Below are 144,179 nucleotides of genomic sequence, written 5' to 3'. Positions count from 1 at the left end.
CCTAAAGATCACTACTCTAAATTGTTCCCTGTGGATCCTCCGTTCATTTTCTATATTTGTGTGTGTATGTCTCTATGTACATACATACACATGAAAGTACATAGATAAAATACATTTTTTTATTAAGGTATTATATGTGTACATATCTTACCATTGCCCCCCCCCACCCCACTCCCATACATGCCCACACCCCCCAATGTTTTGCATCCATTGGTTATTCTTATATGCATGCATGTAAGTCCTTCGGTTGATCTCTTGTTTCCCCCACCTCTCCCTAACCTTCCCGCTGTAATTTGACTGTCTGATGTTTTACTGCCTCTGTATCTATCTTTTTCTTCATCAGTTTATAATGGTTTTTATTATCCACAAATGAGTGAGATCATGTGGTATTTTTCTTTCATTGACTGGCTTATTTCACTTAGCATAATGTTCTCCAATTCCATCCAGGTTGCTACAAATGGTAATAATTCCTTCTTTTTTTTATGGCAGCATAGTATTCCATTGTGTAGATGTACCATAGCTTTCTGATCCAGTCATCTGCTGACGGGCACCTAGGTTGTTTCCAAATCTTAGCTATTGTAAATTGTGCTGCTATGAACATAGGGGTGCATATATCCTTTCTGATTGGTGTTTCTAGTTTCTTAGGATATATTCCTAGGAGTGGGATTACTGGGTCAAATGGGAGTTCCATTTTCAGTTTTTTGAGGAAACTCCATACTGTTCTCCACAGTGGCTGTACCAGCCTGCATTCCCACTAGCAGTGCACGAGGGTTCCTTTTTCTCCGCATCCTCGACAGCACTTGTCGTTTGTTGATTTGTTGATGATAGCCATTCTGACAGGTGTGAGATGGTATCGCATTGTCGTTTTGATTTGCATCTCTTGGATAATTAGTGACTTTGAGCATGTTTTCATGTGTCTCTTGGCCTTCCTTCTGTCTTCTTTCAAAAAGATTCTATTTAGGTCCGTTGCCCATTTTTTTACTGGATCATTTATCTTCCTTTTATTAAGTTGTATAAGCTGCCTGTAGATGAGATGTTGGAGATTAAACCTTTATCAGTGATAACATTTGCAAATATGTCCTCCCATACAGTGGGGTTTCTTGTTGTTTTGTTGATGGTTTCTTTTGCTGTGAAAAAGCTTTTTATTTTGATGTAGTCCCATTTGTTTATTTTCTCTTTGGCTTCCATTGCCCTAGGGGCAGTATCAGTGAAGAAGTTCTTTTGGCATATGTCTGAGATTTTTCTGCCTGTAGATTCCTCTAGTATGATAAAATACATATATTTTTTACAAAAACATAAGTGGGGCTCTTGCTATACATATTGTGCAACTTGCTATTTCACTTAATACTTAATCTTTTTAAAAAATAGTTTTTATTGATTTTAGGGAGAGGGAGAGAGAGGAACATCGATCGGCTGCCTCCCACATATACACTCATACCAGGGATGGAGCCTGCAACTTGGCATGTGCCCTGACTGGGAATCAAACCAGTGGCCTTTTGGTGCATGGGATGTTTCTCAACCAACAGAGCCACTTTGGCCAAGGCTTAACACTGACTCTTAGATATCTTTCTATGTAGAACGTAAAGATCTTTCTTTTAAGTGGCTGTATAGTGCTCTATGGAAGGATTTAGAATTTATTAACTTATTTCTTGTTGGTGGACTTGTTTTTATTTTGTTACTTTTCTCTTTGTTTTTGCTATTACAGTCAGCACTTCCTCAGCCTTCGTGTACCAGTCTTTGTACACTTGAGTGAGAAACTTGCTGAGTCAAAGGGTGTATTCATTTTGAATTGTGATAGATACTATGATTTTTTTCCCCCCACTCCATCACCAATGTGTAATGATGCCTGTTTTTCAAATTATTATCCTCACCACTACTGGGTACTGAGCCCTATTTACCATAAAGATTTTTGTTGTAGGGTACATTTCCTTATTTGAGTCCAATTGAACTGCTTGTTTGTTTAGTGAGCATTTGCATTTACTCTTCTGTGAACCAGTGTTAATGGCCGTTGACTTTTCCTTATAGCCCTTTGTCATAAGTGGTAGAGATATTTTTCGAATATGTCATTTGATCTTTGACTTTATTTATAACTAGAGGCCCGATGCATGAAATGGTGCAAAAATAGGCCTTCCTTCCCCCGGCTGCCGGCACTGGCTTCCCTCTGGCACCGGGACCTGGGCTTCCCTCCAGCCGCCAGCAGGCACCTGGGATCCAGGCTTCCCTCCCAGCCCCGGCTTCATCCAGAAGGTCATATGGTCTAATTAGCATATTATGCTTTTATTATTATAGGTTATCTTCTTCTTCCTCAATCAGAAGTAAATTTTGTGTAGTCATATTTGGCAGGCTTTTTCTTTATAGGTTCTTTTGGTGTTAAGTGACACTTTTAAACTCCCCACTGAAATGACAAGTTTTTCCATGGAGACCACACTGACAAGCCTCTTTAAGGATAGCTTGAAATTCTAAGGATAGCTTGAAATTCGTTATCCACTGTTGTTCTCTTTGATCCTACTCTGGAAAGTTAACATGTGGCTTTTAAAGCAGTATCTACAAATGGAGGTGGTGATGACATCCAGTAAGCTTTTTTTTTTAACTACATGTTTAGGACCTGAGAAATTAGTGATAGTAATTGTTATTTTTAAAATTATTTGAAGATGTATTTTGAAAACTACTTTCTTAGAATTGTTTAATTTGCTTATTTATTTATGTACTTATTTATATTTACAGAATTAAAAGGCCGTGTGCAGAGATTTGAAAAATGGCAACAAATGAAAGTGTCAGCATCTTTAGTTCAGCATCCTTGGCTGTGGAGTATGTAGATTCACTTTTACCTGAGAATCCTCTGCAAGAACCATTTAAGAATGCTTGGAACTATATGTTGGACAATTACACAAAGTTCCAGATAGCAACATGGGGATCCCTGATAGTTCACGAGGCCCTTTATTTCTTGTTCTGTTTACCTGGGTTTTTGTTTCAATTTATACCTTACATGAAAAAGTACAAAATTCAAAAGGTGAGTATGATGGACTTGCAATGGAATATTATCATTAGTGTTGAATATTTTTTAAAGTAATTGTAACTTTATTTTGAGAGACTCTAGATCAGGTCTGTCAATAGAAATATAATTAAGCCACATATGAAATTTAAAATTTTCTATTATAATACATGAAAAGGTAAAAAGAAATAGGAAAATTAACTTTAAAATATATTTTACTTAACCCAGTACATCTAAACTATTATTATTTCAACAAGTAATCAGAATTAAAAAGTACTTAATGAGTTGATAGCTCCCAGGAAAGAATCTGGACCAGCTTATTAGAGAAAGGATTTATCAGTGCTTGGTGAACCCATGATAGTTTCTAATGCTTACTGTTTACTTTTCTAAAAAGTCATGCCAGGCCCTGGCCAGGTAGTTCAATTGGGTTAGACCAGTGGTCGGCAAACCCATTAGTCAACAGAGCCAAATATCAACAGTACAACGATTGAAATTTCTTTTCTTTTTTTTAAAATATATTTTATTGATTTTTACAGAGAGGAAGGGAGAGGGATAGAGAGCCAGAAACATCGATGAGAGAGTAACATCGATCAGCTGCCTCCTGCACACCCGCCACTGGGGATGTGCCCGCAACCAAGGTACATGCCCTTGACTGGAATCGAACCTGGGACCCTTCAGTCCACAGGCCGACACTCTATCCACTGAGCCAAACCAGTTAGGGCTGAAATTTCTTTTGAGAGCCAAATTTTTGAAACTTAAACTTCTTCTAACACCACTTCTTCAAAATAGACTCGCCCAGGCCGTGGTATTTTGTGGAACAGCCACACTCAAGGGGCCAAAGAGCCGCATGTGGCTCGCGAGCCGCAGTTTGTCGACCACTGGGTTAGAGCATTGTCCCAATATGCCATGCCAAGGGGTTTTGATCTCAGGTCAGAGTACATACAGGAAGCAACATGAATGCATAAATAAGTGGAACAACAAGTCACTGTTTCTCAAAAAAAAAAAAAAAAAAAAATCATGCCAAACTATTCTTAAGGGCACACATAGCCTTGGTAGAGAGTAGGTATGTTGAGAGTGTTTATTTATCCATAGAGACAAATTTGCACTCACTGAGTCTGTGTGGGTTGGCAGTCAGTGCACACATTGTCTCTCACAGTCTCCGTTTCATTGCCTCTGCCAGTGAGTCTTACTTTAAGCCAGTACTGGTATTGATCTTCTCTGGGGATAAGTACAAGGGGTCAGGTGCCCGTGGACTCCAAGCCAAAGGAGAGAACAACAAAAGTAAAAGGGGGAGGGAATAAAAAGGAATGTGGCCCAAGAGAGAGTATCCTGTTACCCTAAATTGAGGACACAGAAGTTCCAAAATGCTTTTTATAAAATGTCCTGCCTTGAAAGGGAGGATTCAGTTTGGATGTCTTAAGTTCGTTCTCATGGGTGTTGACTCAGGCTGCCCTTTATCACCCATTGCTTTGTTCATATGGCTGATTCATTATATCCCTGTATAGTTGAATCTTTGGTCAGAGGTGTTAACCTTTTCAAAGAGAGGAAAACCTTTTCCGGTCATTGTTTTATGATTGGTTTGAAAGTAAAATATGGCCAAAGAAAGGATAAGCAATCATCTACAGTAGTTGGTTACTGGTAGTTACTTATAAACAGAGATTAAAAGGCTGGGTAGTGTGGCCTCAAGTCTGTCCTCAGCATTTCTTTAAGTTTTACAACCAAAAAGCTTTGAGCTTTTTTGATACTAAAATAAATTGAAAAGGTAAATTGGTACAAATTCTCACAATGTGCAGGGATTTAAAAACAAGTTTTAAAAAAATCACTGCAAGTTCCTTACAGTTTTAAGAATTTTGAAGGCAGATACCCTGAAACATTGAGGGTACAGGAAGAAGTTGCTATTGGTGATGAGACAGCACTAAAGACTTTCTGCTTTCAAAGAGAATAGTGTGACAGTTAATTCACATGTGTGCTAATGAGGGGGAAATTTTATAGGAATAAACAAGTAATAAAATGTACCTTGTAGGATCTATTTCTTTTTACAAAGTCACACATTTTAATAATTCCCTAGGAATTTTCCTCACGCAGATATACACACACACACACACACACACACACACACACACACACACACACACTAGTGGCCCAATGCACGAAATTCATGTATGGGGGGCGGGGTGTCTCTCAGCCCAGCCTGTACCCTCTCCAATCTGGAATCCCTCGGGGGATGTACAGAGTAACCCTAAACCGGCAGTCGGACATCCCTTTTGCAATCCGGAACCGCTAACTCCTAACCACTCACCTGCCTGATTGCCCCCAACTGTGCCCCCCTGCTGGCCTGCTCACCCCCAACTGCCGCACCCTGCCAGCCTGTTCGCCCCCAACTATCCCTCACTGCTGGCCTGATTGCCCCCAGATGCCACCCCCCCCCCCCCCCGTGCTGGTCAGCTTGCCCCCATTTGCCCCCCCACCAGCCTGCTCGCCCCCCACTGCCCTCCCCGCTGGCCTGTTCGCCCCCAACTGCCCCCTCTGCCCTGCTCACCCTCAACTGCCCCCCCTCCCCACCAGCCTGATCACCCCTAACAGCCTGTGCCTTGGCCCCACCACCATGGCTTTGTCTGGAAGGATGCCCAGAAGGTCTCCCAGTCTAATTAACATATTATTTTATTAGTATAGATACTACTATATATATGTATACACATACTAAAGATATTCTTCCTGAAGTCCATGGCCTAATAATGATATATTTTCATATTAGGGTGCAGTTATATATAAAGTACTATATGGTAAACTCTGATATTCCACCAGGTGTGAGTTTTTGATTAACTATCTTTTAAAGAAATTTGTGTATACTTTAAACAGTATAGTGAGTGATTTTATAGTTATAGTTGATTAATTTTTGTGTTAATTTCTGTACTACATAGGTATCAGATTCTAGTTAGGATATTAAGTCTGTTAAACGTAGTTTCTATGGGAAACAGTGCCATTGCAGGCCCAAGCCGGAATCTCCCATTTATTTTGCCCCCAGTCACAGACTGAAAGTTTGGAGGAGTAGGGTGATAATGTTCAGAATAGAAATAGACAATCATAAATGATGTTATCTAATTTACTCATTTTATTGTTAATAAAACTGACTTATAACTGGTTAGTGGTGGCCCTGAGATTAGAGACCACCCAGCTCTCTGAATTTCTGGATTGCTTCTCAATTTAATGCTTTTCCTTTTTTTTTTTTGGTCAAGGAAGATAACTCTTAAAGAATTTCAAGAATAGAACTGGAGACCTAGATTTTAGTTAGTCCCAGTTCCTATATCATTCTGGGCAAGGTAGTGGACCTCTTTGAGCTTCTGCTGAACAATATTTCCCATACTTGAGATATTGTGGTTCAGTTGAAAAAAATGCCATCAGCAGCTTTCTGAATTTTTAAGTAAGGACATTTAAAACAAAGTAGTAACTATTAGCATCACCTTTTTATAAAACCAAAAACAATTTTCCTTTGTAAGTGTAGCCCATTAAATTGAATAAATTTCGTTTAAAATATGAGTTGCTATGTGAGTAGGTATCGTGATGAGATTTAAATGAACATTTTACTACATTATCTCACTCATTTTGACTTTAATCTTGGAACTTCTGTGGGCAGTTACACTCCATTGGAAACCACTGGACACATCTCTGAAGTTCTTCCAGCTCAGAGAGTTTATAATTCTGTTATTGTATACAAACAAATGCACTAATTTTTTGGAATGAAAACTGCCAAATGTCTGGAAGCATCAATTTGCCTGTGTAATAATGGCTTTCAATGCTGCTGATACAATTGCTTCAATAGTTGGAAGACCCAACCATAATCTTTGCATAACACATTTCTTTTCTGACATTTCTGATATGAGAAGTGAATGATCTGTGGGCAGGGAAGACTGGAAAGTTATTCATTCTGTGATGCTCCTTAGGTTTGAGATCTTTTGTTCATTATTCATGGGTTTGTTTATTCACAACTTCTTCACCTAAATTGGTGATGGTAGTTGTCAAGAATTTAGAAGGAAGGATGTTGTGATTCCTGGGCTTTAGTTACTGTAACATAGTAACTATAATATAGAATTCACAAAACAGAATTAAGCAACAGAATTAATGTCTCATTAACCATTAGAGAAAAAATTAGGAATTTACTTCTGGATACCAGGCTAACCTACTGATAACAGATTAACACTAAATATTTGTGCTTTTTCTCCATAGGATAAACCAGAAACATGGGAAAACCAATGGAAATGCTTTAAAGTACTTCTCTTTAATCACTTTTGTATCCAGCTTCCTTTGATTTGTGGAACTTATTATTTTACAGAGTATTTCAACATTCCTTATGGGTGGGAAAGAATGCCAAGATGGTATGTAGATATAAACAATACTTTAATATGTAAAGATTTGATTTGTTTGCTCAGTCACGGTTTGCTGTCCAATTAAAATATCCTTAATGTTTACCTTTTTTCTTTATTTGTTTAATGTTTGTTTGTTCTAAACTTTGGAAGTAAATAAAATGGAGAAAAGTAAATCATAGTAGAAACTTAGAATATTACCATTTTTAGGTCTTTCTCTTCTAGTATTTTAGTGCAATACTTTATTTGAAGGTGCTTATACTAAGAAAAAAATTACATTTTAAGTCTAAAGTGAATGAAAACATTGAGAATAGTTTGAGAGGTTTATAAAAAAATGTGTTGCCCAGCCGGTGTGGCTCAGTGGTTGAGTGTTGACCCATGAACCAGGAGGTCACGGTTCAATTCCCGGTCAGGTTGTGGGCTTGATCCCCAGTGGGGGCATGCAGGAGGCAGCCTATCGTTGATTCTCTGGGTATGAATATTGTTTCTTAATTGATTTTATACCTGTGATTTTTTTTTTTTTTTGAATGAGTTAGAATTGATATAGTGGCCAGTCTGTTCTGTTCAACTCTTCTTCTGGGTGGTATAATATAGCCACCTTGTGTCTAAACACTTGAGAATTTATTTATCAATATATCCAATTAGGTCAAACTGTAAAGTAGGTAATTGGTTTCATGTATATCTCAAGCAATGATCCCAAGTAAAAGTCTAGATTGTACTTCATACTCATGATAGTGTTTTCATCTTATAGGTATATGCTTTTGGCAAGATGTTTTGGTTGTGCGGTGATTGAAGATACCTGGCACTATTTCCTACACAGGCTCTTACACCACAAAAAAATATATAAGTATATTCATAAAGTTCATCATGAGTTTCAGGTATGTTAGGATTATATTTAATACTTTTTTCTATTAGAGGCAAAATGTCATAGTGCGCGCATGGGGTTAGAAAATCATATACTTGACAAAGTGTTCCCCTTGATATTTCCAGTACCTACCTGGCACCATACATAATTATTATAATATTATTAACTATATTTCTTAGACTGTACTTTATATATCCATGACTATTTTGTAACTACCAATCTGTATTCTTCAATCTCTTCACCTTTTCACCCAGTTCCACAACCTCCATCCCCTCTGGCAACCAGCAGTCTGTTCTCTGTATTTAAGAGCCTTAAAAATAGTGACTTTTTTTTTTTTTAAATCAAAACTTCTTTTGACGTAGATTTGTCAAACTGGTTCTATTATGTTCTACATTGGTATGCTAAATCAACTATTCCTTTCTTTTTTTTTTTTTTTGGTTAATCCTTACCCAAGGATATTTTCCCATTGATTTTTAGAGAGAGTGGAAGACAGAGGGAGAGACAGAGAGAAACATCGGTGTGAGAGAAACACACTGATTGGTTGCCTCCCACACAAGCCATGACTAGGGCCCGGGCCGGGGAGGAGCCTACAAATGAGGCACATGCCCTAGACTGGAATTGAACCCGGGACCCTTCGGTCCTCAGGTTGACACTCTATCCACTGAGCCAAACCAGCTAGGGCAAGTATTCCTTTCTGGATACAAATTCAAATGCATAAACCAAAATTAGAGTTCAAGTCAATGTTTAATGCTTTTATCTTAAACCATCAAAGACATTAAGTAATTTTTAAGGGCATCCCTACTAGACCTTTTGATGTTTGGTAGGAACTAAATTTTTTTTAAATTGAGAATTATTGTTATTGTTTACATATGTATGGCTAGATATACTATTTTATATATAGAAACAATATATTTATAAAACTATATTCATAAATAAATTAGAATATATATACACGAGTTCTCCAGAGAAAAAGAAAGAATAGGAAATACACATACACATTCAGATTGTGGGGGCTGGCAAGTCTGAAATCTACAGGGAGACCACAGGCTGGAAATTGAGGTAGAGTTGTTGTTCCAGTCTTATATCTGAATTCCACAGGGCAGCAGGCTAGGAACTCAAGCAGAGTTTCTGTATTGCAGTCTTGAGAACTCCTTCCTCCGAAACCTTAAGTATTTGTTTCTAAGGCAGTGGTTCTCAACCTTTCTAATGCCGCGACCCTTTAATACAGTTCCTCATGTCATGGTGACCCCCAACTATAAAATTATTTTCGTTGCTACTTCATAACTGTAATTTTGCTACTGTTATGAATCATAATGTAAATATCTGTGTTTTCCGATGGTCTTAGGCGGCGACCCTGCTAGCGGTTCTCAACCTGTGGGTTGGGACCCACAGGTTGAGAACTGCTGTTATAGAGCCTAATACCATCGGAAAACACAGAGATTTACATTACGATTCATAACAGTAGCAAAATTACAGTTATGAAGTAGCAATGAAAATAATTTCATAGTTGGGGGTCACCACAACATGAGGAACTGTACTGTATTAAAGGGTCGCAGCATTAGAAAGGTTGAGAACCACTGTTCTAAGGCCTTCAACTGGTTAGATGAAAGGTAATCTGATTTAAATGTTAGCCACATCTAAAAAATACCTTCACAGCAACATCCAGATTGATTGCCCAAGCAACTGGGCACTATAGCCAAGCTGATGTATAACATTAACCATCACAATATATTAAGGAATTGTTCTTTATTTTAGGCTCCATTTGGAATGGAAGCTGAATATGCACATCCCCTGGAAACCCTAATTCTTGGAACTGGGTTTTTCATTGGAATCATGCTTTTATGTGATCATGTAATTCTTCTCTGGGCATGGGTGACCGTTCGTTTGATAGAAACTATTGATGTCCACAGGTGAGCTCTAGTTTCTGTTCTGGCATGAGGTATCATAAAATGTCTTTATTTTCATGGTCATAAGATTATATTTAAGTAGGCTAATAGAAGTTAATCTTGTTAATATTGCTATTTTTTAAGAAAACAAGAAACATAATCATTGGTTAGATTTTTTTATATCCCTGTCTGTGGCTGTGGTCATTTTTACAGGGAGAATAAGTTCTTTTGGTTAAACAAAATGAAATTTTGATGGGTACTTCAAAGCTGCCCTTTAAAAGGGTCCCTGTTCACATTCCCAGCAGAAATATATAAGAATTCTTTTCCACCCTCAACACCCTTCCAAGCCTGGGCAGTACAGTCTTTTTTCATGCTTGTCAGTAAGAGAGCAAAGAGCTTTCAGTGCTATGTTGGTGTGTATTTCTCCAGGGACCCATGAGGCTGTGCATCAGCTTGTGTGCTTATTGACCAATAGTATTTTTTCTTCTTTGAGTTACTTTTTTATGTCCTTTTGCTATTTTTCTGTTATATGTCTTAAAACTTATTGGTTTGTGTAAGCTTTATTGGCTATATATGTTCTAAATATTTCTCTGCGTCTGTCATTTGAATTTTAACTTCTGATGATTCTTTACTAGTTTTTAATTTTCCTGTGGTAAAATGAGTCATTTTTATGACCCTTGAGTTTCACACCTTGCTTAGGTCTTCCTGAAACACTCTTCAACTGAAACTATTTGTGTGGTTTTTTTAAAGATTTGGTTAAATACCATAATTCAGGATTAGCAATTCCTTTATCCTTCTGTAATGAATCTAAGCCTCTTATTTGAAAAAAAACATTGAATCATTTAGCCTTCACTGAATAAGAATATTTCTAGTCTCACTGCCTAACACTGATGAAATCACTACTTTTAATATTATTTCACCTTTTTTCTATCAATTGGAAGATATTTTGTGGTAAGTTATTTATATTTAATGCCTTTTAATATGCCTAATATTCTAATATTTTATTATTTTAAAATTCTACATTTATTGCATTTTGACCTGGGACTTATTACTATATCCATGAAAGCAGAATATTAAATTCTAAGAATTATTTTTAAACCACTAAATTAGCAAAGCAATGCTTCTAATTCTAGGCAGAGAATATTCTTCTGTAGATAAATTATGAGTGATGTCTCTTACATTCTTTCTTTCCTTTCATTGTTCTTTTCTCTCTTCTTCCCTCTCAGCCTTCTAAAGAGAGAGAGAGAGATTGGGGTGATTTGGACTGGTATAATTCTGTCAGATTTCAGATATATATTAGGAAAAAAGAGGATATGATATTCTTTTAAAATCACATGTGTCCCTCCAACTACAGAAAGCACATTCGTATTTTCATTAATTCTGGTACATTTAATTCCAACTTGTCATTGACTAAAGTAAAAGAAGTTGTAATAGTGATTCGCAGGTCCATCAAGCATAGATTTGATATTGATTTCATATAATTTTCCCCCAAAGGCTATGGTAAGAAAGCTCCTCCTCTAAAACAGAAAAGAAAAAGAATTCATGAAAAATCTGTTCATTACTATAATGCCTCTCTTTCATCTCCTGATAACATATAATTTCCATATTTTTTTTTTTACATTTAAAAAATTTTCTTAGTGTTTTCTAGAATTTGTACTATTTTCTGTTGTTTGTGTCTTTTGTAAACATGTCAGAAATAAAGTGACCTAGGTAAAGTGGAATGTTGTTTGAATTAGTTAACAAACGTATGACTATCAATGAAAGTGCCAATTATTGCTTCATAATCTTTATTATTTTTATTGCAGTGGTTATGATATTCCTCTCAACCCTTTAAACCTCATCCCTTTCTATGCTGGCTCTCGGCATCATGACTTTCACCACATGAACTTCATTGGAAACTATGCTTCAACATTCACATGGTGGGACAGAATTTTTGGAACAGACACTCAATTTGTTGCCTACACTGAAAAGATGAAGATTGGGAAAAAGACTGAATAAATATTTATGTAAATCTTCCTGAAGATATAAATCTTCCTGAATTAAAACTAGTAGCTAACATTGCTTCCGGGGAGCAGAAATAAACATGTGTCTTGGCCGCTGAGTGATTTTAAAAATTAACAACCTTTATCTTCCTAGTGGGAACTTTTTCTACTTTCCGTTCCAGTTCTGTATGTGTAGGAATAAGTAAGGAAGTTTTAAAGGCCATGTTGTTAACCTTACAAAAAGGTTTTAAGTACTAGAAGAAGTATTAACCTATGTCTTTTCCCAGTTACACCATAGGCCTGAAGTGAAAATAGCTCTTTAAATGTTTTAAATATATAGAGACCACTTCAAAAACAATTAATAGTGGATGTTGGCCTTATATTGAACTTGTGACATTTTTTAGAGTTTGCCTAAAGATCAACATATCATAGGTTGAATGACATCGATTGATACAATTTGAATGAGGTTGCAAAATTAGGACTACCCAGCACCAAGAATTTACAATCTTCTCTGGAGCTGACCAGTTTGAGGTGATTTTCTTTCTTTTAGAAGGCCTTTTGGATTCCAATGTACTACTGGCCTCTGTAAATTAGGGTATTTCTGAATTGATGTATATGGAATATTTTCGTCTAAAGGTTTTCATGCTTCTTGAATTTTTTAAAAAAATGAAACTTTATTTCTGCTCTTTACCCTTTAATTTTTGTAAATCAGGTTTTTATTATACTTAAAGCTGTATCTTGAAACTTTGTGAACTGACTTGTATTTGCACTTTGAGCTATTAAAATAAATGTCTGTTTTTTGTCTGATTACCTGGTTTCCAGTTTTGAACATCAGCTGTCACTTCTTATTTTATTCTTATAAGGAAAAGCACAGAGATTGTTAAATTATTGTTTTGCAATAAAAGGAATGATTTTATTTTTTGTTTAAGTGTTTTATTTGCTAAACTTTTCTTTATAGTTTCAATATGTATTTATCGGACTGTGTGTTGTGGGAAATTCCATTTACCTGTTTCAGTAGAGGGTATTGAAGCAGTTTTTTTCTGTACTTAGAAAATGTATGGAAGAATAGAGCTAAACTTTTTAGGGCTGACTTAATCTCACTTATGTAGATTCTAACTTAAAAGTTGATAATTCTATTTTTCTGGTAAGTTCCTTTTCCCTTTATTTATTTATTTATTTATTTTTATTTTATTAATCCTCACCTGAGGATACTGATTTTAAGGAGAGTAGAAGAGAGGGAAAAACAGAAAGACATCCATGTGAGAGAAACACATCTATTGGTTGCCTCCTGCATGAGCCCGGACCAGGGACTGAGCCTGCAACTGAGGTATGTGCCCTTGACCGGAATTGAACCCGGAACCCTTTGGGCTGCAGTCTGATGCTCTATCCACTGAGCCAAACCGGCTAGGGCTCCCTTTTTGAAAGGAAGCAAAATAGTTAAGAGGAAACCAGCTTTAGCCGGTTTGGCTCAGTAGATACAGTGTCAGCCTGCGGACTGAAGGGTCCCAAGTTCGATTTTCTGTCAAGGGCACATGCCCAGGTTGTGGGCTCGATCCCCGGTAGGGGGTGTGCAGGAGGCAGCCGGTCCATGATTCTCATCATGGATGCTTCTATCTCCCTCTCACTTCCTCTCTGAAATCAATAAAAATAAAAAGAAGGAAACATCCTAATAGGAAGAGATACTTAGTCAAGAGCCTATTAGCCTTAAATGAACTTTGAAGTTTCCAAGTTCAAATGAATTGCTGAGGAGGAAAGAATTTGCAAATGTGATTGGGAAGCCATTTTAGATGATCAGGCAGCAAGTTAGTCATTTCAGACTTAGTCTTTTTCTGTAGGTTGGATTCAGGTTCAGTTTCTCCAGAGAGTTACCTTCCTATATCTGGGGAAGAATATGCCCAGATGCCATCAATTCTGGGAATCAAGCATGGAAAGGTGGCTTAAGATTCCCCAGTTTAGTAGGTTCCCTTTCACAGAATCCCTCTGTTTTCAGATTTATGCCCACCTCACCCAGGGCTTTCCCAGTATCTGAAGAGTCCTGAGCCTCTTCTGTTCAATTTCTCTACAGAATAAATCTGATGCCATGGGAGGGGTGACGGACCATACAGATTAGGGGAAGGGACCTGTGACCTGAAGACTATAGTTTTGAATGAGATTGCAGTGCTGGTTTTCAGTATTTTTCAATACCGTGTCAAATTTTTAATTGAAGTGCATTTTACAAACGGAAAGGCACACAGATTGAGGAATGATCACAACCATGTAATTACTACCTGGATCAAAAACTTGGGTACCTCCTTTATCAGTTTTGACTAGGAATATAGTTTTCCACTTTGGACCAGGAATAGTTAAATTACTGAACCCAGATTATCCTGACTAATAAATTTTTCATGTAGTGACATGAGGCTTTGCCTGTGACGATGCCACTGAAGGCAAGCTTAGTCAAATTTATGATTACGGTAAAGAAGATTTCTTTTACATGACAATTCAACAAATGTTTTGTCTTCATTTAAAGTTCAGCTGCACAAATGGAGGGTGATTGTTACTGGCCTGAATTAAAGCAAAATATGTGAAAAACTGAAGAATTTTAGTAGACTGCTAATACCCAAAAGTTTATAGACAATCTTAGGCTGAATTATTGGCAAACGTAAATTGCAAAGAAGTTAATGGTCTCATTTTACTCTGCTTTGGTTGACTGCACATGGAAAAGCATATTATGTTTTCTATGTCATATTTTGACTATTTAAAATAACCAGGAATGGTTTAAAATCTAGCAATGATACACAAAATAGTTTAAGTAAATATAGAGGTCTAGTGTAGAGCGGCTCTATTAAATATAGCTGGGTACATGTAGGACTTGACTATCTTTTGGGGAAACACATTTCAACGCTTAAGAAGTAGTATGAACATATTTTTAAAAATGTATAATAGACCAGGATGCTAGAATCTTGGTTCTTTATTACAAAACTCACCATAACCCTACCTGGTTTGGCTCAGTGGATAGAGCGTTGGCTGAGGACCAAAGGGTCCCAGGTTCAATTTCAGTCAAAGGCAATGTACCTTGGTTGCAAGTTCCTCCCCAATTTGATGTTTCTCTCTGTCTTTCCCTCTCCCACTCTCCCTAAAAATCAATGGGAAAATATCCTTGGGTGAGGATTAACCAAAACACACACACACACACACACACCCCACACCTCATTCTCTCCTTAAGACTTTAAGACTGCCTGGCCGGCCTGCATGGCTCAGTGATTGAGCATCCACCTATGAATCAGGAGGTCATGGTTCGATTCCCCGAACCCTGTCAGGGCACATGCCCAAGTTGCAAATCCCAGTGTGGGGTGTGCAGGAGACAGCCAATCAATGATTCTCATCATTGATGTTTTCCATCTCTTTCCCTCTCCCATCTTCTCTGAAATCAATAAAAATTTTTTTTTATAAAAGACTAACACTAATACAAAGAGATACTTTTCACCTGCTGTTAGCTTGAACACTTACCTGAAAGAAGTGGCTATTTTCCAGAGTTTTTGAAATTTCAGAATGTTTCTTTGTCCTTCAAAATGGCCTTGAAGGCCATTTAATTTAGTCATCTACCTAGACATGAATCTCCTTTTTATAATAGACATGAAAAGGGACTTGGAGCTGAGTCCTGGAAAGCAAATTCACCATGCAGTTGTAGTTAATTGCCAACTCATGATATTTGTTTTGCTTGAAGCTGTGAGGCCTAAAGAAACAGCACAGGAACTACATAGACTTCAATTTGGAGCCAGACTGCTGTTTTCTGAGTGGCCTGCCTGTGTGACCTTGGACAGATTGCTTAATTGAGTCTCTGTTTCCTTGTCTGTAAAATGGGAATATTAATGCTTACCTCGTAAGGTTTCAAGTATTAAACACAGCTATTAAAACAACAACAAAAACAAAAACAAAAACAGGCCAAGTGCCTAACACATAATAGAAACAGCAGCCACAAAAAGCTGCAAATTAACGAAGGCATCCAATGTTTTATTTTTCTGAATTAATTCACCAATATTTTATTAAGTGGACTGTCAAGGAAATGGAAACTATGGAGCCATATTTATCCATTTCTTTGAAAACGTATTTTTCCATGTGCATACCAATGATAAATACAGCTTTTACAAATATTTTTTTCTGTAAGATGTTGTTAGAGAGTAGCTGCACCTCACAAAATAGCCTTGCAAGATAGAACACTGTCAGCTTTCTGAAGAACAGGATGACCCTGTAAATAACATAGTCATCAATAACATGATCCTGACATTAAAAACTGTTTTGTCTTAAATTGCCTGCTCTGCAAAAACAGGATGTGGTAAATGTGCTTAAAAGTGGTCCTGCACAAAGGGTCGAGGCTGCTCTCTGGAGTCCCTGCATGGAGAAAGGCAGAGCAGTCGCCGGCCGGCTAATAAAGGCTCCCTAAATTTTAATTTGGTCTGGACGCCAGTGGTCGTTCACTTGCGTTCGCTCCACAACGATGTGTGTAAAGATAATAAAATAAATTGATTAAGCACCAAATGCACATTTAAATTTAAAATAACTAGCAGTTCATAGTACCATAACTTAGCAGATTTATTAAAGAACAAAGACTTTAAATTTTTTTTCAACTTGATTGGAAATTTTACATTGAAATGGTGTTTATCAGCCATTTTATCAGTTTTTTAAGTTTAGTTCAAGTGAAACATGTTTTATTTTACAGCAACTTCTAACATCTGTTAAATTGGTTTTCCTGCTCCGAGAAGTACTCTGCTGGATTGAAAGCATAAAATAACCTGGGTCCAGGTGGCTATTCCTCCAGATAATTTAGTTTACCAAAGTGGATGATCTTCTTAAATTATGTTCATTCTATTCCAGTTTATTTTTACCATTTTGTCCAAGGATAATCTCCAGCCATCCCTTAGTTTACTGCACTAAGCTTACACATTAAAATTTCTTACACAAGACTGTGAGGATCGACTAATAATTGTTTTGAAAGCATTAATTCAGTGTAGTGAGGGCAAGAAACAGGATGGCAACAGTATTTTGAGACTTCATTGTTAAGAAATATTCCCTTTTGCTGTAGCCAGTTTGTCTCAGTGTATAGAGCGTTAGCCTGCAGACTGAAGGGTTCAGTTCCTGGTCAAGAGCATATATCTCTGTTGCAGGCTCAATCCTGGCCCTGGTGGGTGTGTGTGCAGGAGGCAACCAATATATGTATCTCTCTCACATGGATGTTTCTCTCTCTCTGTCTCTCCCCCTCCCTTCCACTCTCTTTAAAAAAAAAAAAAAAAAAAAGGAAAAGGAAAAATATCCTCTGGTGAGGATTAACAAAAAAGGAAGAAAGAAAGAAATATTCCTTTTTAATATGGCAGCCTTTGAGCTCCACAGCTTTGCTTACAGCCTGAACAGCCCAGATTGAGAATTTGGCAATGATTAATATTTAATTCTGGCCACAGGATGGTTGAGGAAGGTGGTTCTTTTACAAAACAAAGAGCAAGATAAAAATAAGTCACAAAAAGCCCTGGCCGGGTGGCTCAGTTAGTTGGAGCATTGGTTCATACATCAAAAAGTTGCAGATTCGATTCCTGGTCAGGACACACACCTAGGTTACGGGTTTGATCCCCTGTCCTGGAGTGTATCGGAAGCAACTGATTGATGTTTCTTTCTCACATCAATGTCTCTCTCTCTTTCTCTCCCTCTCTCCCATAAATAAACATATCCACAGGTGAGAATTTAAAAAGTCACAAAAATATCTTAACCTTTACTTATATAATGAACATTATTTAAAAGCACAACTCTAGTTTAAGAAGCATATTAAGAAGTCTGAAAGTCTGGAAAAATATGATTTTTTTTTATAGACTAGAGCAGGGGTCCTCAAACTACAGCCCGCGGGCCACATGTGGCCCGCCGAGGACATTTAATCAGCCCGCCAGGTGCCGCTGCCTGTCCTGCTTAGCAGCCGACTCGTCCCGGGCCCGCAGTGCGCATAGGAATTTGTTCATAGTTTTTTTTTTTAAACTATAGTCCGGCCCTCCAATGGTCTGAGGAACAGTGAACTGGCCCCCTGTTTAAAAAGTTTGAGGACCCCTGGACTAGAGGCTCGGTGCACAAATTTGTGCATGGGTGGGGTCCCTCAGCCTGACCTGCAATCAGGGCAATCGGGCCAGCTGGGGGGATGGACCATGGGAGGTGGATTGGGGCTGGCCAGCCTGGTGGGGAGGGACTGTGGGAGGTTAGCCAGCCACAGGAGGTTGGCTATGGGAGCATAGTGACTACCAGGGGCAGTTCCTGCATTGAGCGTCTGTCCCCTTGTGGTCAGTGCGTGTCATAGCAACTGGTCGTTCAGTCACTTAGGCTTTTATATATATAGATTGAATATGTGCTTGGTGAAATAATATATCTTTACCTATGTTTCTTGCCTTTAGAGATATTCTGTTTGAGATTTTACTTGTTCTTGTCTTTTAGATCTCAAATTTTAGGTATAATGTATCATAATACCCCATTTTCTTATCTCCAGTGATTAGCCTGAGAATAGACACCTGTCCCAAGTCAGCCAGGTTGATCCCAAAATCCTTCTTCGGGATTAAAAAAAATTATTGATATTTTAGAGAGAGGAAGATGGAGAAAGAGAGAGAGAGAGACATCGATAGTTTGTCTCCTACATGCACCTTGGCCAGGGATCAAATCCGAAACCTGATATGTGCCCTGACCAGGAATCGAACCACCACCTTTCAGTGTATAGGACAACACTCCAGCCAACTGAGACACACTGGCCAGGGCTCTTTGGGATTTTATGTATGAACATTGAGAGAGTGCTGAAAGTGTCTATAGAAAACCCTGTGAATGTTCCTCTCACTGAATAGATTGAAGCTAGCGCAGAGGTTGAGGCAAGAAAGTAACCTAGGTGGATGGCTAGACAGGTGGAGACTCCTAATGCTGGCGGAGTCCTGGGAAGAACTGGGAAAGAGGCCAGCTCTCTTTATGTATATTAACAAGTGTCCTTCCTCTCTCCCTTTTTTCCTTCTTATTATACCATTTTGAATTTAGTTTATTTTAGTTGCAACAAAGCAAGTCTTGACTGGTTTCCTTGCTCAGGACTTGAAAGTCAGTATTGTAGAGGTGTTCTCTCTTTTCCACGTCAGCACGGAAAAGGAACGGGTCTGATTTTGAGTGGAGGAGCTGGGGATTAAGAAATAAAAGAAAGAAAGAGACCAGGTAGAAAGATAGAAACAAAGCTGGGAGCCAGGTGGGACACCATCCTCTCTGATGGAGAGGCAGGGACCCCGAGCCTACGCAGCAAGTTTATTTTATACCCCCAAATACCAGGAAGTATCACCAAAACTTAGGATCAAAGGAGCTTATTTGCATTCTTGAGTAGGCCCTAGTATTCCTGGTGCTTGTCTGGATTTACATATCAAAGCCCGCTCCCCAGCACCTGGACGAAGGTAAAAAGTCAGTACTGATAACGCCCCCCCCCCCCCGCGCCCCCCCCCCCCCCCCCGCCTTCTTGGGAAGGGTGTAACCGAGACGCGGCTCTGCCAGTCGCCTCGGGCTTAGCTGACAACAATTTAAAGAAATGCCCATGTGCCTTCCCAGGTGGCCCTCTACAAGTATAGCTATATTCCAGGTTCCCTTTGGTTACAAGGTGTGTTTCCATGTGAACCGACAGAAGTAGGCAGTGGTGATGGGTTCTTCCTCAAGCTCAAAAGAGATCAGCTGAATAAATGTTGATTTTGAGCCGGTTGTTTTTGAATTGTTGAGACTCGACTTAAATGATGGAGTATCAGATATTAACTGAGGAGCATAAATTGATCTCTCTTTATATATGCATTCAGCAAAGAAATATTTGCTTAGTTTCAATGTATGAACTCTGCTAGGCACTAGGCTACACTAGGGGGCGTGAGAGACATGATTACTGCCCTAGGTGTTTCTAGTATATGGGAGATTATGGTTGATTAGGTAATTATTAAAAATCTCTGAGAAGGAACAGAGGCACAAGAGAGTTTGGGATCACATAGCAGCAGGATCTTTCTTGCTTGATGGAAGCTGTTAGGGAAAGTTCTTGTAGGAAGTTAGGTTTAATTTGAGACCTTGACAGCAAAAGTTACTCAGAAATGGAGGGAGGAGAGCAGAAAGGAAAGAGTAATTCAAGTAAAGGGAACAGCTTGTGCTGAGAACTGGTGGTAAGAGAGTATGGAATACCGCACATACTGCATGAATGGGAGTCATGAGGACGATGGTGAGAGAAGCTGGGGAAATAAATCTGGCTCCTGATGCTTGTTTCTGAAGCATTTTAGACGAGAGAGCTTCCCTGCTGTGAGACATGAACAAGAGGCAAGCCCAGGTGGAAGAATGGAGGACCATGGGGATTTGTGGCTTATTTTCCATCAGAGCACCTGTGATTGATTCTCACTTGCTCTCTATTTCCTCTTCTAGGTAATCCCCATCACTTCAAGGAACCATTTGAGCCTCTTTCCCAGGTGGTGCTATTGCCCTGGCCTCTGTTGGCTATCCAACCAAGCATAGATTAGTCATAGACATCCAGGGCTGGATGAATTCAATGGCTAATGAATACCAGAGGGGTTGGGAAGCAGTTTGAACAAGATTAGGAGATAAGAAACTAGTTCTTAGGAAGAGGTGAAACTAGATTAAAGAAGGGACAATAGCTGGGCTGTTAGAATTTCTGAAAGTGTTATGTTAACTATAAGCCAAGTCAAGGAGTCAAACTATTTGCTGAGGCAAGGAAACAGACAGAGCAAATAAAATGTTGAAACCTGGAGGAATCCTTCATGAGAATTCTGAGCAGTGTGGCAGCTGAACCTAAATTCTTTACACAACCAGGAAGATGTAATGACTCAGTGTGTTTGGTAACACTTCCCGCCAAAAGTGGGTTTCCAAGCTGCTGGGGTGTGGTGTGTTCTGAATCTGTGAATTGATTATTTGACCAATCTAGTTCTAGGACATCTATTGTATATATTTTGTTCAAAGTTTTTAAAATACTCACCAAATCACTTTTAACAGTGTGTTTTTTCCAGAATTCATTTCTGCTAAATCTCAATTGAAATAAGTTTTCCTATGCGTGGTGATTGGTTCTACTGAGAGAACACGCTTGTCATTGGACAAGGCAGCCTTGAGTCTCTACACTGGAAATTGAGCTCTGAGTTCCTCTTTGGCAGGATCTATATGCTAATCCATTTTATATTCCTCACCGACCACATCCCTCCCAGTAACTACCAAATACCTGACATATAGTAGGTTCTAAATAAAACTTTGTTGAATGACTAAGAATGAATTAGAAGCTCTGCAATATACCATGGAAATAATGCTGTGTGTCTTCATCATTCTGACTTTATCACTTCTTATTTATATTCTAGAGGCCCGTGGGATCGGGCCAAAACTGGCTCTCCAACATCCCCCTAGGGGTCCCGGATTGGGAGAGGGTGGCAGGCCAGGCCGAGGGACCCCACCAGTGCACAATTGAGGCCGGGGAAGGACCCAGGAGGTTGGGCAGTGGGGGAGGGACCGAGGGAGGGCTCAGTCCCTATCAGCTGGACCCAGCAGCAAGCTAACCTATCCATCGGAGCATCTGCCCATGGTGGTCATTGCACATCATAGCGAACGGCTGAGCAGCCTTAGCATATCAAATGTGCATATTACACTTTGATTGGTTGAACAGAAGGCCAGACGACTGGACACTTAGCATATTAGGCTTTTATTATACAGGACAGTGTATACATTATTTAACCTCTAAATTTTAGTCTTCTTATTTGTAAAATGTGTTCAGAAGGTGGAAGATTAAAGCCAATAGTACAGTGCCTAGTTCAAAGATATTAAGGTTATTAGGAATGATATTCTTCTAGAGATATATTGGTTATTTAAAAAAAATCTTTAAATTTTAAAAGGCATACAATTCTTATAGTCTCAAATTAAAATGTTAGGACATATGTCTCAATTTTTTTAACAAGTAATTACTGACTCTCTTTTATGGGTTACTCTCAAGGTGCTCATCTTCTAGAAGGAAAAGAAAGAAACGTAAGTGAAGAAACATTATTTTGTAATGAGCATGATGAGGTAAATGAATAGGAAGATATGATAGATAGTACTTGGGATTGCCTATTGCACATCAGAGCCTGAGAGAGTGGTACTTGAGGAGATGGGAGAGGCAGGCAGGAGACAGATTTCATAAGACTGAAAACCATGGTAAGAGGTTGGGATTTTGTTCCAAGAACATTGGAAAGCTGCTGGAAAGTTTTAAGCAGAGGAGTGATATAATCTGATTTGCATTTTGAAAATGGGCTGTATGTGACTATTAAATTGTAGGCGGCAAGTGTAGAAGCAGGGAGATGAGTTAGAAAGTGATTGCAATGGTCCAAGTGAGAAAAGGATGGTGGCTTAGTTAGGGTACTGGCAATGGCCTTGGCAATAAGGGGTGGAATATATATAGAAAGTGCTGATATGGGGGCATGGGGAAAGGAGGCAGATCAAGGGTGTAAACTGAAATTTTATTAAATGAATACATAATGAGGCCATTTCTGAGATGAAGTAGCCTAGGAGGAAAAGCTGATTTTTTTTTATTATTATTATTTTTGGCGGGGGTGAGGGGGAGGAGTAGGAGTGGGCATGAGCAGTGATCCAGCCTTCGACCAGAGTATTAAAGATCCAAGTAGATATGATTATTGATTGTAATGAAAGATTAGTTTACTACTGTGCACATGTGTGTAATATTTAGAATTATCACCATAGATTTCTGTGCAACTTAACTCACACTATAAATAAAGGTCTTATTTATTTACAAGTTTTTTAAATTTATAAGTTGTCCAGCATCTCATAGCTAAAAAGAAAACAGGCATCCTTTGTGACATTTGATGAGAGTGTGGCATTTGATTTTCATTTGGTAACTTTATTCCCAAACATGGGTATATCAATTAGTGGAAAAATTAAGCCCTATAAAGCAATACGTTCCCCTAGCTAGTAGGGCCTAGCACAGCATTTTATAAATTATTATATTATCTTTTTTATCCCATTTTTGGAATCTTGTTTTTAAATAGCAGAGTATATAATTTTAAGTTAAATCTGATGAACACCACCACCACATTTTATAGTTGTTAGAGACATCACATTTTATAGTTGGTAAAGGTACAGGACTAATAATTTCTTCACAGATGGGAAGAGGACATAGAAATTCAATTCACTGTTGGCTCCTAGTAAGATAGTAAGATGTTCAATTTATAGTATGTTTTCCTAAAATAGAATTAGCTCAGATCCAAAAAACTAGAAGGAGTAATTCTAAAACATATCTTTGAGTTAATCATATTTCTCTTTGACCCCATGTATCCTTGCTTTAGAATGTAACCTCTGTGAATTCTCTGTAAAATGTGCAAATAAAATGGAGTCATTGCAAGAATGAAGTTAGAAACAGCAAGCGAAACACTCTGTAAACACTGAAATATTTTATAAATGTTATGTTTTATTTTTTGTTATGCTATTGTGTATATTGAATAGGATATAGAGATTCCTCAATTTGATTTAGGACTACTTATTTATAAGGAAGGAAAATTTCCCAGACTTATCACACCAAAGTAGATGAAATTTATAAAGTTCCTAAGGCTCTTGAATAGAGATATTACTGATTTACAAATGCCTTTCTTCTCTTCTTCCTCTTATTTTTTCCTCTTCCTTTCTCTCTCTGTCTCTTGGTCCTCCCCTTCCCCTGCTGGCCCCATTTTCTTCTCTTACACAAATCATACCCTGAAAGAGAATCCATTAAATCACTCATGAGAAGACAAAAGTAGTCCCCCAAGCTGAAGCTAACCCACTAATACTCTACTGTGCAACTACCATGGGTATTTTACTAGAGTCTTTATGTTTAGACTTTAAAACATCCTTGTTTGAAAGACACTACAGATGCAGGTGTTTTCTCAAGGATGCTAACCCTGCTGATTGTATCCAGAAGTTGATTTTAGTTCAAGCTTTTGCTATAATAAAAGCCTAAGGAGGCAGGTGAACAGGGCTGCTTAGTTCCTATAGCAAAGCAGTCCCTTAGCCTCTCTTTCACAGAAACGTGTGTCAGGGTAATCATTCATCCATCATTCAGGGTCTGCTGGTCAGTCCTGGCACCTCCTGGCCCCTCATCAACTGAGTAGTATATTGGATTCTGCCCTCTCCCAAGTTACATATCTCTGGATGCAGGACCCTGTAATGCTGGTGGTCTTGATCCAGGATCTAGAAGGGTTCAGGAATCTGGAGAAGCACTGTGTGTAAACTAAATAAGAGTCCAGAGATGAAACATAATTTTGGAAGGCATTTGGGGGGCCAGAGGAGTTTGGCTGAAGAAACCAAGTTCTCTCTTGTCTCAGGACCCCTTGCTTTTTATTAGCACAAATTGTCCTAAGGCAAGGTAGATATACACTTCAAAGGCAAGGGTTTGGTACACAGAATCCATTGTCAGATTGGAGAATTTGCCTATGGCTGTTCAGGTGTTTGGCCAAGAGGAGGCAATAACATGTAGATTAAGATGCCCTCAGCTGTCTGGCAGAAAGCAATCATTTTATGCATCTTTTTCAGGTTTGGTGAAATGTCCTCAGCCATCTCCAGATGATTCAGCCCTGCTGACATGCTGAAATTGGCTTTCAACAACCCTGGAGAAAAATCAAGCAACCAAGTGTGGAGTGCACCAAGCCATCTTCATTAACTTGGAGCAAATCTCCATATGAGTTACTTTTCAACAAAATGGCCAAAGTAAGTGTTGTGTTTAGGGTTTCGGAGAATCCTGGTTTAACTTCAAAGACTTTGATCAATCCACACTGAAGTGCACAACAATCATAATTATGTAATGGTACTATGTTAAACTCATAGTTATTGATGAATAGTGCTTGAGCATCCTCTTGATGAATGTATTGTATTTCTCGTTCTTTCCTCTTTTTTTTTTTTTTTTTTTTTTTGTAAATAATTATGAGATTGACCACTTACCCACCTCTAGGATGATTTTAGCTGTCATTCCTTCAATGGGGTTGGGGTTGTTGTCATCTACAAAACTTCTTTGATGTTAAGGGTGCAGTCTTGGTAATGAGTAAGAGATTTGTTGCTTGTTTTTTTTTTCTCTCGATATATGAATCATTTAAAAAATTTTTACTTTTCAATTACAATTGACATTCAATATTATTTTATATTAGTTTCAGGTAAATAACATAGTGGTTAGACAATTACATAATTCACAAATTGATCTCCCAATAATTCTCATTCTCACCTGGCACTATAGATAGCTATTACAATATTATTGACTATATTCCATATGTTGTACTTTATATTCTCTATTGACTATTTTGTGTTAATGAATCATTAGTTAACCTTAATTTTGACTTCATCAGGACCTTGGTCAATCTATCTAGAAGCAGAGAGGCTTCCAAAGTGTTGGTCAAAGCAGGAGACTCTTTAACACATATGTGTGGACACAACATGTTTACATACATTTATAAATTTGTAACCAGGGAAATGAGCAGCTTTTACATAAAAAGGCTGTTTTACCTTGATGTCTTTTATGTTGTATAAAATGAAGAGGTGAACAGCTTTCTTTCTTGGATACTTGAGATTTAAAAAAGTACAAGAAATATCAGACTGAAAAGTAACATAATAGATAAGGTATGGTTATTGTTTATAATGAAAAATTCCCGTAGTTCTTTGTACATCTACATAATACTTAACGTTCCTGAGCACCATAAATTATTAGCATTTTACATCATAAAGTTGTTATGCATTGTTTGTGTTGGTCAGCTTCCAGCAGCTGAAGGGAAAACCAATCATTCACTGAAGTGTTTATTTAATGGAAATTGGCTATTTGATTTTAATTTCAGTAATTTAATTTCTAAAGGTAAGAGCATAATAGAAAATCCAGTTTTCTCTTCTGAATATTGTATCTGTGGCATGGTAGATTTAAAATTATAGTACGGACAAAAAGAATGTAGACAGAAATAAGTACATTGAATAATTACACAGATAAAATAAGAAACTTGGCAAGTGACTTATGTGACATGCAAAGCAGCTTGGCAAATGTGGTTCATGAGTGAAGAGGAAATTGGTTGTCAGGTTATGCCAGGAAAGGGATACTGCAGGAGACTATGGGAGCAGAGGAGCTTGTTGAATAAACAGAGTATTAAAAACATTGGGAAATTCTGAGTGCCATGGTTAGAAGGAAGCTGGAAGCAGATTTTACTAATTCATTCATTCATCTGTAGACACAATGAGGACCTCTGACTATGTCTCTCACTGTGCTAGGCCATGGAGGCAAACACACAAGTCAGTCTGGTCTCTGTCTCTAAGTGGGATGGGATGGATATAAGATTCTGAATCTTGGGAGCTCTGAACATGGAGCAGAGAGGTAACAATTGAAAGTATGAGTATGAAGATGGAGCAGAACAAAAGGCCAAGTGTGGGCCCCAAGGAAGCCCCAGAAAGGTCAACGAGTGTTAAGTATTACTAGATGAATAGAACTTATAGAGTAAAAGTTGAATGAGAGGTGAGAAAGTTGAGATGTTTGGATGATAAATTAATGGGGAAAGTGAATTCAAGTGAGAATTTCTGTTTTGTTTTGTTTTTCAAGAGGAAAGAATTGTGCAAAGGGGGAAATGCAAGAAGAAAAAGAGGACCTTAAAGAATAGGAGAGAGTAAGATTGCCTGGTGGAGAAGAGGAGCATAGAAACAGGGTCTATCTAGGGAATAAAGTTGGTTTTGGGAGAGGGAAAGACAGCTTAGGAGGTAAGGATCATCTATACTAATAAAAGCCTAGGTGGCCCTTGTGCCCTCACGTGATGCCCTCACATCATCACAAGATGGCCACCCCCACGTTGTCACAAGATGGCCACCACAAGATGGCCACCACAAGATGGCCACCACAAGATGGCCACCACAAGATGGCCAGCAGGAAAGGGCAGCTGGGGGCGACCGGGCCAGCAGGGGAGCAGTTAGGCATCAATTGGGCTGGCAGGGGAGCAGTTGGGAGCAATCAGGCTGGCAGGCAAGCGAGTGGTCCCAGATTGGAGAGGGTGCAGGCTGGGCTGAGGGACACCCCCTAGTGCATGAATTTTGTGCACCGGGCCTCTAGTGTAGACATAAATATGGTTGTAGTTTAGAGGATGGTGGTGCAGGAATTGGAAGTAATAGCTTGAGAGATAGAATGAAGTTGGGAAAGAAGCCGGAGGAGCTGCAAGAAGCAAGATTTCCTAAGGAAGAGGGTCACAGCTCTGGTTCTGATTCACTGAATGATGGACATCACAGGAGGGTGGATAATGTAATCAAGGTGAATGATGGGGAAGGTGGTCTTAACCAGTGATGGAGAGGAGTAATCTCCAGGGGAGGATGTTGGCACAGTCCAGGCAAGAAATAACTGGTTCGTAACTGAAGATAAAGCAGAAGGAATTATTTTCGAAAATAAGAATATAAGAATAGCAAGATTTGTCAGCTGTCCAATACAGTTGTCACTAGTCATGTGTGGCTACTAGCACTTGACATATGGCTAATCTGAATTGTACTGATATGCTATGATGTAAATTATGCAACAGATTTTAAAGACAACATGAACAAATATTCCAGTAATACATTTTATATTGATTACAAGTTAAAATGGTAATATTTGAGATATTTGGAGTTAAACAAAATTTATTATTAAAATTAATTTCACCTTTTCCTTTTTAAACATGGCTTCTAGAAAATGTACAATTACATATATGGCTCATATTATATTTTTGCTTGGCAGTATGGTTGGAAGGTCAGTAAGACTGGGGTGGCCACTGGGATACAGAGTATTGGTACAGGGTAGAGTTGTAGAAAAACAATGATAAACCCTTTGCACCACATTTAATTTGAGTTGGTAATTAGAAATGCAGGCAGTGATACTTGTCAATGAAGTGCTGCCCAGCTGATTCAAACAGCAGGCTCAGAGTGCATTTTGTTGTTACCTGTCTGCTATGGTAAATATCTACCCTCTTAAGTGGTACAACTGGGACAGGTAGTGGGTTGATTAATGGAAAAAAAAACAGTGAAAGAAGAGAATTATAAAAGCATGAAGTGTAGCCCAGCTGGTGTGGCTCAGTGCTTGAGCATGGACCTAAGAACCAGGTGGTCACCATTCAATTCTCTGTCAGGGCACAGGCCCGGGTTGTGGGTTCGATCCCCAGTAGGGGGAGTGCAAGAGGCAGCCGATCAATGATTCTCTTTTATCATTGATGTTTCTATCTCTCTCCCTCTCCCTTCCTCTCTGAAATCAATAAAAATATATTTGAAAAAACATAACGTGTTCAAGCACAATTTTAATAATTTATTTTAACTTAAAACATAAGCATATACTCATCCATTGGTTGGTTGCTGGTTGTAGCAACATGGCCTTTTAAAAATCATAATGCATTTTCTATCATTATCAGTTTTAGTTTCTTCAAATTAGAGAGGCAAGTTTTTTTTAAAAAAAATATTTTTTTATTTCAGAGAGGAAGGTAGAGGGAGAGAGAGGTAGAAACATCAATGATGTGCTGCCTCTTGCACGCCTTCTACTGGGGGTTGAGCCCTCAACCCCGGCATGTGTCCTGACTGGGAATCAAACCGTGACCTCCTAGTTCAGTGGTCGGCAAACTCGTTAGTCAACAGAGCCAAATATCAACAGTACAATGATTGAAATTTATTTTGAGAGCCCAATTTTTTAAACTTAAACTTCTTCTAACGCCACTTCTTCAAAATAGACTCGCCCAGGCCGTGGTATTTTGTGGAAGAGCCACACTCAAGGGGCCAAAGAGCCGCATGTGGCTCGCGAGCCGCAGTTTGCCGACCACGGTCCTAGTTCATATGATGCTCAACCACTGAGCCAGACAGGCCGGGCAAAGGGACAGGTTTTTTAACCAACCTAAGAACAGAATCTTGAGAGACTTTTATGAGTTTTTCTCAGTCTTTCACTGTTTTCTCATCTATACCTAATTCAATTTTAAATATTAAAGTGTTTCCAAAAGCATTCAACTTTTTTTCTACCCTTGTATTTATCAGTTTACCTACTTTTTTTATCACACAAGTACAAGTAAAAGTGGTATGAACATTTTGGTGACATGCCTGACTGACTCTTGGTATATATACAATGCAGTGATGAGAGAAAAGAAAGAAATGAGAGAGCAGCCCTCGCCCTGGTCAGATACATGGGCATCCGTCAGTGCACTTCAGAGTGTGAACGGAGGTTGGCTAAGAGAATTTCTTCAATGCTAACAAGGAATGACAGGCACTGGTGTTTGGAGTTCAGAAGGCAGGAGGAAGGATTCTGAAGCACCAATGCCTGGACGGGCACTGCAGTGGCCAGTAAGAGGGTATTGTGATTGGAGAGTTTGTCCCAACAAGGAGTGAAAGGACACAGAAGGCTTCCATCTATTGACCACTCACTTCTCTTGTGCCCACCCGCTGCAGGCACTATTTCATGGAATGCTCAGTGTCCCTCATTTTCAGATGAAGTTATTGAGCAATCTCTGAAAACAATAGAGCTTGGATTAGATTAGAACATTGTTCTGTTAAAGTTGAGATTTGAGAGAAAATAGAAAACACACCCTTTGTTTAAAGAGCCAGCTGAAGGGCAGCACAGGACTTCCATGAATAATATGTTGTTTACGTGTGTAGTTACTAGTTGATACGGCCCACCGAGCCACAAACAAGTGTGGTGACCTTAAACAGCTAACATGAAAATCTTAGCCTTCCAATTTCTGAAGTTATTGGTTTTTAGCTACTCTGTTTTCTTTTTGTAGGTTTCCAAGGTTGCTCTTTTGGGCTTGATTTTAGAAGCATAATTATAACTCTGGTTCAAACTTCTGGACCATGTAATCAAACACAGGCTAGTCATGGCGGAAAACACACAGTTCTTAGCTCTGCCTGCATTGACAAGGAACATGGTTGGATCCAAATTCAACTGAGTGGCAAGTCTTTATAGTGGCAGCTTTCCCCAAAATACTCCCAAAGAAGATCCATGCAGCTGTGGGAAATGGAGACAGTCAGTGGGTTTGGGAGCCAGCCTCTATAGCAGCATTTTTTTAAAAAAAAATCCAACGAAATCATTTAAATATCTGAATCCTATTCTAGGAGAAAAGTTTTAGTGTGTTTTTTTTTTTTTTTTTTTCTGCCTGGTGGAACTACTAATGGGTTATTTATTTGTTTAGATTTGTGCTGTTCTTGAATCAAAATGGCATCTCATCAAAATAACATCTGCTCCAGAGTTGCTCCAGGAGTATCAATCCCCTCTAAAGGCTGAGTATTAAAGCAGTGAATGAATTTATATTTTTATAGTAACTTTGAGAGGGGACTGGAGATATTATCTTTCATGATCAGAGTTTTTTTTTTCTGTAATAGGATTTAATCTCTTTATTTTTTCTTTTATTCTTGGAAGAAGGTTCTCCAGCCCTAATCAAGCTTCAGCTGACTGTGGTCCTGGCCAACATCTTGGTTACAACCTGGTAAGAGACTGAGCCAAGAACCACCCAGATAAGCTGTTCCTGAAAGACTTAATCTTAATACCAAACTAAATTCTTTGTCTAGCGCACCCCCAGACTTGTACTTTATATATATTTTTTTCTGGAAGAATCCAGGAACGTGCATAAATACAATGAACAACAGTATCTGCAAACTGATAGAATGATTTTTTTTAAAAAAATTCTCTTAACCCTCAAAGTTAAAGTGTTCAGTTTGCCAGCCAGATCTTGTAATAAATGCAAATCCATCCCTTGGGTTTGTGTTTGAACTATCAATACAGTTATTAACGATGCATCATGAGGTGAAGGCCAGTGGTTGTCAATATTTCCCTTTTGTTTCTTTCCTTTTTTCTTTTTCTTTTTTTCTGGAACATTCTCTACTTCTTGGTGCATCAAGATGGAAACCCAGGTCGGCTTGGACTAGATGTCACTTTAGAAGGCTCCACTCACAACCCAAGAGTATTTCTTCCACACGCCAGGTCTTGGATTTCTCAGTGATAGCCATGTTCCCAAACCCAGTCCTCAGCTGTCATTCCACCTGGGTCGTCCCCGGAGCCATCTGGCTTCTGACGTGGTTCTGAGCCCACAGATAACGCAGGCGGCCGCGCAGATTAGCATCATCTGGCGGGCGGCCCCTCCTGCAGTGGTTTCTCCTGCGGCTCCCCTGGCTCGGCGGCCGGTAGTGCAGCCCGCCCCGCGGCTTCGCCCCTCTCCTCTGGGTGGCCCCCGCGCGCGGGCTGACACTCAGTCCACCCGGGAAGGTGAGACGCCAGGAGGCTGCTGCGGAACCCGCCGACCTCCGCAGCGCCCGCCAGCTCAGACCCGGGAGGGCAGACAAAAGAGGCCGCCAGCGCAGGAAGGCAGGGGCTGCGGAGGGGACGCGATGGCCGGGCGAGGAGGCCGGGCGATGCTGGCGCTGTGCGCGGCGCTGGCCGCCTGCGGGTGGCTGCTGGGCGCCGAAGCCCTGGAGCCCGGGGCGTCCGCGGCGGGCATGCGGCGGCGCCGGCGGCTGCAGCAGGAAGACGGCATCTCCTTCGAGTACCACCGCTACCCCGAGCTGCGCGAGGCGCTGGTGTCCGTGTGGCTGCAGTGCACCGCCATCAGCAGGATCTACACGGTGGGGCGCAGCTTCGAGGGCCGGGAGCTGCTGGTCATCGAGCTGTCCGACAACCCTGGGGTCCATGAGCCTGGTAAGCGCGCCCATCCCTTGAGGAGAGCCGCAGACGGTTGCACTGGTGGCGGTTGGGGGCAGGAGGGAAAGGTGGGCCCTGGGGTGCCCTGTGGAAAGGGGCGTCTGGAGTGGAAGGTGGGAATTAGGGGGACTGATGGAGATGGGGATGAACCTGACCTAGAGCGCTGTGGCTTGCTGGGTTCCAGTCTCTGCTGTCCTCCGTCCCTTCCCGGCCCCAAACCCTCCCCCAGCAGTTCGGCCACCTTTGGGGGAGCTTAGGCCAGAGAGGAAAGGAGCACGTAGCGAGCAAATCTATGGCTCACCCACCCAGCGGTCACTCTCCCTTTGCTGTATCAAAGACCCGAGGGGATAACAGAATCCTTGCAGACAGGTGTAAAAGCTAAGGTGCAGAAGGCAGGGACTTACAGAAAAGAGGAAGAGTTGTTTGTATGTATTTCCAGAGGACCAGCTTTATTGGATTCCGCAGGCTCTCCATACCCTTCTCTACCTCTATGTGTGTATTACGCACAGGAGCACTGTGGATGCTCAGGGAATGTGAAGGATATTGGCAACGTTGGGTAGTGGTGTGTGCAGACCTGTAGGCCTCCTCCCAGGATGGGAAAGTGGCCTTGACAGGCATTCGGATTTTGAAACTGGACTCAACCTTTCTCAGCAAAAAGAAATATTCTATTTTTTTTTTCCCTGCTTTTGACACTTGGCATAAGTGGTTGGTGACCAGCTTTTTATTTCAGATGTTGTTCCCTTATACCTATCTTATGCATCTCCATCCAGAGTATTTTAAGGCACGTTTTAATTTATGTTAAATGTGATTTATTTAGTATTTATTAGAGGTATTTAAAACAGTGTTCTTGGGGCTTTTTAAGTGTTTCTACTCTTAAGAGTTATAATAAGGCCTAGTCTTCTGATAGTAAAGGAACTATTAATCTTGGCAGATTTTTCAAGGAGATTATATGAAAGCTCACATTCACTTTTGTTATCTTGTTTCAAGTTTAGCAGTAAAAATCTATCATAATATTACTGTTAGAATGTGATATGCTTTTGAAAATGAAAACAATACTTATTTTGCTTGAATATCTGGAATGGATGATTTGTCAAGATTTGTAAATTCTCTTTCAGATTGCAAGCTCTATGAGGTAGGGACAGTATCTCCAGAACCTAGCCCAGATCTGCACACAGCAGGCACTCACTGCACAGTATTAAAAAAAAGAAAGAATCAGTCATTTGCTGAATAACCCACTATTTAAAAATATAATGTTCTATTTTTCATAAACACAAAATGCACAGATTTAACTCGTTTTACAAAGGCGAACTCAAATGTTTTTACATTATTTGCTTTATAATTTCTTTTTAAATGAAGCGAATTTTAAGTTCATGGAATTACTGATTAATGTCTAGTCATTATATTTTTATTTTTTTTATTATTTTTTTTTAGAGAAAGAGAGAGAGAAACACTGATGTGAGAGAGACACATTGATTGTTTGCCTCATGCACACGTTCAGACTGGGGCAGGGGATCAAACTTGCAACCCAGGTATGTGCCCTTGCCCAGGAATCATTGTATTTTTATTAAAAAAAAAATGTATTTTATTGATTTTTTACAGAGAAGAAGGGAGAGGGATAGAGAGTTAGAAACATCAATGAGAGAGAAACATCGATCAGCTGCCTCCTTCACACCTCCTACTGGGGATGTGCCCCCAACCAAGGTACATGCCCTTGACTGGAATCGAACCTGGGACCTTTCAGTCCGCAGGCTGATGCTCTATCCACTGAGCCACACCAGTTAGGGCCATTGTATTTTTAAAGGTAGGAACTATTATGAACACTAAATAATCATGAGGTTGATTCCCCTCCCACCCACCCCACTTTTAAGAGGAGATAAGTAAGTTAGAAATCTTCGGGGAACTAGTGTTTAATAAACACAATTCAACTGAGTCAATTTGAAAGATCTTATTGGCTTTATTCAACAATTCATGAATTGGACAGCAGACCGAAAGGAGCTCCAAGGAGCTGTACAAAATGAAGACTTCCCGCAGAAGGGAGCGGGAACAGGGAAGTTATAGGCAAAAAAAGTGAGTTGGTTATTGCAAAGTTATTTCCTTTAATGGATGGCAAAGGCTTATCAGGCAGCTGACCTAACTAGTGCTGATCAATCAGGTGATTCCAGATTGACTGGTTTAAGATTCTATTTCTGAGAGAGCTGAAACTGTAGTTGTCTTGGTTTGCTGACATGAGGCTTAGCATAAGTGACTCCATTTGGGGCCTGTTGTATTATTTTTAACACTAGCAAATGGAGAGGTCTGATTAGTATATAACTTTGATAGTACTGGTATGAATTAACTTTTTTTAGGAGGTTTTGGAGAAATGAAAGTGTTTATTCTTAGATGGCCTTCAAATTCCTTTCAGGTGAAGATATTTTAAGAAACGAGAAAGGAATACCCATACTTATTCTGAGGTAGAAATAGATGCTTTCAGTTTTTTTGAGCACCTGCACATTCTAGGTGGACCAGTTTCTATGGGATATGACATGATACACAAGCTAGTCCTTGCCCTTTGGGGAACAGGGAATCAGGAGTTTTAAGGACAGTGAAAAGGTATGTAGGGCTGCAAGAACTACATGGTGGGGAAGGTCTGGGTAAAGGAGAACAGAGACATTCGGTCAGGGGGATTTGGTCGTTGAAAAGTGGATGACAAAAAAGTAGGAAATATATTTATAGAACGCTGACTATTGAAATTTACCAATTCCAGTGTGGTTCGTATAGGATCTATGTTTTAAGTGCCCCCTGCTTTTGAAAGAGAGCAACTGCCTTAACTATTTTCACCTTATAAGTGCTGTTTTAACACGTGATTAAGTTAGTAAGAAGTGATATTTAGCTTGACAAATTCATTTACTAGACTAAAACTTGATGAAGTTGCCCATATTCATTTTACCTTCCCAGTAAGAGAGAGGTATCAAGTTTGCTACTTTTCTTAATCTAAATTCTTTTTCTGGATTAAAAAATGTAGCTAATGTGTCAAGGGTTTAGTTATCATAATAGAAAAACTCTCCCGAAACAAAACAACATATTCACCTAAAGCCTTTCCCTGCGGCAGAACTGGCAAGTGAGTGGTTTACCTGGTGAGATCAGTGGATATGGACAGAAGGTGTTTGTTGATACCAACAGCTCTTGCTGAGCAGAAAGAAGTGCTTTATCATACTTGTTTGGTACCAGGCTGCGGTCCGAGTTTGAACTTACCTCCTGAGAAAGATTCATTCTCTCAGATATTCTACATTAGGATCATCAAAGGGGAAAGAAAATTCCATTTTGAATTGATCAGTGAGGACTCTCCGTACTTATTCTGTTATGACACCAGGGAATCAGCTTGATTCTTGACTAGCTGAATCTTGGGTCTTTGTTTTCATTTTGTATCACTTTGGAGGCTGGCAAGAATCTATTGGTGAAGGGTTGTGGGTATAAGCCATCCTCAGAAGAACTGCAAGTGGTCTTGACACCAGTCTCATCTCCTCACATATGGTGACTCCGGACCTCAGATGTGGGACTGGGATGAAGACTAGGCTAAGGTCGAGTCTTTACTGTCAGACTGCCTCTTGGATGATTCTGGGTGCTCAGATGTGTTCCGTTAGATATGATACCTGCCAGGCCTCATCATGTTCCCCATTTTTCTTTATATTTTATACTTTTAAAATATTTCTACACGTAGGGACTTAGGTGCTCAAACCCAAACATTTGCTCTCCTAGGCAGGCATGTTCGTCATTGCAATACTCATAACAAAACCCTTTTTTTTTTTTTTTCATTTATGTCAAAGCAATGGAATCCATGTTCCCAGACCTCTCCTCCCAGAGTTAAACATGAGTTAAGATTAATTTGTTTAAGCCTCTAATTCTTTTACTTGTAGTTTAAGATTGTTCCTGGGGAGTAAGTCTTATTTATAACTAAAATGCTATCTTAGGAACATTCTTTAGAGCATAGATGTTTCTCTCTCAAAGACTGGAATGATTATTTTGGACCTATTCCTCCCAAAATCTGTTAAAATTTAAAGTGTATGAAGGCCAGTATGCATTTGCCAAATATTGTGATGGAACATTTAATACTGGCAAAATTTCTATAAAACAAACAAACAAAAAAGAAATGGGGATTTTGGTTATTTTATATGGCTTCTTTTCATACCAGATCAATATGTATTAGTGGAAAATGATTACAACTGAGTGACAGCTTTGTAGTTGGTGAATATAGATGTTAGAATCTGGAGAAGGATATAGATGTACCACATGTGGTCAAGAGTTATTTTTAGACTCGAATGAGTCAGTGCAACTCTTGCCAGAAATAATGTACTTGATTGACTTGTGATTGGCTAATGGAAGAGAGAAAACTGGGTTGGCCCCTAGCATTATATCCGATGCTAAGACAAAGTAGGCAGCTTTCTGCGGAAACTGACTTGAGAGGTGGAAAAGGAATCACCTGCCAGCATCTTCCTTATTGGCATCGCCTACGGGTGAAATCCCTGCCTTTACAGTCACTTCCTTTAGGAAAGATATTTTTGACAAATGCAAAAATAGCCCATATAAGGAGTGACACATAACCCAGCTTTTCTCAAAGTCTATTCAATGGAACGTTAGTTCAGCTTGGTTTGATGTTAGCTAAACAAAGATAAATAGGTTTGTGTATTACAGGATTTATCAGAGCCCTTAATATGCCAGTATTTGTTTCAGATCTCCAAGTCAGATGTATTCTAGATGGTATTTTCCTACCTTCTTTCACCATGGCACCTTTTTTTTTTTTTCTTTTTTCAAGGAGCTTGTCTTGTAATTAGTGTTACACTAGTTTGAGAAACACAGTGTTAGTTCATTATCATTCATTACCATATTATGAAGGATTAATGTAGTAATTCTTTAGCAGAGAGACTCATATAGAAAATTCTTTATATATTTTCCTTTTTTTTTTTTTTTTTTTTTTTTTTTTTTGCCCATAAAGTGATTTATGTAGGGCAAGCTCTTAAGATATGCTTATTGACTTGAGAACATAATTCTGAGGCAATAAGGCATAGGACAGATAATTTTGACGGGAAAGATCAAAGTAAAAAATGCCATCCAATTCTTTTTTTGTTAAGTAGCTTCATGCTTTCAACTTCTCTTTGCCCCCTTTTCTTGTCTATAAAATACGGATACTTTAAAAACTCATACCTCACAGAGTTGCTGTGAGGCCAAAGTAGAATAGTACATAGAAAAGAATTTAATGAAGTTGCTTGCATCTGGTTATGAAGATGAGCTAATTTGTTACAAATTTTCTTCACTTTCAGTTGGCCTGGGAAATGTGCTCCAGGGGCCTTGCGTTCATTCAGAGTAGGCCTGCTTGGCTGTGTCATCACATGAGACCTGCTGAATGCTCACCTGTTACAATGGTTTATTGCATCAGCCCAGCTGAAGGCCCAAAGGACTTTTACCTTCTCAGCACCGTTTCCTTGTTCACAATTGTTTGCCCTCTATTGATTTTTAAAATGAGGGCCATTTCTGCTTTTATGCGGTTTGACATCTTGCTTTACTTTATTCAATAGGAACAGTGAAAGTGTTCATCATTATTTGATAACTAGAGGCCTGGTGCATGAAATTTGTGCACGGGGGGCGGGGGTGTCCCTCAGGCCAGCCTCCACCCTCTCCAATCTGGGACCCCTCGAGGGATGTCCGACTGCCCGTTTAGGCCTGATCCAGGTAGGATCGGGCCTAAATGGGCAGTTGGATATCCCTCTCACAATCCAGGACTGCTGGCTCCCAACTGCTCACCTGCCTGCCTTCCTGATTGCCCCTAACCGCTTCTGCCTGCCAGCCTGATCACCCCCTAACCACTCCCCTGCCAGCCTGATTGATGCCTAACTGCTCCCCTGCCAGCCTGATTGCCCCTAACTGCCCTCCCCTGCAGGCCTGGTCACCCCTAACTGCCCTCCCCTGCAGGCTTGATTGCCCCCAACTGCCATCCCCTGCTGGCCTGATCGCCCACAACTGCCTTCCCTTGCAGGCCTGGTCCCTCCCAACTGCCCTCCCCTGCTGGCCATCTTGTGGCAGCCATCTTGTGTCCACATGGGGACAGCCATCTTGTGTGTTGGAGTGATGGTCAATTTGCATATTACTTTTTTATTAGATAGGATAGAGGCCTGGTGCACGGGTGGGGGCCAGCTGGTTTGCCCTGAAGGGTGTCCCAGATCAGGGTGGGGGTTCCCTTGGGGCATGGGGCAGCCTGGGCAAGGGGCCTATGGTAGTTTGCAGGCCGGCCACACCCCCTGGGGACCCAAGCAGAGGCCCTGGTACCTGGGGTTTATTTATCTTCTATAATTGAAACTTTGTAGCCTTGAGTGGAGGCCAAGGCCGGCCAGGGCTGTGGGAGCTTGGCTTCCTCCATCGCCGGGGCCAACTCAAGCCTCCTGCTCTCTCCAGCTCTGTGGCTGCTGCCATTTTTGTTGGGATTTATTTATCTTCTATAATTGAAACTTTGTAGCCTTGAGTGGAGGCCTGGGCCTGCCAGGGTGTGTGGAAAGCTTGGCTTCCTCCATTACCGGAGAAACCCAAGCCTCCTGCTAGCACCGTGGCCGCAGCCATCTTGATTGGGTTAATTTGCATACTCGCTCCTGATTGGCTGGTGGGCGTGGCTTGTGGGTGTAGTGGAGTGATGGTTCATTTGCATATCACTCTTTTATTAGATAGGATGTTTTTATGGTTGTTTCTTCAGGTTATTAAATAAATCTAGGGCAATTCCAGCGGCTACTTTGGCAAACTAACTTCTTTTCTTTTCTTTTAAAACTTATTTTCTTTTCCTTTTAAAAAATATTGATTTTTCACAGAGAGGAAGGGAGAGGGATAGAGTTAGAAACATCTATGAGAGAGAAACATCGGTCAGCTGCCTCCTGCACACCCCCTATTGGGGATGTGCCCACAACCAAGGTACGTGCCCTTGACTGGCATCGAACCTGGGACCCTTCAGTCCGCAGGCCGACGCTCTATCCACTGAGCCAAACCGGTTAGGGCTTAAACTTATTTTCTTAAAGAATGCAGGATGAAACTGCTAGGGACCTGACTAATTTATTTTTTTACAAACAGTGTAAGTGAAAGATATTTGAAACTGTCCTTGTCATCCATCCCTACTTTTCTTACCCCCACTGGGGTCCTTTTAGGCAGAATAGTGGAATCAAGGGAGATCCCTGGGCAAGTGGCCCTGTCCAGTAACACTTTCTTTGTGCTTACACAGTTCTTTGAATAACTATAATGTAAAGGTTTACAGTATATGCTTTGATGTCAGGGGATCTGAATTCAAATCCTTTTTCTTCCTACTTTCAACTAAATGCTCTTGGACAAGTCACTTAACTTGTAAGTAATGAATTCATCAGCTATGAAATGGTAATAATGTGATAATTAAATGAAGTAGTAAATATAAAGTTCTTAATTCAATATGTGTCAACAATTATTATTATCTTTATTATGGCACTTTCCATTTTTGGTCTCAGTGTTCCCCCCCAGTAGACTGTGAGGTTCATGTGGTCAGGGATTGTATTTTGTTCATTTCTTTATCCAAAATGTCTAGTAGCATGCTGAAGACATAGTGGCCACTCAGTGAATGTTCGTAGAATAAATGAAGTTTCTCGAACAAAATTGTGCATCACAAAACAAAGTCATATTGCAGATCAGTGTTGACTTTAGGTATCCTAGCATGGCAGAAGTTTGAAACAAGAAAGGATAGAAATAATGTTTTTCTTGAGTATGTACTGATATTAATGTAATGAATCCAGTTTGCATAATGGAGAGATCCATCAACTGCTTGTGTTTTTAGGTTCAGTGATGTGCTTGTTGTGTTTGTTGTCTGTGTTAACTGCACTAGTTTGAGGCCTTTTTCCTATTTAATGAATATCCAAAGTACCATTGTAGGAGGAGGTTTATCTGAAAGGTAGCTGATGGGTCAAACAAGCTCCAATCTGAAACATGTTTAAATGTGCTCTTTCCTTCCCTTTTCGTTAATTACTGAATTGCTGCCAGTCCATCGCTGGGAATGTTTCTCTTTCTTTTGAAATTCAGGATATGGTGTTTTGTAAGCAATCCAGCAGTCGGCTCTTTCTAATGAAATGTGGCCTCAGAGAAGAGCCTGTGTGTATTGCCAGTACCTTTTATTATTTCCAAACGATTTATCTACATCTTTAACTGTCTCCAATTTTGTAATCTTTGAAGAATAAGGTGGCTTATGGAAGTATTGATTACAGGGTTGATTCTTTAAAAAGAAATGAGATAATTATGATAATAAACCCTGGAACAACTTTTTACTGCCAGTAAATACTTTGTTTTTGAGAAATCTGTTTACTATGAAATCACTGCTGAGCATGTGAGCTCTAGAATAATAATGTTATTGACCTCTGTTTCCTATACCGAGGCTTTGACAGGCCAAACTCTAAGTATGGACTAGTTTAAGGGTTTTCAAGAGGTTTGGGAGAACGGGTATGGGCAAGTATGAATTGGAGGCTCTTGGAACTTGGCCATTTATAATGGGGGGCATCAGCACTGGATCTTCTTGGAGAAAAGGGCTCTGGTGTTCAAGTTCTGGTTCTGTCCTCATCTTTGGTTCCTTCTGTGTGTGTTTGTGTGTGGGGAGTGAGGTAGGGGTGGTGAGACTCTGTTTCCTGGTGCAGCTGGAGGTCAAAGTTCTCTCTTTGGTGCATGCTCTGTCTGCATGATTTGTGTTTTTGTTCTGTTGTCTCAGAAAAAACAACTCAGTATCATGTTAGTATGACATAATTTTGAGCTGGTCCTGTGATAATAATAATACCCCTTATTTTTAAGACATTTGATTTCAAACAAAGGATGATTATTTTAAAAATGGATGCAGAGCACTTATTTTTAAAATGAGACTAAATATAACCCTTACCAGGTGGCTAAAAAAACCTCTGGTTATTCTGTGGTTATGAGCATCAAGGTAGTTGGGAAAAACAACAATTACCTCATGTGTTTTCATATGCAGACAGCTACTCATATGTTCAGACCCCAAAATGATACTTTACTCTTCCCATATAGTGTAAAGTATTCCAAACCAGAAGATCTTTCCTTACTATGCAGCTGCTATTCACTGCCATTGTGTAATTCCTCCCCCCACCCCAGAAATATTTTATTTCTAGAGCTCAGTTCAACAGCTTGCACAAATCATAAGCTTTGATTATGAGTTCAGGATAGTAGCACTTCAGTGTAAAAGTTGGACTGTCACCTCCCGGACCAATGGCCCGAGTACTGCCCCCCTCTCTTTTCTAGCCAACGGGTAATTTTTAGAACAACCTTTCTTATGACCATTAAAAATTTCTGTGTGGCAATCCAAGCTAAAATCAACTTTCCAATATGAAAAAAAAGTAAGCTTTTGTCAATATAGCTAATACAATTTAATTTAAGGTGTATTTAATGAATATCCACTATGGGTTTTACTTTATCTGTCAGTCACTCCTTTAGGCAGAGCCTTTGCATGTATTGAAATGTGTTACTTCATTCCTTGCCTTGGATTCACTCTTTAATGCACATTGAGCTTAACTGACACACTGCTTGTAGTCACATTTTGCAAACTAAAATGTAATTGTTGCCCATTTTGTGTTTTAGGTACAGTGTTGGACAACTGGTTTTAAAGTACAACAGTCCTATTGAAATAGTTTTATTTGTCTCAAGCACGGATTTTTTTTAAGTTTATTGGAAACCGTTCTTATTCATGGTGGGAACTCAGTAAATGTTAAGCCAAATTTCCCACATAATCAGCATCGTGGGATCTAAGTTAACACACTTTTGGAAATTGTATTAACTTTACAAAATCAAAAGGACCTTTATAGCACTCAAACAATGAGAAATCCACTTGTTAAATGTATTTTCTCAAGGATCAGATTCAGCTTTTGGAATACATTAATGAAATACAAAATACGGACAGAAAATTCTTATGTGAATATTGTATAGATGTATAGTGAATATACGATATAGACAAATCGATTAACATACATATAGACATATAGATTTTGTCTAGGCCTTGATGATGGCAAAATAATCATGAGTAGAACAGTCATTTTAAATTATTTAAAATTTCAAATTGGTGTAAGTATTTATAGATTTCACGCATATCTATAAAATAGCCTTCATTTCTCTTGTTTTTTATTTCTAGCCATAGCTTTTGTCAGGAATTGATGAGGTTTTTCTTTTGTCTAAGTGGCTTGCTCTTTTTTAAAACAATATATTTTTATTGATTTCAGAGAGGAAGGGAGAGGGAGAGAGAGATAGAAACAATGATGATAGGATCACTGATCGGCTGCCTCCTGCATGCCCCCTACTGGAGATTAAGTCCGCAACCTGGGCATGTGCCCTTGATCGGAATCGAACCCAGGACTCTTCAGTCTGCAGGCTGACGCTCTATCCATTGAACCAAACCAGCTAGGGCTAAGTGGCTTACTCTTTTTTAAAAAGAATTATTTCTCAAAAAGTTTTTTCTTTCAGGAAGTTTTCTTGGGTTATTCGCTTACCAGGGTTTTACATATTTGGCCAAACTTGCCTTTATTTCCTTGTAAAGATCCTAACTAAGGTATACCATCTGAGATAGGTTAGGAGAACCTAACAGATTAATGTGGGCCAGCAGTTTCTCCTCTTTCTCCTTCTTTGGATTTTCTTCTCTTCTGTGGATATCAAAATAAGACAGTAGTTATCTGAATATCAATTGGAAGCCTTGGTCTGATACATTTGCATCATAAACCCAAAGGATGTGATAGGTTCATTTACTCTCAACCATTGAATTCTGTATCTCTCCATCTCCTTATAAACAACCTCCAGGTTGGTCCTAAATTAACTTTTTCATACCTATCACAGGTGAGGAATTGGATAGTACTTATCTTTATGGGGACTTAAAGATATAGGAAAAGTCTGCCTATTGTTGAAAAGAAGTGTTTAAAAGAAAAATTAGGAATGTAAATTTTCTTGTTTTCTAAAAATTTTATCACAATGATTTTAATTCCCTATAAAAGCCCTGGTCCCGGGTGCCAGAGGGAAGCCGGTGCTGGCAGCCGGGGGAAGGAAGGCCTACTCTTGCACTAATTTTGTGCATCGGGCCTCTAGTTGTTGCATAAAAATACAACTGATTTCTGGATATTTAATTTGCAGACTGCTACTTTAGTGAATTCTTTTATCAGTTCTAGTTGTTTTTTGGTGGAATCTTCAGGGTTCTCTATATATAGTATTATATCATCTGAAATAATGATATTTTTACTTCTTCTTTTTCAATTTGGATGTCTTTTATTTTTTCTTCTTTTCCCATTGCTGTGGCTAGGACTTCCAGTACTATGTTGAATAAGAGTGGTGAAAGCAGACATCCCCATCTTGTTTCCTATCTTAAGTGAAGCATTTATAGTTTTTGACTATTGAGTATGATGTTGGCTGTGGGTTTGTCATATGTGGCCTTCCTTATTTTGAGGTATGTTTCCTCCATTCCCCTTTGCTGAGAGTTTATATCATAAATAGATGTTGGATTTTGTCAAATGCTTTTTCTACATCTATTGATATGATCATGTGACTTTTATCCTTCATTTTTTTTTATGTGGTGTATCACATTTATTGATTTGTGGATATTGTACCAACCTTGCATCCCTGGAATAAATCTCACCTATCCTAGTGTAGAATCTTTTTAATGTATTGCTGGATCTCATTTGCTAATATTTTGTTGGCAATTTTAGCATCTATGTTCATCAGGGTTATTGGCCTATACTTTTCTTTCTTTGTAGTGTCCTTATCTATCTTTCTCTTGCTGCTTTAAGATTCTCTCTTTGTCTTTAACCTTTGTCATTTTAATTATGATGTGTCTTTTTTTTATTTTTTTATTTATTTATTTTTCAAATTTTTATTAAGGTATTATATGTGTACATATCTTACCATTGCCCCTCCCCACCCCACTCCCATACATCCCCTCACCCCCCAATGTTTTGCATCCGTTGGTTACTCTTATATGCATGCATACAAGTCCTTCAGTTGATCTCTTATTTCCCCCACCTCTCTCTAACCTTACTGCTGTAATTAGACAGTCTGTTTGATGCTTTACTGCCTCTGTAACTATCTTTTGGTTCATCAGTTTATAATGTTTTTCATTATCACCAAATGAGTGAGATCATGTGGTATTTTTCTTTCATTGACTGGCTTATTTCACTTAGCATAATGTTCTCTAATTCCATCCAGGTGCCTACAAATGGTAGTAATTCCTTCTTTTTTATGGCAGCATAGTATTCCATTGTGTAGATGTGCCATAGTTTTCTGATCCAGTCATCTGCTGACGGGTACCTAGGCTGTTTCCAAATCTAAGCTATTGCAAATTGTGCTGCTATGAACATAGGGGTACATATATCCTTTCTGATTGGTGTTTCTGGTTTCTTAGGATATATTCCTAGGAGTGGGATTACTGGGTCAAATGGGAGTTCCATTTTCAGTTTTTTGAGGAAACTCCATACTGTTCTCCACAGTGGCTGCACCAGTCTGCATTCCCACCAGCAGTGCACAAGGGTTCCTTTTTCTCCGCATCCTCGCCAACACTTGTCGTTTGTTGATTTGTTGATGATAGCCATTCTGATAGGTGTGAGATGGTATCGCATTGTCGTTTTGATTTGCATCTCTCGGATAATTAGTGACTTTGAGCATGTTTTCATGTGTCTCTTGGCCTTCCTTCTGTCTTCTTTCGAAAAGATTCTATTTAGGTCTGTTGCCCATTTTTTTATTGGATCATTTATCTTCCTTTTATTAAGTTGTATAAGCTGCCTGTAGATGTTGGAAATTAAACCTTTATCAGTGATACCATTTGCAAATATGTTCTCCCATACAGTGGGGTTTCTTGTTGTTTTGTTGATGGTTTCTTTTGCTGTGCAAAAGCTTTTTATTTTGATGTAGTCCCATTTGTTTATTTTCTCTTTGGCGATGTGTCTTGCTGTGGGCCTCTTTGGGTTCATATTGTTTGGGACTGTCTGTGCTTCCGGGAGTTGTGTGTCTTTTTCCCTCATGAGATTAGGGAAGTTTTCAGTCATTATTTCTTCAAACAGGTTCTCTATTCCTTGTTCTTTCTCTCTCCCCCTTCCTCTCTCTAGAATCAATAATAATAATAAAAAAAACCCCAAAGCCACATATCTCTTTTGATAAGGATTAAAAAAAAAAAGGAATTGAATATAGTAAATTTTTTTAAAATATATTTTTATTGATTTCAGAGAGGAAGGGAGAGGGAAAGATAGAAACATCAATGATGAGAGAGAATCATTGATTGGCTGCCTGCTCCTTGCCCCCTAATGGGGATTGAGCCTGTAACTCGGGCATGTACCCTTGACTGGAATTGAACCTGGGACCTTTCCATCTGCAGGCTAATGACCCTCTATCCACTGAGCCAAACTGGCTAGGGCTGAATATAGTAAATTTATATTTACAGTTAAAATTTTTAAAGATAATTTAATTTAGTGAGCAGATCTCCCTTAAAGGTGATTACAGAATTTGCTGTATTTCTAAATAGGTTAATATGTTTGTAAACTTAACTTAAATGTTTATGAAAGGACTAAGATTTTGAATTTATAATTCTAATAAATTGAATATTAATTTAAAAAAACCAAATTAATGTCCACATCTTTTCTATTTACATAAGTCACCCTCCAAGGGGTGACTCTCAAAAAGCTTGCATTTAACATTAGTTTCAGTATATAGTGGATCAGAGCTCAATTCTGAAAGTAGGGGTCCTGCTTCCACTGAAAAAATGTTGTTTCCAAATGCATGAGCTATAGCAGATTTTGGAGGTGCTGAGCATGTGCAAAATACCTGAGAAAAACGCCTTCCTCTATGTGTTAATGCATGGGGAGGATTCTATAAGCTTTCCTCAAATTAACTTTTTCAAATTATAACAACTTCTGGGCTGAGTGTTGCTTGGAAGAGTCACCTCAAAATGCTTACCTGATCTTTGGTTTGTTCCAGTGTTCCACTGTCCAGTGTAGCATATGGGATTAATAGAGTTTCATGTTTTCGTACATGTGAGTTACACACAATTTTACTGCACCTCTCAAACCCATTCAGCTCCTAATTTGCTCTCCAATGTTCTCTGTGGACTGAACTGGAAAAACTTTATTATTAGAGTACATTAATTTTACTCATGTGTCAGAATTAGTAGGTTGTATGTGGAGGACAACTGTAAGCCTTGCACTAGCATTAAAACCCATGAATTATGTGATAATATTTTAAATGTTCAGACCTCTTCTTTATTACTTCTAGACTTCTGCATATGCCTTTTATAATTGATTTAGATTACTGGATAGATAAGAATTGGGGGCACCTTATACTGTCTAAATAAACATTTTACCTTCTCTTTTGACTCCATTTCAATTAGCACAAGCTATATCTTAAAAAATAACATGTAACTCTCAGGAACACCAAGTATTTTTCTTAAATAGTTTTAAAACTCTTATTATTTTTGCTGTTGTTACTTTAATATTGAAGCTGAACTGTTGGTTCTTGTAATTCTATGAGCTGTATGTACAGGGAGAGGGAATGAATGAGAGTGTGTTTCTTAAATTAATGTACATATGAGTGAGACTGGCCGGTATTTTCTCCACATTTCATAGAATAAAGGTCATGTGTTCATTGACTCTGTAAAGACAGTTGCATAAGCAAGCATTTATATCTGCCAACATTGCCAAGAGGCCAAGAGGTCCTCATTTGTAGACCATACCACATTTTCCATGATGTTCTCAGTTTTCAGACCAGGGTAATAAGCACACTCTATAATAAAAAAGGCCCCACTAACAACTTGTGAGTATAAATCTCTCTAATTGAACAAATTACTAAGAAGTCTATAGACATTTGGAAATCAAATTCTGAGTAGTAGAGAGCAGTAAATGAAGTATATCTTCCATTACTATATATATAGTTATATTTATAGCGAATATCCTATATAATAAAAGCCTAATATGCAAATCAACCAAACAGCAGAACGACCAGTCGCTCTGACTTGCACTGACCATCAGGGGACAGACGCTCAATGCAGGAGCTGCCCCCAGCCCACAGGCCCCAGGACAGCCAAGGCGGGTGCTAGCGGGAGCCCCCCGATTGCCCCGCCAGTTGCCCGACAGATCAGCCCTGATCGCCGGCCAGGCCTAGGGACCCTACCCGTGCATGAATTTTGTGCACCGGGCCTCTAGTACTTATTTAAAATACTGACCAGTGCCTGCTTTATGTATGACATTCTGCAAATTAAAGAGATACTTATAAAAAAGGAGCAGCAAACAACAGTATTTTACCAAGTACTTAATATGAAAGTATTGACTCAAATTCTACAGGGAGTCAAGAGAGAGACCATCAGAGGAGGCCTTTCAGAAGCAGGTGGGGATTGGAGCAGGACTTCAAGGATGAATCACATCTGAAAGTAGAAGAGAGAACTTCATTCTGTGCCATAGAATATCATTCACGCTTTTCGTGTCTTTTTCTTCACTATTCCCAAAAGTGATGACATATAAATATTCAGTGTTGTGAGATAATTATATTACATTCACTTGTGAAATTTCTACCTTGTTAGAGAGAGTGTAATTTTTAGAGTGTTATCGTTTGGGGTAGATTTCCCTCATCATCAGGAGGATAAAACTATTAGGGATGGAAATTATGCTCACATTCTCCTTATATGTAAATTAAACATAGAATATAACATGATTACAGTATTGGTCAAATAATTATAAATATAATTATATTAAGCATGTATTATATTATGGTTATATTATATAGCATATAATTCTAGTTATATTAAGCATATAATATACATTATATTTCAATAAGCTGCAATTGATTACCAATACTTTCCTCCTCTCCCAGGTATATTTTTGAATACTCTCTAGTAAGTCATGGAGTAAAAAAAAAGAGTTAAATAGTTTTGATTTTACTAGGCCAATCTACCAGAGTTAAATATAGCTCAATCAGTGGTCTGTTTTGAGGATGCATATCAAAAACTACATTTAACAATGCAATAACAACATAAAAGATATGTAGTTTGAGTTACTGAAGCATTGCCTTTCTCCTGGTGTTGGCAGCCATTCCAGAACATTCCTCCAGCTGCATCTGCCTAACACTTGATCATGTGCTGTCAGATGCTTTCGGGAGAGGAATTCACTATGCAGAAATATTTAGTATTTAACTAATTTTTCCAATTATAGGTTTTTGATTAGGGGAAATTTATTTTGAATTACTCCTAATGTTAAACACAATCTTCATTAGTGTTGTATAGAATTGTGAAACATTAGAATTATAGATTTTTCTTTCCACACTGGAAGAAACACTCATTTAAAAATGAGTTGATTAGCTCTAGCTGGTTTGGCTCAGTGGATAGAGAGTCAGGCCCCACATTAGAGCTGTTAAGTGGATAGAGCGTCAGGCCTCACCATTTGATTCTGGTCAAGGGCACATGCCTGGGTTGTGGGCTTGATCCCCAGGAGGGGGCATGCAGGAGGCAGCCAATCAATGGTTCTCTTTCATCATTGATGTTTCTATCTGTCTCTCCCTTCCTCTCTGAACTCAATAAACATATATTTTTAAAAATGAATTTATTAAATTGAGCTTCAGAGAGAGATTAAATACCCTGCCCAAGGTTGTGTAACTTAGGAGGCCTAATTCTTGATATACAGTTAGGTGTTCTTTTTAAAATGATTCCTCTAGCAATATATACAGATTGGAGAATAAGCATAACTATTTCTTATGTGGCCCTTGACGGTCATGAACTATTTACATGGACTGAGTCTGTGAGGGAGTCACAGGAATGAAATTTATCAGTCTGAAATTTATCAGTCTGTTTCCAATTCCTTAGAGCTGAGTTTCCACACCATAAGTTATAAATGGGCATGGGTGTGCCGGAGGTGGATGGACAGGGCCTGAGGTGGCGACAGAGAGTGTTGGGTGGCAAAAAAATCAGGAAAGGATGGAAATAAATTACTTTAGCATACTATAAGTATGTACAGGAAATATTATTTTTCTTGGCAGTAGAACCCACTCTCTAGAAAGAAACAAGCTTTTGTTGGAAGACTGCTCTGATGAAGTCTTTAGAGGCCTGGGCTGAGTAAAAAGGAGGAACATTTTCAGAGGCTGTGTGGAGAGTCAGAGGCGAAAAAGACTTAATGGCTGGTGGCGTAACAGAAACTTTGGGGATAAGAGAAGTGTCGGATGGGGAGGATGGGGACGGCAGCTGGATTGTTGTGGATCGTTGTGGAGTAGGTTACTTTGGAAGTGGGATGACGTACTTAATTTTGTTTCACGATAAGCACTGGTGCCCTGGCCGATGTGGCTCACTGGTTGAGCACTGGCCTATGAACCAGGAGGTCGAGGTTCCGATTCCCAATAGGGGCACATGCCTGCGTTGTGGGCTCAGTTCCCAATGGGGGGCATGCAAGAGGCAGCCCATCAATGATTCTCTCTCATCATTGATGTTTTTATATCTCTCTCTCCATCTTCCTTCCTTTCTGAAATCAATAAAAATATATATATTTTTAAAAAGGTAAGCACTGGCAAAACCAGAAATTGTCCAAGGAAGTACAGTTACCTGTAAGTGACAATACAGTTAGGAGAACTTGTTAACAAAGATCAGCTGTGCACTATACTGCAGTGCTTCCTAGAATACGTGAAGGCAATGTTTTGGGAATGTAAGCCAGACATCTCGCACCCCACTGACCATTTACAGTCAAGTCTAAGATCCCAGAGCACTTGGCATCTTGCTCCCCAGCATATGTTGTCAGTTTGAATCAAATAAACTCATAAAAAACCAGCCTTAGATCCCTGAGCTGTGTTTTCTGAATTCAAATCCTGGTCCCAGGAGAACATGAACACTGAGAGAGGGCTTTGGGAGGCTCTTGTGGTTTGTGAGGCCGACTCAAGGGCTGTGTGAACCATGCAGGATGAATCATGTGTTGTTGGAGGTTAGGGGTGCAGAATATAAATAACTGAAACTGGGTAAGGTTTCCTTTTAAAAAACAGTGCTTGTGTTGACTTTTTAATGTGTCTACATTAAATTTCAATGTGAAAAAAATTATTTGTGCTAAAGAGGGTTACATATTTGTTGAGAATGTTTCCAAACCAACAATCAGCACATAGTTTTATAAAAGAACTTTATCTCCATATTTGTGAATGTTTTACAAAACACCTTATTGTGGTATTATATTATATTGCATGTCTAATAATATATAAAAAGATTAACTATTTATAGAAATGATACATAAAAGAGATTAACTATAGATAGGAACTATACCTGGAATAAAGCACCCTCTTAAATTATTAATACAGAAAATACTGGTATGCATTATTATAAGAATTTATATGAAATATATGTGGGCAGTTTTTTTCCCATTTGAGAAACTCTACCAAGTATTTAGATGTCTGTTGGTAATTTTCAGTCAGGATATGGGTAAGCCAGAAAAAAAAAAAGCTAAAATCTTCAGGCTGATGTGAGAGGGTGTGTTCTCACGAGCAGGAAACAGTGGGAGCTGCTGCCATGTTCTTAGACATCCTCTCTCCTTGCTAATCATACAATGAAAACACTTGAGATAATTTTACAGTTAATTCAGGGTAAAGTAACTTTCCTTTGATGATCATGTTATTTCAGGTGAAAGTACTTGGTCTGAATTGTTCAGACAATTCTCCGTTTGATTTATACGTAGTCATAACCTGTGGGCGTTAATGAGAGTGGGAGTCCAGAGCCCAATCATGGGCGAAATCAGGAAGAAGCGGGGGGCGGGGAGAGCTCTAAGTGTGCCAGGGGTCAGTGAATAATACTGGTATTGATTTGATTGGGTAGTTTTATTAGCCGCCATTTCTTTGCCAGACTAATAAAAAGTGACTTATTAGGGTTGTTTTCCAAGTTCTCTTATTTGGATTAGAATAAAAAGAAAAGAGTGTGGACCAAGTTTCATCTGGTTTCTTGCATTCTGTTAAGTTATATACTCAGCTTAGAAGCGACATAGACAGCTCAGGATAAAACTTGAAGTCATAAATGCTGCATAGTCTATGTACTTCAAAGATATGACGTGTTACTTCACATGTAGAAAATAGAACAAGACTCTTGGGAAATGTTTTTTAAAGTAAACAGTAAAAATTTTTGAAGCCATTCTTTGTCATTATATTTGGGACCATTAGCCTATAAGGGCATGAACATACACATATATACTCACTTTAAATGGAGCATGTGTATCTTGGAAATCGAGAAAGTTAGAAACTGAGTATACATAAGTATTTTTAAATGGAAGGGCAAATAGCTTTTCATAGGCAGACCTGATTTGAGGTGAGTGAAAAGATCTAGGCTACTTTAGCGAAAGTATCTGATCATCATACCTTGGAGGACACTGGAGTTTTAAGATGCGTGGCTCATTTCACTTGAAAATCCAATAATTTTTTTCTGAAGTAGGTGTTGCTATGGTAACAGAATGGCTTAGCAACTGAAGACTAATTTCATTGGTTGAGAGTCTGCAGACTGGCTTGTTGAGTAGCATTAATATGTTGCTTCTGCTCTTTTTTATTGAGGAGACCATCTGGCATTAGCCATATTTAAAGGTACAGTTCTGTTTGAGAAAAAAATACCTGGTGACATACACTGAGGTGATAAAAATAAGTTTTGCAGGCATCAGTTATTTTAACTAATCAGTGACTAAGAGGTTCCACTTCAGATCACTGCCTATTATAGCCAATTAATTCATAATTCTAGGCTTTGACACTAGGAATTAAAGGGTTGTACTTTTGAGCTTGCTTATGTTATACAAATTTAATAACCTAGATAGACACCTTTATGTGATCATGCCAATTTGATGTGCCTAAAAATAAACCCTCCTGATAAACTGTTCTCCCACATTATCATGTCCATAAACCATATAGAGATGTATTTTTAAAATAATGACTACTGAGGGTGTTTCCTATATTGGAATATGAATAGTTGCCATTTTTTTCTTTTCACATGAGAGGATGATAAATATCCTGGATTTTCAGGTAAAAAGTGAAAAGATGTCACCGTAGCAGGTTTGGCTCAGTGGATAGAGCATTGGCCTGTGGACTGATGGGTCCCCGGTTGATTCTGGTCAAGGGCACATGCTGGGGTTGTGGGCTTGATCTCCAATAGGGGGCATGCAGGAGGCAGCCAGTCAATGATTTTCTCTCATCATTGATTTTTCTATCTCTTTCTTTCTCTCCATTCCTCTCTGAAATCAAGAAAAAATATATTTTTTAAAAAGTGAAAAGATATCAATTGCATCTACTATGCAAATGATAACTATCCAAAGTAATAAGTATCTGCTGTGTAACTATTAAGAGACATACCCTATTTTGAAGGAGCTTTCAATATAGTAGGGAGGGATAAGATGCATGTATATGATAATGGAGACAGAATATGGCAAGTAATTGAAGGGAAATGCAAAGTGAAGTTTGAGATTAAAGAATGGAGGAGGAGCCATTTAATACGATACCAAGAGGTCCCTGTGGAAGAAGTGGTGCCTGATTGGCCTGAATCTTAAACAGTGTGGATGAAGAGAGGATTTTAGATGAAGCAGTAGCATTCATTAAAGTTATAATACCAACCATAATGTATTCCCAGTGAGTATGGCAGAATTTGAAAAATTGATGGGATATTTTTCTCTAACAAAGTATATTCCCTATTGGTGTTTTATCTGAATTTACTCCTTACCTACTATCTATATCTATATTGCAAACACTTTCAGGTTTGGTTCCCAGTGGTTGTGTCTACTTTTCTCATTCCATTCAGTTCATTTGGTTCAATTAAGTATCAGTATGGAGGGCAGACTATTTTCAGAGTTGATTAGACCAGGGTTTGAAGATACAACATATAAAGATGGTAGTATTTATTGAGAACTTACTATATGTCAGGCATTTTAATATTCTCTCCATTTCATAGATGAGGAGAGGCAATTCAGAAATGTCAGATGACTTGCTGAAAGTTATCAGGAGCATAGCAGGAATTAAAAAACCTTAGCCAAACCCATACTGCTCAAATATATCAAGAGGTTCTCAAACTTGAGCCTGCATCAGAATCCACCCGGAGGACTGATTGAAACATGAAGTTTCTGGGCCCACCCACAGAGTTTCCGATTTAACAGCTCTAATGTGGGGCCTGAAAATTTGTGTTTCTAACAAGCTGCCAGGGACGTTGATGCTGCTGGTCCAGGGACCACACTTTGAGAGTCTTTGTAACAAGCTGTGATGCTTCCCCTGTGTGTGGTTCCAGAAACGCAAGGAGCTTTCAGATGAGGTGGAAGGAGACACAAGAGAAAATAATCTACAGTCAGTAATAATTACAGAGGGCTAAGAGTGCATGGAGAAGAAAACATTACTTCTGATTAGAGGGTTGGAAAAGGTTTCTGGAGGAGACATGGGGATAGATTTGTTTATGGATGATCTCAAGTCTTTACCTCCAATTGGTGAAATCACAAAGCAGCAACTTCCCTTATATTTGTTTTGTCACAAATACGCCTAGAGCAGCTAAGCTCCTGAGTGCTTGAGCAAGCTCATTGTGGAAAGGTTGGTGGTTCTGAAGCGGTAAATGTGAGAAGTGCAGAGAGAGCTGCCAGACTATGAAACTGAATACAAAAAAGTAATGCGAGTGAGGCTGGTTAGACTCTTCTAAGCACTCTTCTAGCCACGGCCAGTTTCAGGGAATTGATCCCGTTTGTATGAGAGACTATAAGTAAATAGTGGACTTAATTTGATGATTCTTTTTGGCTCCGAGTTTTTCAATGTACACATGAAATCTTGATAAAGAAAATATTGACAATAGCAATATATCACTGCTTTTCTAAGAGGCTGTGAAATCCTGCAGCGCATGTGGATGGCCAGTCTTGGTTGAATTGTTTTATACTATAGCTTATTTTGACTTTATGCTCATCTAGTAACCTTCATATTACTGAGTTCTGTAAAATTTCATTGCAGACTCAGTATTAATGGGATATATATACTCTCAGGATTGTCTCCCAGTTGCCCCTCTTTCTGAAGTACTTTTGTCTGTCAACCATCCAAGGCTTTCTAGTGAATTAATTTTACAAATCAGAGGTTTGAATGGACCAATCTTGAACTGTATGAACAATTCACTCAGAAGAATAACTTCAGTTTATAAAGGACCAAAAAATAATAATCATTGAGACCCAGAGCTATGAACTGATCTCTTTCTAAAGCAGGCTGATTATTAATGGTCCTATTCACAGCTGTGCCCAAAGTAGAAATCACACCATGCTGGGTGAGTAAACGAAAGAGACCAGTAAGTCTCTCAGCTGCCAAAGACCCAGCTATTAATGGAGATTTATTTTTATTACACACTTGGAATGTTGTCATCCCAGAGGTGCTGAAATAGAATCTCAGTTATACTTAATTTAGGAGACAGAGGTTTTATACGTTTGCAGCAATTAAAAAAATGAAAACAAAAGAAAAAGGAGAGGGGACTGTATTTGTCTTTGCATTTGTTCCTTTCCCAAAATGGAAAGTAGAATAATTTATTAGAAAATATTTTAAAGTCCTAGCTGAGAATCTGAGATTAGTTTGGAGAATGGGAAAACCTTGCTCCAAATCAATTTTCTTTTCTTTTATGGTGCCACTATGCCTCTTATGTGTGCATGTGCACACACACTGTGTGTGTGTGTGTGTGTGTGTGTGTGTGTGTGTGTGTGTGTGTTGGGGTCCCCTTTCTGTGGAATATTTCCCCATTTTTCCTCCTCTGTGGAAAGAAAGTATTAAAACAAAAAGGCATTATCGAAAAAAGAGTTGGTCTTAGTAGCATAAGAGAGGTGCTATCGGTACTTGCTTATTTTTAAAAAATGGGCATTTTTTGGTCAACTTTTCCCCTCATTCTTCTTCTCCCCCTCCCTTTCTCCTCCTTCCCCTCTTCCCTGCTTTTACCTCATTTCCACTTTCTCCCTTTCCATCTCCCCTTGATCTCTTGTTTTATTTAGTTCATCTCATTCTGTGGCGCTCACAGTCAACCATCTGGTGGAGGACACTTGACATTCTACACAGTTGGTAAATCAGTGCCATATAGATTGCCCAATCATTGGCCAAGAATAGCCTTGACCAATGAATGTATCGCCCCCTCCTTATTCTTCATTGAACTAAGATGAAAACCAGTTTTCTTCTCTTTTTTGGGGGGGGGGGGGAGGGGTATGGCCACTTGAATTCTAATTCTTTAGAGTATGCAATGCAAACCTCGAGTTGTGCTTTTCTCGTTGAATATGTAGATACCTGTAAGGGCCTAGGCTACATGGCAAACACGTTTTGTTCATTTGATCAAATGGTTAATGCAGTGCTTGTATTCAAAGTGAAGAGAGTGCTCTGTTTACAGTATATGTTAAATCGTTTAGTGGATTCTGGTTCTGCAGCTAGATGAAACACTACACCTGTTGCCGATGACTGGAAGTGAAAACCTTTCTTTGCCAGGAGTGGGTATAAGAGCGGTGTGAGGAAGAGAGCGGGCCTGGGTGTCTTTACATTCCTCCATGAGAATAAAACTATGTTTTTATGAAAGCACTTTCTGTCCACAAGGGAATAAATTTTTTTTTTTAATCGCTCATAACTTTTGGTACCACTGGCTGAGCTAATATGTTTTTGAACCTATACCTAAGGGACAACTTTTCCAGTGGAACAGCATCTGTCTACATGTGGAACAGGTTGAGGAGATTTTAGAGGGCATTTGGGCCCCAGCCAGTCTGAAAGTTAGGCTTTACAAATGCATTCAACAGAAGAGGTTTTGTTTGAAAGGGTGAAGCACATTATAGAAAAGTTAAGGAAGAAACAGAAGAGAAGAATGTCAACTTACTTTTATGTTTAAAACAACAACAACAACAAAAAACAGATGTGTAGTTAACATAGGGACTGTGAATTTTAAAAACATTTGTTTGGTGGTGAGGAAAATTTTAGACATTAAATATATTTTGTAGTTATAGTGACACCTTACAATTACATAATCCTTGTCCCCAAACTTCTCAGCATGTTCTCTATCTTTTTAAAATTGAGATATAATCGACATATAACATTCTATAAGTTTAAGGGTTACAATGGGTTGGTTTGACACATTTATCTATTGCAATATGATTACTACCCTAGGTTTAACTATCACCTTTTTCATGTCATATAATTGTCATTTCTTTTTTGTGGTGAAAATATTTAAGATCTAGTCTCCTCACAACTTTGACGTTTATAGTACAATATTGTTGACTATAATCACTGTGCTGCGGAGACTTCTTGGAGAGTCCCTGCCTGTCTCTCCATCTTTATCATATCACTTGCGACTCCCTTCTCTCCCCTCTGAGCTATTGTCCTGCTGAACTTTGGCCATATAGCAAGACATTATCTCTCTTGCCTGTTTTTCATGTTACAGATGCTGTTTCCTCTGCCTCAAACATCTCTCTTTCCCCCACATCCTCATTTCCCCTCTTACTTTGTCTTTTCAAAGTGGCTAAATCCTATTTCTTTCTCTTCATCTAGAGACCATCTCTCCACAACGTAATTGCACGTTCACTACTTCCTTCACTGGACTGGAAACCCCATGACGATGTGGTCAAAGCGGGTTTGCAGGGATAAGGGAGTCACAGTTCTGTCCAGCACCAGCATGGCATTACAGAATCTGTCACATTAATACGTTTAATCAGTTAACAGACATCTTTTGAACCCCTGCTTTGTCTGGATGCTGGGCAGAAGCGTAATAATATAATGGAGGGTTTGATTATAATCCAATAGCTCATAATTGATTTCTAGCTTCATCACTTACTACTTTTGAGACTTTAAGCCTGTTACTTAACCTTTCTGACCTTGTTTCCTCAAATAAAAAGTGGGGATCACTGCAATGGCTTGGAACTTTTGTGTGGGCAACTGACTTATAAAGAGATGGTTATGGCACATGCTGTGTTACGGTACAGGCACTACCAGAGGAGGGCAACCAGCCCTGCCCCGGGGATCAGGGAAGAGGCCATCCTAGCCTTTTCTTCTTCCTCAGAGCTTCTGGCATAGACGTGCCTAGAGATGCCTGGAAATTGGCCAGCAGTTCATCTTTCTGAAGAGTATAGTCCAAGATTTTTCTGAGCATGACGATAAAGCAAGTGATCTTCCATTCATCGATATTTATGATTTTATTCTAAGTTAAATTATTAATAGCATCCGGAGAAATGTTCTATTTTTAATATGGACAAGAATGTTCACATTTTGTTTCATAAGGATGCTTGTTTATAGCATACTGGGAAATATGTCTTAGTTTTGTTATTTTATCAAAAGATTTATATATATATATATATGTATATATATATATATATGTATATATTTCAATATAATAGCAAAATATAATCCGTGAAGGCTTTAGAATTTTTGAAGCTATGTCATTAACATTTTAAGCTTTTACTGTCTCATTAGTTTTCCTAAAATAACTTGAGGGATGACTACTTTAAGGGAACCTTCATCTATTAAATCGATCAGATGGCTGTATCTTGAAAATAGTTCTGTGTCTTTAGATAAAATGTATTTTATTCTAAAGAAATAAAAACAAAGCTATGAATTTTAGGAATCTTATAATGAATAGGATGACCTGCTTTAAAAGTTGAATTTAAATGATCTAAGTGTATTTGTGCACAACTTAAAGCCAGATGTTTTTTATTTGAAAACCAAATTTTTTTTATGTTCCTAAAAATAATTTTTATGTAAGAAAAATAAAAACAGTGATGCAATCAGGAAGCTATGAACATTTTCTTGCATAAATTGTGTGTGTGTAACAGCCTGAAGAGTATTTCCTTGTAGGCTCCCTGGCTCCCTTATTATGGTAGTTTGATGAAAATCAACTAGTGTATGCAGTTTGTCCAAATAAATATTGAACAAGAATAACTTAGATGACGTGTATATATGAAGTGAAGTAATTCATAAGATGCATCTAGAAATAAAAAATGAGCTTAAACATGACTGCAGGGAAGCTGGTTATTTGCTTATGGTAATATTTGCATTTTGAAGTGAACTACAGTGACTTTGCAAAGTGCCAGATTGGGAGAGCAGGAAGCCATTAAAAAATAATTAAAACTAGAAAATAAGTTATTCTATATTTATCTCATTATTATAAGGAGCAAGGCTTTATAGTTGGCAAGTGGCTGTGTCTGAACCCAGATTTTTGAGTCCAAATCCAGGATGACCTCATTACAGTGCACACTCTTCCAACAGGGCTCTCTTCAATTTAAAATATCTCATTATTATAAATTAATTCCAACTGAATATGTTTAAATGAGACATCCGTCTAGAATCTTTATTGCATTCTTAACCTTGCTGCTCACAAATCACATACAAGCACTTTTAGTGAAAATGTTAATAGTGCCAAACCTGAAACCATCTCTGGATCACTGACCTTCTGGTTGGTGGAAAAACCTTTGCAGAAAGGTTTTCACAGGTTTCCATGGAAGTGAGCTAATCTTCTCCCAACATGAGGGCAGTGTGGGTGTTTCTTCCTGACACTTCGTAGGATCCATTTTTCTCTAAGGAACTTTTGTATAAGAACTGACTTGAATTATCTTTCAAAGCTACTGCTACCTGGAGGGTAATTTTTTTTTTTGAGGGTAATTTTAATAAATTCTTTTATCATTTGGATTAAACACAGCAAAATGAAAGCAGCATTCTTCAGGGCCACTGTCACCACAACCTTTAATACCTTCTCAGTATTATTTTCCCTTATAGTATGTTTTGGGACAATTAACAATGACTAATACTTAAATTTACACCATGAGTCTAAGTTTATTGGTAAACGTTTATATTCCATCTCTCTCTCTTGTTCCCTATCATCACCTAATTTTTTCATAACTTGAAAGTGTGTAATTGCAATTATGTAGAAGTGTTTAGATGAAAATGAATACAAATACATTCAGAGAGTGTGACATACTATCTGCTTTGTAAGTTGTATTGGAGAACTGCACCAAGCATCTTTATGCTGTTAAATGCAGTCCTCAAAGGAGACAGAGCTTTTTGGTTGGTTGTTTAGTTTAGTTTAGTTTAGTTTAGGATCTAGATCCACCCGAAGTAAAGACTAAATGTAAACTAGAGAATTTGAACTTGGCTTTGGTTCTCTAGTTCTGGGCATGGCATTAATGTTTTCTTTGAAACTTAGGTGCTGGTCTAGGTGAGAGATGTTCCCATCTGTTCTACCTCAGCTCAGCCACCATCCACCCTCCTGTGCCAGCTCACCCATTACTTTAAATGAGAGCAAATCAGTGCCTTGAAGTAAGGAAGATGTAAGGGAACTCTCTGGGCTCCTTAATAAAACTAAGCCCTGTCTTCCACTGTCAGTGATGGAGGGAGTAGGTGCATGGGGAGGTGTGGTGTAAATGGTCATGGAAATTGGGAAACTGTCCAATTCTGTTTAATTTGGACTTTCTTTTTTTTTTTTTTTTTAACAGAGTCGATTTCCCTAAAAGTCAAATGTAGCAAAATAAAGATATTTGGACTAAGTTAAATGTGATTTCCTTGATATTATTGGGTGACATTTGATTTAAAAAGAGCTATTCATTACTGAGCAATCTCCATGAGCCAGGCCTTCATATGGATTATCTCCTTTAATGCAACAATTTAATAAAGTAGGAATTGTATTTCCATTTTACCAACAAGCAAACAAACTCAAGGGATTAATTTAACTTTAGAGTTGCAAAACTGACAGCAGAGCTGGTAGCTATTCATTCATTCATAAACAAATATTTATTGGCAGTGTTTTTCATAATTGGTTTTATGTTTTTTTGATGGTAACAATTGCATTTCACTTAGAGCCATGATTTTATTTATTTATTTTATTTTAAAAATTAGTTTGCCCTAGCTGGTTTGGCTCGGTGGATAGAGTGTCGGCCTGCAGACTGAAGGGTCCCAGGTTCGATTCCAGGGCACATGCTTGGGTTGCAAGCTCAACCCCCAGTAGGGGGCATGTAGGAGGCAGCTGATCAATGATTCCCTCTCATCACTGATATTTCTCTCTCTCTCTCCCTCTCCCTTCCTCTCTGAAATCAATAAAAATATATGTAAAAAAATAAAATTAAAAAACATTTCAATTACAGTTTACATTCAGTATTATTTTGTATTGGTTTCAGGTGTACGGCATAGTGGTTAGACCATCATATCCTTCACAAAGTGTTCTCCCTGATATTCCCAGTACCCACCTGGCACCATACATCGTTATTGCAACATTACTGACTGTACTTCCTATGCTGTACTTTAGAGCCATGATTTTAATACAAAGAAAGCTATGTAGAAAAGAGCACTAAATTAGGTAGATCACAAGAGTGTACCATTTTACTCATTCAAAGTGTCTGGTTCCTTTCATTATAACTTTCATACTTATTTGTCTTTTTGTTTAAAACCATTGAATCCCCAACCCCTGAGATAGTGCCTGGAACACAGTGGGCATTTAGTAAATAATTTATAGTGGATGAGAGAAATTAGGACCATAAATCGTTGTCTCTTCCGTATTAACAAAGTCTGATTTTCCCCCTTGGTTTTGCATAAGGGACATTTTATGGAGTGGAAATGATGAAGGACTTGCAGGGTCAAATTCATGCACCACTGTGATAGTCACCACGAGAACTGACTTCCGAGGGGAGCTTAGGGTTTCTTGTCCTCCATTCCTTTACTCTAAGACAGATGGCACCAGTGCAGGGAGTCATTTCCAATTAATAGATGCAGGAATTTAATAAATGTCTTGGTATAAAACACCAATATCATCAGCTACACATTTTGTATGAATGAGAACTTCGCCCACGGATTGACATTCAAGACCCATTGGGAAAGTCAGGAAACACAAGAGTGGGAAGAGCCATCAGATGGGAGCAGCTATCCAAAAATGCATGAGGCCAGAAGGTGGTGTGAAAAATGCCAGACAGCAGACTGTGCAGAAAAATACACAAGCCAACAAAAGTCCTATTTGGCCTTTAAGGAGGCAGATGGTGATAGGAAAGATTCAGTGAGGGGTGATTGTGCTAAAATCACCAGACTTTAAAATTATTCATCTGTAGTTTAAGGTGTTGGGGGAAAATGAAAACACTTTGCTAGTATTACAAGAGAGGGTGATGGTACAGAAACAGAATATTAAGTAAGAGTGTATGTGTGTCAGGATGCTGGAAATGTGAGGTGCATTATTTCATCAGAAGAGAAGTTTGGTTTGCTTAGAGATTGTGACCAAAATTACAAAAAAGTGTTTTTGTTTTGCCAAAAAGGAGTTGCATTTGTATTAAATCTGTGCCTTTCACATTTTTTTCTCCTTTCACATTTTTGATGTAAGAAAGAATTCTCCTAAGAATGTTAATAGGTTGCTATGGTAGCAATAATAATTTTCTAACTGAAAGAATGTACAAAACATTTTTCCTTTCCTTTTCTATTGCTAAAGAAAGGTCTTTGGGATGTAGAAAATGAGAAATAACAATGTTGAGGTTTAAGGTAAAGAATTTTAATTTGAAAGTTAAGAAAAAAAATTATAGCAGAGAAAACTGATCATATGGAATGGTATTAGGGGAATCTGAACAATATTAACAATATTCATTGTAATGCTTTAAGATAGATGCAGCTGAACATTTAGAATTGGGAATAATTTTAAAATAAAGGACCTAATTTTCTGTGCTTAAATTTTAATTCAGAACTACTTAGTCCATTTTCTCAAGGCAGTGTCCAGCTTAAGGAATCAAGCCTAGGTTTGTACAATCCTCTTCTAGACCATTGACGTATTTCTGCTAGAATATGCCTTTGATTTCATGCATTGGAAATATTAGATGCTTCCCTCTCTTTCTTTGTAAGTAGTAATAATAATTTAATATATTGAATTTTTATTTAGTTGTTTTACTCAGATTTTAAATGATACTTACTTAAGAATAAGCATTGTATTTTAAGCTTAAATGAATAAAGTAAAAGGCTGGGAAGTGGTTTGTATGGTGATGCTTCTGCCCTTTTCCTTGAGAACTGAAGGCAGAAAATCAAACATAAAATGAAAATTTGTTTTATGTTTCAAAACAGTTTTCCAGACAGAGAAACAAGCTTATGTATCCGTATATTTTTAAATGAACTAGATCCATGAAATCTTAGACACTTTACATAAGTTATTTTATTTAATCCTCACAATAACATTTTGACATAGTTATTATTATCACCCTCATTTTACATTTGGGGAAACAGAGGATCATATAAACCAAGTCAGTGTCCTAACGTCATACACCTAATAAGTAACGACGTCAGGATTTGAACTCAGTTCCGTATGTCTCCCAACTCTTTCCATTACACCAGTGCTTCTTACATAGGGGAAGGGTTTTTGCACATAAAATTGCTTAATCCCCTTGACTGTTAGACTACTTGTCCTCTGCACCTGTCCAGGGTGGTGCCCAAGCATACCTATACTGAAAGGTTTCAGAGGAGGTTTCGATTCTAACCTTTATTTGGGGACTGCTGTGTCCAAAGATTCAAAAACTAACAAGCCAACCCTGCCACCCAGTCTGTTTGGTGCTAGGTAAAGATCTAAACATTATTTTCTGCAAGTTGCCAGTCAATTAATTCAACTTCCTCCACTGAATAAAAATTTTTAAAATATATGTACTAGTATTTTTTTATACTTGACAGTATTACAGATGTCCCTCATTTCCCCCTTCTTGACCCCTCTGCCCAGCCCCTACCCTCCACTCCTATCCCAGGCCTTCACCACATGAATAATATTTTTATTTTTACATATATTTTTTTTATTGATTTCAGAGAGGAAGGGAGAGAGAGATAGAAACATCAATGATGAGAGAGAATCATTGATCGGCTGCCTCCTGCACATCCCCTACCAGGGGTTGAACCTGCAACCTGGGCATGTGCCCTTGACCAGAATTGAACCTGGGACCTTTTAGTCCACAGGCCAATGCTCTATCCACTGAGCTAAACCAGCTGGGACTGAATAATATTTTTAAACCACAGATTTAGGAAGTCTTTTTAAACAGGTATTAAGGAATATGAAAGGTTATATCTGGGACATAACATATATACACACACACAATTGTTTCTTTCTTCCTGTGCTTTCATTCTTTTCCCTCATTTCTATGGCTCTGCATGTGTTGGTGCCTTTTAAATACATCAAAGGATTAGCTTTATCCTCATTCTCATTCTCAGATCTCACCTTCAATGATATTCTTTGTTTTGTTATTTCCATCATTCCTGTCTTCTAAGAGGTCTTCAGAATCATTTTATCATGTAACAAAAATGTCTTCTATTTTGACTGAAAATGCATCAAAACGTGAATCTAGGAAAAGTGAAAATATTTTATATCTTTTGTTTCTCAGAAAATTCAAGCTGTTTTGTTAATATTGATAATATACTTCTCATAGTCATTCCTATAGAATTGTGTGTTTTTTCCCCCAGAAAATCACTTTATTGAGGTTTATATATTTATTAATATAATGGGAAATGGCTCTATTTGGGACTGAGTCATATAGGAAAATTACATTCTTAATACTCTGCCTGACTATTACTTATTTCACCTTAACTGCCCAAGACTGGTTAAATTAAGCAAGATCTTAATGTAGAAACTTATTGGTTGTGCAGTAGTGAAGTCGAGAATATTTTACAATCCCACTCTGCTTTTTTCTATTCCCCCTGTACTAGGATTTTGAGACTTTTCATTGCTCTATTGAAAGACGTACTTTTAGGACCTGCATGCCTGGTTATGGCTCCTTGTCCTCCAGTGAGCAGAGAAAGGACTGAATCCTAATTTTGATGTCCCTTGTGTGGTTGGTCAGCAAACAACCTTTGCTTCTATTCTACACTTGAATTTGGCACCCCACTGCTGTCCTGTGTGTCTTACCAGAATGGTGAATTTGTTATTATTCTCCAAGTTTGACCAAAGAGCCCCTCACATTTGCCTGACACCCCCTCTGTCCTTCCTGCTTTTACATACATAGAGGATCCTTGAAGTTTCTTTGTCTTCCTTGATATATATAGTTTTTGATCCAGGAAAGGACAATTTGAGTTGTAGTTGTAGAATATTCATTTAAGGTTTAAATTAAGGCTAAATATTTTGTGTTCACATTTTCATCCAGCTTATAAGTTAATATCTAGTTAATATCCGTTTGATTTAAAACCCAAGTTATATAAACAGGAAGACATATCTGGACTGCGACTGGTTTCTAAAATTATGTCCTCCCATTTTAATTAAAGTGCAGTTGTGCATAACATTCTTTTTTAACACGTATTTTCCATTTTATTGTTTCTAATCTAATTATTTCTTTTTTTTCATTAGTAATTTTGCTAGTGGTTTGTCTAGTTCAGTATTTTGCAAGCTGTTCTCAGAATACTAAAAAAAAAGGCAAATGAGCTTGGGAAATTGTACAAGTACCCTTCTTGAGGACTCAAAGTGGAAGAACATATTAACATAAGAAAAGATGAGAAGTTTTAAACTGAAAGGGAAAACGTGTAGTCTATTTAATGTTTTAAAGAACTTAAAAATAAAGAACTTATTTGTGAAGGGGAAGACTTTTTCTTGGCACAGTTATTGATTTTTTTTTTTTTTCTGGACACCAATTTGAGAAGTGCTGGTCTATTTCATCATCTTCATTACTTGAAATAAGGTGCTTTGTAGCTTATATATGCAATTCATGATTTTCTTTCTTCTTACTTTTTTCCTATATTTTAATTATTCTGTACTTTTCTATAGGAAACTTTCTATCTTTTTATAATTTAAAAATAGTTTAGTTCATTTATTTTAATATTTAAAAGTGAAAAAAGTTAAAGCTATGACAATGTCTCTTAGTGCACCTTTGACTAATCCTAAAGATTTGGACATTTAGCAACCTCATTATTGCTATTTTATAAAAAGTTTTATTTTTAATTTTTTTCTTTAATCATATATTTTTAAAGAAAACGTTAAAGCCCTAGCTGGCTTGGCTCAGTGGATAGAGCGTCAGCCTGCGAACTGAAGGGTCCCAGGTTCGATTCCGGCCAAGGGCACATGCCTGGGTTGCGGGCTCAATCCCCAGTAGGGGGTGTGCAGGAGGCAGCCGATCAATGATTCTCTCTTTGATGTTTCTATCTCTCTCTCCTTCTCTCTTCCTCTCTGAAATCAATAAAGAAATAAATTAAAAAAAAAAAAAAGAAAACGTTAAATTTTCAGTTGTATGCCTCTTTAAAATTTGTGAATTTACAGTTTCATTGTATGGTTACTGAGATTGTGATCTATATTCTTTTATATTTGTAAAATCTATCAAAAATATTTTTTCCAATTTTGTAATTAGCCATTATGTTTCATGTGTACATTAGAAGATAAATTCCCTGTTCCTAGATTACTGAGTTTAATATGTATTGATTAATTTTATATTTAAAAAGAAACCTTCACTAACCTTTTTGTCTGCTTGCCCTATTATGAAAACAAGTTAGTCTTTTTTGTAACTGTGCTTTGATTACTTTCTACTTATACTTCCATTACGTTTTTGCTGAATATATACTTTTCTTGATGTATTATTTAGAGTTATATACTCAATAGATAGTACAACTTTTCAAAATACTACTTACTGCCTTTAAAAAAAAAGTCAACTGTGTATAAGTCGTTTACGTTTCTTGTTTAATTTTATTTATTTTATTTTTGGGTTTGTTTGATGTAGATGCACATTTTCTGTGGGGTCCCTTCTTTTGGGTTCTTTCATGTCATTTTTTCTTTTGACATTATAACATAAAGACAGCCTGGTCTCCTGTATACATGCCTTACTCATTATATTAGTTTCCTGTCAGATTTGTGTAACAAATTACCACACACGTGGTGGTGTAAAACCACAGAAATTTGTTCTGTATAGTTTTGGGGGTCAGAATTTAGAAATTAGTTCCATTGGGCTGAAATCAAGGTGTTGGCAGAGCCACTGCTCCCTACTGAGACTCTAGGGCACAACCCCCTCCTCCCCTCTTTGTTTCAAATGGCTGCTGATATTCCTTGGCTTGTGGCCACTGTCAGTCCTGTCTCTACCTTGGTAGTTGCGTTGCCTTCTCTTTTTCTGTTATATGAAATCTCCCTCTTTATAATGATACATGCCATTGCATTTAGGACTCACCCAGATAATCCAGCATAATCCCATCTCAAGACCTCCCCCCCACCACGCCCCCCTTTTTTTTTTCTGTGTAAAGTAACATTCACAGGTTCCAGGGATTAGAACACTGATATCTGTTAAAGGTCCATTTTTTTTCAGCCCACCACTGAAAACAGACTCAAAATGGACTCATTTATGCTAAGCCCCATGTCACTAAACTTAACCTAATTATAGTTTTGGCTTTCCCAGAAATAGAATCTTAAACTAGTTAGTCAGGAATCACCTGATCAGCACTAGTGAGGCAATCTGCTTAATAGACCCCTAAAGGAAAGTAAGTTTGCAAATGAATAGGCCACTTTTTTTTTTTTTTTTTTTTGGCTAGTATAACTTCCTTGTTCTTGCTTCCTTCCGCTTGGAAGTTTTTCATCTGTACAGCACATCTTGGAGCTCCTTTTTGTCTGCTAGGCTGGTTGCTGGCTGACTTGAATCAATTTTTGTTCAAATAAACTCTCAAATTTTTAACATGCTTCAGCTTATCTTTTAACAACACCAATCTTTACTCTCTTAACCAATCCTGTTAGTCTTCTCTCCTTTATTAGTTTTCTTTTTTCTTTACTAGTTTTCTATTGCTATATAATGAACCACCCTACAATCCCACAATCTGTAGGCCTGCAATTTGGGCTGGGCTCAGCAAGGTGGGTCTTCTGTTAGTCTTGCCTGAGTTCACTTAGAAGCTGGCTGGTTCAAATGGCTTCACTTATATCTGACTGTGCAGGTTGTGGTTGCCCAGCAAGCAGAAGGGATTGCACAAGCATGTGAACTCAGGGAGTTGTGATTCTTTGAAGGCCAATAATGTAACAATTTCCTGCATCTCCCATTTTTAATACTTTTAGAAATTCAAGTTTATACTAAAGTATTTCCAGAATAAGTATATTGGAAAGATTCTTTGTTCTTTTATTTACACATTAAAAAGTATTAAACTCCTCTCAAGTTACCAACATTTCAAGTTTATAAGAAAGATTAAATGTATTTATATATTTTATACTAGAGGCCCGGTGCACGAAATTCATGCATGGGGAGGTCCCCTCAGCCCAGCCTGCACCCTCTCCAATCCAGGACCATATGGGGGATGTCCGGCTCTGCCAACACCTTGATTTCAGCCCAGTCGGACATCCTTCTCACTATCCAGGACCACTGGCTCCTAATTGCTTACCTGCCTGCCTGCCTGATTGCCTCTAACTGCCCCCACCGCTGGCCTGGTCACCTCTTTTTTTTTTTTTAATATATTTTATTGATATTTCACAGGGAGGAAAGGAGAGGGATAGAGAGCTAGAAACATCGATGAGAGAGAAACATCGATCAGCTGCCTCCTGCACACCTCCCACTGGGGATGTGCCCGCAACCAAGGTACATGCCCTTGACCGGAATCGAACCCGGGACCTTTCAGTCTGCAGGCCGACGCTCTATCCACTGAGCCAAACCGGTTTCGGCGGTCTGGTCACCTCTTACTGCCCCCCTCTGCTGGCCTGGTCACCTCTTACTGCCCCCCTCTGCTGGCCTGGTTGCCTCTCACTGCCCACCCCTGCCGGCCTGGTCACCCACAACTGCCCCCCCAGTGGGACTGGTTGCCCCATGCAGCCTGCTGCTCGGTTGTTTGGTCACCCCACACTAACCCCCCTGCTGGCCTGGTTGCCCCATGCAGCCTGCTGCTCGGTCATTTGGTCACCCCTCACTAATCCCCCTGCTGGCCTAGTCACTCCATGCAGCCTATTCGGTCATCCATTTGGTTGCGATGGTTGCTTAGGCTTTTATATATATGTAGATAACATGTAAAAACAATAATAAGCAACCTAGACAATTACAAGGAATTGCAAGTCCTTGTTTATGTTGTGCTTATTTTGGTTATTTTTTCATGCTGTGAATAAGATTAATAGGTAAGAAAAATTTTATGTTTCACATTTAATCCCTAGGGAAGTCATAGCAACTGGCATGAGGCCAGCCATTATTGTGTTGGGAGTAATTCTGCAGGTAAGTTTTATGCATCTGGAGAATTCCTGGTAGTTTCAAATATCAGATGGCTGCTGATATTCCTTTACTTGTGGCCACTGTCACTCCACTCTCTGCCTTGGTAGTTGCGTTGAGTGAAAATAGCAAAGAAAAATAGAAATAATGCTATTACTACTGTACTCTTTAGAATGGATTGATTCTAGTCTTTTTAGTTTTCTACCAGTTTTTAATAGCTACAGAAATCACAAAGCCTAGAGGTAGTTTTTATTAAAAAAAAAAAATTGCTACTTGCAAGTAACCATATGTGGCCAAATTGATTACATGTGTTGATGCAATTTTTGGAAGAAGTAATCTTAGTCATACTTTCTACAGAACCTTCTTGTTCTCTGAGAAAAATGTCACTTTGGGAAGTTTGCACAAAAATTTTTAAAAGCAATGCAAACAACATATGACAAAAAACATAAAAAATATATTTTTTTGTCCTAATTCGAAATCTGAGTGCTTATGTGGGATTTCAGAATGATGTTTATAGATATGTTCCCATTTCTGTGACATTTTGAAGGTAACAGACTAAAAGTGTAGCCAATTAATACTTAAGTTTCATCATTTCTAGCACAGATCCCAAAAGGAAGAAGATAAGGACTTTCTGAAATTCACAATATGATTAATGGTTGAAACTCTCTGGTAGTAAAATATATAGTTTTCACTCCATGTTAGTGTTTGAAAGAAATGTAGATTTATATGAAAGTGATTTTTATTTATATTTAATATATGCCTTACCAAAAAAAAAAAAAGTAAAAATGAAGTTATTTAAGGATATATACTTTTTAGGCCTACTAAGAGTGAAATTTAGGATGAAGAAGGAATACAGTATTTCAGAAAAAGCAAAAAGAACCATCAGAAAAGGATTCAAGTTAAATATTTGGATTTAGTGTGAAGACCCTAAGGTTAAAGAATGCTGGCACGGCCCAGAGGAAGCTGAGAACTGAATGGTACTACAGACAAAGCCTTTGTCGCCATCTCTTTGTTACTGATCCAGCAGCTTGCCTTACCAGAAGAAAGGCTGGCCTTGATGGTTGCTCATGACCAGCCCTATGCTCTGGCCTTTTCCAATAAACTTGCCTCACCTGCATGGAGACTTTGTGATCATTTATTCCAAAGACAGCTCTTCAGCCCCAGCCCTAGCTCCCCGCTGAGCCTGTTCACTCTGGAATGAAGCTGTGCCATTCCTAGTGAGTTTTCCACATGTACCCTGCCTTTCCCCAGCCTCCTGGCTTTCTTGCCTTAACAATTGTGTTAATTTGGTTTCACTACTCAATGAGTCACAGCTTTTCAGTTGAAAAAATATTTTCAAAGTGGAATCAAGAGTTTCATGAGAACTAGTGTTTTACTTCTTTGTTAATGAACATCTAGAGTGGTTTGAACAGAACTTGCTTCCTTCTCCTTATATAACTTAGGGTACAGTATGACCAATTTCAATGCCTCAGCAAATTGTACTGCTTCCTAAGCTTGGATCAGCTTCTAACATTTTATCCTTTGCACTTTCAATGTCGTGAAATATCTCCCCAAGTTCCTTTAATGTGAAGAGTTTTTCTGTTTGTTTGTTTGTTTTTGCCAGCATCACTTCCTCTAGGACACCTTTATCCCTTTCCTCACATTCTCATTTTCTGGTTTCTGTCGGTAAGTTCCTCAGCTTGTCTATCTGGTTTCTCAGATGGTAGCAGTGTATTCCGACTATTAGCCATCTTACCTAATAATAGACAAAGATGTAAATTGACCATACCTCTGCTACGCCCACAGTCAATCAGTGTGAGTATGCAAATTAACCCAACAAAGATGGCGGTTAATTTGCATACGTAGGCGCCCAGCGGCCTGGGTCCTGGGAACATCCTCGGCACCCAGATCACTCCAAGGTAGGCCCCACATGGGCCCTGTGCAGCCTGGGAAGAGCCTGAGCCAGGGGGCCCCTGGGCAGGGCCCAGCTGGCCATCTGAACCGAGGGGGCCCCAACCCAGGCGTGAAGCCTGGGCCAGAAGCTTTAGGCCTGGGCAGGGGCGGAGCCGGCCATCAGAGGGAGCTGCGGGGGGCCGAGCCAGCAATCGGTGTGAACTACAGAGGAAACACCTTTTCTGACCGCTCATTGGCTAAGCTCCCTGTATGCCACTGGTAATATTCTTAGTAACTTGGGTAATAAGAATCCAAAAAGGTGATCTAGGGTTTTTCTACCACACTCCTGGAGAAAAAAACGAAGGTCCGCTGCTGGAGGGCTAAGAAATGTCATATCCTGCCCTAGCCAGTTTGGCTCAGTGGATAATGCCTCAGTCTGCCGACCACAGGGTCTGGGTTCAATTCTGATCAAGGGCATGTACCTAGGTTGCAGGCTTCTCCCTGGCTGGGCCCAGGTCAGGGTTCATGCAGGAGACAACCAATCAAAGTGTTCCTCTCACTTTGATGTTTCTCTCTGTCTTTCCCTTTCTCTTCCACATTCTCTAAAAATCAATGGAAACATATCCTCAGGAGGACAAAAAAAAAAAAAAAAAGAAAGAAAGAAATGTCATATCCTATGAAAGACACATTTTGAAAATGCCTAAAGAAAGTTGTCATTTTTTCATGGTGAAGGGACTGGAGTCTGTGTTGATGAAAACACCTTGGTGGCTGCGGTGACTGGCAGTGGCTGCAGCAGCGGGGTGATGGGGTTGGTGCCTTCCCCTGATCAGCCTGGTCGCCTCCCCCAATGGGAGGCCAGACTGTGGCTTAGGCCCACTCCCCATGGGGAGCGGGTCTAAGCCATCAGTAGGACATCCCCTGAGGGCTCTCAGTATGTGAGAGGAGGCAGGCTGGACTGAGGGACCTCCCCCCCAGTGCACGAAGTTCGTGCACCAGGCCCTTAGTTTCTTCTATAATTCCATTTGAGTTCAATTTGAGTTCACTTCCCGCATTATCACTTTCCATTTCTTTGCTGCAATTTCATCTTTCTTGGCCAATTCTTTCTTTTAATGATTCATTTCTGTAAAATGTGTATGTGTTTATCACTGTAAGATAAGGAGGTAACACAATTATATGCTTTGCAGTCTGGCTTGAACCTAAGGATAGATGTGTGGCCCATCACCCACAGAGGTGACATGACATGATTGGTCACTAATTATGACACACATCTATTATTTCACATAGTGATTTGTGGACTGAAGAGCTAACAGTGATGTTTATCCTTGATGCAAATACTCATATCTAATATACTGGTTACTGAAATTTGAAGTGCATTGCTGGGGGACTGGTGTTATTTAACTAACCGGTGGTAGCTGACATTCACTCATATTGGATCTGTGCAAAGCAAAGACTGCCTGCATAACTCCAGCGGGAATTTTCTCAGAACTTGAGCATGATATATCGTAACTTGAATTTCTTATAGGTCGTTTAAACTCACTATGTCCAAAACAGAACCTCAGAGGAATAGAGAGATTCACCAGCCAGTCCTAAATAGAAGTAGCTAAAATTCATCTTTGGCCACTCTCTTCCTCTAAGGCCTTCATACATTTTCTTCTAAAGGACCATATAAGAATTGTTGTTGGCTTTGTGGTAGTGCAAAAGCAGCCATAGGTACTACATAAATGAATAGGCATGGTTGTGTTCCAATTAAACTTTACCAAAAATGGGCCAGACCACGGCCTGGAGTCTACATGGCATAAACCCTCATGTAGAGTACTCCAAAGATTTTGTGGCAGGGCTATTCTTGAATTATCTTAGACATGAAAAATCTGTTTTTCCATAAATCTTTGAGCTGAGGAAAACGCTTTCATGATCCTTTTCAGCATATCCACCCTAACTTCAGCAGCCCTATGAGCATCTCCATCTGTAACATCCTGTAGATACAGAAGCCCATTTTCTCTTACCCCCTTCCCGTGGGCCTAGAAAAGATCTAGTCTGTAGCCTTTGTTTAATATTTCCTCATGTCTTAATGAGTATTATTAAGTCAGACTCCCGGTTTTTGTCCTGAGGAAAACATTTGTGTTTTTTTATTATAGCATTCTTCTCCCTCACCCCCACCCCCCCATACTAAAATAAGCCTTGGAACTTTTTCTGAATCCCTTCTAAGTTCTGACAGTGTTCTTTGATTTTGTAATCTTAGTTACAAATCTAAGTGGTAATAATTCATAACTGCATATCATAATTGCATGAAAGGGATGCTTTTGTATGGAGCCAGAATAAATGCTTTTTAGTTGTGTGGACACTGGCAGTTTTCAGAGAACACCCTGGCACAGTGAGGGCACCTACTTTGGGGATAGGAAGATCCACATTGGGAGTCCAGTTTTGCAACTCATGGCAAAATGATCTTGAGCAGGTCACTTCACTTGATATCAGTTTTCTCACCTTTGGGGTTATGAACACCAGGTCTGCACAATCTCAGAAGCTTGTGGTAAGGTAAACTGATGATCAAATATGATAATTATATATGTAAAAACACTCCATCAATTGAAGAGCGCTTTATGAATATAATAAGTTATTTTTTTTCTACTTGCTCCCCTTAATCTATGTATGCTATAGGCTTTGGTGTACATAGAGTACTCACTTTGTTTCTCTACTTTTTGCTATTATTCCGATTAACAGTTGCCAACTTACATTTTGAGTAAAACCAATTCAACTACTTTGTTCCATGGGAACCACATGTTGGGAGGGGTGTGCCCTGTGTTGTTGCCTGTCGTCAGTCCTATGTACCGAGTCAGATGACATGGTCACCACATAAAGTTGACTTCCATACCTGAACTATCAAATGCCCTAAGAGCTCACCCTCCACTGGGGCCTGTCTCATACCTGCTCCCTTAGTACCCGACCTGCTCCCCTTCTTATCAGTTCCCCAATCAGGGTTTGCTGACCTGGCTGCAAATGAGAACCTTAGGACAGCTTGTTACCTAAGCTGAGGGAGAGAGGCCTTTTCTGCTCCCAGTCCAGACCCCTGCCCATGTATGCATGAAGGTGAGAGATGAAGGACCTTAAACCTTCATCAGTGGCCCCACAGACCCTGCCACCAAATGTACCTGTAATTCCAGGCCTCATGAAAGACACCACGCTGTATTTGGGAGTTTGGTATCGTTATGTAACTTCACCTTTACAGCTCTGCCTCAATCAGTTTCTCCAGATTAGTGTGTGGTGCTTTTACTCTGCTTAAAACACTCGAGACGTTTAGTCTGTTTCCTATCAAAACACAATTAGAGAATAACATTACGTATTATTGGGCTAGAGTTTTCCCAAACCCAGCCAATTTCCTATTTAGTCTATTTTAGAGGTAGTGCAATGTAAAATGGAGTTTACATTTGGTCTTTTTTTACCATTTTTACATAATGGTCTTTTTTTTGCACCTCAACTGAAGTACTATTATAGAGAAATTTAGGGATTAAAAAAACGCCTTCATTTAGACCTTTAGTGGAATTGTAACCTTCACTAGGTACTATTCTTTACTACTTTTTGTATTCAAAATTATTCTGGTTTGTAAGCTTTCATAGCTCAAGTGATTATTTATGTTGGATACTGTACTGAGATTCTTGTAGCAAGTGACAGTCCAACTCTAGAGAAAAAATAATGCATTTGGTTCACAGAAATAACAGGTCCCAAGATAAAGCTAGCTTCAGGCATGGCTGGATCAGAGTGAAAGTGAGATCCAGGATGTGGTCATGAGGATTGCTGTTCTCTGTATTGTCTCCTTCCTCAGACATGCACTTCTCTTAGAAGGATCATTTCTATAGAAATCCTTAATTGAGTCTTACTGGTGTGGCTTGGGTCACATGCTCCTATCTGATACAAGACCCTGAAGCTCTGGATCCCTGCTGCAGACATACAGTGGCCACAGCTAGGAGGTGCTGGATCCCTTGCATTCTTGATTTGGTTGTTTATCTGATGAACAGTGAAATTGGTTTTAATAGCTCAAATAGCATAACCAGACTTAGAATAAATTGAAACAACTTGGAGAGGAGGTGGCTCGTATATATCCTGAACTCTTAAAGAGGCCTGATTAGTAGCACGTGGTAGACCTTAGCTGTCCTGTGACACAGGACATCACATGACTCAGCCCCATTTGGCTAAAGGACGATGTCATCATTTGAAAGTCCTGTCAGCACCTGCCTCTGGAGCAGACCACTGTGGTCATTTTGACCAAACCACTGTGGTCTCCTCCATATGCACTAACGCTATTTTCCAAGTAGCAGTCGAGGAGCAATACCTATAACTTTCAGGGTGGGCATTTTCCATGAGATATTGGTTTCAGTTACTTCCAATTATTTATCCCATAATATTTGGGTTTTCTTTACAGATTTAAAAAAATTTCCTTTGGCTCTGAGTCCACTGAAAACTTTGGGTTTGATTTTCATCCTCAGCTGCTGGAGGGCATGGGTTATGGTCAAGGACCAATAGGCATTTTGACCAAACCAGAAGGACCACTGTTGCTGCAATTCTATTGCAGCTGATCAGGTTGTGTGTGCAGATGCATTCAAGGTGACTTTTGTAAATGCTTCTAATCATGATTGGTCTTTTCTCCTCCTAAAAAGGTCAGTAAGGAGCCCAGCTTGTGTGGCTCAGTGGTTGAGCGTCAACCTATGAACCAGGAGGTCACGGTTCGATTCTGGTCAGGGCACATACCTAAGTTGAGGGTTTGATCCCCAGTAGAGGGCATGCTGGAGGCAGCTGGTCAATGATTTCTCTGTCATCATTGATGTTTCTATCTCTCTCCCTGTACTTCCTCTCTGAAATGAATAAAAAATACATATATATTTAAAAAGGGCAGTAAGGAATGCATTCCATATTTTGTATAAAATCTATTCTTTTTTTAAATTCATATTATTGAAATAGCATTTCTGGTTTGGCAGAACCTTAAGACATTTTCTGCACTAAGGAAAGTTTCTTCCTACAGCAAAACAATGAGTTTTTATTCAGAAATATAACTGCAGCTTGTGCTAGTGTGTCCACAGTACTATTTCCAGATTTCCTTTTTCTGATGTTCCTCAAACTTGTCTTCTTGAGATGTAAATAAACTCGACATACAGGGAATTCATCCCAAAGTGCCAAATTTGGTTTCCAGATTGTAACAAAAAACAACACAAAACATACAATGAGTTAGACCTATGATATTCAAGATCATAGCCCCACACAGTTATTCAAATTTAATTAAAATGAAGTATAATTAAAAACCCGATTCTCAGATGCACTAGCCACATTCGAAGTACTCTAGTGTTACTCTATTGAACAGCACAAATACTTGCCACCACTGCAGGAAGTTCCATTGGGCAGTGTGTTTATGGAGGATTGGCAGACCTTGTATAAACACTCTGTTTTATTTTCTGGTGAAAATGCAATTGAGTCAACCTCTAGGAGAATCCCTTTTATTCTTTTGAAGAAAAGCAATGAAACCTAAAAGTGGCACAACTGCCCCAGAACTCAGAACCCAAGATCTAGGAGACTTTCAGTTTCCTGAAAGTATGATCTAAGTCTACTTTGTTTTCCATTATACCCCCTGGGTCTGGCACATAGTAAGCACTCAGTAAGCACCTGTGTGAGTGAATAAATGAAAGAGCTCAGCAAAGATCAATTAAAGGAACCTAACTGCAAAAAATGTGGGCTTCTCTTGGGATTTGGATTGTTTTGAGTGTTCCCTAAAACTTGAAAAGGAGCAGCAAGTGAGAGAGTCATTGGAAATATCTTATATGTAAAAGTCCTAACAAAGAGTAGAGCAAATGGCATTTGCTGAATGGTTCCTTGTTTTTCTTCTCTTCCTTCTTCTCCTCCTCTCTCCCATCCTTCCTCTCCATCATCATCATCATCATCATCATCATCATCATCATCATCATCATCTAATAGCTAACCTTATTGGACATTTATTACATTCAAGCCATTATTCTAAGTGCTTTTAATAGATTATTTTATTTGTCCTCCTAATAAGCCTACGAAGTAGGTATTATTACTATTCCTCCATTAGAGTTGAGGAAACTGAGGTACAGAGACTAAATGATTTGCCCAAAGTCTCACTGCTGGTAAATGATGGAGCATAGATAGAAATCCAGCTTGTCCAACGCCAGAACTTGCATTTTTAACCACTAGGACAGGTACTGCATCTTTTAAGTTGGCAACCTATTTGGGTTTGAAACTAATTAGAAAAAGAAATACTGCTGACTGAATGGGAGCATTGGGAGTTGATGAAAGCCTAGTGGGGGAGACAGGGCACAATCATTGCTGCCACTGGCTTCTGTTAGTCTTCGTTATACTTGCTAACTCTAATGCTCTCAAAGTTCCTGCTACCCCAGCCATAGCCTCTCTTCCTTACCCTCATTGCATTTCCCCTCTGGGGAGGGAAACTTCTGGTGAATAGAGGGATTCAGCTTGGGCTGTGACAGTGTTCAGTGGCACCAGCCACATGAATTACAGGACGGCTGTGGCAACTGGAGAACAAAATCCTGTTATTGAAAGCTGGATAACTTTCTCTAATCACTTTATTTTAAAAATTGTGGTAAGAACACAACATGAGATTGACCCTCTTAACAGAAATTTAGTGTATGGTATGGTATTGTTATCTATAGGTACAGCGTTGTACAGTAGATCTCTAGAACTTATTCATCTTGCTGAATAACTGAAATTTTATACACGTTGATTAGCAACTCCTCATTTCCCCCTATCTCCAGTCCCTGGCAATCACCATTCTATTGTTTGCTTCTTTGACTAGTCTAGATGCCTCGTATAAGTGGAATCATACAGTATTTGTCCTTCTAAGACTGGCTTATTTTACTTAGCATAATGTCCTCAAGGTTCATCCATGTTGTCACATAATGCTGGATTTTTTTTTCTTTCTTTTTTAAAAACATAAGGCTGAATAATATTCCATTGTGTATATATGCCATATTTTCTTTCTCCATTCATCTTGGCTATTGTGAACAGCACTGCAGTGAACATGGGAGTGCAAATGTCTCTTCAAGATTCTAAATTCAATTCTTTTGGATAAATACTCAAGAAGTAGGATTGCTGGGTCATATGGTAGTTCTATTTTTAATTTTTTGAGGAACCTCCATACTGTTTCCCATAGTGGCTATACCATTTCATATTCATACCAATAGTGTACAAAAGTTCCAATTTCTCCACATCTTCACCAACAGTTGTTTTTTGGTTAAAGCCGTCTGTCCATGCTATAACAAAATACCACAGACTAGGTATTTTGTAAACATTTATTTCTTAACTTTTGGAGGCTGGAAGTCAGAAATCAGGGTGAATATTTTATATTTTATTGAGGTTATTTATCCTTTCTACTATTTTTGTTGTTTGTATTTTCAAATATTAATTTGCTTATAGTTTTTAAAATTCCCCATTCCTACTTTCTTTTGGCTGATTTTTGTATTTTCTTTGGATTTAAAAATATAAAAGAAATGACAAGAAAGTTAACAGCTTTTAAAAGTAGTAGCAATAACAAGTTAGATGTAGTAGTGGAAAAATATTCCTTTCACATTTATATACCCAGGAACAAATTTAACAAGAAAGGTGCAATTCATATGTGAAGGAAAATGTACAACTTTATCGATAGGAGTTGAGTCAATGGAATTGAATCCATATGTTCCATTAAGAATGTTTTTGACAAGATATCTCAAAGCATGCAAATGTAGAATCTTAAATAGTTTTAAAAGAATCATGAAAAAAATGACAAGGTTCAGTATAAAATTTTACTTTGACGTTTTGGGATTGTAGATATTATTTACTTGGGGTACATATGAAATTAAAAATGATTAGTTAATAGTAACTTTTAATTTTTTCATTGAAGCCAGGTGCTTTATATTTTATTTAGCAAAAACATTTCAATATTCATTTTACTTTTGAATGCTTATAGAATATTTATTTAAATTAACATTAAAGAACCCCTAAGGGAAGGGACAGGTGAAATATTAATACAAACTAATAAATGTACATAAGATCAGAAATCTGTAGTCTTTTTTTTGGGCGGGGGGGAGTGTGTATCTGTCTAATTACCTACCTGACCTTATATTTTGTCCACCATTTTACTACCTTCTCCTCTTCATTAAAAAAAAATTATCTAAAGGGCTTAGTCCTGAAGAAAGAAATCAAAGAGTAGCAGAAGATGGGTTAGATGGAGTGGAGATAAAATTAGAACAGTTGCAATCAATAAAAATCTTGAAAATACTTGAGTGAGAGAACTATGAATAAACTATGATAGTACATATCCTATGAGAATCCATGATTACTCACAATTTATTCATAACTACATTAAAAATGTAGAGCTGTGCTTAATTATTTAAATTTTTAAGTTGAATTTAAAAATTGAGAGGAGCCATACACTTTCCTGTAATCTGAAGAGTTCTGAAGCATTATAGGGATACTTCAGTAAGCCCTGTAACATTCTACCGTCTTCTTGTATCTAACATTGGATTCACTACACATTAGCAAATATTTTTGGGGTTCATGCATTTTAACAATTGTAGTGAGTCTTAGACCTGAGATCACATAGCGATCTCCAAAATTATGCTGGCTGTGCCTTTTGGTAGGCAGGCACTCAAGTTGGTTTGAGTGAGCCAACAATAAGAAAAAGCACTCAGGTTTCTGAAGAGTTCTTTTATTATTTACAAGTCAGTGTCTCTTGCTCTCTTCCTCTGCCCACTCTTGGTTTTGGAAGTTCCAAATAGTCTTTTCACATTCACAGAGTGCTTCCCAGGCAAGCAGCCAGGTACACCCTGGGAACTTATTGGGGCTTCAGGCTCTCAGGCCTCACGCCAACCTGCTGAATTGCAACCTGCATTTAACAGGATCTTCAAGTGATTCAAGTGCACATCAAATTTTGAGGTACCTGCCATATGGGATAGGTTGACACTAGGCTGATATTATCTATACTCCTGGAAGGATTGGTTAATTTTTCAAACCCACTTAGGTTCCATATCTCTTTGAAAGATGCCTGGGGTACCTCATTATCCTATTGGAATATGTCTTGAATAGGGAAGATTATATTAACAATGTGAGTTATGGGCAATATAATATCCATTGATTTGATATTCTTTCTATCTATTATCTATCTATCTATCTATCTATCTATCTATCTATCTATCATCTATCTATCTATCTCATTTAACCCTCTCAACAACTCAACAAAAGAGATTTTAGTAATCCAATTTACAGAGAAGAATACTGAGACTAGGGTAAGGGATTATTTGCTCAAAGTTAGATATACTTTGTTAGAGCTGAAATCAAACCCAAGTCTGTTTTACCTAAGTCCATGCTCCCCAATCCTCCAACTTTTTAAAAAAAATACAGTGCTGTTGCTGCCATACTTCGGGGTTCATTTGCAGTCTCCTCTTTGTCTGGGATCAGAAAACAAGCCTGTGTGAGATACGTATGTAGACACTGATAGTGGCTGTGATTTCCCCCTTTCTTGATTCTGACATCTAAATGTCTAGTATAAGGTTCCTTAAGTTTGTAAAGTCTTCACATAATTTGGTGGATTTCTTTTTCTTTTGCAAATGTGAAGGAAAAGAATTCATAGTTTTGTTTAAATCAAATTCTCATAAAGTCTATGATCCATAAATTGTTAAAACCAGCAACCTAGGCCAGTGGTCGGCAAACTCATTAGTCAATAGAGCCAAATATCAACAGTACGATTGAAATTTCTTTTGAGAGCCAAATTTTTTAAACTTAAACTTCTTCTAACGCCACTTCTTCAAAATAGACTCACACAGGCCGTGGTATTTTGTGGAAGAGCCACAATCAAGGGGCCAAAGAGCCGCATGTGGCTCGCGAGCCGCAGTTTGCTGACCACGGCCCTAGGCAGTCTGTATCCCAATGACTTTAGGCTGTTGGAATTGCACCTGTCTGCTGATGTCATTGAACTTCTTCCCACACTAGGCTTTCCCTGCACTTACCACCAAAGTCACTCCTTCTCAGTCCTGGAAGGGCATCCAAATCACCTCTAGATCCTTTAAAAATACAGATGTTCAGGTCCCTTCTCAGACCTTTTGAAGTCTGATCTCTGGGAATGGAGCTCAGAAATCTATATGAATAAGAAGCACAATGATTCTGACATAGAGTTATAAGCACAATTTTTGTAAATTGGATTGAACAAAATAGGACACTTCATGCATGTCCTGGTGCAGAATAATCCGGTGGGAGACCCAGAGTAGACCCAGGCCTCCCACAGGGATTCATCACCAGCTAGGTCCAGCCTCTATCCTGCTAAGGCCTGCAGAAAGCCCCACAAGCATCTTTTGGCTTTTACTCTCCTTCAGAAAGATTCTATGGCATTGCCTACTGTTTCTGAGACTGGGTATGTTTAGTGCTGCAAGTCTTTAGTTATGATGTTGAAAAAAAATAACATCCTGAAGAGGTTTTGACAAATTAGCTTGACATTTGAGCTGTTTTCTTCCTGAGAGAATGAAAAAGACAGTTCTATGGAGTTTCTGGAAACAGATTGTTCAACTAAGCTTTCACATTGCTGATTTTGTTCTGGATAGTCAATGCTGCTACCACTTTATCTGCTTAATAGCAAATTGAAGTTTTTCTTTCTCATTCATTCGTGTCTGCTGGAAATGCTTGACATTTTCCACCCATACAGGTTCTGATGACATCGCTGTTACTCATCCTCTCAGCTATGCACCTTTGTGATAGGATGAGTTGTTCATTCATGGGCATAAAGAGAGATGACTGCTGGAAATGGACTTGTGGTTTTCCATTACTTTTTGTAATTGTGACTTGGTTCACTATGATGATCTATCATTTTCTCTTTGTTTCAGAGAACTATCAGAATTGTCAACTAACACTTACTGAGAACTATGGTTTGTTTTGACTCTTTTGCCTTTCTTTTCCTCCCTCCCTCCCTTCCTCCTTATTTTCTGCTCATCTCGTGGGTAGAAGAGGAATCTATTTTTATAACCATACCTACCCACCTCCCTTGTTTATTTGGCCTCTGGAGATTTGAATTTCTTTTGGAAACATGTTCAGTGTTTTAGGCTGCTAAAATGTGCTGAAACATGAGCCATTTAATGATGTTCTTATTGACAAGTTCTCGAAATTTGCAGGGTTCATTCTGCAAGAATGATTTACAGGCTATATGTTAGAACATCAAACAAGTGGAAACAATTAGTAGCACTAATGTCTGAACCCCAGGCTTACTACTGAGGGAGGGAGATGATTGATTAAAACACCCATCTGTTCCAAAGATGTTTCCAGCTTGCTTGCCTAGTTGTTTGTGAATCAAATGGGTTCAGTGATTGTGCTGCTTGTCTAGCTATTTGTCTATTTCTCAAAATCATTGGTTGTGTGCATATTTACCATGATATGTTTGAGAAATGGGGTTTTATTTTTGGATACTATAGATAATTCAGCAATGTGTGTGGTACATTATATGTACTAGGAACATGTATTTTGCAATTGTCACCAGTTCTAAGAATTGTGTAATCAGTGAGTTAAGTACATAATTTTCAAATGAGTGAGTGGACTTATATTTTGGCAATAATTTGAGGTTAGAGAAAGAATAGGTTTATCTGAATGTGAATTCATCTCTATTTACATAATGAAAGATGGAAGCATTCTGTTACTATAATCAAGTTCTTTCTTTTTCATCCAAATCATGAGGATGTACAGCATATGAAGTATGGTAGCAACCATACTTGGGTAAAAACTGCTGTTTGAATTTTAACCCTGCTATTCTGGCTTCTGCACACACTTACTTGCTTAAACAATAGGGTTGTTACCTCAGCACATAAATCCATCTCACATCACAAAGGTTATTTTCCTGTGCCTGTGGACCAGAACCACAGGAGATCGATTCCCACTGACTCAGTAGCTCCAGGAGTTGAAACTGCAGACAACTTTAGAGATTATTAACTTTGCTCAATTCTGCTTCTGTACAATTTGCTTTCGCAAGATAGGTCCACATTCCAATCCGATGTCCAGCAGGATGTGGCTGGGGGCTCGTTTAGAACAAAGGAAAATTTTTGTGCTTTAGACCTTTAAAAGGACTGCCTATACCTGAAACAGCGCAGTCGTGAGGGTGGACTCCACCTGCGTGTGGTGCTCTCGCGGCGGTCCTGGCCAGCTCAATAAATCCTTGCTTGCTTTTTTAATCAATTAGCAGCCTCCGGTGGTCTTATTCTGACTCCAGGGTTCGACCCCACAACACATAGGGAATATCGTTAACAACATTACAACAACTTTGTAAGGTGACTTATGCTGATCTCTTTGTAAGGTACATAAATGTCGAATCACTATGTTGTACATCTGAAACTAATATATAATATTGTATGTCAACTGTAATTTTAAAAAATTCTTTCTTAAAATACCCTTAACCTACTTATTTTTTCTAAATAGTGATGCTGTACTTATGTAGAATTTCACAGTTCTCAACTCACTTTCACATTTAGCTAATTTCTCATTAGATATTTTCCCTCTGCTGCTTTCTTCCCATATGGAGGTTGTTGAATAATTGACTCTAAGATTTGAAAGGGAACTTAAACATTTTCTGATCAATAACTCTACCCAATGGTCAGCCAGTCAGCTGCTTCCAAGACTAGAAAACATTTAAGAGACAGACAGGCTGACTATAGGATCAAATAAAGGAGTGAAAGAATATTTTCCTTTTTATGGGAAAGGCAGACAGTATTACTCTTTACTTTTACTCCTTTACTTGACTGTTTTTTCTAGGCTCAGCCTATTGGGCCTGTAGCCTTCTGCTTTAGGGACTCTGGTCACTTTAAAGCCGTTAATTCATACCATTTGGGGGCTTTACTAAGCTACTAGTCAGCTTCAAACTTCACTTACATGCTAAGCCTAAGAGGTGTGGGTTTCTGGAGGTGTAATTTCTTTAAGGGTTATTTTTGTTGTTGTTGTTTGTTTTTTACTGATTTAGTTATACACAGTTGGGACAAATTAAGAGTTACAAGTATGGAACTTAAAATCATTTGCCTGCTCTGGTTTGGAATCTTGTTCTAATGAGAATACAAATCCAATCAGGTACATTAATTATTCTGTGATACAGATGAAAAAGAGAGGAACTGGCCCACCCAGGCAGGACTCGGTTTGTGAGTTGATTATCATTTAGCAATGGTTTGCTTGATTGTGTGCCCTGGGATGTGACTGGAAACTGGATAGTTACACAAAATTGTGGAAAAATTGATGCCACAAGGTAAACTGTGCTTTCTGAGCCCACACTATGCACCCTTCGCAAATACTGTGATTCCTCAGGTGCAGGATCAGGAACTCAGGGTTACTGTTGTGTAAAAAGGAGAATGAATTAGATAGTGAGTGAGGAACGTAAGATGAGTATAAAAACAACCATCCCCAAATGTACTGACAAATAGTCCTCAATGCGTTTTCTTCTGTTGCTAGGAGAGAGATGAGCCGATACGTGTGCATTACCGACTGCATCCACAAGGAATGACGTACCTGCTAACCCTGGGATTTGCTCTCTGTAGACTTTGTAAACAGGCATGCCTGCTGTCATCCATTTAACAACCTGTTGTAAACTCTATTTGTATAGCCCCAGGAAAGAAAATTAAGTGTTGATGAAAAGCTGTCACTCCTTTGTTAAGTAAATTGAAGTTAAATGGACACAGGGAGGCTTATTTCAAGTTCAAAGCCTTCAATTTTATGTCATTTTCTGAAGGCAGTCTCTTCGGAACCCTTTGTGTAGGCTTTACAACAAAAATCGCCTAGGGAGCTGCTTGCCTAGAGAGGTTTTGTGGTTCTCTCGTGACCATGGAGATTAATCTTGTTCCTGGCGAATCAGCTGTTCACAACACTGCTGCCTTCATTCCCAAAGAAGGATTTCCAGTCCTGCCTGAGAATGTCGGATACATCAACAAGCACCGAGTCCTCTCAGTATTCCGCCCGGGGTACGGGCTCCCTGACACTAACTCAAGTCCCTTTTAGTTATTCATTTATGCCCTTCCCTGTTAAAGGTGTTCAGGCACTGGGGCCGCACCTGCATCCCCAGGGCGTGCTGTACTGTCAGGCAGTTGGGAGGATGGGCTTAAAAACAAGACCATACATTTACTCTTTTACTCATGAATTTATTTAATTGCTACTTTTTGTGTTCTTACTACGTTTCCAACTCTATGCTAGGCATGGAAGATACACTAGTGACCTAAAATAGATACCATCTCTGTACTACTAGAGACCATACAGTCTTGGGATAGGGAATTAAACAAGAAACCACACTGATTAATGTATATTTTCAAACTGAGATATTAAAAATAACAAAGGAAGTGGATTTAGACTAAACATACTCTGAGAAAACCATATTTATCCATGATCAGAAGCATGTGGGGTCAAAATGTGTGTGTGAGAAGAGCATATCATAGGCAAGAGTGCATCATATTGTCGAAGGAAGTGTGGCTGAAAGATGGAGAGGGGAGGATGGTGCCTGAGGAAGCAGGGAGGTGGATCAGACATGACCACGTGGGACTTAAACATTTTTTTTGGGAAAAATATTTTTTATTGATTTCAGAGAGGAAGGGAGAGGGAGAGAGAAATAGAAACATCAATGATGAGAATCATTGATCAGGTGCCTCCTGCACGCCCCCTACTGGAGATCGAGCCCATAACCCCAGGCATGTGCCCTGACCAGGAATTGAACCATGACCTCCTGGTTCATAGGTTGACACTCAACCACTGAGCCACACTGGCTAAGCAGGAGTTAAAAATCTTGTAGAGAATTTTGGGCTTTATGATAAATGCAAATGAGAAGTTAACTGATGGAGTTTTAGGCCTTAGAGGGGACCCAATGGGGGCTGTGTTTGAAATGATAACTCTCGCTTTGGGAGGGCAAAGTATCAGAAAGGGGCCACAGAGGCCATAGGAATATTCCAGTTTAGACTCTGGAAGCCAGTTGTTTGTGATCCAACATTCCTTCATCGCTGCCTTACTCTTGAACATTGTTCTGTGCATGTCTGTGTCCTTCAGACCCTACATTCCTTAAGTTTAGGAATGCTGCTTTATTTGCTTTTGGGTTCCTTGTAGTGTCTCATACCAGAATTTGAATATATACATTCAACAAATGCTATAGTTAATTTGTAGCTCTTCTCCATCTCACAAGGCCTGTCAGTAGGCTTAAAAGAATACAGCCCATCTCTATTCTAGTGATAGCATTATCTAGCGATCTAATTTATTCCTGAAGACAGAGAAAGATAAAAATACCCTTGCTTTTTCTTTTGCTACCTCATATGTGCCTTGCATTTTATTTCCACATATTAAGTTCGTCTATAAAATGACCTTTACAGTCATATCTTCATGTCAACCTAATTGCTATTGTCATTATTATTTCTGTCTCCTCACAAATACCATAGATGCATTGGGGGAGATTTGTTCCTGAGGGCACTTTCCTAGAGAGTCACAGAAGCAAAACCATAGTGGAAATTTCCTGAATTGGAAAGTCAGGAGTTGCAAACGTAATTGAATAAAGTAGGTTAGGGAGTGGTACCATCTGTGGCAGAACTGGGAGAGCAGGAGTTAATCCCACAGCATTCGCATTCAAATGCAGACCACACCGTGACAGCCATACAAAAAACATTAGAGGGGCTATGTGACTATTAAAGATGTGTTTTGTGTTCTGTTTTGTTTTTAAATCCAGAGAAGTAATAGAAAATTGCAGTGTGCCCATCTACTCTTATGGGTTGTGGGCCAAGATCTTTTGAGTGACCGAAGCTTCAAAGCTGTGTTGGATGAAGTACATAAGGGAGCCAGGACCAGAATGCCTCCAACAGTGCAGTCTTCTCAGAGAACTGCCAGGCAGGCTGTAATGTTCCTCTGGCTACGAGGACTCTGTTTCCTTTCACAATGGACTGCTCCAGTTTCTCCTGCCCCAGTTAGAGGAAAACAACCCAGTCAGGGGAAGGTATAAAGCATGCGAATTTGATAGAAACGAAGAAGGTTCTTAGGACTTTTGAAATCAGAAGTGAAAAAACATCTCTCCTCACACTTCTCCTGGGCAAGTCTCAGGGAGGTGTTTATATTAGAGAGTTTCCCTGAAAGTAGAAAACGAGGGCATATAAACAGCACTGATCCTGCTCCCGTCTGATCCTTAGAAGAAGATGAGCTTAAGCTCAGGCTGAGAGGTCACGGCTTTCTGTGGTGAGCAGTCACTTAAATCACACACTCAGGATTCTGATGCAAAGAACATTTAGTAAAAAGGTGAAAGATTTATATGTTCTGAAAAGAAACACTAGAGTGCAAAGAACATTTAGATAATGTATTTCCAGGATAAAAATAATTCCAACTTAAAAAAAATATATATATATATATATAATTGATTTCAGAGAAGAAGGGGAGAGAGAGAGAGAGAGAGAGAGAGAGAGAGAGAGAGAGAGAGAGAGAGAGAGAGAGAGAAAGAAACATCAATGAGAAAGAATCATTGATTGGCTGCCTCTGGCATGCCCCACACTGGGGATTGAGCCCTCAACCCAGGCATGTGCCCTGACCAGGAATCTAACTGTAACCTCCTGGTTCATAGGTCAACACTCAACCACTGAGCCATGCCAGCTGAGCATTTCCAACTTTTTTTTTTTTTTTAAACCCAGGTGAACAGTCCTAGTGGTTTTGTAGGTGGGGCCGACTTTTTCACTGCTGAGATTGGATGAAGCAGAAAGGAGCGGAGCCACAGGATTCACTGAGGTCGCTCTGCAATTTTATTTCTCTCCCTAAAAGGCGATGGAGAGCAGCAGAAATGGGTCACTGTGACTTAGGTTTGAATTCTGGGCCCTTCAGCAAGACATCCTCTTTGGGCTGCATTTGTACAAAAGGATAATACGATATCTGTCTTCCACATTTTGGTGGACTGCTGTCAAGAGAAGACTAGATTATGTGTACTAAAGCACCTCACAATGACAAGATAATGTCACACAATAATAATATTAAAATAATTATGGCAAACACATAGCACTTGTTATTTGCCATGCCCTGCTGTAAGCATTTACACTTATTATTTCACTTAGTTCTTATAGTCACCTCATGAGGTAGATTCTGTCATCTGATCTACAGATGGGTAAACAGAGTCACAGAGCTGAAGTAAGTTGTTCAAGGCCAGCCAGTAAGAATTGGTGCTAGGATTTTAATCACATAGAAGTTTAATCACTCTGGTTAAAAAAATAAAGTGTAGACTTCTAACTAAATGAGAAGATAAGCATTTGAATCCTAGCTTTATGACTGTGTAACTGTGATCAGGCCTCTTAAGCAATCAGAACTTCAGTTTTCTCATCTTCAAACAGAGGTGGATAATAATACCCACTTTTAGGTGTTTGGGGAGGACTAAATAAGAAAACATGCAAGTTCAGTGTCTGACCAACAGGAGGCACACAGTGTCTTATCATTATTCGTTATTGGGGAAGCGGTGGTGTATTTGTCTGCTCCGTCTGCCATAAAAACGTTTCACAGACTGGGTGGCTTAAACAACAGAAGTTTATTTTCTCACAGTTCTGGAAGCTAAAAGTCTAAGATCAAGGTGCCAGCTGGGTTTGTTTCTGATGAGACCTCTCCTCCTGGCTTGCGGGCATCTGCCTTCTCCCTGTGTCCTCACAGGGCCTTTTCTCTCTGCAGCTGGGAGAGATGACAGGGATCTATGGGGTCTCCTCCTCTTCTTATAAGTACACCAGTCCTGTTGGACTAGGGCCCCACCCCTAGGATCTAATTTAACCTTAACAATCCCCCTTAAAGGTTTTATGTGCACATAAAGTCACATTGGAAGTTAGGGCTTCAACACATGAATTTGGAAGATACAATCCCATCTAATAAAAGAGTAATATGCAAATTGACCATCACTCCAATGCACAAGATGGCTGTCCCATGTGGTCAAAGATGGCTGCCCCCATGTGGACACAAGATGGCCAGCAGGAAAGGGCAGTTGTGGGCAATCAGGCCAGCAGGGGAGGGCAGTTGGGAGGGACCAGGCCTGCAGGGGAGGGCAGTTGGGGGCAACCAGGCCGTCAGGAGAAGGCAGTTAGGGGCAATTAGACTGGCAAGGGAGGGCAGTTAGGGGTGACCAGGCCAGCAGGGGAGGAAGTTGGGGGCGACCAGGCCTGCAGGGGAGGACAGTTAGGGGTGACCAGGCCGGCAAGGGAGAGCATTTGGGGGCAACCAGGCCGGCAGGGGAGGGCAGTTAGGGGCAATCGGGCCAGCAGGGGAGGGCAGTTAGGGGCAACCAGGCTGGCAAGGGAGGGAAGTTAGGGGTGACCGGGCCAGCAGGGGAGGGCAGTTGGGGGCAACCAGGCCTGCAGTGTAGGGCAGTTGGGGGCAACCAGGCCTGCAGGGGAGGGCAGTTGGGGGCACCAGGCCTGCAGGGGAGGGCAGTTGGGGGAGACCAGGGCAGTTGTGGGAGACCAGGCCAGCATGGGAGAGCAGTTAAGGGTGACCAGGCCTACAGGGGAGGGCAGTTGGAGGCAACCAGGCCTGCAGGGGAGGACAGTTAGGTGCAACCAGGCTGGCAGGGGAGGGCAGTTAGGGGCAATCGGGCTGGCAGGGGAGCAGTTATGCGTCAATCAGGCTGTCAGGGGAGTGGTTAGGGGGTGATCAGGCTGGCAGGCAGAAGTGGTTAGGGGCATTCAGGCAAGCAGGTAGGTGAATGGTTGGGAGCCAGCAGCCCTGGATTGTGAGAGGGATGTCTGACTGCCCATTTAGGCCCAATCCCACCAGGGTCCCAGATTGGAGAGGGTGCAGGCTGGGCTCAGGGACACACTCCCCCCATGCATGAATTTCATGCACCAGGCCTCTAGTTAAGGTCATAAGAAGTGGGTGACTAGGGAGAGAGAAATAGAAGAACAGAAGGGGAGTTTGGAGTATTTTGATATTTAAGGTCAATTTATTTGGCATCAGTTCTGGAGGGCAATGAAGTTGTCAGCTTTGTGTAATAAACTAGTAAATATATAATATTTTTTGCACTGTATGTCATTTACCTTCTAATGGGTGCTATAGAAAACATCTCTATACTATTTTATCTTGTAGGTGAGCCTGAATTTAAATACATTGGGAATATGCATGGTAATGAGGCTGTTGGGCGGGAACTGCTCATTTTCCTGGCCCAGTACCTGTGCAATGAATACCAAAAAGGGAATGAGACAATCATCAAGCTGATCCATAACACTCGGATTCACATCATGCCTTCGCTGAACCCTGATGGCTTTGAGAAGGCAGCATCTCAGGTGAGTGGGAGCCAGCTCAGAGCAGGCACGCTTTCTTCACTTGGTATATTTGTACACATGGGCTTATCTACAAGTAATGCACTCACATAAAGCTTACACATGGTGCAGTAGGAGGGTATAAGTCATATGTTTTACTGGTAAGAAAAAAATTCAGAAGAGATGATGGGTAAGAGTTTCTTCAGCAGAGATTGCGAATGAGAAATCAGTATTTAATCAATGTTTTGTTTGTGTTGTTAAAGAAATCACATCTACTCATCTATTTGTGACTAGGTCAGTTTCCTTCTAAAACTCTACAAGTAAAAGAATAAATAAGTAAAATAAATAAAACTCTACAAGCATGAAAATACCTACTGCTCTGTATTGGAGAATGATACCATCACTGTATCTCAGTGATTTTCAGTCTTTTTTATCTCATGGCACACATAAACTAATCACAAAAATTCTGCTGCACACCTGAAAATATATTTTTTGTTGATCTGACAAAAAAATAGGTATAATTTTGGTTCATTCACACTCGAAGGCAATTGTTATGTTGGCTGTTGTCATTTTTTTAAATTTGACAATCAAAGGGAAAAGCGTTTAGTGCACCTGATTAAATAGTCAGATATTGTATATTTTAAAAATTCTTACAGCACACCAGTTGCTGTGTCTGAATGAATCACTGCTGTAGTCTGAATGAATTGATATCATTGCGCCCTCTACTGAAAACAAAGAAGAAATATTTTTTTGGCGAGATCAATGGTTCACTGATGTTTATTCTTTGTCTGTCTATGATGAGTAGTAAAACAAAACAAAACAAAACAAAACAAAACAAAACACCTCCTACCTCTAAAACCCTTCCTACCTTTAAAATTAATTTTAAAAATTTTAACTGTTTGAGAAACTGGAAAGTAATGGTGTTTTAAGAGAAGATATATGGTAAGTGTTCTCTGTTTGGACAGGGACATTATATTTGTTGTTTTCTACACTTGGAGATAATTCTCTTATATATGAGAACATATTAAAGTATATATTCGGTATGTTTAACTAAAGTTAAGAAGTCAATTTGTAACTTAAAAAGAAAAGATCCTGTGACCTGACATTATAAGAAACCCAGACTGTGAATTTCTGTAAATAAGTATAACAATGATATATAATTTCTAAAGTTATGAGAGAAGAATTCTAGTAACAGAGAATTAAATCATCTAATATTTTAAGGTGATATTCAGAACTGTGAGACAGAATGGACAAAATATGATCAAGTTATTTTCTGCCTTATCTATTTTTATTCCTCATAGTCTAAGGTATCTGAGCTTACATGACCTCAGGAATATGGAAATTATCTATAGCTTGATATAATTTAATAGTAAAAAAACTACATTATGGAATATAACTGAATATCTTAGAAATTTATTAAATTTCCAGGTTATACCATTAGTGAAATGAAGGCCTTAAAGTTGAACAGAAATTTCTCCAACTAATAAATGTTTTTTTTTTTCACAAAGACTATAAGAGGGAAGTATATTATTAATATATAAATAATAAATAATTAATGTTAAACTCATTTTAAGCTTCTCATCTTATTTAGTAATTTACTCTTTTAAATATTTAAAAATAGGTTGCTCTTATTTACAGGGGCCATAAATATTTTATTTAAACCTTACTATAGAGTGGTATAATTTGAAACACACGTCATCTATTACCAGCTAATACATATTGACTTTTTGCAATTTGATGATAAATATCTTTTAAATGCTATTATTATTGTTAACATTTAAAATATTTATTGAAAATATTTTCAAAATAGCCATAACCATTATTTTAAACCTGATTCCTTCATGTTTATATCAGTAAAATAGTGAAAATGCCATTATGGGAGGATATTGTTGAAATAAATAATTAATCTCAATAAATTATTTAAAAAATCATTAATGGAGACCTTAAATACATAGCAACAATAATAGTAAACAACTGATGATTTTTCTCTTTGATTTTTTTAGCCTGGTGAACTCAAGGACTGGTTTGTGGGTCGAAGCAATGCCCAGGGAATAGATCTGAACAGGAACTTTCCCGACCTGGATAGGATAGTTTATATTAATGAGAAGGAAGGTGGTCCCAATAATCATCTGTTGAAAAATCTGAAGAAAATTGTGGATCAGAACGCAAAGGTAGAGAACGTGTATAGTTTTCTTGGGTTCTGTTGTCTAGCCTAATGAAATATGTTCAAATATCCTCATCATAATGAAGGACGTCGGAGTAACATCAAAACTTCTGAGATGGTTAACTATGCTGGCAAAGTCAAGGCTGCAAAGACTGGAGCCTTGATACCAGTTTTGCCCCTAGAATCTAGCAGGGTAGCGGAGGGTGGGGGGTGGGGGGTGGAGGGGTGGGTGGGGAGTGAGGGATGGGGATAGGAGAGTAGAACCCGGTAGTGAGTGTCTTAGAAAGCCCGCATGGCCCTTTCAGAGGTACTTATCACATCTGATTGGCTCCTCCTGCAGCTTTTTATTCACACTGTTGATCTTTCTTCTTTTCCAGAATTTTATCCTCTTTTGCTTTGCACAACTCCCTTTCTCCTACCTCTTCTACTGCCTTTCAATTCACTATTTGGTTTCTTTCTCTGCTTCTTCTACCTTAGCTTAAATGCTGGCTTTCAGGGTCCCACCTACCACCCACATATCTTTCCCTGGTTTCCTATGCCTGCAGTGTCTCCCAGATCCATACGTGTAACCCCAACTCACATGAGCTCTGTTTCTCAGTTTTACTTGCTGTGGAGTGTTTCTGTCTGGTGGCACCCAGAGCCTCATGCTCAGCCTGACCCAAACCAAATATTTCCCCTAAGAAAACACTGTTCTCTCATTTAACCATCTTAATCAAAGACTTCGTTTTTTTAAAATGGCCGCCAGCACTCACCAGCGATTAGTTACCAAATTTCAGTAATTTAACCTCTCTAATACCAGTCCAGTCTTTCTGTCCTGCAAATTCTCTCCACTGCCCTGGTTAGACCCCCATCATTTGCTCTGATGGCACAGTCGCCACACATTCTTGCTTTGGGTTCAGCCTCTCCCTGCTCCACTCAGTTTTCTTGGAATCTTCCAGAGTGATGGTCTTCACACAGAGATTGTTGCTCTATGTCTTAAAAAACCTTGCCAGCTCTCCACTGCCCAGAGATAAAGTAAAAGCTCAAAATGGCAGAATTGCGTGATGGTTTAGCATGGAGACTCCGCAGGCAGCCACCTTGGTTCAATCCTGGTTCCATATTTGCTGTGTGTGTGTGGGACAGTTATTTAAAAACTATGTGCTTCCACTTCTTCATCTGAAATATGGAGATATTAATAGTATCTACTTCATAGGGTGGTTATAAAGATTGAGCAAGTTACTACATATAAAGTATTTGAGGCTAGGTACAGGGGTGGGCAAACTTTTTGACTCGAGGGCCACAATGGGTTCTTAAACTGGACCGGAGGGCCGGAACAAAAGCATGGATGGAGTGTTTGTGTGAACTAATATAAATTCAAAGTAAAGGAGCAGAGGGGAGAGCAAGAGAACCGGATAGAACAGCCGGATCCGGCCCGCGGGCCGTAGTTTGCCCAAGGCTGGCTAGGACCTAGACTACTAGTATTATTACCATTTTGCCATAATTTATCAGTGCTCCCTGATACGTACCTCAGGCTTAGGTGGACACATTGACATCCACTAAACATTTGGTGCTTCTACAAACCAAATTGAACATTGTCTTCAGTTACTTGGGGGAGAGGGAGAGCCATCTTGTAGGAAAGGCAAGAAGTGATGTTGGCAGCTATCAGTTCCCCTTCCATTATTCCAGGCAGTTCTGCGCTGGCTTAGCAACTGCTCCGGTACCTTTCCTAAGTGAGAACTGGGGAAGTACAGTTTCACCATTTTCTTACCGTTCCAGGACCATTCGGGTTTCCTTGACCTCTGACAGCTGCCGGCAGATGCACTCATTAATCTGGCTCTGATACACCATATACTTCAGTCCACCAACTCCTTTTTGCTCCCTAAGCATGTGCTTTTCTATACTTTTATGTCTTTGTATGTGTTCCAATGGTCTAGAATGCTCTTCTTTTGCTCCCATGTCACCTCCTCTGGGAAGCCTGCCTCTGCTATTCCTGACAGATCCTATTAAGCCTCCCTTTACATTCTTTGAGTACACATGCTTCTGGTATGGTGCTCATGTTACAGAGAGCTTTATTATGTAACTAGAGGCCTGATGCACAAAGATTCGTGCAAGAATAGGCCTTCCTTTCCCTGGCTGCTGGCACTAGCTTCCCTCTGGCATCTGGGACCTGGGCCTTCACTCTGGCCACCCCCTTCCACCTTCGCTCCGCCAGAGCAGAGCCGCCTTTCTGCCTTCGCTCTGGCCGAGCGGAGCCACCTTCCACCTCTCACCTTGTTGCGACAATTTGCATATTCCCTCCTTATTGGCTGTGGGCGCCTCCATCTTTGTCACGAAGTTACGGTAAATTTGCATATTCTGTCTTTATTAGATAGTATGTTATACATTCTTTTGTTTATATAGTTGTTTTTCCCTTTGATTCTAGATTTCGATCCCTGGATTGCAGGAATTAGGATTCATTTTTGATTTTAACACGGGGTAGGCTGAGGGCCTGTTAGGAACGAATGCAATCCAGCCTGGCAAGCAAATGACAGTATCTGAAAAGTGTGGCCGCTGAAAACCCACAGCTGGATTTCTAGACAAGCATTCATGTGTGGGTGGGACACTGGGTGGAGGATTCAGAGAGAGGCCGTTCCAGATTGCTGGTCTGAAATTCCTGAAACTCTCCTGCTATGTTTAGGATTTATTCCAGAAACCAGGGCTAAGTTTACAGGTCAGGAGACTGGCCTGGGAATCGGGCTGCCGTCTGCTGAGGATTCTGGCAGCACCTGCTACATTCTGAGCGACTGAAACATTCCTGCTTCTGAGTCACAGATACATTTGCAGTTTCTCAGCCCCCTAACCATTTTGGGGGGAGAAGGAGGAGCTGGAAAGGCAGAGGGCTGGGTGCAGCTGGGGTAACTAGAGGTGAAAAGAGGGCATGCCTGTGCGATGAGCTATGAGGCTAAGACAGAAATGAAACACTTCGTGGAAGCCCAATGCTGGTATCAGCCCACAGACGCTCTGCATGGCTTGCATTAACCTGCTGACGCCGTCTTTGTTAAATCTGAGAAATGAGAAAAATAATCCCTGTCATTTACCATAAAAGAATTGTGACATAAACTCATGTTGACAGGACATTTGTGTAAGTGCTGTTATTATTCAACCAGCGCTAACTCCCTCTTCTCCATTCGAACCTACACCAGACTTACACAGGCTCTACACTAGGTGTTTTTTCCCCCCATATTTCTAGCTGAAGCAATACTTATTTAAAAGATGCATGTTCATGGTGCTTTTAAAATATTAAAGCTTTTATATTGAAAATCTCAATGCCAGTACCTCTTGGTAAGGGTAAATTAAAGAGAAATATAAAAATTAAGTTTAGCCTCTTGTCTGGAATAGAAGCATGATTTGTTTACATTACATGGACTCTTCAGACGATATTGGTTCATCTTCTTTTTCCATTTTTGTTACTGAGACTGAGATAGCGGTTAGACCAGCCATGGGCAAACTACGGCCCGCGGGCCGGATCCGGCTGTTCTATCCGGTTCTCTTGCTCTCCCCTCTGCTCCTTTACTTTGAATTTATATTAGTTCACACAAACACTCCATCCATGCTTTTGTTCCGGCCCTCCGGTCCAGTTTAAGAACCCATTGTGGCCCTCCAGTCAAAAAGTTTGCCCACCCCTGGGTTAGACCCAGCCTGGTACTGGGCATGGTAAACAGTTCATTAATGTTATCATACATCCTCCCTTCCTGCTGCTCTCATTAGGGGAAGTGATTACAGTGGTTTTTTAATGTGAAGGTTTATTTATGTTTGGGGTGCTAGGAATCAGGGGCCAAAATGCAGGTTCCTGTGGAGTCCCACTGAGGAGGTCTGGGGTGTGGATGCTGCAGGGGTGGGTGATGGAAAGGAACCTTTATTTTCACCGGGTTGTTCAGATTCTCTCCTTGCCCCTCTGAATAAAGGCTCTCTCTTGTTCTCCTGGAGTTCTTCCCACTAAGTCATTTCTCATCTGCTCTTGGGCCCTTCAGCCAGGTCACCTCCACTGCCATCTGGGCTCCCTCAGTACATGAGCTGGGCCTGAATTGCTTGAAACAAAGTGGCTTAAAATAAATAAAATAGTTTTGTTAAATTTATACTCGTCTTTAATGGCTAAAGTTGTGGAGAAAACAGAATAAATATGGCTTTAATATATTTTAAGAGCCAACGCCGTCTAACATTTGAGCTATATTTACAGTCTTTAAATGGAAGCTTTAAAAATAGGTCCCAATTTGTCCTAGGTTGTATTAAGGGCTCGATCCTGGGATGCACCAGAAGCTTCCCTATGGATCGCTTAAATGTATAATTACAGCACCTAGGGCGTCTCAGCACTCAGTCAGCCTGAAAGAATCTGTTAATATTCAAAGAGAAACGTAGTTTAATTTACCAAATCGTGGAATTCACTTGCTAGTTTTGAGCATACCGATAGCGTGTGTATTAGCAGCAGTGTACATATAAGAACTAACAATAGGCCAAACCTAATAGCCGCACATGACTTTGTGTATTCAGGATTGCATCATTAAATTTGTTTCAAAACACAGTTTCTTTAAAGTGTTTTTTTTTTACACAAAATTAATATTTTATTACAAACGAAAAAGCTAAAGCAAATATAAATAGGGAGAAAAATAACCTCTTAGTCTTAAATGGTCACCATTTACCTTTGGGTACGTATCCTTTAAGATTATTGTTAATGTACGTATCAACCTAAAACACATATAGAAATATGCCAGTAAAGCTTTGATTTTATTATTTTTTAAAGCAAAGAATTACTTTGGAATTTGAGAGTCTTCCTAGTTGCTGTTAAAACCGCATCACATAAAAACATCAAGCTTTTGGCTCCAGATTAATTCCTTGATAAAAATTTCTTCCCCCCTCTGTTTTGTTTCCAAGATATGAAAGATTGTGCATCCTTGAAAAGACAGCATGAAGTCCTAAAACGTTGGCCTTTGTTTTAACAGTTAAGAGGAACATTTCAAAGTAAACTGATATTTTACAGTGAGCTCTGAAAGAGACCCAGCCTAATATTTTTTATATGTTTAAAGTAATTGAAGAGGATTAGAACAATAGTAAGCAAAAATAGGAAATAAAACCTACCATGTTTCAGGAGTTGAACCACCATAGAGAAAGAACTCTGTTCTGTGGTGTTAAAACACAAAATTCAACCGAGGAAATTTGAAGCTCTAATTGGCTTTATTATTAGGCAATACATGAACCAGGCAGCATCCCATCTAGCCAGTGGAAGCGTGCTCCAAGCGGTTGTACAAAATGGAAGGTTTTTAATGGGGAGAAGAACGGGGCAAGGGAGCTGTTAACAAAAGAAAAAAAAGGTCTAAAAGAAAGATTACTTTGGGGGAAAAGGGAACAGCAAGGGTTTTTATCATGCAAATTGCTTCTTCTTCCTTTGCATACTGGAGAGGGCCCCTGTGCAAATAACCTTTCCGATGCTTGGCCAGAAAACTCCAGACTGGTTGGTTGATTAAGACTATATTTCTGGGAGAGGTTGAAAGAACAATAGGTCAGGTATGAAGTCTAGGTTTGGTTTCATAGGCTTTAAATGACGCCACATTGGGCCTGTGTTTTTCTCTTTAATAGGGTTCAACTATTTTCTTTTCTCTTTGTCTTTCCTTAGCTATTATTAACACTGAAACGTCAGATGGACATATTCCAAAATTTATAAGTGACCTGCATGCTTGTTTTCAAAGAGAGAAAAGCTGGCAGCCCACAAAAGTAGAACTTGTGAGGAAATTGAAACACTATTAAAATATTTTTTTATTGTGAAAAAATCCGAGAAAAATAGAGAAGGGGATGCTGTTCATACAGGAACTTTTTTTCTTTTCTATGAAAACAACCACAAAGTGGTTGACCAGCTTTTGGGCGTTTTTTAAACCTTTCCTATATCTTTTTTGTCAAGTGATCTCACCAGTGATTACCAATTTATAACCCTTTTAATATCTAACCTTTAATACAGCTTGCTCCTGAGACCAAGGCTGTCATTCACTGGATTATGGACATTCCTTTTGTGCTCTCTGCCAATCTTCATGGAGGAGACCTTGTGGCCAATTACCCCTATGATGAGACTCGGAGTGGTAGGTGTTCTTCCCGCTTCTCTACTTGGTTCAAGGTTTACAGTTACTTTGCAAGGCTTTGAAAGGTGACTTTTATAATATTCTTTTAAGGAACTGGTCATTAAGTGATTTTGCCTGTAGAAAATATGTTTATCAGGAACATCCCCTAACTATTTCACGTGGCATTGACCATATATACTTGACAGGAAAGGATGTAACTTAAAAAAAAGTTTAGGTGAAGAGAAATGTAATCTTGACAGAATACTCAGATGGGAGAAAGGAGGGAAACAGTGGTCATGAACGTGGGTCACTCTTGGACACTGGTACCACGGAGAAATTATGGATGTTATATAGCTCTGTGTACACGATGGCTTACCAATGGAGGCAGACTTTTGGTGCTTGACCAGTGCCCATGTGGAACTCCACGTGTCTCATCGACCTCTCACGCTTTTGCATTTGGAACTGTTGGTGGTTTTGTCAGGGAGGGAAATGGTGCTTTCATTTCTCTCTGACATGTTTTCATTAAGTTTCAGGCACAGCAAGCTTTAGCCAGATAGATATTCACCTTAATTTTTGTTACTCCAGGAAATTCCCTGCTTTGGGTTGATTCCCAGGGCCTTTGAAGAGTTAGCTCTTTGTGAACACAGGATGGCCATTTTAGAGATTGGAAACTGAGTTTTGAAGAAAGTCTTTGGTACAACATCGTTAAAATTTAGAGATTTTTGTATTATGTCATTAGCTAGGAAATGTAAAAGCCTGGCGTATTTTTTGATACATGGATCACAATACAGTGAATTAAGAATACTATTTTTATAATACACATGGGAGATTTTTTTTTAAAACTCTAAACTCAGATACTGAAAAGTATGAGGGTGGTTTATAGTGGCTATGAGGTTAGTACAAGTACATTAAAAAAAAAATCAAAAACGTTTTCCATTACAGTTGATATATAATATTATATTAGTTTCAGGTATACACGCCATTGATTAGACATTATGTAACTTACAAACTCATCACCCCGATAAGTCTAGTACCCATCTGACACCATGCATAGTTATTATAATATTGTTGACTATGTTCCCTATGCTGTACTTTACATGCCGGTGATTGTTTTATAACTGCCAACTTCACAAGTACATTTTTTTAAATTAAAAGTTTAGCAATGGAAAAGTCTCCTTTACTGTTCGGCCAGGTCCAGTTTACTGTAAGCTTATCACCTTTTCTTGTGAAGCTTTGAATTCATACGCAGAATGGACCTCCCATCAGATTTTTTACTTTGTGGTATTAGCCGTGGAAGTTAGATAACCTAAAAGCTAAGTGTCATTGCTGATACTTCAGCCTTCATTTCTTTCCCATAGGGATGTGGCTGAAAAAATGCACCAGGCAAGAGGTCAATACTGACTCACCCTTTGGAAAACATGCAGTGCTCCTTGGTTTGTGTCCATTACTTCACCCGTGTGCATTTATTTTCCAGGGAGTGCGCATGAATATAGTTCTTGCCCAGATGATGCCATTTTCCAAAGCTTGGCTAGGGCATACTCCTCTTTTAACCCATCCATGTCGGATCCCAATCGGCCACCATGTCGCAAGAACGATGATGACAGCAGCTTTGTAGATGGAACGACCAATGGTGCGGCTTGGTACAGCGTACCCGGCGGTGAGTGCCCATTTCCCTCTTTGCTTGTGTGATAGGGGCTTATGTATAATTACCGTTTGGATTGAGAGAATCTCCAGTCCTTCTCAATCACTAAGAAATAGACTGAATCTATAATTCACCCATTAAAATTAGTTTTCTGCATGAATAACTGCTGTGTATAGTTTTGTTTTTAAAATCAGTATGCTAATTGAAGAGAGATGGGGCATGAACTAAAGATGTCCACTGGGAAAATATAAATTGAATACTGTTAATTACCCTACATTTGAAATTCTGAGCTTAATGAATAAGACAACATCCTGATTATGTGTTAGTCATGCTTTGACTATAGGCAAATGTATATTTTAGAGGGCAGGCTTTGACCTTTAGTATATGTTGGTCCACACACTTTTTTAAATGTTATTTTAATGATGGGATAATGGAGACTACTTGATGTGGGATATTTATTGTATATTCACTACTGTTATAACCGCTATTGGATCAGGAAGCTCTTCACCTTTTATGTGGTCTGAAAAGGGGAAAAGCCCACGTACAGCATAGTTACTGGCCACCTGGAAATGAATAAGATAATTAACTAGCATAGTAGTAGCACTACCTAATTAAAGGATTTTGGTTTGCTTTTTTTATTGAATTGTGCCCTAAGAAAAATATTCTTCCTGATTTCTTTCTCTCCGATATATGTTTACCCTGTTGCAATTAATATTTTGCACCAGGTCAGATCATATTTAGCACATTCCCCCCCGTATGGCTTGGGAAATAAGGTCTATGTCAGATTTTAGGATTTAGACTATGTCAAATACATCAAATGGGAAGTAATTTTATATTTTGGTTTTTATAAAAACTTTAGTAATTCCTTTGGAATTGCCTTTTTAGACAAATAGTGCAATGTCTACAAAATGCCAAGTAATCTAGATGAGAAAGTAACAATCCTATATAATAAAAGCCCAGCAACCGAATGGCGGAATGACCAGAACAACTGATCGACCATTCCTATGACACCCTCTGACCAGCAGGGGCAGACGCTCAACACAGGAGCTGCCCCCTGGTGGTCAGTGTGCTACCACAGTGGGAGCACTGCTCAGCTGACCGGGATGAGCGGCTGCTTTCGCAGTGAAACCCTGGTCTGATGAGCAGGAACTCAGGCTGCGATCATCGCCTCCTTGCCCCAGGCTTCTCCTCCTTGCTCCCTGCCACCTCCTCCTCCAGATGCCCACAGGCTGTGCAGCACTGCCCTGGGCTCACAGAGCTGACCCCGGAGGCTGGCAGGTAGGTTCGTGGCTGCTGCGGGACTGAGGCCTACTCTGCTGCCTCTCAGTGCCATTGTCCCTGGTCCTGGCCCCTACTGGATCCCCTGGAGAGACAAGTGCTCCAGCTCCACAGAAGATGCCAGACCAGGGAGCAGCCACTCAAAGGGCAGGTCCATGGCTACTCGGCTGACGAGGGTGAGCAGTGCTCCTACAAAGGGCTGATCCCTGCAGGCCACATCCCCACCAGTGCACGAATCCCATGCAACGGGCCTCTAGTAATATTAATAATCCTATCTAATAAAAGAGTAATATGCAAATTGACCATACCTCCACTACATCCATAAGCTACGCTCACCAGCCAATCAGGATGGAATATGCAAATAAACCCAACCAAGATGGCTGTAGCCATGGAGGGAGCAGGACGCTTGGGTTTCCTTGGCAATGGAGGAAGCCAAGTTTTCCGCACACCTGGCGGGCCCTGGACTCCACTCAAGGCTACAAAGTTTCAATTATAGAAGATAAATAAATCCCAACAAAAATGGCGGCAGCCACAGAGATGGAGAGAGCAGGAGGCTTGAGTTGCCCCTGGCGATGGAGGAAGCCAAGCTTCTGCAGCCTTGGCCTGCCTTGGCCTCCACTCAAGGCTACAAAGTTTCAATTATAGAAGATAAATAAATCCCAGATATCAGGGCCTCCGCTTGGGTCGCTGGGGGCCGTGGCCGGCCTGCAAACCACCACAGGCCCCTTTCCCAGGCTGCCCCATCCCCTAAGGGAACCCCCACCCTGATCCGGGACACCCTTCAGGGCAAACCAGCTGGCCCCCACCCGTGCAACAGGCCTCTATCCTATCTAATAAAAGAGTAATATGCAGATTGACCATCACTCCAACACACAAGATGGCTGCCCCCATGTGGACACAAGATGGCCAGCAGGGGAGGGCAGTTGGGAGGGACCAGGCCTACAAGGGAGGGCAGTTGTGGGTGATCAGGCCAGCAGGGGAGGGTAGTTGGGAGGGACCAGGCCTGCAAGGGAGGGCAGTTGTGGGTGATCAAGCCTGCAGGGGAGGGCAGTTAGGGTGACCAGGCTGGCAGAGGAGGGAAGTTGGGGGTGACCAGGCCTGCAGGGAAGGGCAGTTGCAGGGGACCCAGGCCTGCAGGGGAGAGCAGTTAGGGGTGACCAGGCCTGCAGGGGAGGGCAGTTAGGGGTGACTGGGCCTGCAGGGGAGGGCACTTAGGGGCAATCAGGTTGGCAGGGGAGCAGTTACGCATCAATCAGGCTGGCAAGGGAGTGGTTAGGGGATGATCAGGCTGGCAGTCAGAAGCAGTTAGGGACAATCAGGAAGGCAGGCAGGCGAGCAGTTGGGAGCCAGCAGTCCTGGATTGTGTGAGGGATGTCCGACTGCCCGTTTAGGCCCAATCCTACCAGGATTGGGCAGTTGGGCATCCCTCGAGGGGTCCCAGATTGGAGGGGGTGCAGGCTGGGCTGAGGGACACCCCCCCCACCCCCCATACACGAATTTCGTGCACCGGGCCTCTAGTAAGAATTATAATAATAGTCAATGATTATGTCCCACAATAATCAAAGAGTCAAAGAGAGATGTGACTTTCTTTAGCAATCTATGCAGTGAATAAAATCAGTGTCTCAGATCAGGTTTTCTAGAAGCAAAACCTGAGACAGGGATTTGGATACTCATAATTTGTTGAGGGGGTGCTTTTTAGGAAAAACCCTGTATGGAAATGAGGTAAGCAGGGTAAGAAAGGAGATAGAGCTGAACAACGATGTGGCCTCAGATACAGTCTAACCTTGGCCTGAGCCATTGGGAGGAAGGCCTTAAGCATAAGTCACAGGCAGGGTATCCTGCCTTGAAGCCAGGGGACCTACATTTGGTGGCTCCGTATCTGTGAGTCATTGATTATGCGATTTATTTTTCTTAATGTAGATATTTATCACAATAAACTTCTCTCTTAGGACTGTTTTTGCTTCATCCCATAACTTTTGGTATGTTGTGTTTCTATTTTCATTTGAAATGCAGAACTTAAACTGGAACGTGTGGTTTTTCCTCTGGGCAGGATGCAAAGGTGATTTCCTGGGACCTTGTCTAGGTGGATCTAAGAATGAAGCCACTGTCAAAGGTGGTATAGGAAAAGGTGGAAATTTATTGGGAAACAAGCACAGACTCCCACATGGGGAGGGGGAGAGAGACCCACCAAGTCCCTCTTTCTTAAGGTTTATAATGGCTGCAGTTCTTTGTGTCTTGGTATCTATTCTGATTGATCACTATAGCAGCTTCAGATCTCAAACCCCATGTGGGGTTCACCTCTTTTTCTCCCTTTTGTTTTTCTACTCCCTGTGGCCTTCTTTATTCTGTGAATTGGTGGCTTCCTCTCCTTTATTCTGTAAATGTATACCTTTTGGAAGTTCCCTTATTCTGTGAATGTATACCTTTCGGCAGCTCCCAGCTTTGCAGCCCTGTGGTTCTCCCCCATGGACCCCCTAATTCCTAAAACTGCCTAATCCTGCCTTTTTTACCCCCCAAAACTCCCTTCAATTTGTTCAAGATATTTGGTTTTTCTTTTGATTTCCTCTTTGACCCATTAGTGGTTTAGGAGTATATTTACTTTTCTTTTTTTTTTTTTTTTAAATATATTTTATTGATTTTTTACAGAGAGGAAGGAAGAGTGATAGATAGTCAGAAACATCGATGAGAGAGAAACATCGATCAGCTGCCTCTTGCACACCTCCTACTGGGGATGTGCCCGCAACCAAGTTACATGCCCTTGACCGGAATCGAACCTGGGACCTTTCAGTCCGCAGGCTGACGCTCTTCCACTGAGCCAAACCGGTTTTGGCATATATTTACTTTTCTACATATTTGTTAATTTTCCAGTTTTCCTCCTGTCATGATTTCTAATTTCATACCGTTGTGTTCATAAAAGATATTTGCTATGATTTCAGTCTCCTTAGTTTGCTACACTTGTTTTGTGACTCATCATATGGTCTATTCTGGAGACTGTTCCATGTGTGTTTGAGAAGAATGTGTATTCTGCCACCTGCTGTTGGATGGTATGTTCTGTATGTATCTGTTAGGTTCATGTGATCTCAAGTATAGTTGGAAGCCAGTGTTTCCTTATTGATTTTCTGTCTGGGTGATCTATCTATCTATCTATCTATCTATCTATCTATCTATCTATCATCTTTCCATTGTTGAAAGTGGAATGTTACTAGTTAAAAAAAAAAGAGAGAGAGAGAGGCATCAAAATTACACCTAAACTACTGAACACCATTGTTCAGAACAACTTGAGATCTAGTTGAATGACAAACCTACAACTAAGGATTTCAGAAGCCACAGGCCCTGGCGCATTAGTTTATTTGGTTAGGGAGTCGATCCAATACACCAAGGTTTCAGGTTTTGTCCCTGGTCAGGGCACATACAAGAATCAACCAGTGAATGCATAAATAAGTGGAACAACAAATCGATCTCTCTTTCTTAAGTCAGAGACTTTTTTTTTAAAAAAAAAGCCACATTGAGACTGGCAGAAGGGACCGAGACATAGAATGGGGCTGATCCTTCACCCATGTGTGGTGGGTAAAAATTGGGAGGGATATCTCAGCCACAGAGGTCCCCCCTGAGGAGCGAGGGATCCCAGCCCTACACAAGGCTTCCTAGCCCAGAGTTCCAGAGCCAGCAGAAGTCCTTATAACTTCTGGCTGTGAAAACCAGTGGGGATTGTGGCTGAGTAGGAAGAGGGCTGCTGGAGTCCCAGGCATTCCTCTCAAAGGGCCTGCACGTGGACTTAGTGGGACTCCCTTCCTCTGAGCTCCAGCGCTGGTGCAGCAGTTTGAAAGGAACCAGGGACATATGGGAGGAACTTAATTGTCTGGCATCAGGGCAAGAGCTGGGGTGGAGGCAGCTTTCTGCCAGATGGAAATGCTGGCAGAGGCCATTCTTGCTTTTCTGAAGCCCCGGCCCACATTTGGCTACTCTATGCCTTTGACTGGAGAATTCAATCTATTTACACTTTAAGGTAATTATTTACAGGTAAGGACTTACCTATGCCATCTTATTGTAGCTATAGGTATTTTTAATATTTTTGTCCTTTAACCTTTAAACTAGAGTTAAGTGATTAACACACCACTCTGTTACAGTGTTAGAGTGTTCTGAATGCTCACCTCTCCCAGTGTGCGGTATAGTTTTGAAGGTTTTTTATGTTACTTTGGCGCTGAGCTGTGCCACCTTGGAGAAGAGGTGATGCAGGGAAAGTGAAACTGTTCCTTTGACCTTCATCAGTGCGTCCACTCTTGGATTTTAGGTTTGCTCCAGTGGCATGCTGGGACTTTTTCAGTGACTCTTGGACTTCCACAAGGGCACTCTACTCATGGGTGATTGTCAAAATTGGTGTTCTTCGGGGAGGGAAGGCCGTAGAAAACTCCTATTTTGCAATTTTGATGCTGTCACTCCCCTGTGGTCTTCTTTGATGCCAACTCCAGCAATATGGAACATGGCTGCTGCTTGAGCACCTTACAGCAGCAGGGCGTTAAGCTAAATGATTCCTGAAGAAGCTGAGAGAGTGTGTGCTTCAAAGATGGCCACAATTTCCCAAGTATGTTGTTCTGGCCTTTGTGGTAGGTGATTTTCCTTGTGGTTTCCCAAAGGCTCCCCAAAAGGCGCTGCTTGGTGTAGCTTTTATTTGGCTCTCAATTCAACAGAACAGCTTGTGTAGAGTTTTAGTCACCACCTGCGTATTGAGACTTTCCATTTGGTGTTTTGGCAGGAATGCAAGACTTCAATTACCTGAGCAGCAACTGCTTCGAGATCACCATGGAGCTTAGCTGTGAAAAGTTTCCACCTGAAGAGACTTTGAAGACCTACTGGGAGGATAACAAAAACTCCCTTATTAGCTACCTTGAGCAGGTAAACACAGTTGCCAGTGTAAAATGGAAAATGTAAGAGCTTTTAAACCTGGTGTCCAATAGTCTCCTAAGAGGAGCCCAATCTAGGGGAATACTTCCAACCCAGAATGAGGACACTGCATTTAGAAAACATCTCAATAGTGACGTTCAATTTGTTATAGGGTTTGTGGTTCATGAATGTTCACTGAGAATTGATTAAACTAGAGGGTTGTGGAGAAGTGAGGTAAAACTCTGTTTTCATTGATATTGCTCTAAGCAAGGGCAATCCTAGGACCACCCGTCACCCTGATCACCTTTGGCCTGTTAGGCAGGACCAAGACTAGAATGAGGTAAGTGAGGCATCTAGGATTTGAGGAGGCATTCACTCTCAAGATCATGCAGGCATGGGATCAGCATGTAGGAATGAGTGCATCCTTAAATTTTGTGCCCCACATACCTCACTTGTCTCACACTAAACTCAGCTGAAGGTGAGGTAATAATAATGATACCTTACATTGATTTGGGATTTATTATTTCCCAGGCATTCTTCTAAATGCTTTATGTGTAGCAATTTATTTAATTCTCACAACAACTCTATGAGGGAACTTACATCACCATCATTATCTTCTTCTTTTCCATCACCATCATCCCTGAATTAAAAATGAGGAATCGGCACAGAAAGATTACACAGCTTGCCTGAAGTCACTCAGCCAGAATCTAGGCTCTCTAGTTCCAGAATCACTATGCCATATTGCCTCTTGACATGACCTTCACCAAAGAGTCACTTATGTCACCATTCCAATGGGATCTGTACAGAATTTTGGGGCATCTGTCAGAATAAAATCCTGTACCTACCCAGGCCAATCCCCTGCCAACCACAACTCTCCATGGGATGTAGACATTGGCACCAGGGGCAGTGACCGTGAAAAAGACCTAAAGACTCTTCCTTGCCTGCAGTGCTTAACAGTTTCAAATTCCATTCTGTATGTGGCCATTTATACCCAAAGTCAAGTGGAGTGATGTTAGTTTCAGGTGCCAGCAGATAGTCCAGACTAATTTTAAAGTAATTTGACATAAATAAATGCTATTTAAATAAACATGTAGCTATTTGCATACACACACACACACACACACACACACACACACACACACACACACTAGAGGCCTGGTGCACAAAATTCGTGTATGGGGATGTGTGTCCCTCAGCCCAGCCTGCACCCTCTCCAATCTGGGACCCCTCCAGGGATGTCAAATGGGATCGGGCCTAAATGGGCAGTCGGACATCCCTCTCACAATCCAGGACTGCTGGCTCCCAACTGCTCACCTGCCTGCCTTCCTGATTGCCCATAACCGCTTCTGCCTGCCAGCCTGATCACCCCCTAACCACTCCCCTGCCAGCCTGATTGATGCCTAACTGCCCTCCCCTGCAGGCCTGGTCCCCCCACCCCCCAACTGTCCTCCCCTGCAGGCCTGGGTCCCCCCCAACTTCCCTCCTCTGCCAGCTTGGTCATCCCTAACTGCCCTCCCCTACAGGCTTGATCACCCCCAACTGCCCTCCCTTGCAGGCCTGGTCCCTCCCAACTGTCCTCCTCTGCTGGCCTGGTCCCTCCCCACTGCCCTCCCCTGCTGGCCATCTTGTGGTGGCCATCTTGTGTCCACATGGGGGCAGCCATCTTGTGTGTTGGAGTGATGGTCAATTTGCATATTACTCTTATTAGATAGGATGACATGTACATATGAACCCAATGTATTTAAAAAATGTAAAGTCAGCTTAAAAATTCTTTTACATACATCAAATATCTGTACAAGAGGCCTTACCAAGAGGGACTACCATGGAATAGATCCACTGCTGCCAGACAGTGATGTTCAAAAACACCCTGAACAGGGTTGTTTTGGTCAGTGGAATCCTGCTGCATGCTAACATAAAAAGGTATTTTCAACAGCAAAACAGGATAATTAGCCACATTGACCCCAGAACAACCTTGGTGAGGACCCTTGTAGAATGTCTTCTTTGTGGAGAGTTGTATTTGAATCGATCTTCTGAGAGCAAATACATTTTAACTGAAAAATGTATTTGGGGGTAGAGGAAATAAGATGAGGCTATTTGGTGTGCTTCCCACTTAGGTATCAAAGAATGCCTCCTTAATACAATGCTTTTCATTTCATATGCGTATTTTTTCAACAAAAGTTTATTGAGCTATTTCTTTATCCTTGGCTTCCTGTGAGTCACTGGGGCTAGTGACTACCCTGAAGAAGGCTTCTGTTAATGAGGTTCAGAAACATAATTACCTAATTACAAGCGAGGGTGATAAACGCAAAAATAAAGGTAAGCTGCAAAGAACAATGGCAGTATAGAGAAAGGTCCCTAACTCAGTTCTGGGGCACAGAAAAGGCTTCTTGGAGGGAGACTGTAAGATTTACTATAGTTAATGCCAATATGATTATTACTCTGATCAATAATTAAAGAATGGATTCAACTGCTGCTTAAGTCCTTTCTTAGTTCTTGAGAAAAAATGCAATATAACACAGAATAAAACACAAATATGTGCCATGAGGAAAGAGGAAACATTTTGTCATAGTTGTTGTTGGAGGTGGGCATGCATCAATTCATCTAAAAGCTCTATCAATTTATATAGAAACAATCTGGAAAGAAGAGGGACCAGGAATGCAGTCCTGTGTATGCCTCTTAGAATGAGAATTTGGCCTTCCACAGATTCACGTGATCAGTGGCCTCAGTGTTAGGGTGTGAGCTGTGTGGAAGCAGTAGGAGTGGTATTTACAATGAGCTCATAGAACACTCCAGTTAGGGACTCAGACTCTGGTGAACGATCAGTGAAGACTGCCAGAAATTTTGTATTAAAATAGTTTTCTTGACAATGAAACAACATGGTGGTGATTAATAATTTGAACACCTGGGCCTAAAATCTAAGTGTGGACTAGTTTACAACTTGTGGAAAATAGGTGATTAGGAGCTCTAATTCCATAATTGGTTGAGAGGAAATTTCTTGCAGAGTTTTAAAGGGATGTTTGCAGGAACTGGACTTGTACAGTTAATTAGGGTAGACCAAGCATGTCAAACTTGCGGCCGCATGCCTCGTTTAAGGCATGCAGCCTGCCAGCCGTGAGTTTGACATGCTTGGGGTAGATAGTTTGCTAACTGAACTCACTGGCTTTGGAACAGTTTAGTTCTCAAAATTCCCAAAGAATTTCTAATGGACAGGTGCTTCAGAATCATTTAGGTTCTTGTTAAAAATGGATCTCCTGTCCCACCACCAAAGCATACTCCCTGCAGGGCAGGACCCCCCCAAATTTCCATTTCAACAAGCTCTTTAGTATTTAAGTACACAAGGGTTTAATGACTGCTGATGCCAACAGTCCCAGCAACTATGGGGAATGTTTTTTGTTGTTGTTGTTTTCAGCCTTGGCTGACTGAAATGTCCTGGAATCTGAGGAGAGTGCATTATAGAAGGAACAAGTGTACTAAATAGTTTCTGCAGTCATGAGGACAGTGTTCACGTCTGTGACTTCTTATGCAGAGGCCATGAAGTGACAGGGTTTTCCCGTTTGCATTCATGTGGGGTTGTGACAGTCCCTAGCACTGTCATTGAGATTTAATTACTATAGTGAATTTTTTAAATTTTATTTTTATTGATTTCAGAGAGGGAGGGAGAGGGAGAGAGAGACAGAAACATCAGTGATGAGGGAGACCTACAGTGAATTTTTTTTAAACAGCAAAGTTGTGCCTCACAATTGGCATATAGAGACATTTACTTGTTAATTTGTTAAACGGCATATTGTAATGTGTCGTGGGTTGAAGAAGCTGAAAAAAGTCAAGTCACAATTATTAATTGTGTATATTTGGGCCTAATCCAGGTGAATTATATGTGTTAGAAGTGATTGACTTATCTTCCAATCATGAAATTTAAGCTTTTCATTTCTCTAAGGTTTTATTACAGGGGTCCTCAAACTACGGCCCGCGGGCCACATGTGGCCCGCCGAGGACATTTATCCGGCCTGCCGAGTGCCGCTGCCTGTCCTGCTTAGCAGCCTACTCGTCCCGGGCCCGCAGTGCGCTTAGGAATTTGTTCATAGTTTTTTTTTAAAACTATAGTCTGGCCCTCCAACGGTCTGAGGGACAGTGAACTGGCCCCTGTTTAAAAGTTTGAGGACCCCTGGATAACATTGATATTAGGATTATGGTGCCTCAAGGTGCATAAATTCATCTCCACAGTTTTTCTGGTCCCCAGTGACCCTTTTACCTTGGGAATGTCACTCAGAAACCAACTTTTTATGTTTCCAATGACTAAATTTCAATCTGTTAATTTTGGTTGGCTAATTCATAGCTCAGTTTTGGGAAAAAATCATCGATTCACTAGATACTAAAAATGTTTTTTTTTTTTTTTTTTAATGGATTTACTCTCGCCTGGCTGGTGTTGCTCAGTGGTTGAGCATCAACCTATGAACCAGGAGCTCATGGTTTGATTCCTGGTCCGGGCACATGCCCAGGCTGCGGGCTTGATCCCCAGTTGGGGGGCATTCAGGAGGCAGCCAGTCAATGATTCTTTCTTATCATTGATGTTTCCCTCTCTCTTCCTCTATGAAATCAATAAAAAAATAAAAGTAAAGAAAAGAAAAATAATTATAAAAATGTATCTTCTCTCTTATCACTATACTGATTGCCAATAATATTATCATTTATTATTACCAACAACACGTATAACTTTTTACCATTTCTAAATTGCCTTGAGAGAAAACAATTACGTGTTGCTTTTATAGAATTTCAGAGGTTGTTTTTTTAATTTGTTTGCTTATTTTGAGATCATAGTAAGAATATTCCTATTTGTGAAACCAGTACATATACCAAACTATAAACTTTCAATTTCAACACATTTTTAATTATTACATATAATAATTGTATAAACTTCATTTTAACTGAATGCACTTTTCTTCTATAGAAAGGGGGTTCCTATGATCTATTGCTACCTAACAAATCACCCCCAGAGGTTGTGGCTTAAAACAGTACCAGTCATTTTATTGTCACTCAGGGTTTTTGAGGAGCCAGTAATGTGGGAGTTGTGTCTGGGCAGGTCTCTCATGTGGTTGGAGTCAGGTGGTGCCTGGAGCTGGGGTGGTGGGGATGCTGAAGCAGCCGGGGCTTCCTGGGCGTCTCTCCATCTTCCTGTCAACTCGGGCCTCTCCACATGGTCTCCCTTCTTAGGACTTTATCTGGGCTTCCTCACACCATGGTGACTCCAGAGGTTTTTTGTTTTTTTTTAATAGAACATGCAAAACATTTGCTGATAACCAGGGTCATCTCTTCCATAAAACATTGTACCACTGACAAATTTATTCTCTGTTCATAAAGGGATACGTGAGGCTTACTCTACTTTCTGTAAGGAAATATTCCAATGTCATCAGTAGCGAAAGGAAAATCATTTTCTGGGCCCAGATTGAGAAGTAGCTGAGCATTTGGGAGGTCGGGACATACGTTGTTAAGTAATGAAGCTGAATTAACATTTGATGTTCCAGAAGCAGTGCTTTCTCAAAAACCGGAAGTGATGATCACTTCCAACACATACTTAGTTGAATTATCATTTAAAAATAAAGAAAAAAGCTGTTTTTGTAGTTTGCATCGCAATAGCTCGTTGATGACCGCACGTTAATTCAAGGGCATTATTCTCAATAACAGCTCTTCCATTTTATTTTTAAGCACAGTTTTCAGTTATGAAGTTCATTGATCTTTCATGCCACTTACTTTCAACCAAAAACAATACTGTTCATGGGTTTGATGCCAAAGTAGTCGCAGTATATATAACTTTTTATCTAGAATGAAGAGGTATTAATGTTGTAATTGTCTTGTTAACTGATAGTGACCATATAAGATAATCACAGGTAACTACATTTAAAACAGAGAGAAAGTAATGAAATATGCTAAGACCAGGACTATTTTAAAGATATCATTTTTTTTTGTTTGTTTTTTTGTTTTGTTTTGTTTTGGTAGTTCAGAAGATACTGCAAAATCTTTCCTTGACTCAGAACAAGATGTCAATTTTGGGGGGATTACTTCTCATTTGCCCACTTGAGAAAAAACAGATTAAAGAGTGCACAAAACATCCAGTGGCCTTTTGAGCATGTTTTGGGGACCTACAGTATTTTGTTAGAAAATAAGGAGGTGTTTGATATGAGATGGACTTTTAGACCATTTTCTAATATGAATTTTTTGGGTGTTCTTGACTCTCACAGGTACACCGAGGAGTTAAAGGATTTGTCCGAGACCTTCAAGGTAACCCAATTGCCAATGCAACCATCTCGGTGGAAGGAATAGACCACGATGTGACATCCGGTGGGTGTTCTCTGCCATGATCTGAGGCTCTCGTATTATATACAGGAGCACAATTACTTATCATAGTTATAATTCTTACGCTGTTCTAAGCAAAATAATTAAATGCTTCATCTCTCTTTACCTTCTCTCTCTCAGCTTTAATCTAGTTAAATTTCCTTATGGGAGCAACTCAGGCAGTTACCCAGGCTGGCTGCTGCGATTAAAAATTGGGGTGCAGCAGATGGCGCCCTTCCCTCAGGTATCTCACTGCAGAGCTGCAAGGTGGTGCCATCTACTGGAGAGTCTTTGTTGTTGGTGAGGCAAAGGAAAATGAACCCGCTAGCGTTAAAATACCAGTGCCTTTATTATTTCTCTTAAGCAGAGGTGCGGGCCCTGCCTGGGTAGCTCAGTTGGTTGGAGAACCATCCCGATGCACCAAGGTTGCAGGTTCAGTCCCTGGTCAGGGCACATACAAGAACCAACCAATGAATGCATCAATAAGTGGAACAACAAATCAACGTTTCTCTCTCTTTCTCCCTTCCTATATGTATATGTCCCAAAAATGTATACACAATTTAACAGCTGATAGCTCAAGTTTGAAAATGAGATGTATTTCAACAAACACTGCCTTATAATTATTCAAAGTGTGTGTATATATTTTTTTGGACAATATGTATCTATATATCTATATACCTATATATCTATATAACTATATGTTTCTAATGAATTGTTCATTGGTGGACCTGAGGAGGGAATGAAAAGAATAGGAAGAAGATAACTGCCAGTATATTGTGCATCTAGGATTTCTCATATGTTTCTTCATTTAATCCATATAGTAAAGACCCATTCAAGGTTAAACAGGTTGTTACAGGATTGAAGTCAATGTTAGTTGTTTCGAGGTTTAAACCACATTTCAATTTTCCCAATCTAGACAAAATGATATATTTTCCTGGAAAACTTATCTATTCCTATTAATTACATTTATCCACTCATTTTAGTTTAACTGTCATATGTTGGGATCTTTTCAACAACTGAATTAATACCTTTTAGCTATAAACTCTTTACATATTTCTAGGCCTTATAATTAATTTTTAACTTATTTCCCAAACTACTTTATACCATTACCTCTTTCTTAACATCCACATTTATAACTTGTATTTTTAAATCCTTATTTATTCTCTAAAACTTCATTTATTAATTTATTCAATAATCTGTAAATGCACTAAGTGCCAGCATACCTTTCCAAACTTATACGAGAATCTGCATTAAGATATTGGCCCCTTGGCCCCAGGAGGCCGGCTGTTGAAGATGGCACCCAGTCATCGATCCCTTCTGGCCACAGAAAACCTCTCCTATCTGTTAACCCTGGTGTGCCACACAGATCTTAGTTTCTCTGCATTCTGTGATGTGGAAGTTTTAGTAAAATCTAACTTAGGGAATAAACATAGGCAGAAAGGAATAAAAATTGAGGCTGGGTTTTGGGACACCCCAGTTATTCGAGGGCAGGGCGATGAGGAGGAGCCAGCAGTGAAGTCCAGGGTAGAGAGACATCTCGGTGCACCGTCCTGGAGCCTGGGAGTGTTTCAGGAAAGAAGGAGTGCTATAAAGTGTCAAGCAGGTGAGCCTTGTGAATGAGCCTGAGTGGAAGATCTTGATGAAATCTGTTTCATTGGGGAGGGAGGTGGCAGCCTGCTCCGGGAGGCCCAAGAAAGGATTAGAAGAGAGAGCTTAGAGAATATTGACCAGTCTTCTCAGGAACTTTGCTATAAAGCAAAGGAGATAAATGAGCGCCAGCTGAAAGGAGATGTGGGGTCTAGAGGTAGATGGGAAGGGATGGTGATGGGGACTTGTTTTTTGCTCATTGTTTTAGTTTTCACACTGAGATAAGAGGTAAAGCATGGACTGAGAGTGCTGATGAGGCTGTCTGAGCCGTGTTAGGAGACAGGAGGAAGTGTGCATTGTTCCAGGGACCTTGCTGCTCAAGGTGTGGCCCCCGGTGTGCTAGTTGGATCAGCATCTCCCTGGAGCTGGTTAGAAGTGCAGGATCTGAGGCCTCACCCCAGAGCTAGTGAATTAGAATTTGCATCTGGACAAGGGAAATGGGAGACTGACAGACTAGCAGGGAGGCAGGACAGGCCCATGACCTGCGCAAGGTTGGCGTTTATGAATCAGAGACAGATCAGTTTGGACACGTGCCTTCTCCAGCTCCTTGCACCCCACAGGGCAGGCGTAGAGGAGAGAGGTGCAGGTTATCCAGGGTTGGCAGTTTGCTAGGCGTGTATCACCACGCGGGAAAAGCAATGACTTGAAGGCCTATGGGTGAGAGTGATTCTGGTGGTGGGCCATGGAAGCTAGTCTAGGTCAGGAGGGAACTCCGGGTACATGTAACTCAGCTTAAGAATTCTCTGGAGAACTTGCTGAAAATACAGTCCCTGGACAGCAATCCAACCAACAGACTTGATTTAGAAATCGAAATGTCTACCAAGTGCCTCAGGGATTCTGGGGAGATTGTCTTTAGGCCACACTTTGTGAAACACTTATCTAGACTCTCCGACCATTAAGTCTTCACCTGGAGATTCGTGGCAAGAATAAAAAAGATGTTCTGACCCCACCGCTTGGGGGCTGTGTATGTCTTTTTAATCTGTGTTAGTCCTGATGTGATTATGGAGATACATTATCGTAGGAGATTTACCAGACAATTTAACATTCATATCTGTAAAATTGATATGGGAACTGATGCCCTCTCGAGAGTTTCACACTCTTCAGTTAAAATTAATCCAATTCCATTAATAAACTGCTTTAGAAATGGGAATAAAAGGAGTTGAACTGAGGTATACTGGGTACTCCTTCGCTGGTCTTACTATGCATTTCATGTATGTGCCTTGTGATTTGACATTTTGTTTCCTTTACAGCAAAGGATGGCGATTACTGGAGGCTGCTTGTACCTGGAAACTATAAGCTTACAGCCTCGGCCCCAGGCTATCTGGCGATAACAAAGAAAGTGGCCGTTCCTTACAGTCCTGCTGTTGGAGTAAGTAATCACATTAACAGTTAGGATTTATTAAGCACTTGTGTGTGCCAGGCATAGTTAAGTGGCTTTTATTCAATCTTCATAGTAACGGCCACCGTGTCTCAGTGACCGTCTCACTCTGTCCGCCCCTGCCTCGGCCATGGCTCAGGCTGAGGAAAGGGAGGGGATGACACCCCCTTTCCTTGCTCTGTGTCTCTCGGTTCTCCGTGGACTTGACGAGGACGCCTAGTTCCCAAGGAGAGTTGAGTTCCTGGGCCATTGGCCTCTGTGGTGGTTTGGGGACGAGTGTGCTTCATTGGTTTCTTTGGCGGATTCGAGATTCTGGAAAGCAGAGCTTAGTGGTTTGGGATGCCAGGACACGGAGCTGCAGAGTAGGAGAAAATTCAAGGTTGACAGAAGAAGCGCACTGAATAGTCAAAGGCAGAAAATTAATTATAAACGACATCTTTTTCCCGGCTTTACTAAAGTCCTTATTAAAGACTGCCTTTGCATAATCTGCCTTTAAATAACCTGCTTTTAAATAATCCTACAAAGCTACTAGATCAAAGCACCGTTCAAACATAATGGTTTTGGATTGTCTCTCCCCCAACTCCCCCCAAAGTATCTTTTATCATGAGAGATTTTTTAGGGTATACTTTAATTCAAGTGGCTAAATTGAGCTTATCCTAAAAGCTCTGTGATTACTCTTTTTTAAAAAAATTCAGCTTTTAAAAATATATATGCACTTTGCTAACAATATATTCCTGATTTTCTTTTTTAGGTTGATTTTGAACTGGAGTCATTTTCTGAAAGGAAAGAGGAGGAAAAGGAAGAATTGATGGAATGGTGGAAAATGATGTCAGAAACTTTAAATTTTTAAAAAGGGTTTAATCAGCTGCTTTTGTTCTATACAATGTAGTCTGATGTAATGTGGCCATTTTCTTTTAGAGTTTGTGCAGTTAATTTTTAACATCGACTTATTTTCAATCATTTAAATATTAATAGACATTACTTAAAATAAATAATTAAACTCTTAGATAAAAATACACTAACTTGCTCTATTTCTTCTTATAGAACATTCATTTTCCTACACATATTATACAAGGGATTGTAGAAAAGAGTTAAGTGGTCTGGCCATCTTAGGCTTAAATACAATATTCCATGTGTTATTTACAGTACAGAACTTTTTGAGTCATTCTAGCTTTTAAAAATTAATGAATGCCTTTTAATATAATTGGTGACAATGTCACATAATGAATGCCATTGAAAAGGTCAAATAGCTACAGCTTGGAGTTGTGAGCACTATATTGAAAGTCCTAAATAGTTCAGTATAAATTGTCATTTGTCTCTTGTGCTGACTAGCTATATAAGCATGATCTTGTTAATGCATTTTTTGATGGGAAGAAAATGTAAGTGGTTAGCAAGAGGTTTTCTGAAGGGAATGGAAATGGACTTCTTGCTTGTACATACAGGGGCTATACTGCTATACTCTACTGCCTGTTAACATTCCTTTGAAGTTTAGGTTCTCTCTTGGTTGTAGATTGGCCCAGAACTGCATTCTAAATGAATAAAGGTTAAAAAACAACACCACCCCCACGGTTTGTATTTTAATGCTCTTACGATTTTGGTCTAGAGTTGTGGTCTCATGATAAGAAAGTATTCCCTTGGTAGTGGCCTCTCCTGGAAGCATCCTCTGCATTTTCAAATTTATTCACTGACTGATATCTGCCAAGCAAAGTGCAAGCTCCATGTCCATTATTGCAATGGACAAAAGGTTCTGATTCCTTGGATCTCATGGTTCAACTGTGGCCACAGACTTTAAATATACACACACATGAATATGTAATTATGAATTGTAATGAGTAAAATGACAGGAAAGAATAGTGTGTAGAGAGAGAGAATGTCAGAGCAACTTAAATAGACTGGATGGGGTGACTCAGGGATGGCTTCTGATGCATATAGGCCCAGACCTAAAAGATGAGTAGGTGTGAGCAATGCAGAGTGACTGAGTGTAGGGGTGTCATGTGTGTGCATGTGTGTCTGTGTGTGTTGGTTTAGTTGATGAGTATTTCAGATACAGAATTTTTTAAAAAATAGCGTTAACTGTTGTAATAATAGACACTCGAATACATAGCAGCTTATGCACAATAGAAGTATATTTCTTACTCAGGTCACTGTACTGGGCAGAAGACAGAAATATGGCTTTTCTCTACACTGTGTAGAGACCTCTGCAGTCATTGCAGCAGAGGGAAAGGGAGACAGAAGAACCAACAATGGAGTTTTCATTGCCTTAGCCCGCAGGTGACACATACCAGCTCTGCTCACATTTCATTGGCCAGAGCTAGTCACATGGCCTCTCATACCTGAACAGGATGCAGCAGGTATGGTGGGGGAAGCAAGTAGAATGTATGTCTAGGACCAAGTCAACTACCCGTTCAGCGGTTTCCATATAGTCTTGTCCTTGCAACCATTTGTGATTATACTGGGCTTGAAAGGTCCCCACTGCCCTGGTCATGCTCTCAGCCTGCTCTGAGTTAATCTAATGAAGGGTCTAGAATTGAGTACCGTTGGGAAGAAAACTCCCCTCAATGGTCAGTGTTTCCGTGTTGAAGGACCTCCACTGGAATAAGACTCCTGGCCTCTAGCCCCACCCTGACACGCCTTACAGAGGTCAGGTGATGCTAGATGAGTGAATTGGGGGAAACAACTCTATCAAAGGACTGTAAGCTTCCCCTTCCCCAGTGTTCCCTGCCCCAGGCAGACACAGCTCCAAGGTCCCCTGGGTGCTGAGGTAGGCTCTGGGCATGTGTGCGGGAATGCAGGGAGTGCTTGTGGGCATAGAGTATTAATCTTTGGTCCATAGATCAAATGTCATTTTCTCCAATTAGTTAATAAAGCTGACAGTTTAACCTCTTTTGGTCTCCTGTGCCTTATTTTTCAACTGGTTCTGAACTCAGAATGGGAGAAACTGGCATTTTATTTTGAATTCCTAAAATCTTTTAAGAGGTATAATACTTTAATGCTTTAAGTGTGGTGTTATTTTGTTTGTTTTGTTTTGCAAAATTAACACGGGCCAATATCTCTCACTTTCTGAATACAGTACTTCTCTTAATACAGTCCAAGATGATACTGACCTTTTGGAGGTTATGTCACATGATTGCCTCATATAAACTTAGCATAAAATGAAAACTCTGCAGTAAGGCTTTTGCTTTGATTTGAAACTAAAGATTAGAACAGACAAGAACATGGAGGATATGAGGGCTCAAGGTTAAAGAGATCTGGATTATGAACAACAAAGCCAAATTGTTTTAGGTAACAAAAATCAGAAAGGGAGGGGGCTGGGCAGTTGATTGTAACAAAATAATGAACACATTTTGAACTTTGCACCCTCTCTCTCCCCAATTGTCAATGAAAATCAGACACATTGCTATGGAAAGAATAGCTTATTTCAATTCACATTTTGATTTTCAATTCACATAAATGAAGATAGATATTACTTACAGGAAGGGAAGCATGAATTTTTCTTTTTTTCCCCAGGGCAGCAAGATTTTATTTTTATCACCATGAAAAAGACCTTGGGAAGTATGAACTTTGATATTATTTTATTTGCACAACTTCTGAAATCTTTCCATCATTGGATGTTGTGGGAGGCTTAAAAACCATTATTTGTTCCAATGTATGACTCAACGTCTCTTTTCACAATTCTTGTAATGATTGTCTTCTGTGGTTGGGACTAGATGGCCTTTGGAGTTTGTGCCTCAGAAATGTCAGGATAGAATGTGCCTGGACTCTTTAGACCCTACCTTGTCATACACTACATCCTAGTTTTGCTGTTCTTAGTAAACATCATTTTAGGTACTTACAAAAGTTCTGATTCTTTACCCTTTAATTTTTTCAACTAGAGAGTCAGCCTATGAATCAACTCAATCATAACATGGGTTTCTAGGGCAGTACATACTTTAGTTTTATATGATTCATTGAAATTCATGCAAAATTCCCCAAGAATCAGTGTTTTTAAAAGCAGAGCAAAGGTTTTGCTTAGCCTGGTTAAGGGTGATCAGTGCAGCCCACCCTATAATGCCTCACAGGAAAAATCACCCTGATGAAGCTTGTTGGAAATTTCCATGGATCCAGCGGCCACGGGCTGCCTTTGTCGGTTGTTGCACTTGCTTCTTCCTTTCCTATTTTTAAACCTATCTTAGCTGTTTCAGCATTCCATCCCCTTCCTTTTCTTCTGTTCCTTTTATTTTGGAGATTTATTCAGGAATTACTAAATACTCACCGTGTGGTCTCTACGAGAGAGAAGAATAGCACACCGCCATGGTCTCTGCCCAAGGCCATCATCACTGGAATCATCACTACCATCACCATCACCATCACGGAGCATGTGTCTTGTGCTAGGTACTTGAAATACAATACTTTTTTATTGTATTTTTTAATCCTCACCTGAAGACATTTTTCCATTGATATCTTAGAGAGAATGGAAGAGAGAGGAAAGACAGAGAGAAATATCGATGTGAGAAAAACACATCAATTGGTTGCCCCCTGCACAAGCCCCGGCCAGGGCATGGGCCAGGGAAGAGCCTGCAACCAAGGTACATGCCCTTGACCGGAATCGAACCTGGGACCCTTCGGTCCGCAGGCCGACTCTCTATCCACTGAGCCAAAGTGGCTAGGGCTGCAATATTTTGAAATCCATTTATAACACTAAGATAAGGAAGTATTGCAGTATTACTATTTAACAGATGAAGAAACAGACTCAGAATTTATATTCCTCACCTCACAGCAAGTAAGTGGCTGATTAAAATTTCTGTTTGCTTGACCCCACTTTTAGTTATAAAATAAATAAGACACGGGAATGTAATGTACAGCATGGTGACTGTATGAATAACACTGTATCACATATTTGAAAGTTCCTAAGAAGGTAGATCTTAAAAGTTCTCATCACAAGGAAAAAATTTAGCAACTATGTATGGTGACGGATGTTAACTAGACTTATTGTGGTGATCATTTCACAATGTACACAAATATTAAATCATTACATTGAACACTTGAAACAAATATAATGTTATATATAGTTATAATTCAATTTAAAAACGATAGAAGGTGGAGGGACTTTGCCCAGAAGTTCTGGGTAATTGGATGTGAATGTCTATCCACAGATGTTCGTTTAACGAATGAATGAATGTGTGTTGAGAGAGGAGGGAGCACACAGTGCCGGGTGAGCAGCATACACCTGAACAATGATGTTCCAACATTAACCTATAAATAAAACCAGAGCCTTGGCTACAGCAAGCAATCTGGCACATTCAGGAACTTACTGAGAAGAGAACACTTACTGATGAAATAGACATGCATATCACTCCCTTTTTACTTTACAAACACTTAAAAATGACCAACTGGAATTGCTACAAAACTGAGAAAAATAGTCTTGTTCTCACATTTATTTTCTATATAATTTTTCAGAATTAAACTTACTGGTTCTGGGCCTTAAAATTGATCTGGCTGAAATCTTCTTATCCATAGACTTAAGAAAACTGACGAATAAACAGCTATTTAAGGAATCCTTAAGAAATCACAGTTGGTTACCATAAAACAAAACTTAACACGTACAAAATATATAAATCAGAAAATGATAAGGCGACTTTTTTGAGTAGCAGAATCAGTGTTTGAGTTAGGTCTCATGAGTTTGAACAAGACAATAATGCATTGTTCCTAGTGTGCTGATTAAACGACTCTTTCAATTTTCCAGTGCACCCTCTGGCTAAAAGTGCCGTTTCATCTCCCACAGTCACACTAATATTTATTCTGCAAATTCCTGAAAAATCAGCCCTCACGCTACCAGGCCCACTTCCCTCCCCTGCTCTTGCAATGTCGCCATCTCAGAGCAGCTGCCCGCAGACTTTGCCGACAGCTACCCTTTGCTGCAGAAACATCACTGCGGCCTTTCCTCTGTGTCTATGTGAAACCTCAACTTTGAAGAGCAAGATGGTGAGAAAGTCGCCTTGAGTCTAACCAGGGCTTTGTCAATTTGTTGCCATGGCTTCTCTGTTGTGGGATTTGGGGGGTCTGGTTAGGGGAGATTAAAGCAGTGGGTGGTGCAGCGTATTTCGCTTTAAACCTGCAAGGTACTTCCTTGTGCATGAAATGTACAGAGGCCTTTCAAAGCCAAGTATGCGTGTAATTAAATCAGAAAGCACCAGTGTTAGGAGCACACCTCAAGGCCCAGACCGCCACGTGTGCTCCTTGTCAGTCTTCAGGAGGTGCACACGCACACGCTGAGCAGATGTGAAAAGGAGGATTAGATGCTGGATGTGTGCTGAGTCCTCTGCCAAGTGGGTCCGCAGGCTCCTGCCCACACAAACTCTGGCGGTCTTATCTCCTCTTCCTTTTTTTGTCACCCACACAGCAGGGAGAACATGCCCCTGGCAATCACAGCGCAAGACTCTCTAAGCTCCAACTTCCTAACTGGGGCAGCTGTGACCCCGTCCGCACCCGCTGCACGTGGCCTGCTGCTAATTGGCTGCCCTGTCCAGTATTGACAGGTTCGTTGGGGTTGTTCACAAACAAACAAACAGGAAAAGCAGAAAGCCATTTCCCCCCCATTTAGGACTCACTTTCAACCCAGTGTTATTATTTTTGAGTTTTTGCAACATAAAATATGGGGCCCATTTCTCTTGCATTTCTCCTTTTCTGGTTTTCTGATCAGCTGTCCCTCACATACATTTTGTCTGCCGCAAGCTTCCATAACTTCTCTTTGCCTGTCATCTTTCCTTCTCTTCTGCCCCCTCTGTCTTCCTTTGCATTCGTTCCCCCGGCCCCTCTGGGCCTCTCCACACGTCAATTAGCCAGAAAAGCAGTCGAAATCAAGCAGCGTAGACTCTTCTTTCTCCTCCTTCCCGCAGGCCCTCCCTCTGGAAGGGCCTTCCTGGGAAAGGGCCTTCCTTAGCCCCAGCCACTCTCTGGTCAGCTTGCTCTGGAGAACCTGCTTGACCTTCTCCACAACCTGTAAGTCCCCCAATCCCGACCCTGACCCCAAGAGCCCAGGTCCCCATTCTGAAATCTGCCCTGCCTTATCTGAAAGCAGGTCTCCTGAATGAAACAGGATCTTCATAAAGAGTTATGTTGCTTTTCTCAGTATTTTTTAAAAATATATTTTTATCAATTTGAGAGAGGAAGGGAGAGGGAGAGAGTGATAGAAACATCAATGTTGAGAGAGAACCATTGATTGGCTGCCTCCTGCATGCCCCCTACTGGGGATCAGCCCACAACCTAGGCATGTGCCCCGACCGGAATCAAACCCGGGACCCTCAGTCCTCAGGCTGACACTCTACCCACTGAGCCAAAAAGGGCATCACTATTGACGAATATGAGAAGCTGCAACCAAATTGATGAGACGCCGGGAAGGGTAAACTGAGACCAGGCCGTGTGGGAGAGAAGAAGGAGCCGGGATCCAGCTCAGAACGCCTACCTGCGCAGCAGCTGCGACTTGCTGACGCCCCCAATGGCAGACCAGGTGAGGTCGGCACCTTTTAGAACCTCAGTATCCTCGTGCTTCACTAGAAAACAGCATAGTTGCTTTAAGATATTTATTAAAATGGTATGTATTAAACCATCTCACACGTCCACACATAGGAACTTCCTGTAGCATTCAAGAGAAGGTGAAAATGGAAGCACACTAACATCTTTAGCTTTGGTTGGTGAGTATATATATATTTTTTTTATATATTTTTTTTTATTGATTTTTACAGCCAGGAAGGGAGAGGGATAGAAAGTTAGAAACATCGATGAGAGAGAAACATCGATCAGCTGCCTCCTGCACACCCCCCACTGGGATGTGCCCGCAACCAAGATACATGCCCCTGACTGGAATCGAACCCGGGACCCTTTAGTCCACAGGCCGACGCTCTATCCATTGAGCCAAACCAGCTAGAGCGGTGAGTATATTTTGATTCAAATACACGGTGACTCAGAAATAGCTCTGTACTGCCAGCAAATTCTGGACATACAATGTTATGACTCGTAAATGTCAGTAATGTTGACTCCCTGAGCAAGACAAGCAATCAAATCTTAAACATACTCCCTCCACTACCACACCGCGCCCGGGGTGAATCCGAGGAATGTAATGAAGCAGCAGAGTCTGATGCAGCAGCTTTGCGGGGAGGGGAGTCAGTGAAAACTGGCACTGATAACACAGGGCATGGCCAGGGCAAGAGGGGGCAAGGCGGTGGGGGTGCTGCCGTTGGTGGCAAATCTACGGTGTGGGATGATGCCCTGCATCCAATCTATCCTTCTGATATAGGACTGTCTTCCTCTGCTCCCTCTCCCTCTCCCTCTCCACATCCATCCCCATTTCTACCTAGATAGCCAGCTGTACCCAGGAGCTGTTAGCACCTTCTTCAGTGTCTGCCACACCCACTGGGGGTTGGAGGGACCAGGGATGGGAGAGAGAGGACAGGCAGGCAGGTGATGCCACATCTGCTTTTGGCTACACTCTGTATTAAACGGATCTGCTTCTTTTTCATTTTTAACAGCTTAGTGTGAAGAATGTCCAGTTCTTAGAGAGAGCTGAAACAAGCTGTCTTGAAACGTCGCTTACAGGGCATTTTGAAATATGTTTCCTGTTTACGTATCAGAATAGTGTAGTGTTAAAGAACAAATGAGATTATGTGAAAAAGCTGCTGTGCTATTGATCTGTGTGAGATGATGATGACATATATTTCCATACAGATGTGTGCCAAGTCATAGCAAAACAGTTAAGATGCTGTCGGTGGGAAATTGTGGAGAATTGCTTGGGAAGAAAGTATTTCTGAATTTTAAAAGGGATTTTTCTTGTAGTAGGTTGTTTTGCTAGAAGACAAAAGCAAATGTGTAACAGTATCCAAGTGAGAAAAAGAGTCTCTGCCTCAAGCTGCTTGGCGGTAACACGCTGCCACAAATATTCTTCACTGTATACATGCTCTTTGTAGAGTTCTGGTCATGCAACCTTTTAGTTTTAAAATATTGCCATGTATGTAAACTTCTGATAATTTTTGAATGTCAGACTTTGTCCTGTTCTTGCAATTCTCTCCCCTTGTCCTCCCCACCCCCACTCTGAGCCACTGTCCTTTAAAGACCATCATTTAGGAGACAGGAGTCGGCCAGGGGATGCTGGTTCGCCAGTGAGTAAATATTGCAGGATGCCAATATATACCTAAGCCCGCAGCAGGCCTCCGCTGTATTCGGTGCTTCCCATTTGCTGGAAGCCACACTTTAGAGGGAGTTCCTTTCACTCTTCTTTTCTCTTCCCTCCACATGCACTCATCCCTGGGGATCCCCAGGAAGGGTTTAGCCCAGTGCAGAGGTCCAGGAAACGCCCAATGAATGCTACCTAGTGCTTGCCTCGGGCTTATTTTGGCATCCTTTGAGCAGGGAATTAGAGTAGGTGTGAAAAAAGCCCATCACAGAATCGGTCAGGCAAATAAGCCTTGGCTGTGTCCACAGGGCCTAGGAGAAATGACGGGGGCACAAGGTGAACTCAGGTTGTGGCCATCGAAGGTCATGGGGAAAAGAAGACGAACACTCAGTACTCTTTGCTCAGCCTGTTTAGATCGGGTTTGGCCTGGAATCTTCCGTTAGAGACCAGAGCCCATCTGCTCCAGCATTCATGCCCTCTGAGCTCTAAGACTAACAGCAACGGGATGGAAGCGTGGGTGCAAGAAGCAAATCGCATGTGAAATAGAGGGGCAAAGTTGTAGCTTTCATATAAGGGCCAGGACTGGGCTGTTTCACAGTTGTTTTTAAAGTTATTAGTGCATAGGCTTTGGTGAGAGAAGTGGCTGTTTTTCAACAGGCATTTGCACGCTGGAGAAGTGTTCGGTAGCGCCCTCTCCCAGGGCCACTGCGGCCCAACGGGCACTGGGCACTATGTTACCTTCCAGTGCCCTCTACTGAGCTCCGGTTGCCCTGCTCTACAGCACAAGGGAGGGCCCCACGCACAGACTGCTGTTTGGGACCATGACCAGTCCTGAAAGGGCACCGGCTCCGGGCTGGGACATCTCTAGGTTCATTCCAGGCTCAGCCACTTCGAAAATGTGTCATGTTGGGCAGGCGGGTGACTGACTCTCTCAGGAACTTAATTTCATAATCCAAATGCAAAAAACACCCCCATTATCCTTTTTAAGAATGAGAATGAGTGGAGGTAAAGTATGCAAACATCTGCTTATAAACACTGATTGATGTATTTTTTTCTGGACAGAGTCATGATTTATGGAAAGTAGCCTTCTGCCTTTTTAAAACAAACAAATGTGTTTAGAGAACTATGTAATCAGCTTAAAATAAAATAGTAGAAACATTTCTTAGACACATAAGTGAGTGGTGAAAAAATCTAGAATTGTTCTGGCCAAACCAAGAAAAACAAACAAATATAAAGATTTGTTTTTTTTTTTCTTTTTATTTACAGAATAAGGAACTGGAGAACAGAAGCCTGAGTGTGTCTTGGTAATGACATTTGGTAGTTCAAGGAAAATAAGACTTCCATTTAGCATTTAGTTGCATATGCTTAGTTGCTTTGTTTTTGTGGAAGAGAATTTGGGATTGGTTTTTGAATTTTTGTCTAAGATCAGAATTCCATTTTCCCAGTGATCTCAGGGAGTCAGGTAATGTCAAAAGAGGGAAAACTCAGAAGTGAGGTGAGAGGGTTATTCTGGGGCAAGGTAGTGGGGGGATGCCTGGCCACCGAGACCCAGATGGTGGTAATCGAAATGATAATCATGGTGATAATCATCATCATAGTTGTTATTATTGGAGAGGTTACTGTGTGACAGGAAATGTGTCAAGCATTTCCTACATTTTCTTTTCCTTTCCTTTCCCAAGCACACCTATGGACTTGTTTAGATGTGTTTCACAGACGGGAAACCAAAGCACAGTTTAAAACGCTGTTGGTTAATGAGTGAGAGGTGGCCCACGGAGTCCACGTTTGCAGTCCAGAGTAAGAAGTAGTCATCTAGCCTCTCGGCGATGTGCCCTCAGAAGCTTTCTCCAATACCCCTCGTTAGGGTTAATGTGGATTTGCTCCTCATTGTTTCTGCAGTTACAAATGATTTCTCCACCTTAGATTCCTGGAATATTCCGTCAGATCAGGGTTTCCCAGCCTCAACACTACTGACATTTTGCAATGGATAGTTCTATTATGTGGGGGTGGGTGGGGAGGGGGGGCTGGCCTCTGCACTGTAGGGTGATTAGCAGCATCCCTGGCTTCTATGCAATAGATACAAGGAACACCCCCTCCAAGTCTGACAACCCAAAATATCCCCGCCATTGCCAAATGGTTCCAGGGAACACACTAGCCCTGGCTGAAAACCATTGCTTTGGAAAAGACTTTAGAAAAGCTTCTAAGATAACCACAAAAACGTCACATGCCATGTAGTTATGGGAACCTCTTGTATTCCTAGGTACTAGTCAAACAACAGAGTGAATACGAACGACACGGCCTTTTCCATTTTAAAAACATAACTCATCCCTCCTGAAATCATTGGTTCTGGAAGTCTCTCACGTGTCACCTTTTCTCTGACGCACAGTAACACTCGCACATGGACTCTGAGGCAGGATCTACCAGCTATTGTGTACATGGTCTATTAATTTTCTGGGTCTGCTATAAGAAATGACCACAGATTTAGATGACTTAAAACAATAGATATATACCATGTCATAGTTTTAAAGACTAGAAGTCCCAAACCAAGGGACAGGCGGGGCCCTGGCCTCTCCCAAGCCTTTAGGGGAGGACCCCTCCTCGCCGCTTCTCGGTTGCGGGCAATCCCAGGCCTCTGTAGTCATTTAGCATTCTCCCTGGGTCTGTGCCCCAACTTTCCTTCTTATAAGGATACCAATCATTGGATTAGGGCCCACCTCATCCAGTAGATCCTCACCATAACTTAATTCCATCCATAAATACTCTATTTCTAAATAAAGTCATATACACAGGTCCCAAGGATTAGGACTTGAACATATCTTCTTGGAGGACACAATTTGGCTCCCAACACATGGCATATTCCCATATACATAGAGCACATAAAGAATCCTTGCACCACCCATTTTCCGTTTATTCCAGTTCTATTCTCCATTTTCACGCTCTGTTCTGGACTGCATCTGTGACCTCCTTTGTTTTTAAACCTATGATTAGGTGAGGCCAATGGAAGGCGTCACAATTGGAGGTGAGGAGGAAAGTGTTTACCCCCTGGGCTATCTCCTTGCCCTGGTGCTGTGGATTGGCTGTCAAATCCCATAGCTCCTGCCCCCTGGTTGTCAGCATACAGCTGCTCTCTCCTGGTCCATCCCCTCGCCCAGGGCCCAGGGTGGTAACAAGTGGCTCTGCTGTTTCTGGCCCTAAAGCTACAGCATCCTTGTTGGTTTCCTCAGCTCTGTCCACCTTGTAACACTCACCTCCTGAGCCAGCGGATGCGCCCTCTGACCTCTGCCAGACTCTGAGCAATTACAATACTAAACACAGCAACAGTTTGCCTAGAAATAAAGTCTGCACCTGCTTCTTGAAATTACACACAAACACTCTGTTCCAAATGCATTTTCCCACCTTTCAACGAGCTGAGCGGGTGAAGTTCCCGACAGGTTGGCTCTGCCCCCTCCCCCAGTGGAGACACTCAGTCTTCTCCAGCTTGGCCTGTTGCCTTTGTGGGCAGCTCACGTTTGCATCTGCCCCTCAGGAGCAGCTCACATTTGCATCTGCCCCTCGGTTTTGCTTATGAAACCTCCTCTGCTCTTGGCTGCAGCAGGGCACAGATGAGGAAAATTGGTCTCTTTGTAATTTGGAACCAAACCATGAAGAGCTTATAAATTACTCATCAAAACGGCAAGGAGTTGCATTTCTGGGTTGGCCCACAGCAGCCTGAGCCTTGCTTGGTGCCATTAAGCAGCTCTCTAGGGAGGATAATGTGATGTCAGAGCCTGGACTCTGTGGCTCCCTCCCTCCCTCTGTCCTTCCTTCTGTGAATGGACACTGTGCCTTGGGTACCAGGTCTGGATTGCATCTGACCCCACTCATTGGAGCCTTTCAGGAAAAGTACTGGCGAACATGGGGCAATGCCAGTCTTGTTGATGGTAAAGGCAGCCCAGAAAAAATATTTGCTTTCTTCTTTCTTCCTCTTTTCCTCATTTGTTTTTCACTTTAAAGGCAAGTGAAAGAGGAGTGTGGGGGCAGGGCTGGGAGAGGGGAACTTTGGGAGGAGGAGAGAGAGCACCAGGCCTTGGGGATGGAGGGAGATGGTGTGGTTTGGAGGTTTTGCAGCGTTGTTGGCCTGTGCAATGCTTGATTGCAGACATCTGGCTTGATGGCAGTGTCCGGGTCCCGGGGCCTTTAAGCGCACCTCTCTCTCCCGCCCCTTTCATGTCCGTTTGGCTCTGTGAGGGCTGTGGTGCTGCACAGGGCCTGGTGGAGAAGAAGCAGGCGCTGGCTGTTAAGACTCAAGGGGAATCCTTCCCTCTCGGCTGTTCAGCCAGCTCCCTGGTGCAGGAATGGAAGCAGAGCTTGAGGGCAGTGCCCACTGGCTGGCAGCTGGTGGCTGGCGCTGGGCTGATTCTCTCAGGCCTCCGGGGAGTAAAGAAGGCCTCTGGGTACCTGAACGCATAAAAGGCCTCAGGGGAGATGGACTCCCACTCTTACCTGTCGAAGGATTGTATATTCTTAAAAGAATCTTTGAAGCCCTGGTCACATCCTGATAGACCCATCATAAGTTAAACTCATCATAAGACAAAAATACATTTAAATGCACCTAACCCACCAAACACCATGCTTAGCCTAGCCTACCTTAAACGCGCTCAGAACACTTACATTAGGCTGCTGCCGGGCACTTACCTTGAGTTTCATCTCAAGAGTGATTGCCTTCTTCTCGCCAGAAGCAGAGACCCAGATGAATGTTTTGTAGACATGATGGGATGTGAAAACACAAAACACCATAGCCAAAAAATGCTGGCAACATACTACGCTGGAGCGTATCGGTTGTTTACCCTGGTGTTCGTCTGGTTCACTGGGTGCTGGGCTCGCTGCTCGCATCATGAGAGAGTATTTTACCGCATGTCACTAGCCCAGGAAAAGATCAAACTTTAAAATTTGAAGTACAGTTTCTACTGAATGTGTATTACTTGCACACCATTGTAAAACTGAAAAATTGTAAATCAAACCCTCATAAGTTGGGGGTCATCTGCATCAGTCAGCCTTGAGGCTGAGTTCAACCTTGAGGACAATCAATCATTCATTCAGTCAATCCCATCTGTGCAACAGAGTCTCAATAAAATCTCTGAACATATAAGCTTGGGTGAGCTTCCCTGGTTGACAATACTTTGTGTGTATTGTCACACACCGATGTTAACAAGGTAACATGTCCTAAGGACAACAGAGCTTTCACATTAAAATCTTTCCCGACTCTGCCCTATGCATCAGTTTCCTTGCTGATTTTAGTTTGTATGTTTGTCCTGTAATAAACTATAACCACGGATATAACAGCTTTCAGTGAGTTCTGTGAGTCCGTTTCTCAAATTGTCATACTTGAGGGTGGGTTGGGAAGCCCCAAACACGAGTTGGTGTCAGAAGTGAGGGGGTTCCTGTGTGAACTTTCCCCTATAGCTTTGTAGTTGGACTCTGACTCTTTGCAGTCAGGGTCAGAAGTCTTGAGCAGACTATGCCCTAAGTTTGCCTAATTCCATGTAAGTAACCTGCCCAAAGTAACCAGGGACAGACATAAATGGAACTTAAATGCTATAGCACAAATGCAGATAACCACATATGTAACACAAAATGCTGTTAATAATTTATTATAATATATTCTATCAGGAATATACCAACTGGTGCAGAAATAGCCAAAGCATCTTGCGGGGACAGCAACGACAATCAGAGCACCTAGAGAATGGGAGGAAATTGGGAGGCGTCAGTCTACTGGGGGGGGGGGGGGGGCGGGGGAGGGTAGATGAAGCAGCAAGACTGAGAAGGAATAACAGAGATCTTGGAACTGAATCAGTTGGCAAGGGGCAAGCACTGGGATGGTGACTCACAGGTCTTAACCTTTACTCATCTTCAGGCAAAGCCTTAGCTGCACTGAGGTAGTGCTTCCATCCATCAAGAGCAGAGGTGGCTAAGCCCTCTCTCGCATTTCATCCAAGAGCTCCTGATCCCACCTCTGGTAGTCAGAGACTCCAGCTTTAGATTTTTAAAAATATGTTTTTATTTATTTCAGAGAGGAAGAAAGAAGGAGAGAGAGAGAGAGAGAGAGAGAGAGAGAGAGAGAGAGAGAGAAACAATGATGAGAAAGAATCATTGATTGGCTGCCTTCTGCACACCCCACACTGGGCTCTAGCCTGCAACTCATGCATGTGCCCTGACTGGGAATCGAACCGTGACCTCCTGGTTCATAGGTCGATGCTCAACCACTGAGCCATGCTGGCCGGGCACCATCCAAGAGCTCTTGAGTCTCTGGTGCTCAGAGACTCCAGCTTTAGATTTTAAGTCACATTTCCATAGGCTTTGTCCTATGCTAAAGCAGTGGGATGAGTTATGAGATTCAACTATCACACCTACCTTTTCTCTATAGGTTCTAAATTGTTGCTGTTTTTCTCCTGAGATTTCAAAATCCCAGGAAAAGGAGTGTAGCTGCAATAACAACAGAGTCCTCACCTGATGTTAGATGTTTTATAGTGCAGTGAAGCAATCGCCTGGACAAGTTTCAGACTGCAGAGTGCCCAGGAGCACCGGCAGGATTTGTGTTCAGTCACGCCATGCTGGCACTTCAAAGAGAACAACAGACACATAATCCTCCATAAAATGTGCTATAATGTTCTGCTTAACTGTAAAGCTTTTCCCAAAAGCCACCAGTTGAACTGTTTTGACTACCTTGAGCGGTCCATTTAGTGGCTCGGTTAAAAGCAAACATTTGAAGGAGTTATTTGCTACATGATCAGGTAAAGAGCATCTTCAAACAATCAAGGCAGCTGGGTATGTGGCCATGGCAGTTAGGAAAATGATGGAGGAAAATGAATCTTTTAAGCAATCATATCCTATATAATCTATCTATACTAATAAAAGGGTAATATGCTAATTAGACCAGGTCAACTGGCCATCTTCCAATGTCTAACTTCCTTTTGGACAAAGCCATGGTGGTGGGGGCTGAGGCAGAGGCAGTTAGGGGTGAGATCAGGCCAGCAGGGGAGGGCAGTTGGGGGCAATCAGGCCGGCAGGGGAGGGTAGTTGGGGGCAAGATCAAGCCAACAGGGGAGGGCAGTTGGGGGTGACCAGGCTGGCAGGGGAAGGCCACTGGGGGCGACCAGGCTGGCAGGGAAGGGCAGTTGAGGGTATTAGGCAGGCAGGAAGGTGAGTGGTTAGGAGCCAGTGGTCCTGGATTGCGAGAGGGATGTCTGACTGCCGGTTTAGGCCTGATCCCGCAGTTGGACACCCCCCAAGGGGTCCCAGATTGGAGAGGGTGCAGGCCGGAGGCCGGGCTGAGGGATACCCCCCTGTGCACAAATTTCATGCACCAGGCCTCTAGTGTGTGTGTGTGTGTGTGTGTGTGTGTGTGTGTGTGTGTGTATAAAATTTCCCCCCTGACCTTGTCCAAATGTGTAGAATTCAAATAAGTTTAACAGGTATTCACTAAACATAACATCCAGTATTTTCTTCTCTTTTTTGTGTGAAAGATGGATTCCAATTTATAAACTGCAATGAAGGATTAGTTCACTTATATTTCCTTTGTGTGTTATATAGTTTACAGCCAGAATTGTGTTGCATTATCTCTTGAATATGTATGTATTATATATAATATGCTCAGTGTTTCACTTTGAAATGGTTTCTGCTCTATGATATTTTTGTTATGTGTTAGTAATTGGCAACCTAGAGTGGCATGCTAGGTCTGGCACCAAATCATTCCACCACCAAGACCTGGTTAGAGTTCACCTTCAGGCTCTAATTCTGGACTTAGAGCCTGAAGGTGAACCTAATCCTTTCTCTCACCTAATAGGTACCTAATGTACCTTATGCTATCTTTGGACTAAAAAAGGATGTCTTTCTCTTGAAAGATTGAAACTTCAGTCACACAACTATTTGTCCCCAAAACTTCTCTAGGTGCTGAGAAGACTACACTGAACCCACAGACCCAAATCCTGTCCTCAGGGGGCTTGTGTTCTGGTGGGACCCTTCCCCATTAAAACTTACATTGTTGAGTATCTTAGCTGGGTCTGAGGCAACTGGATGATCAGATTACAGCATGCCAAGGTAGGATGTGAGTGATTTATAGGAAGTCTTGGCTTTACAAAGGCAACTATTAATTTAAATATCTCTTTGATGAATAACATGTAAGATATGTATCTATCCTTTTCCCTTTTTGCCTCCTGTGAGATGAAGCCTTTTAACTTATAATTAGAGAAAAAATAAGCTTTACAGGGATATTTAAAATTAGACTGTCATGTTATAAATTCTAAAATTAAATGCTATTTTCAGGAATGTTTTTACTTTTTTCTTCTTTACATGTACAGTGTATATTTCACGTGGGTACCACTCTAGTTCACACAGCCAGCATGTGCCGAGAGGAATCTCAAACCCAACCTAATTTGATTGTAAGACTGTTTAATTCTCTCAACGCTGTCTGCCTTTCTGCACACCTATGCATAGTTTTCACACAGTGATGACTCTTGGTGTAAAAACCTGAAACTTAGCGCCAGCTTGTTTTGAAACTTGCAATGGCAAGAAACAAGAATACAAAAGAGATATCAATGTGGCTCTCCGTCTGAAATGGAGACAACCTGATAGGGGTTTGTTCCCATTTAAATGTATCTCTGTGGTCACCACTGGGGCCTTTTACACTTGTTGGTAGCTACATATCAGCAGTATAAAAGTTAAAGAGCAAGTCAGGCCCAGGCTGGCGTGGCTCAGTGGTTGAGCCTCAACCTATGAACTAGGAGGTCATGGTTTGATCCCTGATTCTTGGTTTTGGGCTCAGTGTGAGGTGTGCAAGAGGCAGCTGATCAATGATTCTCTCTCATCATTGATGTTTCTCTCTCTCTCTCTCTCTTTCTCTCCCTTCATCTATGAAATCAATGAAAGTATACTAAAAGAGACTTTAAAAATGACCTCTAGGGGAGAAACCAAGATGGCGGCATAGGTAAGCACCTAAACTGCTGCCTCGCACAACAATTTCAAAACTACAACTAAAAGACAGAACGGACACCATCCAGAACCACAGGAAAGCTGGCTGAGTGAAAATTTTACAACTAGAAGGAAAGAGAAAAGCTCACAGAGAATTGGAGGTACGGCAAAGGGTCTTTGTGCGTGCAGAGAGGAAGGGCGGCTGAGAGCCTGGCTGACTTTCTCTGGCGGAAAGGGGAAGGAAGCCCCTGACCGCACTGAACCCCAGTTCTGACTGCACTGAACCCCAGTTCCGGGCGAGCCCCTGGGGACCCACACTCTTACGGGGGGAGTCTGGACTCTCGGGCGGAGACTCAGGAGCTGGGGAAGGCAGAAGTCTGAAGGTGTGCGCGTGCCAGTGCGCACAAAGGCTGCGGAGGTTGCCACAGGCTTTCCCTAGTGGAAGGGAGTCAGAGGCTCCTGACTGCACTGAGCCCCAGTTCTGACTGCAGTGAACCCCAGTTCCAGGCGAGCCCCTGGGGACCCACGCTCTTGTGGGGGGAGTCTGGACTCTCGGGCAGAGACTCGGGAGCTGGGGAAGGCAGAGGTCTGAAGGCGCGCATGTGAGCGCAAGGGCAAGGCTGACGGGAAGCCAAGACTGAGACTCCACCCCATCCAAGCTGAGCACAGAGGCTATTGCAATTTGGCAAGTCTAATCCATTAAGGCTGTCTCCAGCACCGAACTTCTCCCAGCATAGACACAGCTGATCCTTACAGCCAACTGGCCTGGAGGTCAATTCTTCCCAGTGATACCAACAACAATCAATAATTACAAGGCTGTACACACAGTCCACAAAGGGGTGCACCAAGAGTGTCCACCTCAGGTTAACTGGGGAGGCAGACCCACTGGGCCATATTGGAAACCTAGCACACAAATCTACCGTACCAACTCAAGGAAGCAGTGAAAATGTGGCGTCAAAGAATCAGATCACAAACGAAAGAAATGGAGGAAAACAAATGACTGGATATAGAATTCAAAACCACAGTTATAAGGCTTTTCAAGAATATCCTAGAAAAGGCCGATAAATATAACGAGACCCTCGAAGATATGAAAAAGGACCAACTAGAAATTAAACATACACTGACTGAAATAAAAAATATTATACAGAGACCCAAAAACAGACTAGAGGAACACAAAAATCAAGTCAAAGAATTGAAATACAAAGAAGCAAAAAACACTCAACCGAAAAAGCAAAAAGCAAAAAAAAAAAATCCAAAAAGTTGAAGATAGTGTAAGACTCTGGGACAACTTCAAGTGTACCAACATCAGAATTATGGGGGTGCCAGAAGAAGAGAGAGAGCAAGATACTGAAAACCTATTTGAAGAAATAATGACCGAAAACTTCCCCCACCTGGTGAAAGAAATAGACTTACAAGTCCAGGAAGTTCACAGAACCCCAAACAAAAGGAATCCAAAGAGGACCACACCAAGACACATCATAATTAAAATGCCAAGAGCAAAAGACAAGAGAGAATATTAAAAGCAGCAAGAGAAAAACAGTTAATTACCTACAAGGGAGCACCCATACGACTGTCAGTGACTTCTCAACAGAAACTATGCAGGCCAGACGGGAGTGGCAAGAAATTTTCAATGTGATGAATAGCAAGAACCTACAACCAAGATTACTCTACCCAGCAAAGCTATCATTCAGAATTGAAGGTCAGATAAAGAGCTTCACAGATAAGAAAAAGCTAAAGGAGTTCATCACCACCAAACCAGTATTATATGAAATGCTGAAAGGTGTTCTTAAAGAAGAAGAAGAAGAAGAAAAAGGTAAAGATAAAAATTATGAACAACAAATACATATCTATCAACAAGTGAATCTAAAAATCAAGTGAATTAAAAACCTGAGGAACAGAATAATCTGGTGAATATAATAGAATCAGGGGCATAGAAAGGGAGTGGACTGATAATTCTCAGGGGGAAAGGGGCATGGGGGGGTTCAGGAAGAGACTGGACAAAAATCATACACCCATGGATGAGGACAGTGGGGGGGGAGGTAAGGGCAGAAGGTGGGGTGGGAACTGGGTGGAGGGGAGCTATGGGGGGAAAAAGGAGAAACAATTGTAATAATCTGAATAAAGATTTATTAAAAAATAAAAAAGTATACTAAAAGAAAAAAGTGCAAGGCAGCCCTGGCCAGTTTTGCTTGGTGGTTAGAGTGTTGGCCTGTGGATCAAATAGTTGCAGTTTCCATCCTGGCTTTGGTCGGGCCTGTGGGAGAGGCAACCAGTCAATGTGTCTCTTTCACATTGAAGTTTCTCTCCCCCTCCTCCCTCCCTTTCACTCTCTCTAAAAATCAATGGAAAAAAAATCCTCAGGTGAGGATTAAAAAAAATAATTCTAAAGAACAAGTCAGATAGGACTGCTGCTGAGAATAGAGACTTCCAGATAACCAGGTAACTTTTCTGGTTATGTTATGTTAACATTTGGCAAAACAAGCCCCCTCTCCCCACACACAAACCCACAAGAAAACAAAACAGAAAAACCCTCTGCTGCTGTCACTTTTTCCTGACTTAGATCTGCAGAGGGCGGCTTTCATACAGATCCTGTGATGCCAAAGGCAAATCTTTGCATAGGTGTAAGATTTCAAAGAGAGAAAGCTAAAGCCTTTGGGACAACTTAATAAATTACTAGCCATTTTTTTTTGTATATATCGGTGCTCTTCTAATCTTATTAGGAAATGAAACAATCTCAAATCACTGCTGGCAAATTTGAAAATAACCAATGGAACAGAAAAAGTGAGCACAGGTATTGCTTCCCTTCCTGAAGTGGTATTAGAATCTCTTACTGTCCTTCCATTGAGTTCGGATGTTGTTAGCAGATCATTATCAACTTTATCATAGGATCTGTTTCCAAATGGTTTAATTGAAGAAGCACTGTCTTGACTTGCCTAAAAAATTACAACTGAAAAGGGAATTGGGGCAACACATCCTGCTTTTCTCAGGCGGGAACCACCTGTACAGGTGTTCGGTAAAGGAGACCTGGCATGGCCATCAAACGGGCGTGGTGAAACAAACCAGAATTTCAGCTGCAGCCTGGGATTCGCAACCCACGTTACTGCTTTTCCACTGACTGACAACATGCGCCTCTGCGTTTTGCTAGTATTGTAAGCTAATGGTTTTATTGCAGAAACTCAGACTATGAGGTGTGAACATACCCATACCGGCATAGTTTACTATTCTGGTCAAATAAAATTTGTGATAAAATCTGATGTTCATGATATGTAACTAAGCTGTGGAATAATTAAGCACAGCTAATAACCAATACCCATAAATGACATAATTTGTGTTAATTTACTGAGACAAACTCTATTTCCACATTTCTACTCATTTTTAAAAAAGATTTACTGTATTAATAATTAGTCTCATACTTTCTGCTTGGTCTAATATATGTAATGTTTTAATTAGCATCATATCTTAATCATAATGACCATCTTCATCAAAACACATAGCTGAACCTATAAAAAGGAATTCTGAACTTTGCATCTGGGAAGGCAGGGGAAGCCAGTTGATGTTGTACAATGAGGACAGTGAGGAGGTTCTCTGGAACTCAGAGCATTGTCTGGGGTGCAGGTATTGAGTACTCTGGCCCTTTAAGAAAGGGGCTTTGGTCACCTTATCAGTTAAGGACTCCAACGGAGGTCCTGGTTGTGGGCAAAAAATCATGGAGTTAGAAATGGGAGAAAGAAGTTGTAAACATCAACCAGAGGCCCTCCTGCAGGTTTCTAAGTTTTAATAATTTCACCCTCTTCCCTTAGTTCCCTCAGTCCTGGGGATGGTAATTGCTACCTGCAGTTACTACCTCAATGAGGTCTCTTTTTACCTTTTTAGTTGCCTTTTTAACAACTTTGTCAGTTAACTCTTCTTTATATGAACTGATCTCTGTTCAAGCATCGGGTGTAGTTTCTGCCTTCTGACTGGACCCTGGCTGATAGAGTTATCTTATTCAGTACTTTCTAAACACAACTCCATGGTCTTTAATCTTCCCATTTTTTCCTGTTTTTTAAAATTCGATGTTGGTTCCATTCTCGGTCAGTATACATACCGGGGTTGCCACTCAATCCCCAATAGAGGGCGTGCAGGAGGCAACCGATTGATGGTTCTCTCTCCCATGGATGTTTCTCTCTCTCCCTCTCCATTCCTCTTTCTCTCTAAAATAAATAAAAACATTAAAAAAATAAAATAAAATTTGAGGTGACTTTGAGCAGTGGCTTCCCATCTTTCTACTCCTCTTGCTAGGCCTTGTAGCACTGTTCGTTGGTTAGCCTGCTTTCATTTGTGCCGTAAATACCAGAACGTAGGGCCCCAGGTCCTACCTGCCAAGCTGCTATAGCAGGATAAGTGAGAGTCGGCCTCCAGACCAGGCCAGACACAAACCACCACTGTGCTTGCACCTGGACTTTCCTGAGCAGAGTACAAAGTAAACCGTTCAGCGAAGTCAAGACTCGAGAGTCCAGTTTCTAGGCTTGCATCCGAAATTAATTTATGATATTTCATAACAGCTGTGGCAGAGGCGGCAGACTGAGGGCGCAGTTGGGAGTTCAGCAGAGCTCACTTGGCTTGGAAAGTGAAGCCAGGACCCGAGGAGCCAGGAGCGTGAGAACGTCCCAGATACAGGCTCAGAGGTCACAATACAGGGCTGCAAAGGCATCGCATTAATTTGGTGTCAAGTACTTGGGAGCATTCATAAATGCTTACACCACTGGATAGCATTCCTTCCCTTTTTGTGTCTAAGATGGTGATAAGTCAAGGGAAGCCCTTCAATGTATGTTTTATATGATCGCTTGTATTCTTCCCTCCAGAGGATGAGTTTATGGTAATAAATCCCCTCTACAATGTGTGCCTGCATCCAACCACCAGCTGCCTCCAAGTCTTTGCCTTATAGCAGCGATTTTCAACCGGCATGCCTCAAGGATTTTTAAAACATGCAGTACCTGCCTATTTAGTCAGGGGCACTGACCTCTTTTTCCTTAGGTTGTTAAGTTAAAAAAAAAAATGACAACAGACAGTACAACAATAGCTGTCTGGTATGAATGAATCAAAATTATACCTGTTTCTTTGGTCAGATTGGCAAAAAATATATTTTTTGGTGTGCCACAGAACTTTAGTAATTAGTTTATGTGTGCCATGAGGTACAAAAAGGTTAAAATTGCTGCCCTATGGGTTTGATTTTCATGCTATTGTTAAATACAGGAGAAGGGGAGATAAAGATGACATTTAATTGCATCCTTCATGATAGACATTTGGTGCAGAGTCCTTTAGTTATGTAAATTCTGGGTGCAGGAAACAGAAAACATGCCAAGGCCAGTCATCACTCATGACCTTCAAAAATCAAGCTTTTGATTTAGTCAAAGTTGGAAGGCTTCTTCATTTTCTCTTCTCAGCAGTACTAGGATTTCAGCAGCAAAGCAGGGGTTGTAGACAGTGGAGGAAAGAGGCTAGACATCTGCAAATCAGCCATCCAGTGTAGGAGCTCTCAAATGCCTGACGGATATGGACATGCTCTGGAGAACAGAAGTTCTACGAAAGTTAGTGGTTATCTAAGAGAAGCAGACAGAAGCGAAGGAGTCAGGAAGCACTGTACTCAAGTTCCTGTTCTGCTTAATATCTTGCCTTGTTCCACAAGGCACCGCGGACTCTGCATGGTCAGGCCTCATCTTTATTGCTCTCCTGGCTTGCTGCACTGAAGCCACTCCATCCTGTCATCAGTTCAGTTTCTAGAACACGCCAGGCTCCTTTCCACCTGAGGACATTTGGTTGAGGACATGCTCAACTGCATATGATGCAGACAAATTCACACCTGCAGATTTCTGGGAGATCCAAGGTTAAGATTTTAAGATTACTTAAGATTTGTGTTTCATGATCTCACCACCTTACCAGGACAGCATCTATTTCTGTTTTAACAGTCTTCTTTCTTTTTAAAAAAATGTATTTTTATTTCAGATTTCAGAAAGGAAGGGAGATAGAAACATCAATGATGAGAGATAATCAATGATCGGCTGCCTTCTGCACGCTCCTCCCCTGCCCCGCCTGGGGATCAAGCCTGGCCTGACTGGGAACCAAACTGTGACTTCCTGGTTCATAGGTCAATGCTCAACCCTGAGCCACGCCAACTGGACAATAATCGTTTTCTTGGGAAGGTTCTCTTGCTGTGAAAACTAAGTCATTCCAGCTGATTTTAATCCCTCTCTCTTTCACCCAGGAAACATTTAATAGGCAGTCACCCTGTGCTAGGTATGGTGCTAGGCAAGAGGCTGCCACTGCCTCCAGGTCAGTGCTCGGCAAACTCATTAGTCAACAGAGCGGCAAACCGCGGCTCGCGAGCTGCATGTGGCTCGCGAGCCGCGGTTTGCCGACCACTGCTCTAGGAGATCATGGGGCAAATAGATCACAAACCAAGAAGAGTACAGGGTGGCAGTTTCTATAACTGAGATTTGTGAAAAGTGCTGTCATGAACTGGGCCTGGGAAGAGTGGAAGCCCTAATGGAAGAAAATCTGTTTGGGCTGTAGGACAACCATTGCTCTTCTTTTTTTGTTGTTGTTTAAAGTATTACATATGTCTCCCTTTTCCCCTGCTGACCCCTTCCCTGCCATTCCTACCCCCCAGGACAAGCCCCCACTACCCAGTGTCCATGTCCATTGGTTATGCTAATATGCACGCATACAAGTCCTTTGGTTGATCTCTTACTCCCCCTCCCCCACCACCTCCCCTGTCTTCCCTCTGAGGTTTGACGGTCTGTTCGGTGTTTCTCTGTCTCTGGATCTATTTTTGTTCATCAGTCTATTTTGTTCATTATATCATTGCTCTATTGAGAGTGAAGATAAAGTAATTATGTTCTCCACTGTCAAAGGCAAAGTTTGCTTTGCTAAATGGTTATTACCCTGCTGAGTGGGGAAGCTGGTCACTCCTTGCTTCTCTTCCCATTTATCCTAACTTCGTATACCTACAGAGGATTTAACATTGCTCTAAAAATACAGTTAAAACAAAGAATTCCATATCATATTATATCTAAGTACAATAATGGAATTAATCCTTACTTATAATTGGACCTGAAGAATGAAAGTGAAATGCCTAATCCTTGACCATGTCTTTGATTTTTACCATGTCTTGTAGAGCAGTGGACTGTTAAATTAAAAAAAAAAAGTTAAGTATAGTTGACATGCAATAGTATATATTTTATTATTTATTTATTTATTAAATTTTGTGTGCAGTAGTGTTTCTGAATATGCATAATAAAGATAGACATTTCATATTTTAATACAGTGCTTTCCAAACTTATTTGATCTTAGGCCTATTTTTTACATAACACCTATTAACATGCACAGACCTATTTGAGGATTGCTAATCTGGAATAATGAATTGACTTTTTCCTCTTGGATCAGGACTCTTCCTTTTTTAAAAAAATGTAGAATTTTTTGATTTTTAGAGAGAAAGCGGAAGGGAAAGGAAGAGAGAGAGAGAAACACTGATGTGAGAGAGAAACATCAATTGGTTTCCTCCCAAACATACCCTGACCAGAGATCAAACCTGCAACCTAGGCATGTGCCCTGACCAGGAACTGAACCAGAGACCTTTCGGTGCACAGGATGGTGCCCAGCCAACTGAGACACACCAGTATTCCTTTTGTGGTGTCTGTGCGCACCAGAATGTACATGCTGGGCACTAGTGATTCTGTGTGTGCGTATTTGCTTTGGTGAACATGTGCATGTAGGTACAAACACCTTTTATTTTCAGAGGCCATATAGTCAGGTGTACAAACATATCTATGTATATGTATTTGTACACATTGGTGATTATGTGGATATGTGCATGCGTGTGGCCATTTCTGCAATAATCACAGCATATTTACCAAAGAGTCTAGGAACCAATATCAGATACCAGCTAACTATGTACACTGATAGATTTTAAACTAAAGAGGAGGCTTGAAAACTCCCCTTTCCTATGAAATGGTAGACTTTTCTCTGAGAAATGGGTCAATTCAATGTTAAAAAAATCCTTATTTCTGAAGAGTTAACCAGTTTCTAAAGGAATTTATCATTGATGACTTTTAAAGGGCATTTATATGTCTTCCATATAACTGATTATGGTTAGTATTCATTTATTATGTATTCATTCCGCAACAGATATTGTTGGATACTTTACTAATTATCTGTTGCTTCATTATAAATTACTCTAAAACTTAGTGGCTTAAAACAGCACATTTATTATCTCACAGTTTTTGTGGGTCAGGAGTTTGGTCTCATCTTAACTGGGTCTTCTGCTCCTGGGTCTCTGAGGCTGCAATCATGGTGGCCTGATCTGGATGCCCAGTAGGGGAAGATCTACCTTATGCTCAGTTATCTAGTTGCTGGCAGGATTCAGTTTCGCAGGAGGTGTTGGATGGAGGTTCTCAGTTCCTCGCTGGCTATTGGTGATGTCTCATCATTTTTTGCTGTATTCTATTCATGATATGCAAGTTACTAAGTCCAGTCCAGAACTGTCTACTACAGATCTCTACTGTATGTACCAAATAGAGTTCATTAGGAAAATACACATTTAAAAATCCATAATTTCTAAACTTTTCTCAGATTTATTTATTCCCATTTATTTGTTTGTTTGTTAATCCTCACCCAAAGATATTTTTTCATTTTTAAAAAGTAGACAGAGAGAAACATTGAGAAAGACATATTTATTGGTTGCCTCCCACATGTGCCCAGACCCGGGGTGGGGGGGTGGCGGGGAGGGCTGGGGCTGGGGCTGGGGTTGGGGAGTGAACTTGCAACCAAGGTACATGCCCTTGACTGGAATCAAACCCAAGATCCTTCAGTCTGCAGGTTGATGCTCTAGCCAGATGTTAGCCAGACAACATGATTTTACAGGGACACACTAATCAGCTTTTCGTTTATATGAAAAGTAATAAGTGAATGTACTCCAAATTTTGTATCATATATATATATATATATATTTCTGTGTTATCTTTATAAATGAATGTGGAAATTGTTGAGAAAAAGATGAAGCAGATCAGACAAGTCACCTTTATTATACAAAGTAAGTGCAGTGAGAAATGAAAGGCAAATAAACTAGCAACTTGGGCCTATTTGCAAAAAAATAGATTTCCTATAGATTTAATAATATTGTGAAGTGTGCTATGGTATATTCAGTATATTATAACCTTGAAGACTTGAAAAAAAATATCCACAAAAGCTAGGCATTTCCAGGGTAGTGTCAGTTGAGTGTGATAATATGAATTTATTACTAAATAATATAACTCCCTTATTTTATGATTACAGTTGATGCCAGAAAATATTCAGACGTATTTGTATTCACATAGCACAATGGTCTTAACAGTTCGTCTGTGTTTATCTGGATAGGAAAGTGTTTGAGGTCCACTGGGTCTGAAACATCCCCAGACTGCTACTACATCAGAGTAGAAAAAATATTAATGGGTTACATCCCTCCAAATAGGGCATTTACTTTGTGAGTGCAATTAAAGTAATCTATAAAGCACATAAAAGTTGCCTATTTGGTACAGGGTAGAAAAATATAAAAATTTCTTTTTTATGCTGCAACATGTCAGTAGCAAACATTAGTCTAGAGGGGCACTCAAACACAGCGGGTTGTCTGGGAGTGGATGTCTAATGGAAAGAGACCTTGACAGGCTGCGAGTTCCTTTGCCTTTTTTTTTTTTTTTTACCTTGGGCAGATGTTACTTTCAGTTGCGCAGGTGAGTCATACACATCATCGTCATTAGGTGGCAGCATAACACCAACGAAAAAACTAGGAAAACCTATTTTCCCCACTTCAAAGCAAGTTTTATGTTTTTATGCTATGATAGCCTAAAGAAAATTCTCTAGAGAGTGTAACTGTATACTAAGAGTAAAAAAACAAACAAAACATGCACCTAATGTTTTTTAAAGTGCAAAACCAGATTGTTCGCAAGAGTGAAAAATTACCCTAGTTCTCTTTTTTTAGCCCTCAGAAAATTCAGGTTTGTATCTTGGTTTTTCTATTTTAAGTAAGGTGAACTAATCTTGTAACTTTTTTCTTTCTTATTCTCAAAAGAAGTTTTGTTACATCTCAGATACAAACAAACCTTTGAAGAAAGATGACACCGCTTTTGTCGTAGAAAGGGGAAAAAACCCCACCCCAACCCAAACAACGCCCTGTACACAAACAACCCTGCCTGCTGTACTGAGGTATAAGCAGAGTATACTTGCCTCAGGTCCTTGTCACCTACTCGGTCCTCATCTAGGTTTTTAGTTTCTTCCTAATGGCCACAGAATTCCTCTATTGTCTCATCAAGGCACTTCTTGGAGCAGGTGACCTGTTTGTAATACTGTCAGGAATATGGAGCCTGAACTAGGACCAAATTCTAGCTATTACTTCATCTAGTTCACTCATCAACAAATGTGAGAATCTACTAAGTAATGGGCATTCTGCTAGTTGTTGGGGGATGAAGACACATTCTCAGTCTTCATGTTACTTATAATCCAGCAGAGAAGAGAACAATTAAGTAAGCAACCTCACAATTAAAAAAGTGATCAATTATTATCATAAGAAAGGCTACAGAAATATACAATACCACGTGATTATATAATGGGAGGACTGACTTGATTCATTCCACACATTTGTATATTCACTGCCTATTCAGTGCCGCGTACTGTTCTAGGTGCTAAGGATTCATTAGTAGACTAAACTGAAAAAGATTCCTATTCATATGAATGTATATTTTAAATTGAATTTATTGGGGTGACATTGGTTTGCAAAACCATACAGGTTTCAAGTGTACAACTCAATAAAACATCTGCATACTACATTGTGCACCCATCACCCCCAGTAAAATCTCTTTCTGTCCCCTTCCCCTTTGCCCACTTCCACCTACCACCCCAATCCCCTTTCCCTCTGGCTAGCTCCACACTGTTATCTGGGTCTGTGGGTTATCATATATCTTTTGGCTTTATCTCTTCATCCAGCCCCCAAAGCCCCCTCCCTTCTGATAACGGTCAGTCTGTTCCATGTATCCATGCCTCTGTTCCTATTTTGTTCATCAGTTTATTTTGTTCATTAGATTCCACATGTAAATGAGATCATATGGTACTTGTCTTCCTCTGGCCAGCTTATTTCATTTAGGGTAATAGTCTCCGGGTCCACCCATGCTGTCTTTTTGACAGCTGTGTTGCATTCCATCGTGTAAATGTACCACAGCTTTTTTATCCACTCATCTACTGATGGGCACTTGGACTGTTTCTAGATCTTGACTATTGTTAATAATGCTGCAGTGAATATGGGGGTGCATATATTCTTTTAAATGAGTGTTTCTTCAGATGTATTCGTGTTTCTTCAGATGTATTCCCAGGTATACTTATTTTTGTTGAGGGACACAGACAATAAAATAAGTTAATTTTATAGTACATTGGAAGGTGCTATGGAGAAATATAAAGCAGAGAAGGGAGAGAAGCAGGATTGAGGAGGAATCTGTGATTTTGAATAGTTCAATACAGAGGTCCTGAGAGGTGACATACCTGAAATCCTGAAGGAAATAAAGGAAACGTGTAGGCAGAGTGTAGCAAGTGTAAAGGCCCTGGAGCAGAAATATATCTGATGAGTGCAAGGAACTGCAGGGAGGCTGAAGTGGCTGGACAGGAATGCAGAGGTTCAGGGGACTTGTTCAGAGAGGAAATGAGCAGCAGATCATGTAGGGCCTTGTAGGCCATTGTAAGGTCAACTTGGACTGACTCAGGGGACCACAGAGGGTTCTGAGCAGAAATGAGACATCAACTTATTTGTGAG

General features: G+C 40.4%; 2 protein-coding genes across 2 annotated transcripts in view; both read left to right on the top strand.

Annotated features, from left to right (window-relative positions):
- Window positions 1-13,002, top strand: part of MSMO1 (methylsterol monooxygenase 1) — a 16,375-nt gene extending 3,373 nt beyond the window's left edge. The window contains exons 2-6 of the mRNA XM_080675082.1: window positions 2,725-3,010; window positions 7,217-7,365; window positions 8,105-8,231; window positions 9,974-10,128; window positions 11,910-13,002. Coding sequence (XP_080531208.1) covers window positions 2,756-3,010; window positions 7,217-7,365; window positions 8,105-8,231; window positions 9,974-10,128; window positions 11,910-12,102 — 879 coding nt within the window. The 5' untranslated portion in view covers window positions 2,725-2,755 and the 3' untranslated portion in view covers window positions 12,103-13,002. The remainder of the gene's footprint in view (window positions 1-2,724; window positions 3,011-7,216; window positions 7,366-8,104; window positions 8,232-9,973; window positions 10,129-11,909) is intronic.
- A 17,995-nt stretch (window positions 13,003-30,997) lies between these two features.
- CPE (carboxypeptidase E) lies at window positions 30,998-115,839 on the top strand. Its single transcript, XM_080674232.1, has 9 exons — window positions 30,998-31,734; window positions 88,728-88,924; window positions 90,904-91,071; window positions 97,030-97,147; window positions 98,601-98,783; window positions 104,800-104,939; window positions 111,161-111,260; window positions 114,152-114,270; window positions 115,031-115,839. The coding sequence occupies exons 1-9, from the start codon at window positions 31,428-31,430 to the stop codon at window positions 115,127-115,129; spliced, it is 1,431 nt and encodes a 476-aa protein (XP_080530358.1). The 5' UTR covers window positions 30,998-31,427; the 3' UTR covers window positions 115,130-115,839.
- The last annotated feature ends 28,340 nt before the right edge of the window (window positions 115,840-144,179 follow it).

Source organism: Plecotus auritus, assembly GCF_963455305.1.
Source record: "Plecotus auritus genome assembly, chromosome: 6".
Classification (NCBI taxonomy): Eukaryota; Metazoa; Chordata; class Mammalia; order Chiroptera; family Vespertilionidae; genus Plecotus; species Plecotus auritus.
Note: the sequence above shows the minus strand (reverse complement) of the source record. Positions and strands in the feature narration are given on the sequence as shown.

Coding starts and splice junctions, on each gene's coding strand:
- CPE (XM_080674232.1), top strand. CDS start 31,428: ATGGCCGGGCGAGGAGGCCGGGCGATGCTGGCGCTGTGCGCGGCGCTG. Junction 104,940..111,160: donor TTATTAGCTACCTTGAGCAG/GTAAACACAGTT, acceptor TGACTCTCACAG/GTACACCGAGGAGTTAAAGG. Junction 114,271..115,030: donor CTTACAGTCCTGCTGTTGGA/GTAAGTAATCAC, acceptor TTTCTTTTTTAG/GTTGATTTTGAACTGGAGTC.